General features: G+C 44.4%; 1 protein-coding gene and 1 pseudogene across 1 annotated transcript; both read left to right on the top strand.

The window, feature by feature from the left end:
• Nucleotides 1-3,967: 3,967 nt before the first annotated feature.
• LOC104655851 lies at nucleotides 3,968-4,591 on the top strand (annotated as a pseudogene).
• A 31,802-nt stretch (nucleotides 4,592-36,393) lies between these two features.
• On the top strand, nucleotides 36,394-90,783 carry LOC104655865 (N-acetyllactosaminide alpha-1,3-galactosyltransferase-like). The gene is given in 9 exon segments (XM_030919192.1): nucleotides 36,394-36,726; nucleotides 37,117-37,164; nucleotides 67,424-67,512; nucleotides 72,041-72,076; nucleotides 74,692-74,757; nucleotides 75,801-75,839; nucleotides 75,841-75,915; nucleotides 83,398-83,535; nucleotides 88,113-90,783. Coding segments are annotated over 9 exon segments (1,518 nt in total). The 3' UTR covers nucleotides 88,807-90,783.
• The last annotated feature ends 53,396 nt before the right edge of the window (nucleotides 90,784-144,179 follow it).

The following is a 144,179-nucleotide window of genomic DNA, read 5'->3' as shown; positions in this document are numbered from 1 at the left end:
TTACATGCAAGGTGTGTAAGAAAAGTAAAATATGTTTGTATTAAACAATAAAAATAGGCGTGGAAATATAAATCTTGCCTAGGAATAAAAGATTGTTTTGAAAGAAATCTAAGGGTAAAATTTGGCTTTCTCTCCCTTGTACAAGATTTTCATGTAGTAGTGAAGAATAATGGAAGATTTTCATTTGCCTTCCAGAGAGACTGCCAAGGAGAGGAAAGAGGGGAAAGGAGAAAAACTGTTGAAAAGCTAGTTAAGTCTTCCCTCTTAATGAGTAAAGGTTTTCACCTTGTTTTAAAATTTTGAGTCATCATTTTGACAAAATAAATAATTTATGTTAATCTGGAATTGTATTTTATAATATCAAGTGTTTTAAACCTCTAACATTTAACAGGCTTCCCTAAATCAAACTTGAGATTCAAAATTATCTTTCCTAACCTGCCAAGACCAGCTCGGTTGGGGAGACCCTAACCCAGCGGCACTAGAGGAATTAAAGACATACACAGAGAAATATAGCATGTGGAGTGGGAAATCAGGGGACTCATGGCCTTCAGAGCTCAGAGCCCCAAACAGAGATTTACCCACATATTTATTGATAGCAAGCCAGTGATTAGCATTATTTCTATAGATTATAGATTAACTAAAAGTATTCCTTGTGGGAAACAAAGAGACCAAAACAAAGGGATGGGCTCTGGCTAGTTATCTGCAGCAGGAACGTGTCCTAAAGGCACAGATTGCTCATGCTACTGTTTGTGGTTTAGGAATGCCTTTAAGCAGTTTTCCACCCTGGGTGGGCCAGGTGTTCTTGCCCTCATTCCAGTAAACCCACAACCTTCAGTGTGGGTGTCATGGCCATCACGAACATGTCACAGTGCTGCAGAGATTTTGTTGATGGCTAGTTTTAGGGCTAGTTTATGGCCAGATTTGGGGGCCTATCCCTAGCACTAATCACTAGCTTTCAGATGCTACAGAGCGCCCCTAAAGCATCCAGAAGAGAGGTAAACAGGATTATTTGGGATGTTTAGGTATGTGGGATTGCCAACATGATGTTTAATCTTCTTCAGTTTATATTTTAGTGAATAATATTAACATATGTTCCAAAATTGTGTGGAATTTCTATAATTCTAATGTCTGAGTATATGATATCAATCATAATTAAGGTTATTATGTTAAGTTATTGTAAACCACAGAAATTACCAAATTTCTTTGTCAATTGTGTCTTGTCATTGTTGTTGTTGTTTGAGACAGTCTCGCTGTGTCACCCAGGCTGGAGTGCAGAGGCATGATTTTGACTCACTGCAACCTCCACCTCCCAGGTTCAATCAATTCTCATGCCTCAGCCTCCTGAGTAGCTGGGACTGCAGGTATATGCCACCATGCCTGGCTAATGTTTTTGTATTTTTAGTAGAGACAGGGTTTCAATATGTTGGCCAGATTGGTCTTGAACTCCTAACCTCAAGTGATCCGCTCGCCTTGGCTTCCCAAAGTGCTGGGATTACAGGCATGAACCACCGTGCCTGGCCATTGTGTTATTGACTGTAACTACCCTAGACATTTTGTCATTCCCAGACAATTGTTGTCTTGTTTTAATCCTCTTCAAAAGATGGTTTATAATCAGCTATAGGACTTTGACAAGTGCTCTTAAATATAAGTTTCTAATAACTTTGGAGATTATTACATTGGAATAAAGGAAAAGCGTACGGGGCTCATGAAGAGCTGAAATGTTCATAAACATCAAGCAAAATAAGAGTTAACAGAATGGACTGAACTAATACAAAACTGAAGTAATTTTTTTAAACCTTTTTGCTTAAAACATTGATGATCCTTGGCCAGGCACAGTGACTCATACCTATAATCCCAGCAATTTGAGAGGCCAAGACAGGTGGATCACCTGAGGTCAGGAGTTTGAGACCAGCCTGGCCAACATGTTGAAACACCATCTCTACTAAAAATAGAAAAATTAGCCAGGGGTAGTGGCAGACGCCTGTAGTCCCAGCTACTCAGAAGGCTGAGGCAGGAAAATTGCTTGAACCTGGGAGATGGAGGTTGCAGTGAGCCAAGATAATGCCACTGCACTTCAGCCTCAGTGACAGAGTGAGACTCTGTCTCAAAAAAAAGTTGCTGATCCTTGTTTTGTTTTTCAGAGTCAAGGAAACAAGCTATATACAGCCTTTAATAATTAGGTGAAGTATACTCTTGTAAACAAAACTTGGAGCATGTTTGTTTCTTTCTGCCTGACTTCTCCAAAATTTGGAAACTGTTTGTGAGTACTGTTAACTTATGGCAATATAGTTGTTTGCATCAGTGCAGTAAGAATCCATTTCATTTTGCAACAGGACACAATTGGATAAATTAGTTGTTTTACTGGCTTTGACTGGAAGGGTATGCTTCCCTTTAAGGAATCAAGCTTGACTTGCAGAGCCAATAAAAGCCACTTGGGAAAACTGGCCACATACCTTGTCTACACAGTCCCCATGCAGGGTTCCTAAGCTGTAGTGAGTAGAGAATGTCAGTTTTTTACAGGTCTAGGAATCCCATATTTTGGGGACTATAAGAAGAGAGGAATTCACCCAATTCATAGGTATTTGAGGGTACAAACCCATGGCTGGGCTTGGCTTTAAAAACTCCTATCTGAGATTTCTTATGGAACAGAGTTCTATCAAAGCCAATTTTAAAAGCCTATATAAAACTAATTATTCCTGTTGCACTTTATTCAAATAATCAGGCCAAGTATAAAACTAAAGTTTGACTGGGCATGGTGACTCACGCCTGTAATCCCAGCACTTTGGGAGGCTAAGGCAGGCGGATCACTTGAGGTCAGGAGTTCGAAACCAGCCTGGCCAACATGGTGAAACCCCATCTCTACTAAAAATACAAAAATTAGCCAGGCGTTATGATATGCGCCTATAATCCCAGCTACTTGGGAGGCTGAGGCAGGAGAATTGCATGCACCCAGGAGGCGGAGGGTGCAGTGAGCCAAGATTGTGCCACTGTATTCCAGCCTGGGCAACAGAGCAAGACTCCATCTCAAAAACAAACAAACAAACAAACAAAAAAAGCCCTAAAGTTTATTTTGCAAACAACTCAGTCCTATCATGATTTGTTTTTAACAAAAATGAGGACCAGAGAGAGACAAATTATATTTCAAAACTTATACACTTGTCATTAAATTCTAATCTCCTTGGTTGTTTTTAGTTCTTGCCTACATTTTAGACTAACCCTGCTTATTCCTGTAAACCAACTAGCAATCTCTAGCTGCAGCTCAGGGAAAAGAAAAGAAAAAAAGAAAATAAAAAGAAATGGGTAATGTAAAAATCTAGATCAGTATTCTAGTTCTGAGCAATTACCCTGCAAATCCTGCCAGGTGATGTGAGTAAATAGGGTGCCCATAATCCAGAGCTTTCTTTGTTTGGGAAAATAGAACCAAAGTTAACCAAAGCCAAACCCCATGCATCCAAATCTTAGCAGGCATAAATATAGCTACCAGTTATCTGGGCATGTTGGCAGCCTTGGGATTTTTTATCTGTCCTTACCCCCACCCCTTTGCTTTGTTTTAATACATATCCTCTAATAACCCAAATTGTTTCTTCTTTCCTAAAGGCTACCAAGCTCCAAATAGTGATGCAAATGAAATCACACATGGATGCACCTTTCTTCCAAGGACTCTTTTACTGACCTCAGTAGGAACCTTACCAGCTGTTCCCCACACAACCCCCTCTCCAGTAGAAAGTAGCCAGAAGGATCATCTCCCCATCTCCCTAACAGCAGTTACGGCCTTCACTCTTGAGGAGGGTGAATGAGAGAGGAGAAAGGAAGAAACTGGTGGGGCAGGCAAACAAAAGAACAGCCTGAAAAACCACGCTGCACAGTCATTGCAGTACATTGAGCTTCATAGAGACAGCACCGGGGCAAGTGAGAGCCGGATGGGCACTGGGCGACTCTCTGCCTTGCTGAGGAGAAATAACTAAACATGGGCAAAGGAGATCCTAAGAAGCTGAGAAGCAAAATGTCATCATATGCATTTTTTGTGCAAGCTTGTCTGGAGAAGCATAAGAAGCAGCACACAGATGCTTCAGTCAATTTCTCAGAGTTTTCTGAGAAGTGCTCAGAGAGGTGGAAGACCATGTCTGCTAAAGGGAAGGGAAAATTTGAAGATACAGCAAAGGCGGACAGTGCCCATTATGAAAGAGAAATGAAAACCTACATCCCTCCTAAAGGGGAGACAAAAAAGAAGTTCAAGGATTGCAATGTACCCAAGAGGCCTCCTTCAACCTTTTTTCTGTTCTGCTCTGAGTATCACCCAAAACTCAGAGGAGAACATCCTGCCCTGTCCATTGGTGATGTTGCAAAAAAAACTGGGAGAGATGTGGAATGACACTGCTGCAGATGGCAAAGCAGCCTTCTGAAAAGAAGGCTGCAAAGCTGAAGGAAAAATACGAAAAGGATATTGCTGCATATCAAGCAAAAGGAAAGCCTGATGCAGCAAAAAAGGGAGTTGCCAAGGCTGAAAAAAAGCAAGAAAAAGAAGGAAGAGGAGGAAGATGAGGAAGATGAAGAGGAGAAGGAGGAAGATGAAGAAGATGATGATGAATAAGTTGGTTCTAGCGCAGTTTCTTTTCTTGTCTATAAGGCATTTAACCCCCCTGTATGCAACTCACTCCTTTTAAAGAAAAAAATGGAAATGTAAGGCTTTGTAAGATTTGTTTTTAAACTGTGTAGTGTCTTTTTTTGTATAGTTAACACACTACCGGCAGGGCGCTGTGGCTCACGCCTGTAATCCCAGCACTTCGGGAGGCTGAGGTGGGTGGAACACGAGGTCAGGAGATCGAGACCATCCTGGCTAATACAGTGAAACTCCGTCTCTACTAAAAAAAAAATACAAAACAGTAGCTGGGTGTGGTGGCGGGCGCCTGTAGTCCCAGCTACTTGGGAGACTGAGGCAGGAGAACGGCGTGAATCCGGGAGCTGGAGGTTGCAGTGAGGCGAGATTGCGCCACTGCACCCCAGCCTGGGTGACAAAGCGAGACTCCATCTCAAAAAAAAAAAAAAAAACAAACCACACTACCGAATGTGTCTTTAGATAGCCCTGTCCTGGTGGTATTTTCAATAGCCACTAACTTTGCCTGGTACAGTATGGGGGTTGTAAATTGGCATGGAAATTTAAAGCAGGTTCTTGTTGGTGTACAGCACAAATTAGTTACATATGGGGATGGTAGATTTTTCATCTTCAGTTATCTCTGATGCAGCTTATACAAAATAATTGTTTAGTTAACTGAATACCACTCTGTAATTGCAAAAAAAAAAAAAAGTTGCAGCTGTTTTGTTGACATTCTGAATGCTTCTAAATAAATACATTTTTTTATATAAAAAAAGAAAAGAAAAATCAAGCTGCAGGCACAGATAAGGGAACTTGCATGGGGCCTTGCCTAAGGCATGCCCACAGATGCACAGATAAGAAAGCCTACACAGGTAACTTGCCTAGACATGCCTACAATGGAAAATTCCATCTCCTGACATATGTGCAGTAAGGGAAACAAAGCAATACGGAGTAACTCAAGTTAAAGGCATGCATGCACATTAGGAGCATGGGGTAGAGCTACTAGAAATTCACACCTTATGCAAATGAGACACCCAGCCCTTATCAGTTTCCCGTAGAAGCCTTTGCATTCAACTGTAAAAATGGCAACCCTCTTTTGGGCCCCCTCTCCACAGCGGAGAGTTTTCTTCTTTTGCTTATTGAACTTTCATTCCAACCTCACCCTTGGTGTACACACACCTTAATTTTCATGGTCATGAGACAAAGAACTCCAGATGATACCTTAAACAATGAGGGACTGCCACGTTGTGGCGCATTGATGAGACTATAACACTAGCTTGGGGAAAACAATACTGAATAAATATCAGATGCTGATTCAGTGCTTATGCAGCCTTCTAGAGAAACTTGCCCCAGCCCTATTAAGTATTGTCACCAAGCTGGCACTGTAACTGAGCCTACAAAAAACCATTCCACCATTCTGTCAAGCCAGATGCTTCAGGATGATGGGGAACATGGTAAGACCAGTGAATTTCATGAATATGGGCTCACTGCTACACTTTTCTGGCTGTGAAGTGTGTTCCCTCATCAGAAACAGGGTGGATATGGTGGGTCATGCCTGTAATCCCAACACTTTAGGAAGCTGAGACAGGAGGATTGTTTAGGGCCAAGAGTTCAAGGCTGTAGTAAGCCATGACCATGCCATTGCACTCCAGCTGAGCAACAGAGTGAGACCCTGTCTCAAAAACAAAAAGAAGCAATGCTATGTGGAATATTATGATTGATGATGGATAAGGCATTCCGTAAGTTCAAATCCATATCCAGACTGTCTGGTCCAGTAAGGATAGAATGCTGCCCCTTCCATGATGGGAGAGGACCAATGTAGTCAACTGCCACCAGGTCAGATAATGCCCACCGAGTCACATGATAACTTGGTGGCCCATGGTCAAGTATCCAGCTTCTACAAAGTCCAGCTGCCGGACAAGAACTGTCTCTCAAAAGAAGGTGGCAAGGCCTTGCTCCAAAATCCTAAGGGCCTGTGCTGCGATTCACCAATAGAGGTTGGCCAAAGGTTCCAAACAGTATCCCTCTTGCCACTGACACCTCAAGAACCATTGGATCTGTGGAATCATATGGCAGAAGTGGTAGAGCTTTAAAATATGACTGCCCCACTGGATTTTGGACTTGCATGGGCCCTGCAACCACTTTGTCTTGGCTAATTTCTCCCCTTTGGAACAGCTGTATTTACCCAGTACCTGTACCCCCATTGCATCTAGGAAGTAACTAGCTTGCTTTCGATTTTACAGGCTTATATGTGGAAGGGACTTGCCTTGTCTCAGATGAGACTTTGGACTGTGGACTTTTGGGTTAATGCTGAAATGAGTTAAGATTTTGGGGGACTGTTGGGAAGGCATGATTGGTTTTGAAATGTGAGGACATGAGATTTGGAGGGGCCAGGAGCAGAATGATATGGTTTGGTTCTGTGTCTCCACCCAAATCTCATCTTGAATTGTACTCCCATAATTCCAACGTGTTGTGGAAAGAACCTTGTGGGAGATAATTTGATTCATAGGGGCGGCTTCCCCCATGCTGTTCTCATGGTAGTGAATAAGTCTTACAAGATCTGGCCAAGTTGTTCCTTACTTTCGGATGCTACAACATCTTCTAATGTATCAGGGGTTTGGCTTTTGCATCTTCCTCATTCTCTCTTGCCACTGCCATGTAAAGAAGTGCCTTTCACATCCTGCCATGATTGTGAGACCTTCCCCAGCCACGTGGAACTGTAAGTCCAATTAGACCTCCTCCTTCTTTTGTAAATTGCCCAGTCTGTGGTATGTCTCACCAGCAGTGTGAAAACAGACTAACACAAGTGGGGACACAGATCCAAACCATATCAATATACATATGCCTATACAAAAAAACAGAGAGAGAGAGAGAGAAATATGTGTGTGTGCATTAGCCAGAGTTCTCCACAGGAAAAGAACCAGTAGGATGTGCATATAGAGGGAAATATACTTATTTTAAGGAATTGGCTCATGCGATTATAGAGGCTGGCAAGTCTAAAATCTGAGAGTAGACTGGTAGGCTAAGACCCAGGGCCCGATGCTGCAGTTCATTCACATCCAAAGGCATCTGTTACAGAATTCCCTCCGTTCGTGGGCCGTTTTTCTCTGTTCAGGCCTTCAACTGATGGGCAAGACCCACTCACATGATGAAGGCCAATCTGCTTTACTCAAGCCCACCAATTTAAATTTTTTTTTTTTTTTTTTGAGATGGAGTCTTACTCTGTCACCCATGCTGTAGTACAGTGACATGATCTTGGCTTGCTGCAATCTCCACCTCTTGGGTTCAAGCGACTCTCCTGCCTCAGCCTCCCGGGTAGCTGGGACTACAGGCAGGCACCACCATGCCTAGCTAATTTTTGTATTTTTTAGTAGAGATGGGGTTTCACCATGTTGACCAGGCTGGTCTTGAACTCCTGACTTCAGGTGATCTGCCCGGTGGCGTGAGCCACTGTACTTGGCTTAATTTAAATGTTAATCTCATCCAAAAACACCCACATAGAAACATACAGAAAAATGTATAACCACACATCTCTGGCCCAGTCAAGTTAGCACATGAAAGTAACCATCACAATAGGCACGTGAGTATATGTAAACACAGTCCCTAGCTCTGTCTGTGGAGAGGGACTAGAATCCATGACACCCCAACCACAATGAGGACATTCTGCACCCAGATTTCACTTTCAAATACCATTCCCTAATAAAATAAGTAAGGACTCCATAGAATTTCTCCTCCATTTTCTCGAAAAAATGGCTGATTCCAGGATTAGAACAGGGAAAATATAGATGAAATTAGAAGATGTTGTAGCATCCGAAAGTAAGGAACAACTTGGCCGCAAGCGGTGGCTCATGCCTGTAATCCCAGCACTTTGGGAGGCTGAGGCAGGCAGATCACTTGAAGCCAGGAGTTTGAGACCAGCCTGGCCAACATGGTGAAACACTTCTCTACTAGAAATACAAAAAGTAGCCAGGCGTGGTGGCAGATGCCTATAAGCCCAACTACTTGGGAGGCTGAGGCGGGAGAATCTCTTGAATTTGGGAGATGGAGGTTGCAGTGAGCCAAGATCATGCCATTTCACTCCACCCCGGGCGACAGAGTGAGACTCTGTCTCACAAAACAAAAACAAACAAAGGTTTTGTGGGAAATATGTGAAGGGCCCCAGAGACAAGGAGACAAGCAGGCTCTGTCTCAACACTTCTTTTTAGGTAATCAATGGTGCCAAGGCTACTACCTTGCACAACTCCAGGAGGCACTGTTGACTTAGAGTACATGAAGTACAGTGAATGGTGCCCACTGGGATCCCTGCTAGTCCTGCAACAGCTTCTGGAATTGTGCAGTGTGGTGGCCTTCATGGTGTTCTTTTTCATTTCCTTTGCAAAAATCAAGGCATCATTCTGCTAAAAATAGGAAAAAATGATAAATTTCAAGTGATGTTTTGCTTCTAAGCATTTTCCAAAATGTCTTAATGAGTTTTTACTTAAAGAAAAGGGAGGTGAGGCCGGGCGCGGTGGCTCAAGCCTGTAATCCGAGCACTTTGGGAGGCCGAGACTGGTGGATCACGAGGTCAGGAGATCGAGACCATCCTGGCTAACATGGTGAAACCCCGTCTCTACTAAAAAATACAAAAAACTAGCTGGGCGAGGTGGCGGCGCCTGTAGTCCCAGCTACCCGGGAGGCTGAGGCAGGAGAATGGCATGAACCCGGGAGGCAGAGCTTGCAGTGAACTGAGATCCGGCCACAGCACTCCAGCCTGGGTGACAGAGCGAGACTCCGTCTCAAAAAAAAAAAAAAAAGGGGAGGTGAGGGACAGGGGGCCTGGGCCCCGTGACTCATGCCTGTAATCCTAGCACTTTGGGAGGCCGAGGCATGCAGATCACCTGAGGTTGGTAGTTGGAGATCAGCCTGGCCATCATGGTGAAGCCCTGTCTTTCCTAAAAATACAAAAATTAGCTGGGCATGGTGGCAGGCACCTCTAATACTGGCTACTTGGGATGCTGAGGCAGGAGAATTGTTTGAACCTGGGAGGCAGAGGTTGAGTGAGCCAAGATCACACCACTGCACTCCAGCCTGGGTGACAACAGCAAAACTCCTCCTCACAAAAAAATAAAGTCTAGGTGCTGTGGCTCATGCCTGTATTCCCAGCACTTTGGGAGGCCAAGGTGGGCAGATCACCTGAGGTTGGGAGTTTGAGACCAGCCTGACCAACATGGAGAAACCCCATCTTTACTAAAAAAAATACAAATATTAGCAAGGCATGGTGGTACATGCCTGTATTCCCAGCTAATCAGAAGGCTGAGGCAGGAGAATCGCTTGAACTCGGGAAGTGGAGGTTGCAGTGAGCTGAGATTGCATCATTGCACTCCAGCCTGGGCAATAGAGCGAGACTGTTTAAAAAAAAAAAAGAATCACTTGACCCTGAACTTCAATTTCTAATTCCTAAAGTAAGAATAATCACACATATTTCAGCAAGTCATTGGGAAATTGAATGAGGAAATGCATGGAATGCTCTTTGGGAGCTAAGAAGTACGATGTAGTTATAGTAACCATGGTAACAACATTGCATTAGTGAGATGTAAAGTTGCGCACAAAGCACCAGTAACAAATTCTCAATCTCTGAGGAACTCTGAGGAATTCTGTGTACTTGGCAGCAATTCCTATGGATTGACAACCATTCATCCCACAAATATATTTCACAGCCAACTCTTTGCTACACTCCAAGCTTAAGTTGGGGACATGTATTAAGAACTGTGGAGAGCATAAGATTTTACCCTACATGGTAGCTAACTGGAGTGCTAACAGAACACACAAGATTCCTGGGTCAGAGACAAAAGATTTTATTCCTAACAGCATGAGAAGCAGCATAAGTGTCAACATATTTGCATTAGTTCCTCTTACCCCCAAGTCCCACAGGGGTAGGGTTGCCAGATTTAGAAAACAAAAATATAGAGCACCCAGTTGGATTTGAATTTTAGATTAACAATGAATACATTTTTAGTATGTCCCAAATACTGCATAGGGTGCGCATATACTAAAAAAGTATTCCTAAAAAAAAAGTTCTTTATTTATCTGAAATTCAAATTGAAGGGGGTGTCTTGTATTTTAACTGGCAACTCGACATGGGTGACACAGATGAGTTCAGCTGTATGAGTTCACCCACGGTGAGTTGCATTACAAGAGACTGACACTGATTTGAAGAACCTAAATCTTTTATAATCTTTTATAAGGGCAGTAAGCATGCTTGCCCTTTAATTCAGAGAGCCACAGGCTCTGCCTTCCAAGGCTGTTTGTAGAAAAGGTAGTCCAGAACAAAAGGCAGTCAGTGGCTCTGCTTGTAAAACTTGAAAAACCATTGGAGAATTGGCTCCCAATGCACCCTAGTGAACAGGTGTGCGGAAAGGGAGACGGTTGTGGCTTCAGTATCTTGAGATAAATGCTTCTCAGTGGGGCTGGTTTCCATCATAACCCTTCCCTAATTCCCACCCCCACTCCAGTTTCAGGCTGCTTTCTTTGCAGGGAGAGACGAGGTTGTATGGCCACAGAGGAGAAAGTCTGTCAAAAATAAGAGATGGACGAGAATACACACCCTCCCATTTCCATTCATTCGGCAAATGTCCAGTGCCTACCATGGTCCAGGCACCGTGCTAGGCACTGGGGCTGCAACAGCAGAGGATACCCAGTCAGTCCTTGCCCAAGTGGCACTGCAGTCTGATGGATTTGTGAAGGGACCTGGAAGAAAAATGACTGCTCCACAGCCGGGCACAGTGGCTCACGCCTGTAATCCCAGCACTTTGGGAGGCCAAGGCAGGAGGATCACAAGGTCAGGAGTTCGAGACCAGCCTGGTCAACATAGTGAAACCCATCTCTACTAAAAATACAAAAATTAGCCAGGTGTGGTGGCATGTCTCTGTAGTCCTAGCTACTTAGGAGGCTGAGGTCAGAGAATCGCTTGAACCCGGGAGGAGGAGGTTTCAGTGAGCCAAGACCACACCATTGCACTCCAGCCTGTGTGACAGAGTAAGACTCCGTCCCCATCCCCCGCCAGAAAAAAGAAAAATGACAGCTCTTTTTTGTAAAGTGACAGCTCCAATTGGGAAGCCCCTGCTCACTTCTCTGCCATGGAGGCTTCAGCAGCAGCCTGCATCTTCCTGAGACTCTCCAGTATGCCTCCTGTGTCTCTACTTCCCTGATTTTCTTCCAACTGTAGCTGCTGCCTAGCAAGGCGTCCCCTCCGCCCCACTTTACTCCTGCTGATATCCTGCTTTTCCTTGGAAAATTTTAGCTCAAATCTTGCCCCCATCCAAGAACCCTTCTTAGAATGACACTTCCTGTCTTTGTATTCCCACTGTAGATTTCAACCTTACGTTGAACACAGATAACAACCTGCTTTGGATCACAAGCCCAGGGAGAGCTGGGTGTGGTGGCTCATGTCTGTAATCCCACCACTTAGGCGGGAGGATCACTTGAGACCAGGAGACCCTGTCTCTAAAATATGATAACAGTTATTATTATTTTTTAAAAGTTGATGTTAAATTGCTTGTGTATTCCATTTATTTTAATTCCCCACAATAACTCTATCTGGCAAATACTATAATCCTCATTTTATGGATGGGAAAACTGAGGCTCAGAGACAAGAAGTCTCTAGCTTCTCTGTACAGAGCTTTTTTTTTTTTTTTCAGTTTTAGATGAAGTCCCACCCTGTCGCCCAGGGTGGAATGCAATGGTGCAATCTTGGCTCACTGCAACCTCTGCCTCCCGGGTTCAAGTGATTCTCGTGCATCAGCCTCCAGAGTAGCTGGGATTACAGGTGTGCACCACAATGCCCCGCTAATTTTTGTATTTTTAGTACAGACTAAAAATTTTGTATTTCACCATGTTGGTCAGGCTGGTCTCAAACTCCTGACCTCAAGTGATCCACCTGCCTCGGCCTCCCAAAGTGCTGGAATTACAGGCGTTGGCCAACTAGCGCCTGGCCTTCTCTGTACAGAACTCCAGTTGGCTCCCCTAACATCATGGCTTGCCGTTCCTCATCATCAACGTGGGAAGAAATGGGTGTTTTGTAAGATAAACATAATTTGTGGACATTTGAACCTCTTGTTGTCTTGGCAATGCTAAAGTCATTTTGAGCCTTTGCAGACGTCTGCAGCTCATTTCCTCCTGCTCTTGCTTGGCCTCTCCCTCCCTCCTCCTCCATCAGCCTTGCTCTAGGGCTGGACTTGTGTTTTGGGGGCTGAGCCTTCCCCTGAGGCCTCCTGCTTGTCTAGGTCTGGTTTGTTCCTGGAGAGTCCGGGTCTCTGAATTTCCCAAGAGACCTGAGATGCTGAGAGCCAGCAGCAGTGGACAGGGCAGAGGGTGCCTGGTTCGACTTGGGGAATGTAACCTGCCCCTGATTCCCTAGGTGTTCACCAGGGACCCATAGGCCTCTCTTCTAAGTTCTGCTGACAAATACAAACTCTTCCACTCACTCATCAGCAAATGATACTCCATCTCCATTCTTCAAGTTAAATTAAAACCAGCTGCACCAGGAAGTGCTGTGTCGTCAGGGATGCTGGGGATGGATATAGACATCACAGAGGGAAGCTGCTGTTTATGTTGTCCCTGCTGCCAGTGCCATGCTGCTAGCTGCTGTGTGGCACTGCTTGAGTGACAGTCTCCTGTACCTATCCACTGTGGCTGCCTCATATCACCCAGTTTCTCGTTCAGGCCACTGTGACCCTTCCAAGCATAGGGGCTCAGCCAACAATTTCATATCTCAGTGCTGAGCTCAGCCACTGGTGCCCTGAGGGTTTGTGGTGCCCACTCACTGCCCCTTCCCCCCACCCAGGCAGGGCACTCTCCTTTTCAGCCCCTAGAAACATTAAGCATGCATTCTGCCCCTTTCTCTGACCTGAGGCTTCAGGGCTTGTCCGGAAGGTTGGGAGCTTAGAAATGCAAAGGGCTTATACACTCTCTTTGGTATGGAGGGTGCTTAAGCTCCCCCTGAGGGTGGGAATGTCTTCTGTGCCTTCCTGAGCCAAATAATCTTCCCTTTTTGCAGTACTCACCAGCTCAGATCAGCTCAGCCAAGGGGTCTTCTTTCTCCAACAGCGGGAAAACAAAACTCAAGTTCTCTGCGGGCCAGCACAGCACCCACAGCCCATTAACCCAGTCCCCATGGATCTGCCTGAGAGATAGGGTCTGTGAATTCATTTTAGATATAGATAAGCTCTTTCATAATGAGCAACACCATCATCAGAATGGTTGTTGCTGGCCGGGCGCAGTGGCGCACGCCTGTAATCCCAGCACTTTGGGAGGCCAAGGCAGGTAGATCACTTGAGGTCAGGAGTTCAAGACCAGCCTGGCCAACATGGTGAAACCCTGTCTCTATTAAAAATACAAAAAGATTAGCCGGTCGTGGTGGCACATGCCTGTAATCCCAGCTACTTTGGAGGTTGAAGCAGGAGAATCCCTTGAACCCGGGAGGCAGAGGTTGCAGTGAGCTGAGATAGTGCCACTGCACTCTAGCCTTGGTGACCGAGTGAGACTGTCTCAAAAAAAAAACAAAAAAAAGTCTGTTGCTTGCTGAGGGCTTACAAAACACTCCACAAAGTTAACCTATGTCAGGTAGTGTTGTCCACTCTGTAGATCTGCTGGAGGGCCCAACACCTTTCACCCCCAGTGTCCACCCTGAATTCATAGTCCCTGGAAGTTCAAGACCCTCCCCAAGGGTATCGTTTTGCATAGGCTGAATTTCTTTAACAGTTAGACTCAGACTGTAATAGAGGTTTAATTTTCCCTCATGATAAGGTCTAGGGGGTTCCAGGTTGGTTGAGTGGGGGATCTGCCACTATCAACAGGAGGTTTCAGGACCATCCCAGGAGCAGCAAGGAACTGGGTGGGCGGTCCTCCCGGCCAAGCCTTAAAGTGGCACTCATCACTTCCAGGCACTTTCCAGGGCTCCAGCGCTGTCACTTGGCCACACCTCGCTGCAAGGGAGGCTGGTGAGTATTGCCAAACTGTGAGCCCAGGAAGAGGAACGGAATGGATTTCCATGGACAGCCAGTAGCATCTGCCAAATCAAGCTTTCTCCAATGCTTGACTCTTTCTTCCGTCTGTGTGGTCTGTTTTATGTTGCCTTGACTCAAATAGGAAACATAGCTCTCTTAGAGTTACACACATACACACGCGTGCGCGTGTGTGCACACACACACACACACAGCTTCTATAAAGCGCTTAGGGGACTGGCAGATGTTACTGATAATTTGGGAGCAGCAAGGGGATAGAGACGTGTTGTTACAAGCAGCCTCTGGGGAGAGTGGCACTGCATCATCCTTCTAGAACCCTACTGCAGGCTGGGAGTGCTCCTTGTCCTGCCTCTCCCTGCCTGGGCTCTCTCTGTTTTGCTGGCTCTTCTGTCTGCCCTTCCTTTGTCTTTCCCCTGAACAGGGCCCTTCCCTGTGTCACATCCAGCCTGCTGGGTCTCACCAAAAGGCTTATCAGGGTATTTTCCCCAAATGAAGACTGTTCTTAGCTGTTACAACGAGAGGTGCCAGCCATTAGGAGAGCTTTATCCCTTTCTTTGTTCACATTCCCACTAATGCCAGGGGGAGGCATCACTTTACCTATGACAAAGCTGACCCTCCGAGTGAGGCTAGCAAAAGGCATGGGTAGATCTTAGGTGATCTGCATGGCTCCAGGGCTTTACATTTCTTTTTGTTGTTTTATGTATTTTATTTTATTTAGAGAGAGTCTCCCTCTGTTGCCAGGCTGGAGTGCAGGGTGATGTTGACGGTGATGGTGGGGGAGATGGTGATGATAGTGATGATGTGATGGTAGTGATGCTAGTGGTGGTAGTGGTGATAATGATGAGATTATGATGATAATGTTGATGGTGATGCTGGTGATGATGGTGGTGATGGTGATGATGAGATGATGGTGATGGTGGTGGTGCGGGAGATGGTGATGATAGTGATGATGTGATGGTAGTGATGCTAGTGGTGGTAGTGGTGATAATGATGAGATTATGATGATAATGTTGATGGTGATGCTGGTGATGATGGTGGTGATGGTGATGATGAGATGATGGTGATGGTGGTGGTGCGGGAGATGGTGATGATAGTGATGATGTGATGGTAGTGATGCTAGTGGTGGTTGTGATGATGATGAGATTATGATGATGAAGATGGTAATGATGGTGGTGATAGTGATGATGTGATGCTGGTGATGGTAGTGGTGGTTGTGGTGATAATGATGAGACTATGATGATAATGATGATGGTGATGATGGTAATGATGGTGATGACGGTAATGATGGTGGTGATGGTGATGATGTGATGCTGGTGATGGTGTGGTGGAGATAGTGATGATAGTGATGATGTGATGCTGGTGATGGTAGTGGTGATAATGATGAGATTATGATGATAATGATGAGGAAGATGAGGCTCTGATGGTCTGAAATAAGAGGGCCCTGACTGGAACCCAGCCTCTCAGGTTCCCAGTTGCTCTTGGGGTAATCGCCTTTGGGTCCTACCTTACCCCCTGGCCTCATCCCAAGCAATCTTCCTCTTACCTGTCTTCTTATTCATTTTTTGTTGTTGTTGTTGTTGAGATAGAGTCTTGCTTTGTCACCCAGGCTATAGTGCAATGGTGCAATCTCGGCACAATGCAACCACTGCCTCCTGGGTTCAAGCAATTTTCCTGCTTCAGCCTCCTGAGTAGCTGGGACTACAGGCATGCACCACCACACCTGGCTAATTTTTGCATTTTTAGTAGAGATGGGGTTTCACTATGTTGGCCAGGTTGGTCTCAAACTCCAGACCTCAAGAGATCCACCTGCCTCATCCTCCCAATGTGCTGGTATAACAGGCGTGAGCCTTTGTTTCTGGCCTTCCTGCCTGTCTTCTGAGTCCTCTCATGAACTTCTGTTCAGTGCCACACATGTGCCATTCCCCTTTCCTGCCCACCACAGGCCTTTGCACATGCTGCTCCCACTTTCCTTCACACGCTTCCCTTGCTCAGCTCGTCATTACTCCCTATTCATCCCTGTATGCCAGCTCAGCCATCGAGTCCTCTAGAAGGCCTTCCCTGTCCCTGCTAAGCCAGTTGAGATCTCCCCAACCATGAGCCCTCGCAGCACCTTGAGCCTTACTCTGAACAATTCCTGGTTGGCTTTTTTTTTTTTTTTTTTTTTTTTGAGATGGAGCCTCCTTCTGTCCCCAAGGCTAGGAGTGCAATGGCATGATCGTGGCTCAATGCAACCTCTGCCTCCGGGGTTCTAGTGATTCTCCTGCCTCAACCTCCCAAGTAGCTAGGATTACAGGCGTCTACCACCACATCCAGCTAATTTTTGTGTTTTTAGTAGAGATGGGTTTCACCATGTTGGTCAGGCTGGTCTCAAACTCCTGACCTCATGGTGATCCGCCCGCCTTGGCCTCCCAAAGTGCTGGAATTACAGCCATGAGCCACCGTGCCCGGCCCCTGGTTGGTTTTTATTTCTGTGGTCATGTTGGTTATCTCTCCCACCAACCTGTCCACTAGCCTGACCTCAAAGCTCAGCACGGCACCTGGCATACAATAAGTGCGTTTCCCATTTGCTCTGAGACTACTGTGCCGGCGGTGAGCTGCACTTTTTTTTCTCTAATCAGGAAATGGGTTAAAGAATATTTGCCAAATGATTGAAAGGAGACCAGTAGCCACACTGTCTAAGAGTAGAAGTTGCTTCTTTGGAGAGAGTGAGCCCTCCCTCATTGAGAAGCATTAAAATACAAACCAGAAGGAACATTTGTCTAGAGCAGAGAGAAGCATCAGATGAGTGTCCCAGTTGACTTTTCAGGTTCCCTTTGATCCTAAGAAGCTGCAGGGCTGGAGAAAACTCTAGAAATAACCGGGTGGCTACTGTCTGAGAGGTTCGAGTTGATGGTTGGGTTCTTAACCCTCTCTAAGCACGTTATTCTCTATGATTTCATTTTGTCCTCCACTAAAGTCCATATTTTCATAAAACAGAGTAATAATACCTAGCTCATACCTCAACTCATAGGGCTGCTGTGTGTATAAAATAAGACGAGACCAGTTAAAGTGCTTTCCTATTGCCTTAGGCCAAGTTGCCTAGAAGCAGAGCTTGAGAGGGGGTGCTCTTGTGAAAGTGATTTATTAGGGGTATGTTCTCTGGACAAGGGGGCTGAGGGATGCAGGCTAGGGCAGGGAACCAGAGCTAAGGCAGGGTCTGGTCTTGGCTGGTATTAGCTTAACCTGACGCCACAAGGAGCTCTAGAGTGTGATCACATCCCTGAGTTGGTTCCTATCTGGGAGTTGGTTCCATTTTGAGACAAGAAGGGGGTAATTTTCTATAGCCCACAGCAGTTGGAAGTCATTCATTGCTGAGTGCCCTCAGGGGAACATGACCTTCTAGGCAAAGTGACTTCCATTTAGCTGAGGACATTCCCTAAGGAAGGGGTCAGCTGCAACCTTAGAAACAAATACTTGTGGCTGGACACGGAGGCTCATGCCTGTAATCCCAGCACTTTGGGAGGCCAAGGCGGGCAGATCACCTGAGATCAGGAGTTCGAGACCAGCCTGACCAACATGGTGAAACCCTGTCTCAACTAAAAATACAAAAAATAGCTGGGTGTGGTGGCAGGCACCTGTAATCCCAGCTACTCGGGAGGCTTAGGCAGGAGAATCATTTGAACTGGGGAGGCGGAGGATGCAGAGAGCCGAGATTGCACCATCGCACTCCAGTCTGGGGAACAGAGCGAGACTCCATCTCAAAATAAATAAATAAATAAAGAAGAAAAAAGAAACAAATACTCACCGAGGCTGGAGACGGGTGCATCTGCTGGGGCGCAGAGACCTGGGTGGGGTCCTGGTAATATCCACCACACCTATTCATGGTCTCAGTTCAGGTTCACTGGCATTGGGAGAGGTCAACCTTGATATCAGGACTCCTATTCAGTGACTTGTCCAAAGCCTCTTGGTCCGCCCAGGGGTGGAGGCAGGACTTGAACCCCGGTTGTCTACCTTCAAATCTCTTGCACTGTCAGCTCCTGCAGCAGGTGCTCAGGCTCCCCTGATTGGGGAAGGGGCCTTGCCCTGCTGCACTGCTGGGGACCTGGGAATATGCAGTGGGAGGGGGCAGCACAGGGGCTTCCTCCTTGAAGCCAGAACCATGGTATTTTCCTCCAGACCCTCAGCATCTGGGCATGTTGAAAAGCTTCATTTGAGCCTTTGCAAACATGCACTCTCTGGTTCCCACAAAGGAAGCAGAAATAACCCAGTGGGTGAGTAAGAATAGCTAAGAGGTTACCAGGGGTCCTTCAGGCCCCCACTGAAGTGAAAGGGGAACTGACCTATGGTACAAACCACAAGGATTTGCTGACTTGGGGCCTGGAGAACAAACCCAGGTCCACGTGGCTCCGTGTACATGCAGGTCCTCAGCTGCACACATCCTCACAGCACACATGCATGAAGCACACATGCACACATACACACGCTCACAGCCACACGCCCAGAAACATGCTCATTTACTGCCCTTGCAAACAAGCTCCCAAGTACGCGTGAGCACCCACTTCCTTACACTCAGCCCTGTAGGCTCACACACTGAAACATGCACTCACTCTTAAATTGCACCAGCACAGACATACAAAACATGCAACATACCTTTGTCCACTCCCACCCCCAAGGAACAGTCAAGCTGGCATATACTGGTGAACATATGGCAATGCACGTGAAGCCACATATGTCTATATATATGCAAAGTCCCTCAAGTCCCGATACACCTGTACACCTGTACATTTGTTGCCCAGGCTGGAGTGCAATGGCACGATCTCGGCTCACTGCAACCTTCACTTCCTGGGTTCAAGCAATTCTTCTGCCTCAGGCTCCCCAGTAGCTGGGATTACAGGTGCCTGCCACCACACTTGGCTAATTTTTTTTTTTGAGACGGAATCTCGCTCCGTTGCCTAGCCTGGAGTGCAGTGGCACTATGTCGACTCACTGCAACCTCTGCCCCCCAGGTTCAAGTGATTCTCCTGCTTCAGCCTCCCGAGTAGCTGAAACTACAGGCACATGCCACCACACCCAGCTAATTTTTTGTATTTTTGGTAGAGACAGGGTTTCACCATTTTAGCCAGGTTGATCTGGATCTCCTGACCTCGTGATCTGCCTGCCTTGGCCCCACAAAGTGCTGGGATTACAGGTGTGAGCCACCGCGCCTGGCCTACATCCAGCTAATTTTTTGCATTTTTAGTAGACACAGGGTTTCACTATGTTGGTCAGGCTGGTCTTGAACTCCTGACCTCAGGTTGTCCACCCGCTTCAGCCTCCCAAAGTGCAGGGATTACAAGTGTGAGCCACCATGCCTGGCCCACATTCATTCAATTGCCAAATACTGATTGAATGCCTAATATGTGTCTGGCATGGTCTAGGCGTGCAGACACATAGACACACAGAGACACACAGACACATTCAGATATATCCACACACTCAAGCATACACACTCACAAACTCACAGACACATAGGCACACAAACGTACACACACAGGTGGACGTTTGTTGTCCAGGTGGACAACAAAGAGGTGGGCACAATTGCCTTGCAGGCACACACTCAGTTTGATTTCTCAGTACGACTTCTCAGTACAATAGTTCCCCTTATCTGTAGTTTTGCTTTCTGAGGTTTTGATTATCTGCGGTTAACTGCAGTCCAAATATATTAAATGGAAAATTACAGAAATAAACAATTCATGGCCGGGCACGGTGGCCCACGCCTGTAATCCCAGCACTTTTTGAGGCCAAGATGGGCAGATCACCTGAGGCTAGGAGTTTGAGACATCTTCCAGAAATGACCCATGGGCAAGGCAGCAGTTCAGTTTTGACCAGGACCCAGTATGTGCAGTGTATGGCATGGGGAGGTGCCAGCTGCCACTGTGAGCCCTCCAAGTAGAGACTGTCTCCCAACCATCCTGTGCAAAGGGAGACACAGGACCAGATTCCTGGGTATGAGAAGTTGGTTGTTGCCTCCAGTTACAGTTTAAGATGGCCCAAGAAAGCCTACTGACCTTCTATATCTCAGTTGCCTGTTCCAATTCTTTCTTTTCTTTTCTCTTTTCTCTCTTCTCTTCTTTTCTTCCTTCTCTCCTCCTCCTCCTCCTCCTCCTCCTCCTCCTCCTCCTCCTCCTCCTCCTCCTCCTCCCCTCCTCTCCTCCTCCTCCTCCTCCTCCTCCTCCTCCTCCTCCTCCTCCTCCTCCTCTCCTCCTCCTCCTCCTCCTCCTCCTCTCCTCCTCTCCTCCTCCTCTCTCCTTCCTTCTTCTTCTCTTCTTCTTCTTCTCTTCTCTTCTTCTTCTTCTTCTTCTTCTTCTCTTCTTCTTCTTCTTCTTATTATTCTTCTTCTTCTTCTTCTTCTTCTTCTTCTTCTTCTTCTTTTCTCTCTCTCTCTCTCCTTGATAAGGTCTTGCTTTGCTGCCAAGGCTGGAGCACACTGGCATGACTACAGCTCACTGCAGCCTTGACTTCCAGGCTCAAGTGATCCTCCCACCTCAGCCTCCTGAGTAGCTGGGACCACAGGTGCAGGACACCAAACCCACCTTTTGTAGAGGTGGGATCTCTCTCTGTTGCCCAGGCTGGTCTCAAACTCCTGGCCTCAAGCGATCCTCCCACCTTGGCCTCTTACAGTGCTGGGATTACTGGTGTGAACCACCGCGGCCCGGCCTGTTTCAATTCCTGACATTCCACTGTTCCAGGTTCATTCCTCCGTCTCCTGATAATAACCACAGCCGTCACATGCTGCTGGGTGTCTCACATACCTCTTCTCACTGAACCCTGGGAGGCCACATTTCTCACTGTACAAAATAAGGACACAGAGGTTCTGAAGGGACAACATCTCCTTCAAAGCCCAACCCCAGTCACTCAAGAGGCTGAGGCAGGAGAATTGCTTGAACCCGGAAGGTGGAGCCGAGACTGCTCCACTGCACTCCAGCCTGGGTGACAGAGTGGGACTCTGTCTAAAAAAAAAAAAAAAAAAGAAAATTATTTTTCTTTTTAATTATTTTGTTCTTTTTTTTTTTTTTTTTTTTGAGACAGAGTCTTGCCTTGTCGCCTAGGCTGGAGTGTAGTGGCACAAACTCTGCTCACTGCAGCCTCCACCTCCCAAGTTCAAACGATTCTCCTACCTCAGCCTCCCAAGTAGCTGGGACTACAGGTGTGTGCCACCATACCCAGCTAAGTTTTTGTATTTTAGGTAGAGACGGGTTTTCACCATATTGGTCAGGCTGGTCTAGAACTCCTGACCTCAGGTGATCTGCCTGCCTCGGCCTACCAAAGTGCTGGGATTGCAGGCGTGAGCCACTGTACCCGGCTAAGTCTGCTTCTTTTCATGGAAGACAGCATTTATTCCTTCCATCAACTTGATGAGGTTGGTCATTTTATTATTATAATTTCATAAATGCAGAAACTGAGACTCTCCCCTCCCCTCCCCTCTCTGTTCTTTTCTTTTCTTACACAGAGTCTCAGAGTCTTGCTCTGTTGCCCAGGATGGAGTGCAGTGGTGCAATCTCTGCTCACTGCAAGCTCTGCCTCCCAGGTTTCATGCCATTCTCCTGCCTCAGCCTCCCGAGTAGCTGGGACTACAGGAGCCCGCCACCATACCTGGCTAATTTTTTGTATTTTTAGTAGAGATGGGGTTTCACTGTGTTAGCCAGGGTGGTCTCGATCTCCTGACCTCGTGATCTGCCCGCCTCGGCCTCCCAAAATGCTGGGATTACAGGCGTGAGCCACCGTGCCTGGCCTGGAAATCACTTCTTTGAACAGTTTTCTCCTCTGTAAAATGGGAATCATTACACCCACCTCACAGGGTGCGTCCTGTGGACTATAATATATGTGGGGAGGGTAGGAATTTGCTCTCAGGTGCGAGAAACATGATGCTGCTCCATTTAAACATAAAACAAAACCTGGCTCAAATCAAGGTCCATCGCACGGTTGGTGCTCACAAGAACAGCAACGAAAAGGAAGGAAGACCCTGACATGTGGATCTCATATTGTGGGTAGGAGTTTCTGAGTCAGGTGGTCTCAGTTCAAATCTTGTGATTCGCCAGTGCACTGACCCTGAGCAAGTTTACCCGGAAACCCTGAGATCATTGTGTCTCTGGAATGAACACAATGCTAACAGCATTCTGCCATTGCTGTGAGGATTGTTGTCTTGTGCACAGCCAAGTTAGGAAATCAACCTGAGTTGACTGCAAGAGTTCATCAATAGGCGAATGGGGCTGAGTGCAGTGGCTCACGCATGTAATCCCAACACTTTGGAAGGCCGAGGCAGGTTGATCACCTGAGGTCAGGAGTTCAAGAGCAGCCTGGCCAACATGGTGAAACCCCGTTTCTACTAAAAAACACAAAAATTGGCTACGCCCAGTGGCTCATGCCTATAATCCCAGCACTTTGGGAGGCCAAGATGGGCAGATCACCTGAGGTCGGGAGTTTGAGACCTGCCTGACCAACATGAAAAACCCTGTCTCTACTAAAAACAAAATTAGCCAGGCATGGTGGCACGTGCCTGTAATCCTAGCTACTAGGGAGGCTGAGGCAAGAGAATCGCTTGAACCTGGGAGGCGGAGGTTGTGGGTGAGCCAAGATCGTTCCATTGCACGCTAGCCTGGGCAACAAGAGTGAAACGCCGTCTCAAAAAAAAAACAAACAAACAAACAAACAAAAAAAAATGGCCGGGCACAGTGGCTCACACCTGAAATCCCAGCCCTTTGGGAGGCTGAGGCAGGTGGATCACCTGAGGTCAGGAGTTCAAGACCAGCCTGACCAACATGGTGAAACCCTGTCTCTACTAAAAATACAAAAAATTAGCCAGGCTTGCTGGCAGGCACCTGTAATCCCTGATGCTCAGGAGGCTGAGGCAAGAGAATTGCTTGAACCCAGGAGGCAAAGGTTGCAGTCAGTCGAGTTCGCGCCATTGCAGTACAGCCTGGGCGACAAGAGCAAAACTCCGTCTCAAAGGGAAAAAAAAAAAAAAAAATTAGCTGGGCGTGGTGGTGGGTGCCTGTAGTCCCAACTACTTGTGGGGCTGAGGCAGGAGAATCCCTTGAACGGGGAGGCCGAGGTTGCAGTTAGCCGAGATCACGCCACTGCACTCCAGCCTGGGTAACAAGAGCAAGACTCCATCTCAAACAAAAAAAAAGAGAGAGAGAGAGACAGAGAGAGTACATTTTAAATGTTCTCACCACACAAAAAATGTGTTATGTATTTGAGTGATGGATACATCAACTAGCTTGATTTAATTATTCCATTGTATTTACAATTCATAACTATCCACCTGCATCACCCTGTTTTCCAAAGGCTATGGGTAGCTCTCAGCTGTTATTGGGCAAAGTTGGGGCAGTGTTTGCTGTGGCTGAGACTGGAAGCCCTGATGTCTGCTACAGCCTCCTAGGGACACCAGGAGAGTCCTGCCACCTCCAAGAGCATTGCAATGAAACACAGCACCAGCCTCCACTACTCCCAGAGCCCCAAACTCTGGTGAGTCTTGGGGAATCTCCTTCATTCCTCCTCTCTGCTCTGTCCTCCTCTCTTCTTGCTTGAAGGTATTAGCTTATCACCTCCTACCATAACTGTCTTAGGCAAAGTCAGGCTTTGTACAATGTTCCTGTCTAACAAAAGCCAAGATAGGGTGTGGGAGGTACGTTATTCAAGCAACTTCTGTTATGGCACTGACCTAGGGGGTCTTTGAGGGCCTGGCTAACCTCAGAGACAAATGAGCCAGCTCCAAGTAAGTACCCAGATAAGGGAGTTGTTACCCTTGAGGCAAGCTGGAGTCCTGAGCTAGAGAGGCTGGACGAGGCCAGCATCAGCTGCCACACCCAAGATCCAAGGCTGCCAGACAGGAGCCATATTTCTGTCGAGCACAAAGATATCTTTTAGGAATGTGTCAGCTACAGGGAACCAAAGACTGAACTCGAAATGGCTTAACCATGCAGGAGTCAAGGCCGGGAGCGGTGACTCACGTGTGTAATCCCAGCACTTCGGGAGACCAAGGAGGAAGAATCAATTGAGGTCAGGAGTTCAAGACCAGCCTAGCCAACATGGTGAAACCCCATCTCTATTAAAAATATAAAAATCAGCTGGGTGTGGTGGTGCACACCTGTAGTCCCAGCTACTCAGGAGGCTGATGCAGGAGAATTGCTTGAACCCGGGAGGTGGAGGTTGTAGTGAGTTGAGATATCGTTACTGCACTCCACTCTGTGTGACAGAGCAAGACTCTGTCTTGAAAAATAAAATAAAAGTAAAAATACAAAACTTAGCGGGGTGTGGTGGTTCACGCCTGTAATCCCAACACTTTGGGAGGCTGAGGTAGGCAGATCATGAGGTCAGGAGATTGAGACCATCCTGGCTAACACAGTGAAACCCCGCCTCTACTAAAAATACAAAAAATTAGCCAGGCGTGGTGGTGGGCGCCTGTAGTCCCAGCTACTTGGGAGGCTGAGGCAGGAGAATGGCATGAAACCTGGGAGGCTGAGCTTGCAGTGAGCCGAGATTGTGCCACTGCACTCCAGCCTGGGCAACAGAGTGAGACTCCATTTCAAAAAAAAAAATTACAGAAGTTAGCCAACTTCTGTAATGTGGTGATGTGTGCCTGTTGTCCCAGTTATTCAGGAGGCTGAGGCAGGAGAATCACTTGAACCTGGGAGGCGGATTTGCAGTGAGCTGAGATGGTGCCACTGCACTCCAGCCTGAGTGACAGAGTGAGACTCCATCTCAAAATAAAATAAAAACAAAAAAACATGCGGGAGTCAGAGGTGGGCTGCATCCCGGTAATTCGGTGGCTCGACAGCACCAACCAGGACTGATGGGTTTCCATCCTTCCCCTCTGTCATCCTCACTGTCACAGGATGGCTAGCTTCCAGCCTCACATCTTCATCTGCTCATTCATTCATAGACACATAAAAGCATATAACAGGGAGATGTGACTGTGTCAGAAAGATCAACAAAGGCCTGCCTGCATGTGGAAGTGACGGTTCATTCATCCTGTATTATTTTAACAAATATTTATTACCAGGGAGCTGAGGGTGCAAGAATGAACAACAGGAAATCCCTGCCCTCCTGGGAAGACAGATAATAGAGCCATAAATCCAGAGTAGAAAGTCAGTGCCCCTAAGCTCTGGGGAGAAACCTAAAGCCAGGTAGGCAGAGGGACAAAGAGTGTAATGGAGGAGGACGTCACTTAAATGGGGTGGTCGGGGAGGCCAAATGCTCCCAAGTGACCTTTGTGCAAGGAGCTGAATGGAGAGAGAAAGCTCTGTGACTGCGGTGGGAGGGGAGAGGCGGGAACATCCATTCCTGCAGGATTTAGTGATTGAACAATTCAAACATGTAAGTTATATCCATTTCTATAATTGATGCTAGGAACTCACATTTATTTGGTGCCTTATTGTATGTAGAGCTTCTTTTGCAAGAACACACATTATCTCATTTTTTATTCTTTACAAATCTCTGAGAGTAGAAATAATTATGCACAGATAAGACAACCGAGGCTCAGGGAGATTAAGTGATTTTCCCGCCCAAGGTCACATAGTTTGGAATTACAGGAAGAGAAAGTGAAGCCAGGACCGGATGTGGTGGCTCATGCCTGTAATTCCAACACTTTGGGAGGCTGAGATGGATGGATCACCTGAGCCCAGGAGTTCAAGACCAGCCTCGGTGCTGGGCGAGGTGGCACACGCCTGTAATCCTAGCACTTTGGGAGGCCCAGGCAGGTGGATCACCTGAGGTCGGGAGTTCAAGACCAGCCTCGGTGCTGGGCGAGGTGGCACACGCCTGTAATCCTAGCACTTTAGGAAGCCCAGGCAGGTGGATCACCTGAGGTCGGGAGTTCAAGACCAGCCTGGCCAACATGGTGAAACCCCGTCCCCATTAAAAATACAAAAATTAGCTGAGCGTAGTGGCGCATGCCTGGGAAGCTGAGGCAGGAGAATCGCTGGACCCCAGAAGGCAGAGGCTGCAGTGAGCTGAGATCACACCATTACACTCCAGCCTGGGTAGCAGAGACCCCATTTCAAAAAAATGAATAAATTAAAAGACCAACCTGGGCAACACAGCAAGACCCTGTCACTCTCTCTCTCTCTCTTTTTTTTCCCCGAGATGGAGTGTAGCTCTGTTGCCCAGGCTGGAGTGCAGTGGTGCGATCTCAGTTCACTGCAACCTCCACCTCCCGGGTTCAAGTGATTCTCCTGCCTCAGCCTCCGGAGTAGCTGGGACTACAGGCACCCGCCACCACACCTAGCTAATTTTTTGTATTTTTAGAAGAGATGCAGTTTCACCATGTTGGCTAGGATGGTCTCGATCTCTTGACCTCATGATCCGCCAGTCTCAGCCTCTCAAAGTGCTAAGATTACATGCGTGAGCCACCGTGCCTGACCTGACCCTGTGTCTTAAAAACATAAAAAAAGCCAGGTGTGGTGGCCTGCAACTGTCATCCCAATACTTAGGAGGCTGAGGTGGGAGGATCACTTGAGCCCGGGAGGTTGAGGCTGCAGTGAGACAAAATGGTGCCATTGTACTCCAACCTGGGCAACAGAGACCCTGTCTCAAGGAAAAAAAAAAAAAAAAAGAATCTGAAGCTGGTGGATCATCTCAGGCTTGTTCTACTACATACAAATTTTATTTCTAATGCCCAGAAGATAACATGCAAACTCTCAAGAAGACCTGGTACATTAGCTTTTTAAAACTTGTGTTTTAAAATTTTATTTATGTACTTAATTTTAAAAATAGATAAGATATTCTCATGGAACAACAATCTGAAAGTATAAAGAGGTTTACAGACCAGGTGTGGTGGCTGATGCCTATAATCCCAGCACTTTGGGAGGCCGAGGCAGGCGGATCATGAGGTCAGGAGTTCAAGAGCAGCCTAGCCAACACGGTGAAACCCCGTCTCTACTAAAAATACAAATATTAGCCGGGCGTGGTGGCGCACTCCTATAGTCCCATCTACTCGGGAGGCTGAGGCAGGAGAATCGCTTGAACCTGGGAGGCAGAGGTTGCAGTGAGCTGAGATCGCTCCACTGCACTCCAGCCTCAAAAGCAGAGTGAGACTCCGTCTCAAAAAAACAATAAAAATAAAAAAAAAGAAAGAAAGAAAGAAAAGAAAAGAAATGGAAAAGAAAAAATAAATAAATATTGCAAACCCCTGGTCTTCCCTTTCCAAGTCTCCCTGCTATGACTCCTCAACTGGCCTCTCAAACCCAATGTCCTCCTGCCTGCCCCACATCCCTTCCAAGTGCTATCTTCTCATTCCCCTTCCTCCAAGACTCTACTCTCACTTCTGCTTCTCCGGACCAACCTTACCACTCCTGGGACTTCTTTAAAACACCTTCCCCCAGGCCCCCAAGACCTGGGAGTTTCCCCACCTGCCTAGGGCTAAGGAGCGAGTGAGAGAGCTATGGGAACGAATCCTAGCCCTGCAAATGCCAAGCTTGTGATTGTGAGGAAGTCATTGCCATCTGGATCTCATTTCCTCATCTATAAATTGAGGGCTGGCACTGGCCTTCTCTCAGGGTTCCCGGGCTGTGTGTTTTTCTGGTTCTGTGAAAGTTTTGCACTTCCTTTATCTGATATTTCTGTGAAAAAGGGTCATCGGACTTTGGGGACATCGATCCTCCCCCTGCCTCCCAGCTTACTGTTACTGACATTTCTCCTCCCCACCAAGGTCTTTAGGAGAGCATTTTCCCTGCCAAGAACATTCTGGAAGTGCATTCCAAACCCTGACTGCCAGAGGCCACCTCACCTTGGTGTTTCTGACATGGAGAATCTGAGGAAGAAAGGGGAGGACAGAGGGAGGACAGGGTGAGAGAGGATGGGAAGAGGAAATGCAAGAAATGCAAGAGGTGGTTATCCGAGTCATTGGGGAGGACCTACCCATAGTAGTCTCCAGATGGGCTTAACGGAAGTGTTAGGCCAGGCGCGGTGGCTCAAGCCTGTAATCACAGTACTTTGGGAGGTCGAGGTGGACAGATCACCTGAGGTCAGGAGTTTGAGACCAGCCTGGCCAACACGGTGAAACCCTGTCTCTACTAAAAATGCAAAAATTAGCCAGGCATGGTGGCACACACCTGTAATTCCAGCTACTCAGGAGGCTGGGGCAGGAGAATCACTTGGACCCGGGAGGCAGAGGTTGCAGTGGGCCAAAATCGAGCCAGTGCTCTCCAACCTGGGCAACAAGAGCGAAACTCCATATCAAAAAAAAAAAAAAAAAAAAAAAGGAAGTGTTACCGGTGGAGGGCGTCTAGGTTCTAGGCGTTTTGAGCAAAGAATTGGACAAAATGCACAAACAAAGCAAGGAAAGAATGAAGCAACAAAAGCAGAGATTTATTGAAAATGAAAGGCTGGGCACAGTGGCTCACGCCTGTAATCCCAGCACTTTGGGAGGCCGAGGTGGGTGGATCACTTGAGGTCAGGAGTTCGAGACCAGCCTGACCAACATGGTGAAATCCCATCTCTACTAAAAATATGAAAATTAGGCATGCTGGTGCGCACCTGTAATCCCAGCTACTCAGGAGGCTGAGGCATGAGAATAGCTTGAACCCGGAAGGTGGAGGTTGCAGTGAGCCGAGACTGTGCCTCTGCACTCTAGCCTGGGCCACAGAGTGAGACTCTGTCTCAAAGAAAAAAAAAAAAAAGACAATCTCAGAGCTGAAATTTGATCCCGGGAAGCCTACCAAACATGTAAAAGGTTTACAAACATTTACATTCCCAAGAATTAATATAATCTTTTACCAGTCATTGAACCAGTTTGTACAGAGAGAGAGGGGCCAGAAGTCCAACCGGTAGGAAATTCTTACCCTAGGCAGGGCGCAGTGGCCCACACCTGTAATCTCAGCACTTTTGGAGGCCAAGGTGGGTGGATCACAAGGTCAGGAGCTCAAGACCAGCCTGGCCAAGATGGAGAAACCCGCCTCTACTAAAAACTACAAAAATTAGCCTGGCCTGGTGGCAGGTACCTGTAATCCCAGCTACTCCAGAGTCTGAGGCGGGAGAATCGCTTGAACCCGGGCGGCAGAGGTTGCAATGAGCTGAGATCGCGCCATTGCACTCCAGCCTGGGCAACAGGGTGAGACTCCATCTCAGAAAAAAAAGAAATTCTTACCCTATTGTTGGCATGTCAGGTTTCTGGGTTCTTTCTCCTTGAGCGGCCCGAATGATGCTGCCCGACTATATGCAAACAAACACATTGCCATGAATTAAGAATATTCCAGTGGCTCACGCCTGTAATCCCAGCACTTTGGGAGGCTGAGGCGAGCAGATCATGAGGTCAGGAGATTGAGACCATCCTGGCTAACACGGTGAAACCCTATCTCTACTAAAAATACAAAAATTAACTGGGCATGGTGGCACCTGCTTGTAGTCCCAGCTACTCGGGAGGCTGAGGCAGAAGAATCCCTTGAACCCAGTAGGCAGAGGTCAGGCTGGTCTTGAACTCCTGACTTCAAGTGATCTGCCCACCTTGGCCTCCCAAAGTGCTGGGATCACAGGTGTGAGCCACCACCCCCGGCCTAGCCATGTTTTTAATAGCCAGTGAACATCGGGTGCCCACCTATACATAAGTAAGGGTCTCAAAGCTAAATACATAGCTATTTTTGCCAGAAGATTTAGCTAATAGTATTAAATTAACTCTCATTTGTCCAAAAAAAGGCACGCAAACCAAGATCATTTTGTTTTGGCTGGGTTTGTTGTTTTATAACCTTCTATGCCAAACTCTGACACCTCAAAGTATTTAGCAGAGACAAATATAAAGTCCAGACAAAAATGTTTGCTGACAATTCTGAAGGCATTTCTATTTTACCATAATTTTAAAACCAGCTTGTTTACTAAAGTTATATTTAAGTGACGTGAACTCGAAAATTGCTTAGACTTATTTAGTTAATTTATGAGCACTCTTACTTATAAGCCAGTTTGGTAGGCACAAGATATAACAGTAAGCGTACATACAAATAGACACATCTAGACGTGTATAAATCAACACGAACAAAGATCCAACAGCTTGGAACTGTAGCTATGAGATAGCAATATAAGCTCACCGGTTTTACTTTGTTTGCCCCAATAGATAATCCAATGAAGGCTGTGAACCAAAATTTTGGGTAAAGCAGTTTCCATAGCAGTTTGACTTTTATTTTTATTTTTTTATTTTTATTTGTTTATTTATTCATTTGAGACTGAGTTTCGCTCTGTCACCCAGGCTGGAGTGCAGTGGCGCAATCTCGGCTCACTTCAACCTCCGCCTCCTGAGTTCAAGTGATTCTCCAGCCTCAGGCTCCCAAGTAGCTGGGATTATAGGCGTGCGCCACCATGCCCAGCTAATCTTTTGTATTTTTAGTAGAGACAGGGTTTCACCATGTTGGACAGGCTACTCTCAAACTCCTGACCTCAGGTAATCCACCCATCTCAGCCTCCCAAAGTGCTGGGATTACAGGCATGAGCCACTGCACCTGGCTGACAGTTTGATTTTTAAAGGTCGAAGCAATCCTCCCACCTTAGTCTTCGGCATAGCTGGAACTACAGGCCCTCACCACCACGCCCAGTTTTGTTTTGTTTTGTTTCTGAGACAGTGTCTTGCTTTGTCACCCAGAGCTGGAATGCAGTGGCGCAATCTTGGCTCACTGCAACCTCCACCTCCCAGGTTCAAGCAATTCTCCTGCTTCAGCCTCCCGAGTACCTGGGATCACAGATGCGCACCACCACCCCCAGCTAATTTTTGTATTTTTAGCAGAGACGGGGTTTCACCATGTTGGCCCAGGCTGGTCTTGAACCCCTGACCTTGTGATCCACCTGCCTCGGCCTCCCAAAGTGCTGGAATACAAGTGTGAGCCACCGGGGTCAGCCTTTTTTGTTTGTAGAGATGAGGTCTTGCTCTGTTTGCTATGTTGACTAGGCTGGGGTTTTTTTTGTTTGTTTGTTTTGTTTTGTTTTGTTTTATTTTTTGTGACAGAGAGTCTTGCTCTGTCACCCAGGCTGGAGTGCAGTGGTGCACTCACTGCAACCTCTGTTTTCCAAGTTCAAGCGATTCTCCTGCATGCCCAGTCTGTATTTTTCTTTATGGTCAGTGCTATGTGTGTGTGTATTTAAATAGACCTTTACCTTTTCTGAGGTATAAAACTATTTTCCTCTAAAAGTTTTTTTTTTTTTTTTTTTTTTTTTTGAGACGGTGTCTCGCTCTGTTGCCCAGGCTGGGGTGCAGTGACACGATCTCGGCTCACTGCAAGCTCTGCCTTCCCGGTTCACGCCATTCTCCTGTTTCGGCCTCCCAAGTAGCTGGGACTACAGGCGCCAGCCACCACACCCAGCTAATTTTTTTTTTTTTTTAATTTCTTAGTAGAGACGGGATGTCACGGTGTCAACCAGGATGGTCTCGATCTCCTGACCTCGTGATCCACCCGCCTCGGCCTCCCAAAGTGCTGGGATTACAGGTGTGAGCCACCACACCTGGCCTTCCTCTAAAAGTCTTTAAATTTCTCTTCTTCTTTTTTATTTTTATTTTTATTTTTTTTTTTTGAGACAGAGTTTTGCTCTTGTTGCCCAGGCTGGAGTGCAGCAGTGCGATCTTGGCTCACTGAAACCTCTGCCTTCCAGGTTCAAGCGATTCTCCTGCCTCAGTCTCCCAAGTAGCTGGGATTACAGGCATGTGCCACCATGACCAGCTAATTTTGTATTTTTAGTGCAGATGGGGTTTCTCTATGTTGGTCAGGCTGGTCTTGAACTCCCCACCCCGCCTGCCTTGTCCTCCCAAAGTGCTGGGATTATAGGTGTGAGCCACCGTGCCTGGCCAAAATTTCTCTTTTTCTTTAGGTCTTTTGTCCATCTATTATATGGGTATGTATGTGTATGTTAGGGATCTAATTTTATTTTATTTTTTTATGAATAGCCAATTGCCCAGCAATGCTTTAAAATTCATATAATATCAAATTCACATTTCAGATGGCTAAGCCATTTTAAAGTGTGCAATTCAATGGCATTCAGAACATTCACAATGTTGTGTAAGCATCACCACGATCTAGTCCCAGAGAGCTATACATTACCTCGAAAGGAAACCCTGTACCCATGAAGCAGTCTCTCCTCACTCCCTTCCGCCTAGCCCCTGGCAATCACTTTTCTGCTTTCTGTCTATCAGTTTTAACTATTGGATATTTTACATAAATGAAATTCTACAATATGTGGTCTTTTGTGGCTGGCTTCTTTCGTTTAGCACAATGTTTTCAAGGTTCATCTATGTTGAGGTACGAATCAGTACTTCATTCCTTTTGATGCTAAGTAATTTTCCACTGTATAAATGTACAACAATCTGGCCGGACGCAGTGGCTCATGCCTGTAATCCCAGCAATTTGGGAGGCCGAGGCGGGCACATCACCTGAGGTCAGGAGTTCGAGACCAGCCTGGCCAACATGGAGAAATCCCATCTCTACTAAAAATACAAAATTAGCGGAGCGTGGTGGTGCATGCCTGTAATCCCAGCTACTCGCAAGGCTGAGGCAGGAGAATCACCTGAACCTGGGAAACGGAGGTTGCGGTGAGCTGAGATTGCGCCATTGCACTCCAGCCTGGGCAACAAAAGCAGCACTTCATTTCAAAAAAATAATAGTAATATATTTAAACAAAACATATTCGGTTTATCTTTTTTTTTTTTTTTTTTTTTTTTAGACAGAGCCTCACTCCCTCACCCAGGCTAGAGTACAGTGGCACGATCTCGGCTCACTGCAACCTCCGCGTACCAGATTCAAGTGATTCTTGTGCCTCGGCCTCCTGAGTAGCTGTAATTACAGGCACTTGCCTCCACGCCTGGCTAATTTTTGTTATTTTTAATAGAGGCAGGGTTTCACCATGTTGACCAGGCTGGTCTTGAACTCCTGGCTTCAAGGGATCCGCCCGGCTGGGCCTCCCAAAGTGCTGGGATTACAGGCTTGAGCCACCGCGCCCGGCCTGTTTATCATTCTTTAGTTGATAGACATTTGGGTTGTTTCCACTTGTTGGCTATGGTGGATAGTGATGCCACGAACTTTCCCGTCTAAGCTTTTGTTTGCACATTTTCTTTCAATTCTTTGAGGTCTGGCAGCATTTTTTGAAGAGTTTGCTTTTTCTCCCACTGATCTGGTGTTCCTCTGTCACACACAGGTGTGGGTCTCTTACTGGGCTCCTTATTCTGACCCATTGGTCTAAGAACCCATCCTGGCACCAACACTACACTTCCTTGATCGTTATAGCCTCCTGGTACATCTTGACATCTGGTTAAATTTGGCCCTTTGCTCTTTCTATGAATTTTAGGAGCAGCCATCAAGTTCCAGAAAAACTCCATTGGGGTTTGTTTGTAGTTGATTTGAGAATTGCCATCTTTTTTTGTTTGTTTTGAAATATTTTTTGCTTTTTAAAAAAAAAAAAAATTGAGATGGGGTCTTACTATGTTTTCCCAGGCTGATCTCAAACTCCTGGCCTCAAGGGATCCTCCCACTTCACCCTCCCAAAATGTTGGGATTACAGGCATGAGCCACCACACCTGGAGAATTGTGTATTGGCGATGTTGACACTTTCTGGCACTTTCAGGAGTCCTGACCCTCTCTCTTCAGTACTTTTGCATGTGACTGCCTTGAAAGTCCCTCCCTCTTCTCTGCCCTAGTCAACTCCCTCTTCTGGTCTTGTTTTTCCCATCTCTGCACCACTATCTTCCTCCTACTTGGCTGCAAACTCCTCTAGGCTATGGCTGGTCTAACTTGTTTACCTTGGTGTTCTTAGCAAGTAAGACAGATAATTGGGCCCTATAAATATAAATATTTCTTGGCAAGAATATGAGAGATACAAGAGGAAGGTCTTCTGGTCCTGGGGCATTTGACCATATCCAGAGGAACATCAAACAAAATTACTTAATTTCCTTTTGCCTCTACTTTCTCCCCTGGGAAAGGGCGATGTGATTAATGTCCCCTCCCAAGGTGGGGTGAAGATTAAATAAGTATGTGTAACATGTAAAGCACTTAGAGCAAAGTCTGTCTGGTGGTCAGAGCTACCTAACAGGTTCCGTGACCTACCATTACTCTTCCAGAATCTTTTGGCCTCATATTTCTGGGTTGCTCTGGTGGCTTCAAAGCTCTTTCCTTAAGTCATTTAATTTTGATTTTACTTCTCCTAAGAACTAGTTATCTTACCCCCATTTTGCATGTGAAACAAATAAGGGGAAGAATGAGTTATCTAAGGCCTTAAACCTAGAACTCTTGATCCCAAACCCAAGGAGGCGTAATCTTTAAGGTGTTTTCCAGCACAGACATTCAGTCAGCAGAATTGCTAGTTTGACTTTCAGAATGATATGACTCTCAAAAGGGGGGAAAAAATCTAACAGGCCCACAAGGTCGACTTACATTACTTTTATTTTATTGGAACAACTGTAAACCTAAAATTAAGCGTGAACTTCTCATGCTCATAGATCTAGAAACCAACCACAAAACCAAAACAAATCTTCAAAGTAAATACCACAAAACCAATTTTAAAAATTCAAAGTAACAACACTAAATCAGTTGACTGGTTAAACTGCTGACATTGGGTGTAACGGTAACAGAGTAAAGGCTTTGGGTGTTTTGTTTCCCGTGTCACATCTTTGGATTTTGACCATGATGGGTCATCATTTGTGCCATTGTCATATTCACTATCATTGTTTTATTAAAAAAAAAGGAGAGAAGTTCATAATCCAGTTTGATGGGCCAAGCAATTTAAACAATGCATTCTCAAATGCAATAACGAAAAGTGGAAAATAATACACTTAGTATAATGTCACTCATTGTATATTTGCTGTGATGCTCACAACTAATGAACTACTGCAAGTGTGTTCACAAAAGACAATAATGGCCCAATTTATCCTTTAGCAAAGGGCCCATTGTGCTGGCTGTCCTGGAGTTCCTCATTCCTGAGCTGTTGTGTGGGGCTGATGACTCCATCCTCCCACCACTTTACTCCACTGAACCCAACGGGAAACTCCATTCCCCCAAATTCCCTGACATAACCTCGCCTATCAGGCTGCTGTCCCTTTCTCATTAGTAAGAGACAATTAAAATTGTACATGATTCCCATGCTCTGTGCTATTTCATGATGTCAAATTACAATTCCAATGTATTCAATTATTTAAAAAGCTAATTTCTTTTTTGTCATTGTTTGTTTGTTGTAGTTATTGTTTTGAGACGGAGGTTCACTCTGTCCCCAGGTTGGAGTGCAGTGGCCCAGGCTGGAGTGCAGTGGTGCAATCTTGGCTCACTGCCACCTCCACCTCCTGAGTTCAAGCGATTCTCAGTCTTCAGCCTCCAGAGTAGCTGGGATTACAGGTGCACGCCACCACACCCAGGGAATTTTTGTATATTTTGTAGAGACGGGGTTTCGCCACGTTGCCCAATCTGGTCTGGAACTCCTGAGCTCAAGCAATCCGCCTACCTCGGCCTCCCAAAATGCTGGGATTACAGGAGTCAGCCACCCTGCCTGGCCGAATTATTTAAGAAGCGAATTTCTTAGTCTATGAAAATGACGTTCAATGGCAAATGGCAAAATGAAGTTCTGACTTTTCCACCTGTAAAGTAGATTGATATGAGCAGTAGTGAGATGACCTTGTAGCTATCAGTATAAGACAAGAGAACTGAGGGCAGCCAGTTGTGGCCACAACAACGCTCTCAGAGTGAATCGCTGCCACACTGGGCACAGAAGCACACACTCTGATATCGAATGTTTTGGATTCCTTTCTACATAATTCTAGTAAACAGTTATTCCACAGCCTAGGGGCTGCCTTAGAGCCCCGTTTGAGACACTCTGGGCTCGAAGATCATGAAGTCAGTGCGCAAATGCGGGCAGACCCTGCACCAGGTGCCCAACGCCCAGCCCTCACTTCCCAAGCTCAGGACTCCTGCAAGAGCGACTCCGGCCCTCGGCCTGCCGGTGTCTACATTCGCGCTCTTCCTTCCTCGGGAAACAAACCGTGGATCAGATCTCCCAGGCTCTGGGTTCCCCAGAGTTTGGCGGTGCGCCAGGGCACCGCGGCCCCTCCCTGCAGCACAGGGTGACAGACCCCACTCCATCCTCCAGCGCCCCGGGTTCCCGCTCCATCACCGACACCACCACCACCACCCGGTGCAGGCCCAAGAAGGCAAAAGAGGCCCAGTCACTCTCACTGGGGATTTTATTTTCTTTTTTTTTTTTTGCTGGTTTCAGGCTTTTTTCTGCCTGAGGGAAAATGAAACAAACACACCCGCGCCCCCGGCATACACACACATTCATGCATGCACTCACGCGCGGGCCTTCCAGCTGTCTGTGTCCGGGGCGGGGAGCGGCTTGGCACCAACCGCTGCCGGCCGGGCACAGCGCGCCGCCTGCTGTCAGCGCTCCCCGGTCCCTCGCGCCCCTGCCCGCTGCGCTCTGCCCAGAGCAGACGCCCGGCCAGCCGGCCCACGGGCAGGAGTACGGGCCCACGCTCGGGCGGAGGCGGCGCGGTAGCTGATCCCAGCGCCGAGGGCCCCGCAGTAGCCGGGAGCTAGGCGTGGTCCTGCTCAGCCCCGCTCGCTGCGCGCCGGTCCTGGGTGCCCGGGTTCCGCGGATCAGGTGGGTCCCGCAGGGCGCCGCCCAGGTCCCCGGAGGCCACGAGCAGGGCACAGACCACGGACAGGAGGGCTCCACGCTTGGGCGAGGGTGGTGAGGGGAGTGGGGGCGGGCCGCTGCTCCGGCCCTGCCCGGTTTCTACCCTGCCTGTGTCCCAGCTTTTGTTCTTGTCGCTACCTCGGTGCCAAATCGGACCCAGTTTCTATCGCTCTGTCCGCTTTCTGTGCCCGTCCCTCCCTCTGTCCCGCCTACCGAGACTGGAGCCTGAGGGGCTGCAGGCTGAGGTTCCCCCACGAGTCCGCGGGGTGGGGGTGGGGAAGAGAGGGGAGACGCAGGGGACACAGGATGCGACCAAGTAAGTCGCAGTGAGTGAGGGGTCTGTCCTTGCCTGTGGGACAAGACAGAGGAATGACTCTCGCCCAGGACAAGATAGGAAAGGGGCACCTCTGGGAAGGGGAATCTGGGAGTGGGGGGATAAAGTGAGGGTCGCAGGAACCCCAAGGAGCAGGGGAATAGAGAGGGAGATGTCAGAGAGTTTCGGAAGCCGAGGACTCATCCAGACGCCCAGCATGGGGAAAGTTTCCGACACTAACTTTGGCAGCTGGGGTGCCTGCTGCACTGGGGCGATGGGAGGAGGGAGGTTCCTCCAACTCTTCAAACCACCTCACTTCTACTCGAAAGGGACACCACCCCGCGTTTGTAAATGGCAGGAAAACAGCTAAACACAATGTTTGCACCAACTCTCGAAGAGCATCCAAAAAACAGTAAAAAGAAGAAGAAAAAAAATGTCAGCGCGCAAAGAGCCAGAGAAAGAGAGGGATTTGAGATTCCTCGATCTTCCAGCTGTGGCAGCCGGGAGGGAGAGGGAGGCACCGCGGGTGTGAGGGCCCTCCTCACCACAGGTAGGAACCGAGACCCGAGGCAGCTGTGTTGAGGCTTTGCTCCTCGTTTGCACTCCTCCGGGCTCCTGAGCAGGTCTCGCTGCTGCCTCCTTCCTTTACTTGGAAACAGACGTGTCTCAGAAGGCAGGAGATGTAGGGTGGAGCCCTGGCCTGCCGCTTGCTGCCAGTAAGGAGCCACCTTCCCAGACAGAGCCTCAGTTTCCACGATTGTGAAATAAGAATGCTGGTGCAGACCTTCCTTCCGGTCTCTGAGTAAGGAAATGCAAAGTGCAGGGTGAAGGAGGGCTCTCGGGGTGGGGGATGTGGAGGACAGGGTTATTCTGCTGCATTTCTGTGCTTCTTGGACTACACCAGGCACTTTTTACTCTTTTGGAGTTACTTCTGGGTGAATTTTGCCTCCTCTACCAGATGGGGGGCAGCATGCAGATCTAAGTTATATCATTTACATGTAACTGGTGTTCAATGACTGAATAAGGCAGAGCTGAACGAGTCCCTAAGGATTGCCCAGTCCAGGAGATTTCAACTCTGTCTTGTGAGGCCGGACATCCTGCCTCAAGGGCCACCGTGATCGGGGAGGGGAACCTAGAGGCCAGGGCTCTGGCCCCTTCCCTATCTTATTTCAGACAGAACCAGTTCCGTTCTTCCTTATCTCCTCTATGTACTGGGAAACTCCTGAGAACGTTTTTGATGTCAGATTGCCCACATCCAATCACCAGGGGACCTCCTGAGACTGGGAACCTGCTCATTGAACACTGCGGGCCTCCTACGAATAGACCCACGTTAGGGTGGTATAGGTGGTCCAGCCAGATAGCAACAATGTCGTCCTCCCACTGTTTGAGAAAGGTCTTGGGGCATGGAGTCCTGGCTTCAGCTGTAAAGTTCAGAAACTCAAATGGGCCACTCATCAGGCTCTGTCACATTTCCTGTTTGTGAGCCTGGACTTAAGTGGAGTTTTAGGGGAAGGGCAAGGGGCTTGGAAGCAGAGCCTTACTTACTGGAATTACAATTATCAGAGGGGAAGAGCCTAGAAGGTTCCACCTAAACCTTTGTTTTGTGGATGCGGAAACCGAGGCCTAGAGAATGCAAGAACCTATCCTAGTTCATGGCATGTGCAGGAATCACAAACGGGTTTTTGGTGTTGTAGTTGTTGTTTTGAGATTATGTAATCTTAGAATGGGTGACCTAGCAGAAACCTAAGCTGTTCCCCAGTCCACTTCCCCATGTTCCATAGATGTGATCTGAGGAAGTGGGTGGATATGGGTGCAAAGGGGAGCGGACCATCTCCCCTTCCCTCCTTCTTGAGCCTCTGTATCTTCGTGTGTAAAATAAAGCCCAGAGCCCTGCTCTGCTGATCCATATAGACATCCACAAAAGGTCTTTGTGTGTGCTAATCAGTGTGGGGCTAGCACTGAGCGCGAGTGGGCTGCTGGGCTCTCTCCCACTTTCTCTCCAGAGCCCAGCTTGAGTCCCAGGTTTGGGAAACCTTGTCTCCACCCCTCTGCTTTCCTATACACCACCATCCACCACTCAGCACTGGCGACATTTTGGCAGTTCCCTCTACCCCATCAACTCACGAAGACATGTATTTCAAAGGCATGTAATGCTAGACACTTTACACGTGAAAACACTTAAACTTCACAACAACCTTACAAAATCCTGTTCGTTCACTGGTTAGGACGGGATACTGAAGTTCTGAAGGAGGCTGCCTGAGGACTCTGTCACATAGCCAGTGGGGTGAGGGACTCTGGGGGGATTGTCCCAGCTCCTCACGGTCTTCCTGGAGGCTCCATTCTGTCTGCCTGCCTTGTAACCAGCACTGAGCAGACGGCAGGGGAGCCAGGGAAGGTGGGCCCATGTGGCCTGGGACCAAGGACACTCTGGCAGGCAGACCCGCTGGTTGCCCTTCAAATATTCTTTTAATATTTGTTCAGCATTTATCTGGGGTGGGAAAATGGATTTGCAATGAATAAAATCATGAGCCTCTTCCAGATTCCAAATTCCATTCTACACCGGACTATTTTCCGGAAGCAGAAGGAACAGAAATTCACAGACAGAGTCACTTTCCCAGGGGCAGTAAGTTAATGTCCTGGAGAAATACTGGCTGTTCCTTGCTTTTCTGTAGCTCTGTTTCTCTTCAGTTTGTGTTTGAGATTTTCCAAGCCAGACGGCTTTTGGGGAGGCTCATTAGAAGGTTTATTTTGGTTCCGGTTTTGTTTTAAATTGCCTTAAATATAGAAAAGAACAGCTAGTCTTAGAGAGAAGGACCACTCTGCGTGTCATTTATTTTGACTGAGCAGCTTGGTGTGTACTTCAGTTGGCATCCTTGAACTTGGCTCCCTGTATTATATAAGGAAAGTATCGCTCACATTTATATAATATCAACAATGCATTTTTTTCAGAGTGTCAGAGAACCACCAGATTTATTTACTTAAATAACTTTCTGTCTGATTACAAAAGTAATATGTTCTCATTGCAGAACATTTGAAAAATGTAGAGAACGGCGGGGCCTATAATCCCAGTACTTTGGGAGGCCGAAACGGGTGGATCACCTGAGGTCAGGAGTTCGAGACCAGCCTGACCAACATGGTAAAACCCCGTCTCTACTAAAAATACAAAAATTAGCTGGGCGTGGTGGCGCATGCCTGTAATCCCAGCTACTTCAGACTGGGTGACAGAGCGAGACTCCATCTCAAAAAAAAAAAAGAAAAAGAAAAATGCAGAGAGGTAGAAGGGAAAAACAGACCACTCTCCCACAATCTCCTTGCCCGGCGTTCACTACTGTTGCCATGTGAATCTAGCTTTGGCCAGAATTTTTTTTTTTTTTTTTTGATTGTTGTAAAATATACATAACATGAACTTTACTATTTTAACCCTTTTTAAAATTTTTTAATAGATTCAGTGGGTACGAATGCAGTTTTGTTACATGGATATACTGCATAGTGGTGAGGTCTGGACTTTTAGTGTGCGCATCACCCAAATAGTGAACACTGCACCCAATAGGTATTTTTTTTTTTTTTTTTTTTTTTTTTTTTGAGATAGAGTCTCGCTCTGTCACCCAGGCTGGAGTGAAGTGGTGAAATCTCAACTCACTGCAACCTCTGCCCCCTGGGTTCAAGCGATTCTCCTGCTTCAGCCTCTCAAGTGGCTGGGACTATAGGCCCTCACCACCACACCCAGCTAAGTTTTGTTTTTTCAGTAGAGACAGGGTTTCACCATGTTGGTTAGGCTGGTCTCAAACTCCTGAATTCAAATAATCTGCCCGCCTCAGCCTCCCAAAGTGCTGGGATTACAGGCGTGAGCCTCTGCGCCTGGCCTCAATAGGTAATTTTTTAACCCTCATCTTCCGCCAAACTCCACCCACCTATTGGAGTCTCCAGTGTCTATTTTTGTATGTCCATGTGTATCCATTGTTTAGCTCCCACTTATGAGAGAATATGTGGTATTTGATTTTCTGTTTTGGAGTTATTTCACTGAGGATAATGGCCTCCAGCTCTATCCATGTGGCTGCAAAAGACATGATTTCACTCTTTTTTATGGCTGCATAGTATTCCATGGTGTGTGTGTGTGTGTGTGTGTGTGTGTGTGTGTGTGTGTGTGTCTCTCATTTTCTGTATCCGGTTATCCACTGATGGGCATTTAAGTTGATTCTATTACTTTGCCATTGTGAATAGCACTGTGATAAACATGAGTGCTGGTGTCTTTTGTTGTTGTAGTTGCTGTTGTTGTTTTTGTTGTTGAGACAGAGTCTCACTCTGTCACCCAGGCTGGAGTGTGATGGCACTATCTCGGCTCACTGCAACCTCCGTCTCCCAGGTTTAAGGAATTCTCCTACCTCAGCCTCCCAAGTAGCTGGCATTACAGGCACATACCACCATGTCTGGCTAATTTTTTAATATTTTTAGTAGAAACAGGGTTTCGCCATGTTGGCCAGGCTGGTCTCGAACTCCTGACAGAGAGATCCACCTGCCTCGGCCTCCCATAGTGCTGGGATTACAGGCGTGAGTCACCGCACCCGGACTCCATACTGTTTTTCATAGAGGTTATACTAATTCACATTCCCACCAACAGTGTATAAGGATTCTCTTTTTCTCCACATCCTTGCCAATATCTGTTGTTTTTTGACTTTTTAGTAATGGCCATTCTGAGTGGTATAAGATGGTATCCAATTGTGGCATTTTAACCCTTCCGAGGTGTACAGTATGGCAGCATTCAGTACATTCATAACATTGCACAACCATCATCACTATCCATCTCCAGAACTTTTCCATAATTCCAAACAATAGTCCTGTGCCAATTAAACAGTAACATCCCATTCCTCCCTTCCCCCAGCCCCTCGTAGCCACTATGCTACTTTCAGTCTCTATGAAGTTGATTATTCTAGATACCTCATGTAAGTGGAATCATACAATATTTGTCTTTTGGAGTCTGGTTTATTTCACTTAGCATAATGTCTTCAAGGTTCAGAATTTCCTTCCTTTTTAATGCTAAGAAACAGTCTGTTGTATGTATGTCCCACACTTTGTTTATTCATTCATCTGTTGAACATTTGAGTTTTTTCTATCTTGTTGGTTATTGTGAATAATGCTGCTTGAACATGAGCGCAAAAATACCATGTGACTCTATTGCCCAGGCTGGAATGTAATGGTGCAATCTCAGCTCACTGCAACCTCTGCCTCCTGGGCTCAAGCAATCTTCCCACCTCAGCCTCCCAAGTAGCTGGAACTGCAGGTGTACACCACCACACTTGGTTAGTTTTGTATTTTTTGTAGAGACAAGATTTTACCATGTTGCCTAGCCTGCTCTTGAACTCCTGGGCTGAAGCCGTTTGCCTGCGTTGGCCTCCCGGAGTGCTGGGATTACAGGTGTGAGCGGCTGCACCCAGTCAGCCCTTTCTCTTTGATGCCTGTCTGCACAGCCCCATTCAGGATGGCTTACTCCTTCCTCTGTGACCCCAGAACATGGAACTCATAACTTTACTCACATTTAATAATATTTCTTTCAGTTCCACGTAACAAACAATTCATTATTTCCAGGTCCTTCTCCCCCAGTAGAATGTAATGTAAGCATCTCAGGGAGAGAGATAAAGGGTTTGTAGAATCCCTGCATTCCCCACAATCCACGTGCGCAGTAGGGGCTTTGCATTTGTTTATTGGCTAGAAGTGGATCTAGTACAACCCTCATACTGGGAGGATAAAACCTGGGGCCCAAACAGGAGCAGCAACTTGTGAAAAGTCATACAGCCCATCAGGTGCCTAAGGGTCCTGACTTCAGGCCTCGGCACTGCCCATCTGGCAAGCCTGGTCTGGCTAAGGGACACTGTTCCCAGACACCTTATCCAGAATCCTACAATAGTGGGTTCTCAGCCCAGGGGTTTGCTGAAATCCACAGAGTTCTGGTTTGTGATGTGGTGTACCTGTTTGGATGCCTGTAATTTACTTTATAAAACTTCAGTTTATACAGTATGGAATGTCATGTGAGTGCTCCCTTGGTCAAGCCAGTGCCCAGGTGCTAAGAAAGCAAGTCTGGGGTGGAGGGTCACCCAATCTACCCTCAGTGATTCCTAGTCTGGTGCTGGGGGTTAACTAGCATTACACCCAGAGGCAGCCACTACTAGCCATCCTGTTACCTATTTTTTGATCAACAACTGACGCTTTTCCAGTTAACACACTGGATGCTAAAAATTGATTTTGTGTTGGGGAAACAAGGGACTTGTTAATTATTATGATGAATGTTACAGATGGGCTAACACTGCTGTAGTTATAATCTGTGGATGGATTAAAGTAGCTCTTAGTCACTCTCCACCTGTGCACAAAGATGGCAGAAAAATCTTTTACCCTACACCAGCCAGGAGCCCTGGATTCTATGGGACAGATGAAGACAGAATCCTGCCTCTGCAATCCAGGTACCTGCCTCTGCAGAGGTTCTCCACCTTTCTGGGAAAGCCTAGAGAGCCCTTCTGAGAGTGTTTTTTACATTTCATTTATTTATTTAGTTGAGATGGAGTCTTGCTCTGTCGCCCAGGCTGGAGTACAGTGGCACAATCTCGGCTCACTGCAAGCTCCGCCTCCCGGGTTCACGCCATTCTCCTGCCTCAGCCTCCCCAGTAGCTGGGACTACAGGCGCCTGCCACCACACCTGGCTAATTTTTTTTGTATTTTTAGTAGAGACGTGGTTTCACCTTGTTAGCCAGAATGGTCTCAATCCCTTGACCTCGTGATCTGCCCACCTCGGCCTCCCAAAGTGCTAGGATTACAGGCTGAGAGTGTTTTTAAATGTGAAATATACAACAGAAGAATTATAGGGGAAATGAGTTCTATTGAACTGTGAACCCCCCAAATCTGAGACAGATCTCAGTTAATTTAGAAAGTTTAGTTTGCCAAGGTTGAGGACACGCACCCCTGGCACAGCCTCAGGAGGGCCTGAAGACATGTGCCAAGGGTGGTCGGGGCACATCTTGGTTGTATACATTTTAGGGAGACATAAGACATCAATCAATATGTGTAAGATGTACATTGGTTCTGTCCAGAAAGGTGAGACAGCTCAAGGTGAAGGCAGGACAACTCAAAGTGGAGAGGCAGCTTCCAGGTCATAGGCAGATAAGAGACAAATGGTTGCATTCTTTTGAGTTTCTGATGAGCCTCTCCAAAGGAAGCAATCAGATATGCATTTATCTCAGTGAGCAGGGGGTGACTTTGAATGGAATGGGAGGTAGCTTTGCCGCAGTTCCCAGCTTGACTTTTCCCTTTAGCTTAGTGATTTTGGGCCCCAAGATGTATTTTCCTTTCACAGAACTATATAGTCATCAAAGTATTAATATTAGGGATTGAATCTCACCTTGGCCCAACTGAGCTATTCATATAAAAAGGGGATGATTCCAGTACCTGCTTCATGAGCACTGAATGGATTAATGAGCATAAGGTGCTAAGAACCTGGTTGTACGCCCTCACTACATAGTGCAGCTGTTGCTGCTGCTGCTGCTACTATTATTATAATCGTCGTTATTGTTATATTATTTTATAAGATACAAATCCTTGCTATTAAGATGTTTACAGTCTGGAACAGGAGAAAAGACATATATAAATGATAGTTATTAAAGGCGGAAGTAAAGGGTGCAGATGACGAGCCCAATAAAGGGCCAAGGAAAGTTTAGAAAGTGAAGTTGCTTCTGGCTGAGTGTAGAGTGCAGTAGAGTGTAACGGTTAAGCCTTTGTGCCAGCCACGCGTGGCTTAGTTCTGGCTTTGGCCCTTTGCCATCTGAGCTTGGGCAAGAGATGTCACCTTTCTGAGCCTTGGTTTCCTTCTCTGTAAAATGGGGATAATTGTAGAATCCACTTCACAGGTACACTGAGCTCCACCCCCCTCCCTCCTGTGGCCAGCCAGTCAAAACATATACTCATTTTTGCTTTTTTTTTGGAGACAGGGTCTCACTCTGTCACCCAGGCTGGAGTGCAATGGCACAATCATGGCTCACTGCAGCCTCAGCCTCCTGGGCTTAAGTGATCTTCCCACCCCAGCCTCCCGAGTAGTTGGGACCACAGGCATGAGCCACCATACTTGGCTATTTTTTTTTTAAATTTATTTTTAGTAGTGACAGGGTCTTACTATGTTGCTCGGCTGGTCTCGAACTCTAGTATTCCAGCCATCCTCCTGCCTTGGCCTCCAAAATGGATCACAGGCCTGAGCCGCTGCGCCAGGCCCGTTCATTTCTGACTTGACCAATCAGTCCCTAACTGCGGATGAATCCAGCCGGTTACTGTCCCTGCCACTGTCCCCTGGGCTGGTGAATAAGACTGCGGGCCTGGCCCTTTGCAGCCCCAGTAGGGCTGTAGTGCTGCTCGGCACCCTATGTACTTCTTGTCAGTGTCCCCTCCCAGTGCTCACGGCTTCTGCTTCTCACCTGGATGTCCCTTAAGCTGTCCTATTTGGACCAAATGATTTATCTTCTTCCTATTCCATAGGAAAGGGAGGCCAGAGAGAACACTCTGAACTTTCTTACAACTCCTTTCCAATTCAGCTGAATGTTCACCTATCTTTGGGACTTAAGGAGGAGAAAATCTCCATAGTACCTTGGAGAAATGTTTTGCATCCACTTCACTTTCCTTAATTCATGCAGGACTGTCATTAAAGAGGAGGTACAGGTTTTATAGCGAAGAGGGTAGACACTCTCTACTCTCCTACCCAGACACTCTCCTCCTCTCTGTGAGGCCAGCAGTGCAGCTGTCAGGGTGGGGTGTCTTATGCTGCAGTGACAAGAAACCCCTAATCTTATGGGCCAAAACCAAGAAAGTTTGCTTGTTTTTTTTTTCGAAATGGAGTCTGGCTCTGTCGCACAGGCTAGAGTGTGGCCGTGGGATTTCGGTTCACTGCAACCTCCGCCTCCTGGGTTCAAGCAATTCTCCTGCCTCAGCGTCCCTAGTAGCCGGGATTACAGGTGCATAATACCCAGCCCGGCTAATTTTTGCATTTTTAGTAGAGATAGGGTTTCACCATGTTGTCCAGGCTAGTCTCAAACTCCTGACCTCAGGTGATCTGCCCACCTCAGCCTTTGAAAGTGCTGGGATTACAGGCGTGAGCCACCGTGCCCGGCCTTCCTCCTCTTCTTCTTCTTCTTCTTCTTCTTCTTCTTCTTCTTCTTCTTCTTCTTCTTCCTTCTTCCTTCTTCCTTCTTCCTTCTTCCTTCTTCCTTCTCCTTCTCCTCCTCTTCCTCCTCCTCCTTCCCCTCCCCCTCTTCCTCCCCCTCCCCCTCCTCCTCCCCCTCCTCTTCCCCCTCCTCCTCCCCATCCTCCTCCTCCCCTCCCTCCTCCTTCTCCTTCTTTCTTCTGTTTAAGTTTTATTTTTAGAGACGGGGTCTCCTTCTATCACCCAGGCTGGAGTGCAGTGGTGCAGCAATGCTGTTTGCAGCCTCGAACTCCTGGGCTCAAGTGATCTTCCCACCTCAGCCTCCTAAGTAGCTGGGATTACATGCATGCCCCACCTCACTGACTAATTTAAATTTAACTTAATTTATAATAAAATTTAAAAAAAAATTTTGGTAGAGCTGGGGTCTCATTATGTGGCCCAAGTTGGTCTCAAACTCCTAGACTCAAGTGATCCTTCCACCTTGGTCTCCCAAAGTGTTGGGATTACAGGCGTGAGCCACTGCACTTAGCACAAAGGTTCACTTTTTTTGAGACAGAGTCTCGCTCTGGTGCCAGGTTGGAGTACAGTGGCGCGATCTCGACTCACTGCAACTTCCGACTCCCTGATTCAAGCGATTCTCCTGCCTCAGCCTCCTGAGTAGCTGGGATTACAGGCATGCGCCATGACACCCAGCTAATTTTTGTATTTTTAGTAGAGATGGGGTTTCACCATGTTGGCCAAGACGGTCTTGAACTCTTGACCTCATGATCCGCCTGCCTCAGCCTCCCAAAGTGCTGTGATTACAGGCGTGAGCCATCGCACCTGGCCAAAAATGTTCACTTCTTACTCCAATTAATATCAGCATCTTGAGTCAGCTGGGGGCAGTCACCTTCTTGAATGTACTCCATGGCTCAGAGAAAGAGGGCCCTAGAAGGCCTTGCATTAGCAATTAAATGCTCCTTCCCATAAGATGGGACCATTCCCATCTTATTGGCCAGACTAGTGACATGGCCCTACTGACAAACACAAGTGGGCCTGGAAATGAAATCTCACCCTGCCGGTGGACAGCAGGAAAGTACCCCATGTTGAATGTGGGGTACTTTTTTGCCCAACTTGCTAACAGCAGTTCAGCAAGTGGAGGCACCCTGCCTAGGCCCCACAGATAGAGCAGCCTTAGGGCTTTTCACTGTGAATAATAGAAAGTCACACCCAGAGAAGAAAAACCTCAAAGCCACTTCTCAACTTGAAGTGCTAAGCAGAGGAACAAAAAGACACACATTGCTGCCAACATGCATGAAGAAGGAAGTAAACCGCTGAAGAGGGCAGATGCTACTTACCAAGAACTCCTAAGCTAATTAAGGTGCTAAGCACACTGGAAGGGCAGAGGCCAGGGGTGGAATCGGGGCTTTCAAACTGCATTCTGCAGAACAAGCCCATGTCGCCTGTAATGCTTCATGAGTGGAGCTCATTTTCAGAGCTTTTGCCCACTTTCTGAACTGTTTTGTCTGTGCTTGAGTGAGGGATGTTCTTTCTGAATGTAGTGCCTCCTGTATCCTGGGTCCACCTGTGATGCTCGTCACATCCCCATGGCGTTTCTGTGCCCACATCCGAAAGCCCACCGCGACATCTCAGAACCATTCAAGAGCCCGGATGCGGTGGCTCACACCTGTAATCTTAGCACTTTGAGAAGCTGAGGCAGGCGGATTGCCTGAGCTCAGGAGCTCGAGACCAGCCTGGCCAACATGGCGAAACCTCGTCTCTACTAAAAATACAAAAATTAGCCAGTCGTGTGCCACCATGGGAAGCTGAGGCAGGAGACTTGCTTGAAGCTGGAAGGTGGAGGTTGCGGTGAGCTGAGATCATGCCATTGCACTCCAGACTGGGCAACAAGAGTGAAACTCCGTCTCAAAAAACAAACAAACAAACAAATAAATAAATAAATAAGCTGGGCGTGGTGGCACGTTCCTGTAATCCCAGCTACTCAGGAGGCCAGGAGGCTGAGGCACCGAATCGCTTGAACCCGGGAGGTGGAGGTGTCAGTGAGTCGAGATCGTGCCACTGCACTACAGCCTAGACAACAGAGCAAGACTCTGTCTCAAAAAAGAAAAAAAGAAAAAGAAAAAAAACCATTCAAGAGCAGCAGGGGAGGTAAGGACAGTGATGTGGCCATCTCTGGCAGAGGTTTCTGGGGTTGTCTCCAGCACAGATAAGGAAACTCAGGAAGAAGACAGTTGACAACACCCTGCAGCCTGCACTCTTCAATTTCCTGAGCTGTGGTTAAGAGGCCCCTTGTCCCAGGGAACTGTTGGACACCTTGCTACAGCTCCCTATTTCCTCACTTTGTTGCCAAGTGGCCCTGAGTCAGTCATTTTTCCTCCTCTATGTCTGTTGTCTCATATGCAAATTAATGCAGTTCAGAAGACCAGAGGCATGCTTGAGAGGAGAGTGACAGGCTGGTGAGGGTATTCCTATAGCCAACAGCAAGGTGACATGTGAGACAGCTCGCTCAGCCCTCCAAAAGTCCGTGGAGCTCAGAGTAAGGGGATGACTCAATGTGGAGAGGGGCTTTTGTCATTGCTGTCACAGGGCACTCACCTCAGTTGAATAATGCATTTGGGGCCAGGTGCAGTGGCTCATGCCTGTAATCCCAGCACTTTGGGAGGCTGAAGGGGGCAGATGACTTGAGGTCAAGAATTCGAGACCAGTATAGTCAACATGGTGAAACCCTATTTCTACTAAAAATACAAAAAGTAGCCAGTGTGGTGGTGCGCACCTGTAATCCCAGCTACCTGAGAGGCTGAGGCAGGAGAATAGCTTGAATCCAGGAGGCGGAGGCTGCAGTGAGCCGAGATCATACTCCAGCCTGGGTGACTGAGCGAGACTCTGTCTCAAAAAAAATAATAATAATAATCCATTTGGTAGTAAAATGGTTGTATATCCTGGGCTCAGCTTCCCATTGGACAGTGAACTACACGAGAGAGCTCACTCACTCTGAGTGATATCTAAATATTTAAAACGATATTTGCTTATCATTGTCAAACCAACAGCCTGAACAGTGCCTGGCACATGGTAGAAGCTAATATTGATGCTAAATATATTTGTATCTAATGAATGAATAAACAAATGGACAAGCAACTCCTTCAAACTTTGACTGAATCTGTGACTTGCAGGCTTCTATTTCTTTTTCTTTTTAGACAGTCTTGCTCTGTCACCCAGGCTAGAGTGCAATGGCACGATCTTAGTTCACTGCAACCTCCACCTCCTGGGTTCAAGCGATTCTCCTGCCTCGGCCTCCCGAGTCGCTGGGATTACAGGCACCTGCCACCACGCCTGGATAATTCTTTGTATTTTTAATAGAGACGGAGTTTCACTATGTTGGCCAGGCTGGTCTCGAACTCCTGACCTCAGGTGATCCACCCACCTCGGCCTCCCAAAGTGCTGGGATTACAGGCGTGAGCCACTGCGCGTGGCCGACTTGCAGACTTCTTATGAGACATGAGGAGGTCAGAGAGAGTCCCCCGGCTTCACCCAAACCCAGCTTCCAGTCCCAGCTGAATCACCTTGAGCAAGTCACCAAAATCCTTGGTGTCAGTCTCCTCTCTACACAGTGGGGAGAGCAGCACGACCCCATCTCAGAGGCCGTGGTGGAGGCTCCAGAAGGATGGAGGATTCAAAGATGTTCTGGCAACTGCCAAGCCCCATGCAAAGGAAGGGTTGATTGTTTTCAGGACCCAGGAATGAGGTGGACTCTTTGGGTACACAAAGAAGGTGGCACCAGAGCTGGTGAGGTGGAGAGTTCTAGAATAGTTGTTATTAGGAATGGCATAGCTACCATTTATTGGACACTTGCTATAACACCAGGCCCTATGCCAAACACTTGGTGTGCACCGTCTGCTTCACACTGGTCCAAGAGAAAGGCATCACTCTTCTCATTTTACAGATGAGAGAAACCAAGTCTCAGAAGGCTCAGGTGACTTGCTTAATTAAGGTCACACATTTATTTAGTCAGTGTCCAGGCCTGTCACTCCAATGCAGGTTTTAGATCCTGCCCCATGCAGAGGTGGAAAAAATGCTTGTTTCTTAGGCATCAGTAATAATACAAGTTCCCCTTTCCCAAGTACCTACTAGGTACCAGGAACTATAGATGTTACGGTTGATCCTTTTGACTACTCAAGAAGTACCGGATTATTATATCTTTTTTTTTTTTTTGAGACAGAGTCTCACTTTGTCACCCAGGCTGGAGTGCAGTGGTGTGCTTTCGGCTCACTGTAACCTCTACCTACTGGGTTCAAGCAATTCTCCTGCCTCAACCTGCAGATTAGCTGGGATTACAGGTGTGTGCCACCATACCCAGCTAATTTTTTGTATTTTCAGAAGAGATGAGGTTTCACCATGTTGGCCAGGCTGGTCTCGAACTCCTAATCTCCACCCACCTTGGCCTCTCAAAGTGCTGGGATTACAGGAGTTAGCCACTGCGTCCAGCCTATTATATCTATTTTACAGATGAGTAAACTGAGGCTCAGAGAGGGTGAAGTGATTTAACCTAGTGTCACATAGCAAGAAATTAGGTTGGAGAGTTGGGACTTGAATCCAGGGCTGTCTCATTCCAAGAATAAGTAAAGAAAAAGCCATCTCCACAGTGCCTGAATTAAGAGGGTATTTTGTTTATTTGTTTTAACTTCCTGCTAGAGTTTCTGGTATCTCATCTTCAGAAATTAGTTCTTGGAAGGCCTTTTATGTTCAAGTCAGTTTATTACAAGAGACCCAGGAAAATCTAATGGAGGAAAAAAAAAAAAAAGACAAAACCACCACATAATTTCCAGTAAATTCTCAGACTTTGAATACCCCCAGCCATGCAACAGCTTCCTTTGAATTTATCACTCTTTCTGAGCAATGAATCAGGCAGGAAGCCAATTTAGAGAGGTTGCAACCTGGACAAGCAAGAGATGAGCAAGAAACCCTCACAGAGCTGCTTAGGGGTGGGTGGGAGCCACAGGACGGATCCTGCAGGGGAGGTTAGGAGGGCTGAGCTCCCAGCCACAGAGACCATGGTGAAGTAAGGGCAGGAGGGCTTAAGTAGGAACCGGGCTGACGCCATCCCTGAGCAGTCACAGGGACTTTGGGTTCTGGAGAGGGGTAACCTAAAGGAAAAGGAGAATAAAAATAAGGGGTCCTAGAAGGCCCCAGCTGGGAAGGTTCTTCAAGAGGATTTCATTGAACTCGATTTCATTGACCATTTTTATGTAGGGTGACCCTATCCTCCAGATGAGCACCCTTTTGAGAGGAAAGGGGGCAGCTACAAGAATTCACCTGTTAACTGATCCACAGCAGGGGTAAACTGCAGAACTGTCCTAGGGAAAGCAGTTCATAGGGTCACGCTGATTTCACAGGAGTTTCCCTGAGGCCCACTTTCCAGGTAGAGTTGGAGAAGAAACTACGTCCACCAGAGGTGGAAGAGAAAAAGTACAAAAAGCAAAAATAGGAGGATGGTGAAAAAAACCACAAGAGATGGGATCCAGAGGCAGGGAGGCGTGGTGACTTCCTTCAGTGGCATCTATGGAGGGCCGCCTTGTACCAGGCCAGCCTGGGTGCCTGTCAACAGGCACTGAGGTATGCAGATACATCTGTCGTCTGTGAGCACATGTGTCACTGGCACCAGACTGGACTGGCAAGGCACGGGAGTGAGCCTGACTCATTTCGGTACCTGTCCCATTCCCAGGCACAGTCCTAGGTAATGAGTGAATGCCCTCCAGATGTTCACTGATGGAATCAACACCGGTGAGCAGCTTTCCCAAAGTGTTACAAGGATGATGCTTTACCTGTAGAGGAGACAGTCAGGGAGCCCTATTTCCAAAGAGCTGTGATATTCAATGGGAAAGGCGATATGAATACAGACAGAGCTTATTGACTCTCTGATATTGTCTGTGTTACTGAAGCTCTAAGCCTCGGTTTCCCCATCTGGGAAGTGGGGAGGGTGTTCATTGACTGCAGAAAGGATTAAATTAGACCTTGTATAGAGATTCGTGGTAAACTTTATTATTATTGATAATGTTCTGGGAGGCTGAGCTCAGTTCCACACTGAAAAGATGTGTTTTACAATCTCAATAGTCCAGAGATGAAACAGGCTGCCTGGGAAGGTGGTGAGTTCCCTGTCACTAGACGGCTCCAAGCAGAGGCTGTCTGGCATGGATACTGTAAATGGGGTGAGTACCTTCGGGAGGGAGGCTGGGCTAGCTAGACATGGGAGAATTGACGGTTCCCACTGGTGCAACAGCCTGAAGGACTTGGACCTGCATGAATGACAGTGACTTTGTTTATTCCTTGGGTCACCTGGAAGACGGTGCCGGTGCCCAGCCAGGAGAAGGACACGGGAACAACAAGGCTGAGACTGAGTTGGCCCCTTGAGAGACGGCATCTGCCTCTCGGAGGGAGAACAGGAAACAGGCACAGGCCACTTCTTCCCATGCAAAACGCCCCTTTGCTGCTGCTGGGGCCTCCCAGTTTGACAGAGGGAGGGAGAAGCCTTCTTTAGAACACAGCAGTTCTGATGGTGGCCAGATAAAGCAGAGGATTAGGCACACCTGCTGGTATCTGCCTCCCCAGCGCAGCATGTGCCTCCTCCACCCAAAGACCCAGAGGCTGCGGACCTGCCCTCCCTATGGTCTCTGGAGCTGTATCACGTGCCTGCAGCTCTGAAAGCACCAACCACACCAATGCAAGGGATCTTCACCTGGAATCTGACTAGGCATCAGGGGTGCCGTGAATCCCTGAAGCTGGGATGCAAGTGCAGAGTGAGACAAACTAGGCCACTCTTTCGCAGACAGTGGGTGGAATGAGCCAGGCACATGCAAGGAGCTGCCTGGAGCTGGAGGCAGGGCTGAAAACAGTAGGGGTTCCTGGTTCCCAGACCTGCCTGGGCCCTTGCCTGCGTGGCACAGGATTTATTCTGCACCCCCATTTGCCTGGCATCTGTTGGGATTTGCAGACAGCTGTGTGGCTCCCTGTCATCCCCACCCCAGGCATTCTTGTGTGGGTTTCTTCCCCTTTCCAGAGGTAAGTGGGGCCAGAGGTGGCCAGGGGAGAGCACTGAGGGGAAAGCTGGGGCTCCAGACTGGTCTTCACATGCAACTTTCGCTGCAGCTTCCCCTGCTCTAACTCGATGCCTTGCAGCACTTGGCAACTTCTGGCATCCATGGCGCCTTTGCTCCTGATTCTCCTCCCGTCTCTTTGGCTGTGTGCCTCAGGTTTCAGGGTGGTGCCCGTGAAGGATGCCCCACTCTGCCTTCCATTCTTCTCCTCCACACATCACACCTGCTGGCTCCTGCCCACCTTGGTTTCCCCTTTGCCTGAACACTGGTACCTCCCAAATCGGACTCCAGCTGGGCTCTCTCTCCTGGGTCCCACTGCCAAGGTGTCTGCAGCAGGTTCCTCAAATACAACACATTGAGAACCAAACTCACCAACTGTCCGTGGAATAGGGGGAGCAGAGCAGAGCTTTGCAAACTTCAATGGTCTTCCAGATCATCTGGAGAACTGGTTCATGCAGAGATTCCCGGGTCCCACCAGGGACTTTCTGACTCCATCGGGCTGCAGCCGTGGCCTGGTGGTCTGCATTTCTATCAGCTCCAGGTGATGCTAACCCTGTTGGCTGCTTGCCGCCCATATTTTGAGGACTGGACTAGATTCACTTGGCTGACCTCTGTATCCCATTGCTTACTGTTATTGTTATTCTTCTCATCCATTTTTATTTTTATTTTACTTTTTGAGACAGGGTCTCACTCTGTCACCTAGACTGAAGTGCAGTGGTGTGATCACAGCTCACTGCAGCCTCAACCTTCCAGGCTAAAGCAATCTTCCTGGCTCCCAAACAGCTGGGATTACAGGTACATACCACCAAGCCTGGCTAATTTCTATGTTTTTTTGTTTGTTTGTTTATTTGTTTTTGTGGAGATGGGGGTCTCACTATGTTGCCCAGGCTGGTCTTGAACTCCTGGACTTAACCAATCCTCCAACCTGTGCCTCCCAAAGTGCTAGGGATTACAGGCAGGAGCCACCTTGCCTGGCCACCATCCATTTTTAAAGTAGTTAGCATTTATTGAATGTTTAGGTGCCAAGCCCTGTAAAAGGCATGCTTTTTAATTTACAAATATGTAATGAGTGCAAGGCGTTTTTTCATTGGTGCAAAACATGCAAAAGTGTCTGTCCCCAAATCTGACACTCTGGTAGAGGAAGAAAGAAATCTAAAAGATCAATAAGTAAACTACAAAAGGTTAGAAAGTAATTTTAAGTGAGGGAAGGTATTGCCAGGAAGGTGACATTAAAGCAAAGTTTGAAAGAGAATTTGTTTTATGTAACCTGAGGTCACAAGATGGTACTTCTTCATTTTTCTCAAACCATTGCTGCTTTTCTAAAAACAAACAAACAAAAAAGCAGAGTCTTGCTCTCCAGGCTGGCATGCAGTGGTGCACTCATGGCTCACTGAAGCCTCGATCCTCTGGGCTCAAGCCATCCTCCCACCTCAGCCTCCCTAGTAGCTGGGACTACAGGCATATGCCACTGTGCCCTGCTAATTTTTGTATTTTTTGTAGAGATGGGGTTTCACCATGTTGCCCAGCCTGGTCTCGAATTCCTGGGCTCATGGGATCCATCTGCCTCCCTCTCCTAAAGTGCTGAGATTACAGGAATGAGCCACCACGCCTGGCCCACTGCTGCTCTCTTATCTTCCAGTGCATTCCACTGGTTTAGGTGTTTACTCTTTCACTTGGACATCAGCTGGTAGCCCCCTGGCCGCTCTCCCTGGGTGGAGAATTTCCTTCTTCCCTCCATCCTCACCCGGCAAGCCGAGTGAACCTTCTGAAAAGAAAATCAGGTAACGCCCTTTGCTGGTGTCACTCAAGGACTCCCCAGGACCTTCAGACTGAGAGGCAGATTCCTGCTAAGCTTCTGGGTGACCTTGCCCCCACTGTGCTCTCCACCCTTCAGCTGCTCTGGATGAGAACTTCTCAATTTCCTGTCCTCACCAAACCACCCATCCTTGGCAGAAGGGAGCTCAAAAGAACTTTGTTTTTTTGCCTTTTACTCTGGGCTGAAAGGAGCAGACGATAAGGTATGTGAGATGGTGAAATGATTTGCTTCTGCCATGCTGGGGTCACCGGTGAATCCCCCTAACTCTCTCGGTGGCCCCCTCATTAGTTTTGGAAGAGGACCAAGTCCTTGTCTCTCCAGCAGTGGATCTGGAAGCAGGATGCTGGCTCAGGGACTTCACTGTAAGTTCAGCTTTATTTTGCTCTCCTGGCAGGACCTCACAGGGCTGCAGCTGCAGCCTGGAGTTTTTCCTGAAGGATTTGAGGTGTTAATGCAGGAGCAGGGGACGAGTCTTGGGGCCCGGGGTGAAGTTATGGATGGAGGCAGAGCCCTCTCAGGATTGTGTAGCATCTTTCATTTGTCTTAGTTTGGTTCTCTGGGAAAAACCCTTGCAGTGATTTCTAGACCAGGCAGCATGGAAAAGCTGGCTGGATCCAGCCTTTAGATTTCCCCAAGGGGATTCGAGAGAAAGCACTGTAAGATACACTTCAGAGGCCAGGCGCGGTGGCTCAAGCCTCTAATCCCAGCACTTTGGGAGGCCGAGACGGGCGGATCACGAGGTCAGGAGATCGAGACCATCCTGGCTAACAGGGTGAAACCCCGTCTCTACTAAAAAATACAAAAAAAAAAAACTAGCCGGGCAAGGTGGCGGGCGCCTGTAGTCCCAGCTACTCGGGAGGCTGAGGCAGGAGAATGGCGTAAACCCAGGAGGCGGAGCTTGCAGTGAGCTGAGATCCGGCCACTGCACTCCAGCCTGGGCGACAGAGCGAGACTCCGTCTCAAAAAAAAAAAAAAGAAAGATACACTTCAGAGAACAAGTTGTTCCGTTGGAGATGGCTGGAGCGACAGCGGGCCGTGTATTTAGTCAGACCTGTTTCTTATTTTCCTGTGTCTGTTTACTCTGACCCTTATAATGAAAAACATAACCAGAGACAACCTTCCATGCACCTCCCCTGCTTCCCCGTGAATTGTACCATGGAAGCATCTCCTTGTAAGACCCACCAGCTCACTGAGGTTTTAGAAAAATAAAGCACTCTTCCTCCTTACACCCAGCACCATCCTTATGCCAAGGGCTGGGCCTGGGAGGCAGGCATTTTAAATCTGGCACCAAGACTTCTGGGCATGCCCAGTGATCTCCGGCAAGCTATGCCCCTTCGCTAAAGCTCAGTTTCCTCAGCTAAAAAACCACACTAAGGCCACCGCACTGACCATCGTGAGGAATAAACAAGATGCTGTGAGTGAGGACACCCCACACCAGGCACACAGAAGGTGCCTGGAAATGCTAGGAGAGTTGAGCCGATGCTCACCAGCTTGTCCAAGGAAGAGCTGGCCCTACAGCGATTAACCCATGCAGAAGTCTTCATGTTTCCTAGAGCAACAGAGTGGTTAAAAGAGAGGGCACTGAGGCCTGGCTCCCTGGATTTGAACCCCAACTCCACCACTTTGTGCTATGTGACACTGGGCAAGTTACTTCACTTTTCTGAGCCTCTGTTTTTATGTCTGTAAAATGGGGATAATAATAGAGTAACTTCACTGGGTTGTCATGGGGCTTAACTAAGAGACTCCTGAAAAGGGGTTTAGCCCAGGGCCTGGCCTGGCCTGGCTCGATTGGGGAAAATCCAGGTGTTGCAGGACTTGAAGCTGATTCCATTTGGGAAGACCTCTTTAAGGAAAAGAATGGGCCAGGTGCAGTGGCTCACACCTGTAATCCCAGCACTTTGGGAGGCTGAGGGGGCAGATCACAAGGTGAGGAAATTGAGACCATCCTGACTAACACGGTGAAACCCCATCTCTACTAAAAATACAAAAAAAAATTGCTTCTCAGCCTTTTGGCTAAGATCAAGTGTAAAAATACAAAAAAAATTTGCCGGGCATGGTGGCGGGCACCAGTAGTCCCAGTTACTCGGGAGGCTGAGGCACGAGAATGGCATGAACCTGGGAGGCGGAGCTTGCAGTGAGCCAAGATCGCACCACTGCACTCCAGCCTGGGCAACAAAGCCAGACTCCGTCTCAAAAAAGAAAAGAAAAGAATGCAAAGTTGCAAATACAATGTTAGGTGTGGAAGTAAATGTCTGGAATATGAGAAGCAATACCACAACAAATAACAAAGACTGACAAACATTCCAAATATAACAAAATCCAGAAAACAATGACATAAAACGATGTAAAAGTAATACAAAAATGATTAGTATTACTTAACTGCCTGATGCATCTGTCATGTTTGGGCTACATACTCTTTGCCACATTATCTGACAACAGTTTTCTAGAATCATTTCCAATAAAAGAGAAAAGACAGATAAATCGGTTTTGCCTGTGGCATGGTTAATCAATGGGTGCTTTTTATTACTGAGAGTTTAGAAGAGTTTCTTTTAGCTTCCCAAATTGTTATTGGCGATGCCATATCTGTAAAGTCTTTTGACAGTTTCTCAGGTGGCTCCAGCCAGATCACGAGAAAACTCAGCCCTGGATCCTTGCTAGGCACAGTGAGGCAGCTGAACCTGGGTGGAGCATGAGGTGGCTGTGAGACCTGGATCATAGTGACTCCTGAGCAGGGAGCAGAGAGAGCAGTGTGTAGTTCATCTCCTTCTCCTTGAGGCCGAAGGAGGAGGGGCCCAGGTGCTCAACAAGGTCCACCTGGGACAGGTTGTTCCTGGGACCTAGGTGGGTGTGCAGGTAATGGGTCAGCATCCCAGCTCAGCCTGCAGCCCCTGGACAGACACTGAGGCTAGAGAGTGACTCTTCCAGGCAGGATAGCACTCTTTCCCTCTGAGAAGCATTTGGGGCTTTCTCATGCTCACCCTAATGGGAAATCAGGCCCAGTTTTGCAAGGGGTCCTGTGCACATGAGGACCTGACACCTAAGCTTCGTTAGCTCCTGGTAAGTCAGCCTCTGCACTCAGTGCATGTTGGTTGGTGGTTCCTATGCATGTTCTGAGCCAAAAGGCTGAGAAGTGATAGTTGATGAATCCTATAATTTGCTCATCACACCAAGGAGCCCGTGTAGGTCACTGCAGCAGGGTGAGCTCTATGTGGCTAAAAGAATAACCCTCTTAAAAAATGCGGTTTCCAACCCTGAGGTTGATTTCTCACGCATGTCCTGGGTCCATCAGAGAAGCCTAATGGGGCATCTTAGCTCCAAAGGACTTGTTTCAGGGACAAGGAGTCTGAGGCCAGAGAAACTCATGATCCCAGTTTAGAAAGCTGGCCTTGTGTTGGCGCTGGGGCTGACCTGCAGGACTGTGACAAGGCTGGGGGCAGGGGGCGGGCAGGGGTGGAGCAGGGAGGTGGGGTGGGGTGCGAATGGAGGAGCAGCCGGTCTAGTCAAAGCTGTGTTCCCGGGATAGAGCGGGGCGTGGAGCTGACTTTATCACAACATGCAGTTGGCGTGTGGACTTGCCCTGACTGTTCTGAGAGGTGCTGCCCATTGAGATTCGTCTCTCAGATGAACTCACAGCCCTGCTTTCACACCAAGCTCTGAGCCATGCATTTCTGAATCTCTCCCATTAAAACAGCATCATCGTTATTATAGGTACTGTGTGTGGAGCATTAACAGATCATGGGCACAGTATGCTTTCAAGAACCCTTTGAGAAGGGTGTTAGAATCTCCATCTTGTATATGTAAATAGAGGCCCAGAGCATTAAAGTAACTTGCCCAACATGTACATCTAGGACTCTGCTGATTTAAAAGTCTTCGTATTTAGCCTAATTTTCACCTGGAATGCTGGAGCTGAACATTCTCCTTTATAATCAAGGATATGGAGGACTAAAGACTAGAGTCTTGTCCAAGGTCATCAACACCCAGTTAATTACTGCACCCTTCCCCATCCCCTTACCTGTTTTCCTTCTCTTTGCAGCACTGTCACTACCTGACATTATATATCCTGTTGAGTCTCTTGTCTCCCATTGGAACAGAAGCTCTATGATAATCTTGTTCACTAAAGCATCTCCAGTTCCAAAAACCGTCTGGTGCACAGTAGCCTAGTTCCATGTTTGTTGATGAATCCATGGCAGAGCAGAACTGGAGTGCCTCAGAACTCTCCTTACTCATTTCTTTACCCCAAACACTTGTGTTACAGGAAGGGGTTCTGGATCCAGACCCCAAGAGAGGGTTCTTGGATCTCACTCAAGAAAGAATTGAAGGCAAATCTGTAAAGTGAAAGCAAGTTTATTAGGGAAGTAGAGGAATAAAAGAATGGCTACTCCATAGGCAGAGCAGCCCTAAGGGCTGCTGGTTACCCATTTTTGTGGTTATTTCTTGATTATATGCTAAATAAGGGGTGGATTATTCTTGCCTCCCCTTTTTAGACATATAGGGTAACTTCCTGACATTGCCATGGTATTTGTAAACTGTCATGATGCTGGTGGGAGTGTAGCAGTGAGGATGACCGAGGTCACTCTCATCGCCATCTTGGTTTTGGTGGGTTTTAGCCAGCTTCTTTACTGCAGCCTATTTTACCAGCAAGGTCTCTATGACATGCATCTTGTGCTGATTTCCTGTCTCATCCTGTGACTTACAATGCCTTAACCATCTGGGAATGCAGCTCAGTGGGTCTCAGCCTTATTTTACCCAGCTCCCATTCAAGATGGAGTTGCTGTGGTTCAAAGGGTTCTGACACTTCTGAGCCAGGGCCCATGCCAGTCTGGACCCATCACAGTAGCCTGAAAGTGATTAGGGCTCAAGCAGAGGAGGGGTGGGCTCTAGGGGCCTGATGTAGGAATCTCAGGCTGGGAGGAGAATTCTTTAGCCTGCAGAGAGGTGGAGCCTGTGGAGAAGGCTTGGTTTCTCCTGCCACCACTTTCACCCTGCCGGATTCCTGCTCTCCGTGACAATGGCTTTTCCATGGCCTCTGAGTGCATGGCATTCAGCTGAGAGGTTCACCTTTTCCCCTGACGCGAGATGGAGAGGATAGGATCTGCTATAATTCCGTTCAGAGTGGAATTCTGTTTGGAAGGAATACCTTGGCTTCGCCCAGTTGGGGTGGAACTGTGAGATTCTAGGAGGGTGTGTGTGCTGTTCTGTGTGAGAAGGATTGCAGGTGGGTGGTAGGGAAGAATTCATTTATGGGCCATATGGAAAAGTCTGTCTGACACTCCAGGGAAAGAGAAGCGGAAAAGGAGGAGGGTAAGGGTAGAGTGAGGAAGGTGGAGAAGTGACAGGCTGAACAACGTGACCCTGCCTTGCAAAATGCCTCTACATTTTTAGCATAATCTGCACACGTTCCAGGAATGGGGGTGAGAGTAGTTGCATTTGGGAAGCCGTGCAGGCGCTGAGTTCTGCTTAACTGAGTTCTACAGATGGTCTGGGGTCATAGAATGGATTCAAAGAGAAAGTACAAGAGTATTAAGGCAGAGGGTCTGAGAGATGGCAGGAGGGCTCTGGACCATTGCAGGCTGTGCAACTGGGGCTGGCCAAGTTCACCCAGTTCTCTGAGGGGTGAGACCCAGGGGACATCAGGGTTCTACTCTCCCACTTAAGACAGGGTGTTAATACTTGACAGGTCCTAATTCTGTGCTCCACCCCTTGAAAGGATAATTTTAAAACTTTTCTTTTTCTCTCCTCTCCTCTCCTCTCCTCTCCTCTCCTCTCCTCTCTTCTCTCTCTTTCTCTCTCTCTCTTCTTCTCTCTTTCTCTCTTTCTTTCTTTCAGGATCTCACTCTGTCGCCCAGGCTGGAGTGCAGTGGCTTGATCAAGGCTCACTGTAGCCTGGACCTTCCCAAGCTCTGGTGATCTTCCTACCTCAGCTTCCCCAGTAGCTGGACTACAGGTATGAACCTTCACACCCAGTTACTTTTTGTATTTTTTGTAGAGAGGGAGTTTCCCCACGTTGACCAGGCTGGTCTCGAACTCCTGGGCTCAAGCAGTCCACCCATCTTGGCCTCCCAAAATGCTGGGATTACAAGCATGAGCTACTGTGTCTGGCCCAAACCCATGTTTCTTACTGGTGGGTAGGACAGTGAACCACCTATCTTCAGAATTACACAGTTGAAAATTCAGAGAGACAAACACACAAGGGAAGACATTTTAGACCACGTTAGCTGCCAAATGCCTCATATTTTGGCCAGAGAGAAAAAAAATGTTTTAAAAGACCCATTGGCCACCCTGCCAACCCTTCCTCCCTGGAGGCTTGGATTCCAGATTCCAGGAAGCATGTCACCGCCTATTTGTAGTGCTTTGCTAAAGGATGCAAAATGGGCTCATTCGGAGGGCTTCCATTTGTAAGTCTCTTTTGTTTTTTTTTTTTTTTTTTTTGAGACGGAGTCTTGCTCTGTCACCCAGGCTGGAGTGCAGTGGTGCGATCTCGGCTCACTGCAGCCTCTGCCTCCCAGGTTCAAGGGATTCTCCTGCCTCAGCCTCCCAAGCAGATGGGATTACAGGCACGTGCCACAACACCCAGCTAATTTTTGTATTTTTAGTACAGAAGGGGTTTTGCCATGTTGGCCAGGCTGGTCTTGAACTCCTAACCTCAAGTGATTGGCCCACCTCAGCCTCCCAAAGTGCTAAGATTACAGGCGTGAGCCACTGCACCTGGCCATCCAATTGTAAGTCTTAAACAAGAGTGACGATTGACCACAGCAAAAAAGGAGGCAGATTCAAGCCATATATGAGCTCCAGAAAGAAGTGGGCTTTGAGAGTTGCTTCTGATGCTAATTTTTGGAATTAAAAAAAATCATAAACACCTGTGTATTTGGAGATGGGATTTGGAGGTATTACTGATTTGGGCTATCCCTGATGTAAGCGCCAATGTTTCCAACCGTGAGAGTTTTCACCTTTCTCTGCCTAACATTCCTTACAATTTGCATTTGATCCTCAGCAGGTGGGGTCGGCAAGGCTAGGCACACACACAGCCAGCCTCTCTGTTGCCTCCTCAGCACACACAGGGGGTTGTAGCAGTGCCTGGGGCTTGATCAAAGAGAATCAAAGTCACGTCCCACTTCTGAGGCGTCCTTAATCGGGCTGAAACACAGAACAGATGGGTAAATCTTTAGAGTTCCTCATTTGCATTTATTTGCACTTCATTGTATAACAGGTTCTTATTCCAAATCCCTCCTTTCTTTCCTTCAAATCTGTTTTGAGCATTTGCTAAGTACCAGGCACATTGCTATCTCATTGGATCCTCCCAACAGCCTGTTTTATGGATATCAGTAACAAGAACTAGTGTGCTTTTTTTTTGTGTGTGTGTGTGTGTGTGTCCATTTATACTATGCCAGGCACAGTGCTAAGTATTTTATGGACAACATTATCTCTTGTAATCATCACTATTAATTTAATGTGATCCAGTAGAGGTCCACAATCTCTTATCTGAAACCCTGGGGCCAAATGTGTTGGATTTCAGAATTTTTTGGACATGGATTATGTATCATATATAACATTCCTGGTACAGCAGCACCACATAATAAAATACATCAATATTTATGCAAAGAAATGTTTAACAGTCTCACTCAGTGGGATAAAGATTATAAATGGCCTCATGTCAGTTATGGCCTTGATGCCAATTGAATTACAAAAAAGGTGTTTGGTTTTCAGAGCTTTCTGGAGTTGTGGATGAGGGCCACTGCTCAGGGTTACCCAGCTTCATTTGTCAAAGTTGAGACTCACATCCCCACATCACTCCAAAGCCTGTGGCTACCACCATCCACACTTCTCTGGAAGTGAGGACATCGGCACAGAGAGGTGGCCACAGCCTTAGGTTTTTGCACCCCAAACCAAGATTTTTCCAGCACTCAGTGCTAGTGCTTCAGATGCAGACTCTAGTGGCTTTTTTTCAGCAGTGGGGATGAGTTTCCTGCAGCCATCTGCCTTTTCTGACTTTGCCATGGGCCCGGGGCTGTATGTGCTGGCTCACATGGTACTTAGACGGAAGAGGCCTGAGACTCAGCTTTATCCAGCAAACTCACCTTCTCCTGTCTCTGGAATACTGCCCATCATAGTTGTATGGAAAGCTGGAAGTTGGGTTATAACATTGAATTCAGCCCGGCTTTTTTGTTTCCAAACAGAGCTCACTTTCTGAAGATCCCATTCTTTCTCTTCTTCAACTGGATTTAATAGTAAAGGGTTTGTAAGATATGAGATCTGAGTCTGGAATCATTTAAGAAATCTCTTTGAAAAGAGTTGGAAAATGACCTGTGTCCAGAGGGGACAAATCTAAGTATCATTCTTACTTGATTTCATTCACTCAGCAAACATTAATGGAGTGACTCAAGTGCTCTATGTGAGGCACTGGGGATTCAAGGTTGAATAAAACACACCTCCTGCCCTGAGGAAGCTCACAGACTGATACCAGAGGCAAAGCCACCTCCAAAAACAGCAAGTATAGTAATGTGAACAGAGACAGGGGGAGCCCAAGAAGAGAAGGAGGACTCAGCCGCTGGTTGGGCAGGGGTGGGAGGTGGCTTCACAATGCGATGACATGCGGTGTGTGGCTGGCCTCTTGGCTTCCAGAGGTCCACAGTCTTGGTTTTCTTCCTCCCTCCTGGGATTCTCCTTCTCAATCCTACTTCAAAATGTTGACATTTTCAGGCTTCAGCCCAGGGCCAGCTTCTTTCCTTTTCCTCTCTCTACATTCTCTCACAAGGTAATCTTGTAACCGCTCAAGGGGTTCACCTTGCCCGCTGCCTAGACGGAGCTGATTTATCAAGACAAGGGAATTTCAAAAGAGAAAGAGTAATTCACACAGAGCCAGCTGTGCGGGAGATCAAAGTTTTATTATTACTCAAATCAGTCTCCCCGAAAATCTTATGACCTCCAGAATAATGGCTGGTAATATTTAGAATTCCAGCCCCTCTCATCCTAACTTGGTGGCTGGTGGCCTTTCATTCATTTTACAAGAAGAGTTTAGCTTTTGGGAAGGGCTATTATTTAAACTGTAAACTAAATTCCTTCCCAAGGCTAGTTAAGCCTACGCCCAGGAATGGATGACAGGTTAGAGGTTAGGGGCAAGATGGAATTGGTTAGATCTGATGTCTTTCACTGTCATAATTTATTTAGTTATAATTTTGCAAAGACAGTTACAGCCTCATTCATTTCCTTCACATTGACTACCTTCCATACGTGAACAACTCTTCCAGTTGCATGTCTAACCCACATGTCTGTTGAACTTCAGACCCGAATGTCCATTTGCCTCTTGTCATCTCCCTTTAGGAGTGTGTAGACACCTCAAAATTAACATGTCCAAGTGGGAACTCATTATTCTTATCCCTCAAACCGATTCCTCTTCCATCCAACCCATCTCAGAAAATGCGACAATTATCCAGTGGACTGCTGAGACAGAAACCTTGCTTCTTTCCTCTCCCTTGTCCCTGACGCCTACATGACCAGCCAAATCCTATCAATTCTCTTGCCGAGGTATATTCTGAATAATCTACCACTCTCCATCTCTCCACCTCCTTTTTAACACTGGCCACTCTTCTGTATTCTTTTATGTGATGGTCAGTCCAGTGTGATCACCAGAGGAGACACAGGAAAGGCTCAGGAAAAAACAATGTTTATTATGCTCACGGGTCCTACAGACAGGAGGCACAGCACACCACATGGGACCACATGGGAAAGACACAAGGGTGGTCAAGAGCTAGAAGACAGGGAGCAAGCGGAAGACTGAGGCCAGAGCCCTTATTGGGGTTTCCATGGGAAAGACAGGGCAGGGTGAACAGTTTAGGATGGACTAGTTTGAGTAATTTCAGAGGGCTTTAAGCTCTAGGGATGGCCCCTAGTTGTCTGGTACCTGGCCCTGATGGGATGATTAAGGCCAAGTCATATTGCCTCCTGGGGTATGCAGGGCGGGTGAAGATCTACAGCTCAGGATTGGTTCGTTTGTATATCAAAGGCATGCTTCTAGCTGAGCCCTGGCTATCTCTAAGAACTGGCTAGTTGTAGAAGAGGACATTATCCCACCAGCCAGAGAGGTTTTCGAAGATGTGAAAACATCATAACATATAGCCAAGAAAAAAACATGTATGCAATACAGCCACCCCTTCGTTTTGGCCATCAGAGTAGTCTGCCACCTCGCTCTCCATGCTGCTGTCAGCTCTGATCCACCCTCCATACCCCAGCACACAGGCAGGCATCTCTGCATGAAGTTAAATCTGGTTATTCTCTGGCTTCTGAGGTGCTTGTGACTCCTTTCCCTCCTTCCCATGCCTTTCATGGTGTATTTGCCCTGTCCACCATCCTGTTGCCAACTAGCACCCCTCCTTGGATCCAGCCATGCTGAGGTGCGAGTATTTGTCTTCTTTAATGCTGTCTGTTTAAATACAAGAAGTTTTTTCTCCTGTCAGCCTGTTACAGATGTTGCTCCCAAAATAGTCTCATTCCTTCTTTTGGTGCTTTTCATCCTTTTCCATCCCTCTTTATCCCTTGGGACTCAACTTAACTTTTACCTACACAGTGAACCTTCCCTGATCACCCACATTAAAGTACTTCCTGGCCTGTTATTCTTTACACAGCACTCCTGCTTTTTTAAACAATTTCACACAGTGATCGGGAAATATCTATGCACCTGCTATGCACCAATTTTTTGCTTGCCTGTGAGTGTGATGGGGCTACACTAGGGGTAGCTGGGAAGTGGATGAGGCCTAGCTTGTAAACCCAGGGTCATTTTCCCCTCTGAGCAGGGGAATGTGTTATCAGTATATCAAGGGCATGGAGCTTGGGGTTGGGGTGGCTCCTCACAGTCACGAGATGAAAGGTGGGGCGATCAGACTTGGAAGGCAACTGGAGTCCCTGGGAACCATGTACAGCTACTTCCATTGTCTCCTACATCCATGGCAGATAGGGATACCTCCTCTCTGACCCCCAGAATGGCCTTAGCACCCTTGCCAATGTAGGCAGCCTCCTCTATTAACCAAATTGACCTGATCTGCCACTGCAGGTCTATGCAATTTAAGGTAGAACAGACTCCTCGGCTCTAGTTAGACCATCCTGAATGTATTCTTTTGGAAAGAATTAGGTGGGCGTGTAAATTAGTTCAACCATTGTGGAAGACAGTGTGGCGATTCCTCAAGGATCTAGAACCAGAAATACCAGTTGACTCAGCAATCCTGTTACTGGGTATATACCCAAAGGATTATAAATCATTCTATTATAAAGATACAGGTACACATATGTTTATTACAGTACTATTCACAATAACAAAGACTTGGAACCAAACCAAATGCCCATCAATGATAGACTGGATAAAGAAAATGTGGCATATATACGCCATAGAATACTATGCAGCCATAAAAAAGGATGAGTTCATGTCCTTTGCTGGGATGAATGATGGATGAAGCTGGAAACCATCATTCTCAGCAAACTAACACAGGAACAGAACACCAAGTACCACATGTTCTCACTCATAAGTGGGAGTTGAACAATGAGAACACATAGGCACAGGGAGGGGAACATCACACACTGGGGCCTGTCAGGGGATGAGGGGCTAGGGGAGGGATAGCATTAGGAGAAATACCTAATGTAGATCCGGGTCGATGGGTGCAGCAAACCACCATGGCACGTGCATACCCATGTAACAAACCTGCACATTCTGCACGTGTATCCCAGAACTTAAAGTATAATAATAATTTTAAAAAAGAATTAGGTAAAAACATTTTTTAAAAACCACATCTCACTCTGAAGTTCATTGATTTAATCTGTTCTCTTTTTTTCTCCCTCTTCTTTTTTCCTAGGAGAAAATAGTGAATGTCAAAGGAAAAGTAATTCTGTCAAAGCTGGTTGTCTCAACTGTGATCATTGTGTTTTGGGAATATATCAATAGGTAATTATGAAACATGATGAAGTGATGTGGATGAAAATACTGCTTTCTTTCTATCCTACTAGTATCATCCAAGTCGCCAGGTAGAATTGAAATTAGGATTAACTGAAACCATAAATAAGGGATTCCACCCTTCCTGAATCCCTAAGCCCTGGACTGTCTTTAAAATCATTAGCTCTCCCAAGGGACTTCTGGCTAACTACTTATCTTCCTTCCTGCCTTGTTCCTAATATCATAATTTTTGTAATAGTAGGCTAGATCCAGAGAAAGAGATCAAATTAAGCCCAATGTAATTTTAAATAACTCGTATAATCAAATATGGAAATTACCTTAAGAAATTTCAGACAGGAATTCCTTGAGAAATCCACCCTGAATTTTGAAATCCTAAAATATTTGCAGAGTTTAAAGGAGCAATTTAAGTTCTTGACTTTTGCTGCAAAATACGTACTGAGCTGCTGGTGATTCGTGTGTGCCTGGCTAAACATCTTTGAGTGTGTGTGCCTGTGTGTATGTGTGTTTAACTTTGAAAATCAAAATGAATTAAGCATTTCTAAGTTTTCAAATTCGTCTTTGGATTCACCCCAAATATATGAGCTGCCTCTGTGCCTTTTGAAACTACAATGCCTCAGAGATTCCAGCTGGAGAGGCTTCTGACAGAAGTCTTCACAAGCAGCCACAAAAATGCCTGATGCCTTTGACTCAAAAGACTGGAAAAGCTCAGCCTTAAGGTTCAAAAAGTCTACTGTACAATTGAGTTGTACAGAGCTATTTTGGTACCATTAATATTTTCATAGCAGAGTGTTTCGGTGGCCCCCAAGTTCAAGATGGTAGCCTGGATTAACATTTGAATATCTCTTTTGATTCTTTTTTTTTTTTTTTTTTTTTTTTTTTTTTGAGACAGAGTCTCTCTCTGTCTCCTAGGCTGGAATACAGTGGCACGATCTCGGCTCACTGCAACCTCTGCCTTCCAGGTTCAAGCAATTCTCCTGCCTCAGCCTCCCAAGTAGCTGTGATTACAGGCGTGTACCACCACACCCGGCTAATTTTTGTATTTTTAGTGGAGACAGGGTTTCACCGTGTTGGCCAGGCTGGTCTTGAACTCCTGACCTCAAATGATCCACCGACCTCGGCCTCCCAAAGTGCTGGGATTACAGGTGTGAGCCACCGTGCCCAGCCTCTTTTGATTCTTAAATTCTAAGATTTGATGAGCTAGGAGGACTGTCTTGGTTACTAAAAATGGAACTGTGCCTTTAGGTGCATGAGTAGCAGAAGAAATCTCCTAATGCTGGAGCCATTAGTCCCTGTGGTGCCGCACGGATGTAACCACTTCTGGAATGTTGCTTTGTTTCGTTCTGCACAACTCATTTTAAGAAAAACATGACAAACTAGCATATGACCAAAGTTAAAAGGGTCTGGAAACTAGATCTTTTGAACTGAGAAAACTGAGGGGATTTAGTTCAAAGAAGAGATGACTCAGAGTTTGGTGTGGGGACCCTGGGACTCTCTTAGGCAACTGAGGGCTGAGGACATTTCCCACTCAGACTCTAGAACTAGAATGCCCCTTGGGCAAGTTACTCAGCCACTCTGTTCTTGTTTAGTTTCCCTATCTTTAAAAACTGGAGATTGGAGATAACAGGCTGGGCATGGTGGCTCACACCTGTAATCCCCAACACTTTGGGAGGCCAAGGAGGACAGATTGCTTGAACCCAGGAGTTCAAGACCAGCCCTGGCAAAATAGGAAGACCCTGTCTCTACAAAAATAAAATTAAAAAATTAGCCAGGCATGGTGGTGCGCACCTGTAGTCTCAGCTACTCAGGAGGCTGAGGTGGGAGGATCACTTGAACCTGGGAGGTTGAGGCTGCAGTGAGCTGTGGTTCTGCCACTACACTCCAGCCTGGGTGACAGAGTGAGGCGCTGTCTCAAAAAAAAAAGTTGGGGAAGGGATTATAATAGTACCTGCCTCACAGGGTTGTTGGCAGAATTAAATAAGTTGTTGTGTGTAAAGCCCTGGGAAGCAGTGCCTAGGGCTTAATAAACACTCAGTAAATGCTAGCTGTTATCCTCCTCCTCCTCTTCCTCATCATCATTTCAGTTCAGGCCACTATAACAAAGTACCACAAGGTGGTTTAAGCAACAGGAATTTAATTCTCTCAGTTCTAGAGGCTGGGGAGTCCAAGATCCCCAGTGAGGGCTCTTCCTGGCTAGCAGATGGCCACCTCCTCCCTGTATCCACACATGGTGGAGAGCAAGTAAGCTACTGCCTCCTCCTCTTCTTGTAAGGACACTAATTCCTTCATGGGAGTCCTACTCCCATAACCTCATCTAAACCTAATTACATCCCAAAAGCCCCACCTCCAAATATCATCCCACTAAGGGCAGGGCCTCCACATATGAATTTTGAAGAGATAAAACATTCACTTCATAACAGTCATCATCATCATGATCTGTTCCAGAGGGCAGAACAAAAAAGGGGATTTTGGCAAACAGAAGAGCTCTAGCAGCTGGGAGAGTCCAACAGAAGAACAAGTGCCCTTTGGGGTTCCTGGCTGGAGTCCGAATGTCTGCTTGGATAACCTTCAAGCTCTGAGTTTGAACACTTGATTAGATAACTTTGGTGTTTAGAATTGTAGCCAAAGTTGTACGTGCATTACTGAGCCAAAGGTTGAAACGTCCATGTATACATTGGCCTCTGAGAAAGAGGGTTACTTTCAGTTCTGGGCACACTTTCTCTGCACAGTGGCCACAGCAGGTTCTGGCTGCTCTTCAGGCCAATCGTTTGGCACCCGGACTCTGGCCACAACATCCTCTGATGTGCAGAATCCACTTGAACATCTGCAAGAAACTTCAAGGGCAGGAGTTGTTTTTTTGTTGTTGTTTTGTTTTGTTTTGTTTTTTGCCACTTTACGAATCGGCCACGTGATAGCTTGAGGTGAGCTGAGGACACTAACCTTACACAGGTAGGCAGCACTAAACTAAAATGGATTAAAAATAACTAACTGAAACATGTCAACCAATTAGTAAATAGAATTGTCAGTAAAGCATATTGAAAGAATATCATCTAGGATAGCATTTGATTTCAGGCTGGAGGAAAAAATAATCTTCGATTTTTAGAGAATTATAGGAAGCCTACAAAATTATGATGAAATATCATGATGGTGGTGATCATGATAGGAGCTCCTAGTTATTGAGTGCTTGCATGTGCCAGGACCTTTGCTATGCATTACCGCCGATTCTTTTTTTTTTTTTTTTTTTTTTTTGAGATGGTGTCTCGGTACTTTGGAAGGCCAAGACAGGCGCATCACTTGAGGTCAGGAGTTTGAGACCAGCCTGACCAACATGGTGAAACCCCGTCTCTACTAAAAATACAAAAATAGCCAGGCATGGTGGTGTATGCTTGTAGCCCCAGCTACTCAGGAGGCTGAGGCAGGAGAATCCCTTGAACCCGGGAGGCAGAAGTTGCAGTGAGCCGAGATCATGCCACTGCCCTCCAGCCTGGGCAACAGAACGAGACTCCATCTCAAAAAAAAAAAAAAAAAAAAAAAAGCTCAAGGAGGCAAAAATTATGTTGGAGAAGGATCTATTGTTTTGCATCCATTCACAGATATTTATTGAGTACCCACTACGTACCAGGCACTGTGCTAGGATCATATCAAGCAAGGCATTGAAAAGGTGGCATTTGAGTGGAGGCTTAAAGCATGAATACGTGTTTAAAAGCCACTGCAATGTGGATATTGCTGTGACCATTGTGCTGTTGAAGGATTCTGGAGAGGAGGGTAAGGAGAAGGGTTGTTGAAGAGATATGAAAAGTTGGTGAGCCTGAATCTATAAATCCATGGCCTGAGTGCCAGGTAGGGTTCTGAGTGCTAGGATGCAGCACTTGTAGGGGCTTTAAGAGTCTCACTGCCTTCACTAGTTAAAGAAATGCTTTTTGGGGCTGTTCTATTGAAGGCTCTGAGTTGGCCATGGCATTAGGCTCTGTAGTTGATGCTTTGTTTTCTGGAGGAAGATAAATCCTGGGGGAAGGATGTCTGGGCCATGGCATTTCCATCCTTTCAGGGCCTTCGTCATCACCAGATACCTGAGTAGGTGGCAGGAGAGGACCCATCTCTGCAATGGAGAGCTGTCTTCTTAAAAAACAAACAAACAAACAAAAACAAAACAGAATTTGAGGCCAGGCGTGGTGACTCACACCTGTAATCTCAGCACTTTGGGAGGCCAACGGGGGTGGATCTCTTGAGCTCAGGAGTTTGAGACCAGCCTGGGCAACACGACAAAACCCCATCTCTACAATACACACACATACACACACAATTTGAGATTTTGCAGAAAACCGTTTGCCCTTGAGATCCTGAAGTGAAAATTTCCAGCCTCCTGATGTCATTGGTTATGTCTCAAAGGAAGGTAGAAACTGGGAAGCAGCTAAAACCCAGGCTCTCAGCTCAGCCCCGGGCTCAGTGATAATGGTTATAAACTCACCTTTCTCAGAATTAAAAGTACCATGATATGTTTTTATTTCTCTTTCGCTTTTAGCCCAGAAGGCTCTTTCTCGTGGATATATCGCTCAAAGTAAGTGCTTTGAATTCTAGATTTCTAGTGGATGTTTTCCCCAGTCACTCTGGCACCCCCTACAGTCTGTTCTTCACATGGCAGCCAGCCTTGGTGCTCGGCCAAAGTGGGAGGATTCCTGGGGTCTGTAAAGTTATTTCTGCAGTCTCCCTAAACTTATCTGTATAGAACCATGGCTTGTATCTTGCCCTCAGTTCTCCTCAAAGTTCTCTTAAGTGGTGTCATTTGGGGAACATTCCTGTCTTGCTGATAAAAAGTATCTGGGGAGATATTGTCTATTATTCTGCCCTTTAAATGTTATATAAAGATCCATGCAAGAAATTGCTCTAAGAATAAGAATCAGGAAAAAAAAATTGAGCCTCTTGAGAAACTAGTGTGTATCACTAAAATTTTCTTTTTTTTTGAGACGGAGTCTCGCTCTGCCGCCCAGGCTGGAGTGCAGTGGCCGGATCTCAGCTCACTGCAAGCTCCGCCTCCTGGGTTTACGCCATTCTCCTGCCTCAGCCTCCCGAGTAGATGGGACTACAGGCGCCCGCCACCTCGCCCGGCTAGTTTTTTGTATTTTTTAGTAGAGACGGGGTTTCACCATGTTAGCCAGGATGGTCTCGATCTCCTGACCTCGTGATCCGCCTGTCTCGGCCTCCCAAAGTGCTGGGATTACAGGCTTGAGCCACCGCGCCCGGCTGTAAATTTTCTTATTTTTTGAAAAGAAAATGAGAGCCATGTAAACCTTTATATTTCCCATGGTTGGGTTGGTTGTCAGAAAGCTCAGAACAAAGTATTGCACTTAACTGCTTGTACTTGCCCCAGCCTTCATTTCTGATATAATTTATCCCCTGGTATGAAATCCTGGCATTTAGGCCCACATGCCATGTGACCTTGGAAATTTGCTGAAATCCACCCAGCCAGTATCTCAGCTCTGAAATGAAGGTAAAGGTGAAACTTTTCTTTGAAATGACTAAGGTCAGGTGAAAATACATACCTGGGTGACTAAATCAATGTATCTCTTTCTGTTCTCTCTCGTGTTTTTTGTTCTCGTGTTGTTTTTCTGTTTATTGTACCTACGTATTAGAAGTCATCTCAAACACTTCCAAGAGTTAATGGGCTTTAAAACAGGTTTCATAATATTATGCCTGGCCGCGCGCTGTGGCTCAAGCCTGTAATCCCAGCACTTTGGGAGGCCGAGACGGGTGGATTACAAGGTCAGGAGATCGAGACCATCCTGGCTAACACGGTGAAACCCCCTCTCTACTAAAAATACGGAAAAAAAACTAGCCGGGCGAGGTGGTGGGCGCCTGTAGTCCCAGCTACTCGGGAGGCTGAGGCGGGAGAAAGGTGTAAACCCGGGAGGCGGAGCTTGCAGTGAGCCGAGATCGCGCTACTGCACTCCAGCCTGGGCGACAGAGCGAGACTCCGTCTCAAAACAAAAAACAAAAAACAAACAAACAAAAAAACATAATATTATGCCTGTTCATGAGTTACTTCACCACTGTATTTGTCCATCGGAAGGGCATTGTATCCACTGGCTTTCCTCTTTCCCCATCCTCCAGGAGGCCCCCACCGTTTCTTTCCTTTCTTTTATTTTTATTTTTATTTTTTAATTTTCTGAGACGGAGTCTTGCTCTGTCACCCAGGCTGGAGTGCAGTGGTGCCATCTTGGCTCACAGCAACCTCCTTCTCCTGGGTTCAAGCAATCCTCCCGCCTCAGCCTCCCGAGTAGCTGGGATTACAGGCGCCTGCCACCATGCCAAGCTAATTTTTTGTATTTTTAGTAGAGATGGGGTTTCACTGTGTTGGCCAGGCTGGTCTTGAATGCCTGACCCCAGGTGATCTGCTGGCCTTAGCCTCCCAAAGTGCTGGGATTACAGGCGTGAGCCACCGTCCCTACCCCCGACCTTGAAGAGACTTTCACAACGAATGAGAGTGTGGAAACTTTCTCAAATGGGTGGCTACAGTGGCTACTAAGTAGTTTCCTGAACTTCTTGTTCAGCGACCCTCAGATTTCCTGAGGCTGTTACTGCTAACCTTTGGGCAACCTGAATTTTTCTCTAGACTTTTACAGCAAGCTGAATTCTGCTGGTTTCTGCTAAAGAAACATGGAAACATGTATTGGTTTTTCATGAAGCCTATAACTTGTTACAGTCATTTTCAACTCATAAAGCTCTTTTATGTATGCTATTTCATTCAGTCTTCAAAATTACCTTTATGGTAGGTCTATTATTAGTATTATTAACTATACTTTTTGGAGGAGAAAGTAAAAATTCAGAGAGGGAAAATGTCCTATCACAGTCACACAGCTAATAAGTGGCAGATCTAGAACCCAGGTTAATGCATTAATACCACCCCCACTCCAGCCCCTTTTTCCCTCCTCTTCCTCTAGGGCCCCCAGGATGAGCTGAGGACTGGGGGCTGCCCAAAGGAGAAGAGACTGAGGGAGCTTCAGGTCTGTTCTCTCTCATTTAGCTAGAGTGTCTCATTTCTGTCTGTTTTATAAATTGGCGTTTTAAGTTTTTTTGTTTTTTTAAAGTAATCTTGGCTATGAAAAGAATTTGGAAACCCTAAGTTTGAGGACACCACATTTTCTAAAAACATTTGTAACATTTTTCATTTCTTAGAAACCCAGAAGTTGATGACAGCAGTGCTCAGAAGAGCTGGTGGTTTCCGAGCTGGTTTAACAATGGGTAAGGTGATCAGACAGCAGTTGGTGTTTGCCCACCCACCTGGTGCTTGCAGAGGGTCCACACACAATGGTTTCATGTTCATGACTTTCTCAGTCACTCATCTTTCTTGCTTGTTGAAATTATATGAAAAATATTTTGTGAGTGGGACTAGGACATTTAAGGGTTGGTTTTGTTTTTGAGACAGGGTCTCTCTGTCACTCAGGCTGGAGTGCAGTGGTGCAAACATAGCTCACTGCAGCTTCAAACTCCTGGGCTCAAGTGATCCTCCTGCCTCAGCCTCCTGAGTGGCTAGACTATAGGCATGCACTACCACACCAAGATAAATACGTTTTTTGTTTTGTTTTGTTTTGTTTTGTTTCAGTTAACTTGGGGGCTGAGGCTTGGGCTGAAGTTTATTTATTTATTTATTTATTTATTTTGAGATGGAGTTTCTCTCTTGTTGCCCAGGCTGGAGTGCAATGGCGTGGTCTCAGCTCCATGCAACCTCCACCTCCTGGGTTCAAGTGATCCTCCTGCCTCAGCCTCCCAAGTAACTGGGATTGCAGGTGCCCACCACCACACCTGGCTAACTTTCGTATTTTTAGTAAAGACGGGGTTTCACCATGTTGGCCATGCTGGTCTCGAACTCCTGACAGGTGCTCTGTCCACCTTGGCCTCCCAAATTGCTGAGATTATAAGCGTGAGCCACCATGCCTGGCCTGGGCTGAAGTTTAGATTGCAGAAAAGACAATCATAAACTAAAATGTTCTTAGAGGAATTGTCTTATCAAGTTTCCCTCACCCCACTGAAATAACCTGAGGGTTGCTGGGTCATTACGTTGCTAACTGCGCTGACTTGGAAGGGTAATGAGGTGAGTACTGCATCTTTTCATCAAAAATAAGTCTTGTGAATAAACGCTTAGTGCCTAGAGCCTTCTTCTGGTCAGTTCACTTAATGCATGCATAATCTGCCTTGGAACATATTTCCACAAGATAGTCACCAGTTCTCTGACCACCACAGTCACCTTCCCTGCCTTACCTGGTTTACTTTCCCTTTGTACTTAGGATCCACAATTATCAACAAGAGGAAGAAGACATAGACAAAAAAGAGGAAGAGAAGAGACCGAAGAAAGGAAGATGACACAACAGAGCTTCGGCTATGGGACTGGTTTAATCCAAAGTAAGAAAAGCGGCGTCACTCCCTGTGCGGCAAATCCATGGCCCTGCAGGAGGTGGTATGGCAGTGGAGGCAACAATGCCGTTGAGAACATTCCTGATTAAGGGAAAGACCCTTAGCACATTAGACCTTTAACAGTAGACATATGTGTATGTGCATCTCTTTGATTGTGATGTAAAGTATATTTCTCACTGTGAGTTATGGTCAAAAACACTGTGCTAGGCATTGTGTTAGGGAAAGGAGACAGGAGAAATCAATCAACATGGTTATATTTGAGAAGTTCACGGTCTTATAGGGGTTGTTACTGTAAAACTAGTATTTGCCTAGATTGGTAGGAGGCAGGATCAACTGGAAGGTGTGGTCCTAGGAGTGAGGAGATGGGAGCTGCCCAGGGTGACTTTGAGACCTGAGAGACTGGTGGGTGGTGGTGCCATTGGCCAGAAAGGGGACTGGAGGAGGAGACACAGGCCTCAGAGCTGGGGGATGTGGGGACCTCCATTAGGAATGCATGTGAATGCAGGTGCTTATGGGACACCTGGACAGAGTCACAGGGTGCTCCTGAGCTTGGCAGATGGTATGTGCTGGAGATGTGCAGTGAGGTATCATCAAAGTAATCAGGAGAGAATGGCATCATTTTTTTTTTTAATTTAAATTTTTAATTTTTATTCATTTTGAGACAGGGTCTTGCTCTGTTACCCAGGCTGTAGCACAGTGGTGCAATCGTGGCTCACTGCAGCCTTGACCTTCCAGGCTTAGCCTCCTGAGTAAAGAGGTTTGGTGTGTGCCACCACGGCTAGCTCATTTTTAATTATTTTGTAGAGACAGGGTCTTACTATGTTGTCCAGGCTGCTCTTGAACTCCTGGGCTTAAGTGATCCTCCCGCCTTGGCCTCCTAAAGTGCTGGGATTACAGGTGTAAGCCACCATGCCCAGCCTGAAAATAGCATCTATCCCATTGTGAAGGATCTTGGGCTCTGGAAAGACTGAATGTATTCTGGCAAATTCTCTCATTGTTTGGGGATAGGGGATCCATGCCAGTGTGGAGGGATGGGACTTTTGGCTTCCCATATGTCATTTGATGATCTGCACAACAGGGTAGGCATCTCTGAAATGCTAAACCACTCATAGAAATGTGAGAAGATGGAAGCATTGTTGCTTTGATAAAGCCCCTTAGATGGGGGATTGAGACTCCCCCAGGGGCAGGCTAGATGGGCCAGAGATGGTCCCTAAAGGCCCTTCTAAGGAGAATGGGGCAATTTTACTGTGGCACTTGTGCTTTGCTGAGCAGAACTTGGGAGGTGGGGCTGGGGCTCAATGACTGGGGGCAGAGAGGAGGGACAGACCACAGTCACCAGCTTTCACCCTCTCCACTCTTCCCCTTGCATGGCTTTGTCTCCAAATGAGTAGGGAGCAGATATTTGTTTTTAATTTGTCATTTATTTTTTATTTATTTATTTATTTATTTGAGACAGGGTCTCACTCTGCCACCAGGCTGGAGTGCAGTGGCACAATCATGGCTCACTGTAGCCTCTACCTCCTAGGCTCAAGCAATCCTCCCGCCTTAGCCTCCCAAGCTGCTGGGACCACAGGCGTGCACCACCATGCCTGGCTAATTTTTGTATTTTTTGTAGAGACGGGGTCTTGCCATGTTGCCCAGGCTGGTCTTGAACTCCTGGTCTCAAGCGATCCGCTGCCTCAGCCTCCCAAAGTGCTAGGATTACAGGCATGAGCCTCCGCTCCTGGACACAAGCAGATTATTGAAAGAATGTTGGTTTGAAGTGGCACCAAATGTAAGTCTTCTCAGGGCACCTAAGTCTATTTCTTGCATAAATGAATGATTGGATGAAGGAATGCATGAACAAATAAACATACTTTGTATAAATGTATCCTTTTTGGCTCACGCCTGTAATCCTAGCAATTGAGAGGCCGAGACAGGTGGATTGCCTGAGCTCAGGAGTTCAAGACCAGCCTGCACAACATGGTAAAAGTCTCTACTGCAAAACAATAAATCAGCCGGGAGTGGTTGTGGGCGTCTGTAATTTCAGCTACTCCGGAGGCTGAGGCACGAGAATTGCTTGAACCCAGGAGACAGAGGTTGCAGTGAGCCAGGATCATGCCACTGCATTCTAGCCTGGGCAACAAAGCAAAACTCTGTCTCAAAAAAAAAAAAAAAAGAGTATTCTTTTCTGTAAACTACCTAAAACCACAGTATATCGTGCATATTTCCATATAAAGGTCACTTTGCTTCGATGACACCACATCCTCATTTGTAACTGTCTCCCGAGAGGGGCAGCCCCCTCTTCCCAACTGTCAGAGATTAGAGTTTATGGGAGCTAAGCCCAGCATCCTCTTCTCTGTTCTTTAGACACCATTTTCCAATGTGCTCTCATACATTTTCATGGCATTAGGTGCCATTAGTGAGATTAGATACCATCCCATATTTAAATGTTTAGCCCAGATGTTGCCTTCGAGCTGTGACTTGTGTCTACCTGCTTGCCTGACATCTCTGCATGTCTCACATGGCCAGAACGGATTTCTCAATTCCACCCCACCCTTGCTCTCCTCACTTCCCATCCCAGTAAATGGCTCAAGACACATAGTCTGGTAGACCTTTTCCTCTGTCTACCTCACGGTCTAATTCATTAGCATGTTCTGTCAATTCCTTCTCCAAAATCCTTTCCACTTCATCCCCTTCTCTCCACTCCACAGCCGCCATGCCCTCCCTGTTCATGTTGCCATCAGCTTTTCTCTGCATCCTTGTCTAGCCAGCCTGCTGTTGCTTAGAGGGAATTCAGTCAATAATGAGTTGTGTTGGACACAGTGGCTCGTGCCTGTAATTCCAGCACTTTGGGAGGCTGAGGCGGGAAGATCGCTTGTGTCCGGAAGTTCAAGACTAGCCCGGGCAACTTAATGAAACCCTGTCTCTACAACAAAATAAAAAATTAGCTAGATGCAGTAGTGCATGCCTGTAGTCCCAGCTATTCAGGAGGCTAAGGTGGGAGAATCATCTGTATTACACATCTTTTTTTAACCTACTCCATGATTCATAGATTTTTAACGCTTCCAGCTGGGCATGGTAGCTCATGCCTGCAATCCCAGCACTTTGGGAGGCCGAGGTGGGTGGATCACCTGAGGTCAGGAGTTCGAAACCAGCCTGACCAACATGCAAAACCCAGTCTCTACTAAAAATACAAAATTAGCCAGGCGTGGTGACCCATACCTGTGATCCCAGCTACTCAGGAGGCTGAGGCAGGAGAATCACTTGAACCCATGAGGCAGAGGTTGCAGTGAGCTGAGATCACGCTATTGCATTCCAGCCTGGGCAACAAGAGTGAAACTCCATCTGGAAAAAAAATAGAATTTTAACTCTTCCTCTACCCACTCCTTGGGTACCAAAATGTATCATAAATAAATACATAAAATTTAAAAGCTGCCAATAACCTAGGGAGGTGTGTGCTTTGGTTAGGGGGCCCTTTTATTTTGGGGGAAGCTTTTGTGGAACTCCACACACTGGCATCACACCGTTGCATGCCCTATGTGGAAGGAAAGCATCTGAGCAGCTCTTTCCTGGCACTTTTTCCTCCTCTCTTTTTAGTGCCTCATCTTTGTGATCTTGGACTTCTCTGACAGTTGAAATTGTCAAAGACTAGCTTTTCACATGTGTGAGCTGCCCTCCATCACTTCTTTTTTTGGGGGTTTTGTGGGTTTTGATGACTAAGACTCCTTGATGCAGCGGTTCATCCAGGAAGCTGATCTTGATCTCATTCTCCCTCCTCCCCCTTCTCCCCAGCTGCCTGCATTTTCAGGTTGCTGTGTGGCTTTGTAGTCAGGGTTACTGACTTGTTGGAATTGTCAGTGGAATCAAATAATTAACAGCTGGGAAATAAAATATTTTAATTTTTAATTCAACATTAATTTTTAATGTTGCTACTTTTTCTTCCTGCTTGAAGGAATCCAAGTAACTAAACTGGACTCTAGTTTTCTGACTCAGTCCTTCTAGAAGACCTGGACTGAGTGATCATGTAGTTGAGGTGTGTGTAGCAGGTGGGCCACCTGCTGGGACTGCGAGATTCTCAAGGGGAAGGACTGGGTCTCATTTATCCCATCTCAGTGCTTAGCAGGATGACCTGGTATACAGCAGGGAACTGGGAAATGTGGGTCGAGGGATCAGGCACCCCAGTTGGGTCCTTTATATAAATTAAATGGCAAAAGGCTCCATTCCCTTCTCCTTCTTTCCTACCCTCCACATTATCTGCAAAATGGGAATGATGATAGCACCCACTTCGTAGAGTGGTCATGGAGATCAAATGAGAGAATAAAAGTCAAGCACTTAGCTCCTGGTGCATAATAAGTATTAAATAAGTATACCTTTTCCTCCTTTTCCTTTTTTAAAAATAGTATTACCAAATGTCCAGCTTATACACAGTTATAAGACTTAGCTAGCGGGCTAGGTTAGAACTACTAAAAGATCTTTGACAGGCTAAAACTAAGATGCAATTAGTGAGATGAAATGAACAAGATAGTTTTAAGTTCAGAAATGGTTACAGAAGTATAAGATAGCTGCGTGGGTGGTTTTCGGTTTTTGGTTTTTGGTTTGCAATCTCATCATTCAACAAAGCTGGGAGTTTTATAGAACTAAAAGCACCATGTAAGCTACTAAAAACAACAACAAAAAAGGTTCATCATTTCTCAGTGTGAATTGACAAAAATGCCAATGCAAATAAAAATAATTACTTTTTATTTTATTTTGTTTGTTTGTTTGTTTGTTTGTTTCGAGATGGAGTTTCACTCTTGTTACCCTGGCTGGAGTGCAATGGCATGATCTTGGCTCACTGCAACCTCTGCCTCCTGGGTTCAAGCAATTCTCTTGCCTCAGCCTCCCAAGTGGCTGGGATTACAGGTGTGTGCCACCACGCCTGGCTAATTTTGTATTTTTTTAGTAGAGACAGGGTTTCACTATGTTGGCTAGGCTGGTCTTGAACTCCTGATCTCAAGTGATCCACCCGCCTTGGTCTCCTAAAGTGCTGGGATTACAGGCATGAGCCACTGCACCCGACTTATTTTTTAAATGGAAATAGTATTACCTTTAGATCTGGACAAACCTGGGCTTTAACCCCAACTCATCAGCAGAGGAATGAAAAGTCATATAAGAAATAGTGTACGTGGTGGCTCAGCTCAGAGCATGGTCTCCAGAGTCAGATGATCTTGTTTAAATCCCAGCTTTAACCCCTACTAGCTGTGCAACCTCAGGCAAGTTATCTGACTTCTCTGTGCTAGCTTCTTCATTGATAAAATAGGAATCAAAATAGCACCTACCTCAGAAGGGTGAGCCCTTTGCACGGTGCCTGGTCGCAAAGGAATTGCTCAGTGTGTGTTAGCTGGCATCATTAGTGACCAGCTGCTTGGCCTTTGACAAGATAATAAGCTGCTCTGAGACTTGGTTTTCTTAACTGGACCATGGACAGGACACATTGCAGGGCTGTTGCAGAGACTAAGTGAGAAAGTGTACGTGATGGGTGCCTGGCACAGGTTGGTGCAGAGTGCATAATAGCTTCTTTCATGATTGAAGGAAACCAAGGGCAACTGTGTCCTCCATGCAGCAGGCGTACCTGGGGTGCTGAGGGCAGAGCTAAGTCTTAGAGTTTGAGACTCCGGACAAGATGAGTCAAACCAGGAGAGCACCCTGAAAGTGTTTCCCCTGTCTGCCATCTGGACCAACCTGGGGCAATTTCAGCATTGGGGGCGAAATGTAGGAAAGAGGTCACTTCGAGCTGTGATGGAATCTGGGAAGCAGACCAAATGTGATGCCTGGGGATGGGGTGCGAGGGCAGAGTCAGCTCAAGAACTGCAGGGTGCAGCGTTGGGGGACAAGGGACACTGAGGCTCCTCTTCCACTCCGAGGCTGGGGTGAGGCAGGGGAAGACCCAGCTGCACTCACCAGCCTCGCTGTGGGAAAAACCCAACTTTGCTGATGGGTGGGGGGGGGGGGTTCTGTGAAAACCCAGGGCTCCACTGGCCGTGCTGGCCTAAGGTATTTGCTAACCTCACCTTTGTCAGGTGAGGCCCTGACAGCCTCACCAGGGCCACGGCAGTGCAACCAGCAGGGATCACCAGGACTTTGCCCCAATCACTCACCTTCCTGAGGTTGAACCAAGACGCTGCCCACAGTGAATCCAGTAATACAAGCAAATGCCAAGCAGGGTGCCAGGCCCATATTGGGGTTTGAATCTAAATGAGCCTGTGCCAGTCTTTGCTTCCCAACGGGGAAAATGCAGCCACCTACCTAGCCAAGAGGGAGTCAAAGCATCCCCCTGCCTGGAGCTCCACCCTCACACTGGGGCCCCTGCTGCTCTGTGCTTTCTGCATTTACCCTTCAGGGCTTCAGGGTTTTGGGCTTTGTCATAGCTTCCTGTGTTTGTGTTGACCTTGCCAAGTCCCGTTCAAGCTCTCTGAGCACAGCAAAGCGCCCTCCCTCTCCTCTCGCCCCTTTTGTGTGCCTAGCAAAGAGGCTCCTGGTCTAAGGAGAAGGTCCTTGCCGGAACCCTGGGCTCCAGTCTTGGCGTTGCTGGGCTTCTATCAAGTACCTTCCTTTCTGGTGCCTTCATCTCCTTGTTTGCAAAGTGAGCAGTAACATCAGAATCCCTTTAATCTGGGGCTCTTTTTGGCCAATGACCAGATTCTCACCCAGATATCCCTCCTGGCAAAAGGCAAATGGAAACAGCTTTTTCTCTTTCGAATCTAATGTCACTCTCTCATCCGCCTGTATCAAGGCTTAGGATCTCTTAGGCTCAGATGACATCCACAGGAATAAATAACACCTAAAGTTGCTACTGGTAGCTTAGGAAGGGGTTGGGAAAGTAGGGAAAGGGATTTAGAAGAAGGAAGAGAACAAAGAAAGTAGAAGAGGAAAGAAGGTATGAGATGTAGAGATAAGAGCCTCATAAGGGACCCCCAAAACAGCCCTCAGAAGGCTGGGCGCAGTGACTCATGCCTATAATCCTGGCATTTTGGGAGGCTGAGGCTGGTGGATCACCTGAGGTCAGGAGTTCAAGAGCAGCCTGGCCAACATGGTGAAACCCCATCTCTACTAAAAATACAAAAATTAGCCAGGCGTGGTGGGATATGCTTATAATCCCAGCTACTTGGGAGGCTGAGGCAGGAGGATCACTTGAACCTGGGAGGCGGAGACTGCAGTGAGCCAAGATCCACCCACTGCCTGGGTGACAGAGGGAGATCTGTCTCAAAAAAAAAAAAAAAAAAAAAGAAAGCCCTCAGAGGCATCTGAGCCAAAACCCCGTCTTCCTCACCCAGAAGATGCTACCCCTGCAAATGGCACACCTCCCAGCCAAGTGTTTGACGTTAAGTTATAGTCAGGATTCAAGGACAGTCCCTGCAGATCATAGCTGACCCCTCTTTTCCTTGGTTAGTCTCTGCCCCACAATGGCAAAGCTGCCCTGACTCAGGGAACTCTCTGTTTTATCACCAGGAAACGCCCAGAGGTTGTGAGAGTGACCAGATGGAAGGCGCCGGTTGTGTGGAAAGGCACTTACAACAAAGCCATCCTAGGAAATTATTATGCCAAACAGAAAATTACTGTGGGATTGACGGCTTTTGCTATTGGAAGGTAGGTGTCACTGATGAAACTGTCCTTGACTGTTTCTTGTTCCACTGTCAAGACATTTTTGTGGAGACTCCTGAACTGATGGAGGCCAGCCATGATTTTTTGATTTATTAGATAGAAGAATGTTTTCATGGAACTGTTTCAGTCTCCTTTCTGCTGAGGCCCTAAAATGCTGAGACCAAAATAATAGTAGGTAAGTCCACTCATTCCTACCTCAAAATGAGGGTCCTGGGTTGCAGGAATCCATGTCTGTTCCACCCACCAAGCCCAGGGTCAACAGCGTACCCACAACCACCTCCTCCCTGACCACCATGGCTTCCTTTAGAAATTCCACAAGTGCTAGCTGCTAGACAGCCCAGAGTGCATCATTCTTTTTCCTATGCTCTACGGCCCAGGACCAACTACAGAGAGATTTATAGCAAGTTCTAGGTGCAGCGTGACCTAAGCACAGTGGCTTTCCATGCTGGAACACAGCTGACCACTCTTCCATGGGTTCCTCAGATCACTTCTACTTTTTCTCTCATGGAGGATTTGGCCCTAGAAGATTTGCTGGTCAGAGCTTGCTCTTCCAAAGGTTGGATATGTGCCAGTTTCAGCTCCCTTGTTCAGAACATATGATGCAGAAAAACTACAATCATTCTTTCTTGAAAGTTCTAGCTCCAGGCAGGGTGCAGTGGCTCACACCTGTAATCCCAGCACTTTGGGAGGCCGAGGTGGGTGGATCACAAGGTCAGGAGATAGAGACCATCCTGACTAACACAGTGAAACCCCGTCTCTACTAAAAATACAAAAAATTAGCCGGGCGTGGTGGCACATGCCTGTAGTCTCAGCTATTTGGGTGGCTGAGGCAGGAGAATCCCTTGAATCTGGGAGGTGAAGGTTGCAGTGAGCCAAGATTGTGCCACCGCACTCCAGCCTGGGTGACACAACGAGACTCCGTCTCAAAAAAAAAAAGAAAAAAGAAAAAAAAAAGTTCTAGCTCTAATATTAGTTATTGAAGATAATCCATTTTGCTTTTTTTGGAGAATTTTCCTTTTTTTTTTTTTTCCAAAATAAAACTGAAAGTCCAATTTTCCTATTTTTTTTTTTTCTGCCCTCTGGGCCTTTCCCTCTGTATCTCTTCTGAGGAAGCTTCATGGAAAGTTGATTCTTTGCCTTGTATAAAGAGAGTTGAAGGCTCAGGTTGATTTGAGCTTTGCAAGGTGGGGCTTAAAGAGAGCTCCATAAAGATCTGATAGTTCTCCAGAGATAACCTTCCCCAACCCAGAGCCCAGCAGCTATTACCGTTCTGTCATTCACAATACCAATCAAGTTCTAATGTCACTGAATGTGCGGATCCTAGGGACCTATAGCAGGACCTAGGGACCTATGGTCTAGGTATAGGACCTAGGTATAGGACCTAGGTATAGGACCTAGGGACCTATGGTCTCTCTAGCAGAGAAAGGTGACTGTGGAGTTTTGACATGTTTACTAGAAGAATCTGTACTCTTATAGGTTGGGAGCCACCTAATTAGATTAGGTGAGCCACCCAGCTCACCGAATCCTTTGGCACAAAAGGGGCTAACCCAGCCACGTTGCAGATTGATTTGATCGTGGTGTTTCCAAAAAGAACAGAACATTGCCCAGTGCCCCACAACGGCTTCAGCCACCCAATTCCAACTCTGCAGAACTAAACTGTAAATCGCACATCCTGGTGAAAGCACTCTGCCCTCAGCTCTGAGACAAGAGAGGACTGCTTGTACTCAGCAGCAATAGATCTCTACAAGTGGATTTTGACTTTTAGGAGGTGTAATGTTTGGTTTGTTTTCAAGCAACAATGCATGGGGCCAACTGCAATGCTTTAATCTCTTAACAATGTAAAACCTCACAATGACTCTCCCCTGTACTCAACTCTAACCACCCCCCACCCCAGTATTGTTTCCCAAGCTTCACGGCACAATAAATTTTTCTTGAAGTCCCAGAATACTGAAGGATTTCCTCGCCACTAGCCATAGAGCCACACTGAAGTCCTTTTTTATATTCCTCAGATGTATTTTCTCCATTTAAAGAATCAGTACTATAAACCCTTGGATTACCACATGCCAACATTAAAAGCACACTTTATTTTGGTAACAAAGAAAGGGAATCCAAGCAGCAACAAAAAGCGAAAAGAAGTGCCAGTCATTATTACTCACAAAACACCATGATTGGCCAGAAGTGTGATCAGCACATTAAATTCAGTCCACATGAGTTTAGGGTTTGGTCAAGTTGTATGAAAACATCTGGTTTATTCTTCCTCTTCCTGGTAATCTCCATAGAATAGCTTCACAAATAGTCTATAGCTTGGGCTTACAGAAGACTCCAATACAATGTTTTTATTTTCTTTTCTTCTTCTTTTTTTTTTTTTTTTTTTTGAGATGGAGTTTTGCTCTGTTGCCCAGGCTGGAGTGCAGTGGCTCCATCTCAGCTCACTGCAACCTCCGCCTCCCTGGTTCCAGCAATTCTCCTGCCTTAGCCTCCCAAGCAGCTGGGACTACAGGCATGTGCCACCATGCCCAGATAATTTTGGTATTTTTAGCAGAGACCGGGTTTCACCATATTGGCCAGGCTGGTCTCAAACTCCTGACCTTGTGATCCACCTGCCTTGGCCTCCCAAAATCCTGGGATTACAGGTGCGAGCCACCTTGCCCAGCAATGGGGGACAGTGTGCAATGCTTTTCAAAGGAATAAATAAATAGTTAAAATACCACTAAATACCTACTAGAATGGCCAAAATTCAAAACACTGACAACACCAAATGCTGACAAGGATGTGGAGCAACAGGAACACTTATTCATTGCTGGTAGGAATGCAAAATGGTACAGCCACTTTGGAAGACAATTTGGCAGTTTCTTACAAAACTAAATGTACTCTTATCATATGATCCAGCAATCGTACTCCTTGGTATTCACCCAAGTGAGTTAAAAACTTACGTCTACACAAAAACCTGCACATGGATATTTATAGAAGCTTTATTTCATAATTACCAAAACTTGAAAGCAACCAAGATGTCCTTTGGTAGGTGAATAGAAAAATGAACTAAGCCACATCCAGATAATGGAATATTATTCTGTGCTAAAAAGAAATGAGCTATCAAGTCATGAAAGATATAAAAGAACCTTAAATGCATCTTACTAAGTAAAAGAAGCCACACTGAAAAGGCTACATGCTGTATGCTTATATGACGTCCTGGAAAAGGTAAAACTATGGAGACAGTACAGTGATTGTTTGGGGTTGTTCGGGGAGGGAAGGATTAATAAGCAAAGCTCAGATAATTTTTAGGGCAGTGATGATATTTTGTATGATACTATAATGGTGGATACATGTCATTATACTTTTGTTAAACCCTTAGAATGTACCACACCAAGAGTGAACCCTAATGTAAACTATGGATGTTGGGTGACAGTGATAAGTCTGTGTAGCTTCATTGATCGTAACAAATGTACCACTCTGGTGCAGGGATGTTGATAGTGGGGGGATGGGGGCTGTGCAAATGTGGGAGCAGGAGGTATATGGGAATTCCGTACTTTTGGCCCAATTTTTTTGTGAACCTAAAACTTCTCTAAAAAACGTAGTCCTTTTTTTAATTTTTTTATTTTTTAAATTTTTTATCTTCTCTTTTCATCTCTGTTTACTCAGCCACCAAACGTGGCTTACTGCTAACATAGTCCTTTTTTTAAGATAAAGAAAAAGTAGTTAAAATAAGGTTAAATCAGAAGTTGCTCATTCTAGTATTTGGATGGACTAGTATTTTGGATGATGGTGTGTGGACAATGGATTGGTGTTTTAGGCGACTAGTGGGAGGCTCATAGGATGACTATGTAACATGAAAGCAGATCTAGATCGCATAACTCATTCTCTGTATCACACAGGACAAGCGAGTTCCACTGTTTGGGCTTAATGCATCCCCAGTGGATCCAAGGGTCACATCACCCTTGTACCTGGTCTGGCAGTAGCAACATTGGGGTTTATGTTAAGGCTTTTGAATTGAGCTCAAGAACTAGTACCCCCCTTTGACTGTCCAAAGTCTGAACCAATTGGTAAATTGGACAAAGGGGTAAGGAAGGCAGAGAGTGATAAATATCACCCTCATTATAGTTAAAGCTCATATTGGAGAATGTGACTTGTATCTGCAGGCCCTGCACCTCCTAAATATTCAACCCCCAGAGTTAGAAAGACTTGAGCAGCCAGGCACCTACAGGCCTCTGGATGTGAAAATAGATCCCGTACTAAGCTTCCTGCAAAACCCAGAGCAGTTGAGAACACATGCTCTCTTGGGCTGGCTGGTTCCTGAAAGCCAGAGAGGAAGGATAGGGTAGTGCATGTCTAGTTCTAGCTGCTCTTCCAAAATTGGCAGTCAGGTAAGTCATTCCAGCTTCCCACGGACTGAGTGACTGAGCAGTGGAGAGTAGCCAGGAGTATTACACTAACATGAAAACATACCCGGGGTGGGAAGAAATCATTCTTCTACTAACTATAAAATACAGACATGATTATAACAACATGTGATTTCTTTCAGGAATCCCAGAGGTTAAATGTTTTGCTTTTCTTCTTTGTTTCAGATATATTGAGCATTACTTGGAAGAGTTCATAACACCTGCTGATAGGTACTTCATGGTCGGCCACAAAGTCATATTTTACATCATGGTGGATGATGTCTCCAAGGTGCTGTTTCTAGAGCTGGGTCCTCTGCATTCCTTAAAAGTGTTTGAGGTCAAGCCAGAGAATAGGTGGCAACACATCAGCATGATGCTTGTGAAGATCATCGGGGAGCACATCTTGGCCCACATCCAACACGAGGTCGACTTCCTCTTCTGCATGGATGTAGACCAGGTCTTCCAAGACAATTTTGGAGTGAAGACCCTAGGCCAGTCAGTGGCTCAGCTACAGCCCTGGTGGTACAAGGCAGATCCTGATGACTTTACCTAGGAGAGGCAGAAAGAGTCGGCAGCATACATTCCATTTGGCCAGGGGGATTTTTATTACCACACGGCCATTTTTGGAGGAACACCCATTCAGGTTCTCAACATCACCCAGGAGTGCTTTAAGGGAATCCTCCTGGAAAAGAAAAATGACATAGAAGCTGAGTGGCATGATGAAAGCCACCTAAACAAGTATTTCCTTCTCGACAAACCCTCTAAAATCTTATCCCTAGAATACTGCTGGGATTATCATATCAGCCTGCCTTCAGATATTAAAACTGTCAAGCGGTCGTGGCAGACAAAAGAGTATAATTTGGTTAGAAATATCATCTGACTTCAAATTGTGCCAGTAGATTTCTGAATTTGAGAGGGGAGTATTCTGGTTACTTCCTCAGAAAAGTAACACTTAATTTTAAGTTAAAAAAAATACTAATGAAACACCAACATGGCAAACCCATACCATTCCTCCTTGTAACTTGAGGCTTTGTAATGTGGGAGAATGAATCTAGGGTAAATCAGATTCATAGGGTAAATTCCCAGTGATTTCTTATCTATTTTGGGTTTGGGGGAAATACTATGAACTGAACCAAAAAGAACTTGTCATAGGCAAAGATAAAGCCAGAAACACTCTACACATGCCACATAACATCTGGAGAAAAGGGTGCTAAGGGAAGCGTCTGGCAGCAAGATATGATTGTAAGGGGTTGTCCCTTGAGTTCAATGCCTGCCTATTTCCGATGGATCTAAAACAACATGAAGTTACTGTGCAGCAGAACTCTCAGTAAAGACACCATTTGTCTTGGCAATCCTCAAAATGCTTCAGTAGCAGATTGCTTCAGGCCATCTGTAGTCCATCCTTTTCTCATCAGGATGTTTTTTGACTTCTGTGCGAAAAATTGGTGGAGTGTCCTAGTAGATATCATGGTGGTGCGTGATCAGAGTCCCAAGGAACCTGAATGAGCCAAGGTGCCCAGCATGAAGTCAAAACAAAGCCTTGACATGAGTTTGCATGAAATAGCAAAGAGAGAGTGGAAGAGAGGAGCCGATCACTGTGGGGCAGTGCCACCCTGGGGGTACTTAGGGTATGGGGTTGGTGCTTAAATACATCACGGATCCAAGCACTGAATGGGAGGAAGTGTGGGTGATTTCCAGCCTCGTTGACCCTATGAATGACAAGCAGCGGGGACTTGAACGGAAGATGTTTCTTGTGTTGCCTAAGTGGTATTCAGTCTACCAGACTGCAACTTGCATTTTCTAATCCTTGGGAAAGAGATGTGGATGGTGTCAGAGAAGGCAAAGGCCTGCAGTGGATTGAAGAGGCTTGCAAGCAGTTCCGTTTCGAGGATGTGGGCTTCATCAGAGGACACTCGGTCATCAGCTGGTCTCACCACTTAGTCTAAACCTCAGGGTTCCTCAGCCCCTCATACCCCAACTTGGAGGGCTGAAATCCAGGAGTAGACTGGAGAAACAGCCCTCCCATCAAGGAACCTCTTGTTTTCTCCTGCTCCATCTGCACTGTGGAAGTGTAACAATTAGACATACTTGGCAAAACGGTTAATTGATTTTGTAACAGAAACATGAGCCATAACAATGGGAGATCTAGTATCATGACTGAACAGTTTAACATTCAATTCCCTTCTCTAAGAGAAGCTGTGAAATCCTACATATTATTTAAAGTTAACCAAATCAACGTAAAGGAAGTTAGGAGGCAACATGTACATATGCACATATCTTTGTATTTTGCTTACGTTCCAGTCTAGGTCATTTGTTTCCATTTTCAAGCAATTTATTTGAAAAGCTATTGCACTAGCTTGTTGTATACTGCAATGAGCTTCTTTTATAAAATGAAACTTAGATTTTTCTTGACCATTTCACTGTGCCTCCTACTTCATTTCTTGCCAAAAAATCTGACATCCAACAAAACAAAACAAAACAAAAACTCTGAATTAGTGGGCTTTAAAAAGGAAAAAGTAGGGCTTTGAAAAAGGAAAAGTAGATCACACATCAGTTAAGACTCCTGCTTCTCTATTAGTCAGGTTGTCTTGGATTCAGTCTGGAGTAGGGAGAGTTTAGGGGTTTTTAAGTCCTGAACCAAAGAAATGATCTAGCCTGAAAGTTTAGAGCAAAGGACTTACGTTTACTTTTAAGTGAATTTCTTGATTTTTTAAAAAAAACTTCATTAAAGTTTAAATATCCAATGGACAAATTCATGATCTTGTTCATCGTTATTACTAAACTTTTTAAAAATTTTCCCTTTCGGAGGCTGAGACGGGCGGATCACGAGGTCGGGAGATCGAGACCATCCTGGCTAACACGGTGAAACCCCGTCTCTACTAAAAAATACAAAAAAACTAGCTGGGCGAGGTGGCGGGTGTCTGTGGTCCCAGCTACTAGGGAGGCTGAGGCAGGAGAATGGCGTAAACCCGGGAGGCGGAGCTTGCAGTGAGCTGAGATCCGGCCACTGCACTCCAGCCTGGGCGACAGAGCGAGACTCTGTCTCAAAAAAAAAAAAAAAAAAAAAATTCCCAATTTACAATTAAATAAATTATTTTCTCAGTATATTCTGGTCTGGTCATGGATTGTGCATTTCCTCCCAAAGATATTCAAAATTATCAATTAAAGAATTTCAGGTTTTCAGACTCAGAAAAGTCCTCACACAATTCTGAAAATGTGTCCACTATTACAAAAATAGAACAGACTTGGGATTCCCAAATTTTTGTTTGTTTTTGAGACAGGGTCTCACTCTGTCACCCACGCTGGAGTGCAGTGGTATAATCATGGTTCACTGCAGCCCCAACCTCCTAGGCTCAAGTGATCCTCTCACCTCAGCCTCCTGAGTAGCTGGGACTACAGGCACTGCCACTCCCCCACTAATTAAGAAAAAAACTTTTTTATAGAAATGGGGTCTCACTATGTTGCCTAGGCTGGTCTCAAACTCCTGGGCTCAAGTGAACCTCCTGCCTTGGCCTCCCAAAATGCTGGGATTACAGGCGTAAGCCACCATGCCCGGCCAAGGGATTCCCCAACTTTTAAGCAACAAATACTTATATAGAGCTTTCCACAGCAATGCACTGAAATAATGAACTGCCAGTGAAAGAATCATTAGGGAAAGGCTTGCCCCTGAAGCCCAGGGTGGAGCATCAGGGCAGAGGAAGAAAACAATGCCATCACCATATCTGGGGATTATTAGTCCTGACCTCTGGGGAATATATCTGGTCAAGTGGGAAAGTCTGGATTTCCAACAGGTGTACTTGTACTAAAAAATTTAAAGATGACCAGGCTAATTTAGTGAGATGCCCTGAATATACAACAGGGCATGATTACCTCATAGTGGAGAATTAATCTCATTTCATAAAAGAGGAAGATGAGGTCCAGAAGGGTTTTAGATTCAGAAAGGTCCTCATGTCCTTCTGAAAATGTGTCCACTATTACAAAAATAGAACAGACTTGGGATTCCCAAATTTTTGTTCAGTTTTTGAGACAGGGTCTCACTGTGTCACCCATGCCGGAGTGTGGTGGTATAATCATGGCTCACTGCAGCCTCGACCTCCTGGGCTCAAGTGGTAAATTGTAGGTGACTGACGTGGGCTTCATCAGAGGACAGTCGGTCATCAGTTGGTCCCACCACTTAGCTAGTCTAAACCTCAGGGTTCCTCAACCCCAACTTGGAGGGCTGCCATCAAGGAGTAGACTTGAGAAATAGCCCTCCTATCAAGTAACCTTTTGTAAGTGGTAAGTGACTGAACTGAGGCTCAAAGCAGGGAAACTCACAAGGACAGATGTGCTGACAGTGCATTCAGAGGGCCATGTTTCATATCATGGAAAGCGCAACTATATATCTTCCCAGGCCTTACCATCTCCCACTTTTTATGCATTAAACTTACCCCAAATGCATTAAGTAAGTTTAAAAGCGTCATGTTAAAAAAAAATTGGTTAGGCATGGTGGCTTAACCCCCGTAATCCCAACACATTGGGAGGCCAAGGCAGGTGGATTGTTTAACTCCAGGAGTTCGAAATCAGTCTTGGCAACAGGGTGAAACCCCATCTCTATAAAAAATACAAAAATTAGCCAGGTGTGGTGGTGTGTGCCTGTAGTCCTAGCTATTCAGGAGGTTGAGGTGGGAAGATCACTTGAACCCAGGAGGTGGAGGTTATGTGAGCCGAAATCGTGCCACCACACTCCAGCCTGGGCAACAGAGACCCTGTCTCAAAAAATAAAATATTGTTATCATTCTTACCTTTACATTGTGCATGGAGGGCTGATGTAAGCACCACGGCCATGCACTGAGCGGTTATATCAGGGCAAGGCTTCAGGAGGTGTGATCAGGCAGAGGAGTAGGTGGAAGGAACAAACCATACTTCCTCCTTCCGCTCCACCTCAAATCTGGGAACCACATTCAGTCAAAAGGGGAAAAATGTGTTCAAGGCCTGAAGGATTTCTCTTTGTCCCTCTTTGCTCTTCTTAGCCAAAGCCACCACTGTTAGGAACCTCAACTATGGCAGTACTTATAAGCACTTATTTAATGTACTGTTTGTTAAATGTGCCTAATGTAAACAAATAACACTGGCATGATTGCATATTCACAAGCATGAAAAGTCATAGAAAGTGAATGTGTAACACACTACACATACCGTTTAAGGAAAGAAAAGAGTCAAGTAGGGATCCACTGGTGAATATCTGAGATCTGAAAGAGTGGTGATCCAGGATTTAAAACCAGGACTGTCTGCCTATAGATTGTCTTACTGTGCTCTTTCCACAGCTCCATACTTCTTTCTCACTCTGTTTTACACACACACACACATACACACACAAACACACACACACACATACACAAACACACACACATTTTAACCATCTTATTGTTGAAATTGGGGGAAACAAAGAAGTTAACATCAAAGCTCTCAATGCCTTTGTTAGGCATTAAAGAGAGGGGATTTAGGAGACCCCAAACTCTTTAAAGGCAAAATGTAAGTCTAAAATTGGAGACGCAGGAATATGAAACCTGACCAGGTATGAGGCATAGGTAGTACCAGGGCTAAGGGAGTATGAAAGAAGGATGGCTCAGGGAGGTGGAAGAAGCCTCAGAGAATCTGACTCTGAACCGACCTTTGAAAGGAGAGAAGGGGTCACTGTGAAGAGTGGATGGAATGAGGTTTCAGAGGGGAAAGCAGCAGGTCTGAAGCCCAGACTGCTGCAATAAGACCTTCATGGAAACCGATAGGAATGGTGCTTTGGGACCGGATGAAATCACCCGGCAGAGCCTGTGTGAAAATGGCTGGCTGACCACCCCATCTTCACCCAGCATTTCTGGTGCTCTCTCTCCCTTCCCAGCAATCCCTGATCTCCCTCCCTCAGCAAGTACTCTTGGCTAAATCAATCAATCAGGACTTTCCATTTCTCTGACAACTATTGATTCAAGGGTGGGCAGGTGACCTAAAGTAGTCTAAACAAAGTCAATTTCAAGTCTTCTACTAGAAATTAGGACACATGTAATACTGGGGGCTGCTGGACAAGGGAAGTCCACCTTAGGATGAAATTGACAATAGGAAAGGAAGAGCAGAGACACTGAAGGAAACCCAGGCCCTGGTGACAACTTTGAGCCATTGGATCCAGCCTTACCTAAGCTCTGCGCTGTCTGTGGGCTTTTCAAATGCGTGGGCCATTAAAGTCCCATGACTGTTTAAGCCAGCTGCAATTGGACTCTCTCTTACTTATAACTCACAATATCTCCATTGAACCCCTCTAGGATTATTAGCTCCTTAAAGGCAGGGCCATAGTCTGCCGTTGCATCAGCTCTAGCACCTACTGCATCACCTGTTTCGGAAGTACTCCTTAACAAATATTTATTGAACAAATGAATGAATGCACCAGCATTCATTCCGATCATGCCTTGAAATGTTTTGCTTTAGTTGGAAGGTTTTACATTTTTGATTATAGGCTGTGTGTCCTATTAAAAAGCAAGTGTTTGGATATCTGGCACCTGGAACTTTTCCTCCTGTAGTATACAGTATGGGAACTCAGGAGTTGCGGCCTGGGCTGTAGGCTTAAGCTCTAACTTGGTGCCATAAGCTGGTGGGTTCAGTGCTACTTCAAGGTTAGCAATGTGTAGAATAAATTTGCTTCATCAGCATAGGGCAGTGGTTCTCAGCCTGGGAGTCGCTCTCCTCTCCAACCCACGGGACATTTGGCAATTGCAATGTCTGGAGGTATTTTTGGTTGTCACAGTTGGTGGAGGGGTGGGTGCTATCTGCATACTGGGTAGAGGCCAGGAATGTTGCTAAACATCCTGGGCAACATGGTGAAACCCTGTCTCTACACAAAATACAAAAAAAGAAAAAAAAATTAGCCAGGCATGGTGGCGTGTGCCCGTAGTCCCAGGTACTCAGGAGGCTGAGGTGAGAGGATCACCTGACCCCAGGGGTTCAAGGCTGCAGTGAGCTATGATTGTACCACTGCTCTCCCACCTTGACAACAAAGTGAGACCTTGTCTTAAAAACAGAACAAAACAAAACCAGCCGAGCGCGGTGACTCCCGCCTGTAATCACAGCACTTTGGGAGGCCGAGGCGGATGGATCACTTGAGGTCAGGAGTTCAAGACTAATCTGGGCATCGTGGTGAAACCCTGTCTCTACTAAAAATACAAAAATTAGCCTGGTGTGGTGGTAGGCACCTATAATCCCAGCTACACGGGAGGCTGAGGCAGGAGAATCGCTTGAACCCAGGAGGCGGAAGTTGCAGTGAGCTGAGATTGTGCCACCGCACTCACTCCAGCCTGGGCGACAGAGCGAGACTCTGTCTCCAAAATCAAAACAAAACAAAAAACTATCCTACAACAAAGAATTATCTAGCTCAACATGTCATTAGTACCGAGGTTGAGAAACCCAGGTATAAAGTTTTCTTGGGCTTCATTAATAAACAAACATTGGGAACTAATATGCATTACACTCGCCCGTCTATACCTGGGAATAGTCCCCTGATCTGCATCAAGAGCCTCTAACTCACCTCCTGGTTGTCCGCTAACATTCACAGCTTTAGAGAACACAAAAGTAGTTCTCTATACTGGACACGAGAGGGCAGGAATTTCCAAAGATAAGCCTGTTAACCTAAGTGACTGCAGTGATTAAAAATATTCTTTTCTGGAGCTGCTGAAGACTCTGCACATTTGTAGAAATAGATATTGATTTTGCATACAAATGAAAATGGCAATTAATATTTAAAGGATGTGGCTATAAAAAAACAGCATTATTAGTTAAAATAAATGAGTTTAACAATTAGTTAAAATAAGCCTTAGCTGTCTAAACTCCAAAAGGAATTTACTGGGAGACTACTGGAGAGTTCTGTGAATACAAGGGAGAATTGATAGGGAAGCAGTGGCGTGCTGAAGCCAGCTCATACTGGCTTGTGAGAGTCTATCGTAGGTAATACTTCCCAACTCCCTGTTCAGTGACATCACTGTGACAGCTTGAAATAGGCCATGGTGGGAGTATTTACACCACAGGAGTCATCAAGCACTAGAAACCAGGGCTCCTTTTCCTTTCCTTAATTTGCTTCTTTCTTTCTTTTTTTTAAAGTGTCAGTTGTTAAAAATTTACCAGTATTATCACTGCAACCAGGCCATGAGTAAGAACCAGGAAAGCTTAGGGGTCTCTGCAACTGAAAATTGTGGACTCTCCCTAGAGGTCTGCCATTCATAGGACTCAGTTCCAACTATCTTCAGTCTCAGTGTTTCTTCCTTCAAAATTCTAAATTCCTAGGAAAGAAAACTCGAAAGTCACCATGCCCGGCTAAGATTTTTGTATCTTTAGAAGACATGGGGTTTCACCATGTTGGCCAGGCTGGTTTTGAACTCCTGACCTCAAGTGATTCGCCCATCTCAGCCTCCCAAAGTGCTGGGATTACAGGCGTGAGGCATTGTGCCTGGCCTGTATCCTTGCTAATACCATTCCTCTGTCCTCACTTGGCCCCCTGGAACAGCCACCATCATGAACCCTGGTTTATCATTCCCTTGCTTTCTGTTTTAAAATATAAATTTATATCCTCTATATTCTGGGGGAAAATTCCATTTTTAATCTTTAGTTGCTTATAACTTTATAAAGAGGGTATTACACTGCATGTAATTTTCAAGGACCTATTTTTCTCCTTAATGTTAGATTGTGAAGATTCATCCAGAAAGTATCCATCATTGTAATTCATTTTGATGGCTGCATAATAATTGACTGTGGAAATACACCACAGTTTACTTATCCACAGCCTTGTTAATGAGCACTTCAATTATTTCTAAGTTTTTGCTATTATAAACAGTGCTGCTATAAATATTCTTATTGATGGCTCTTTGGTTAGATGAGGAGCCCCTGAGTGGTAAAATATGTTAATATTTAACCTATGAGATAGTGCCAACATTATTTTTCAAAGAAGACACATCAGTTTAAATTTTCACCAGCAAAGGAGAACTAATCCTGTTGATGTGCATGCTCTCAGACCCTCTGTATTGCCAATAGAATGGGCAGAAAAATTTATCTCTTTGTAGTCATTTGAATTTCTTTAATTACTAAAGCAGCAGAACATCTCTTCATGTGTTTGTTGGTCACATGTGCTTCCTCTTTAGTGAAATGTGTTCATATATTTTGCCCATTTCTGTTGAATTATTTGTGCTGTGTTGATTTATAGAATATATTATTGAGGCTGGGCACAGTGGCTCACACCTGTAATCCCAGCACTTTGGGAGGCCGAGGTAGGTGGATCACTTGAAGTCAGGAGTTTGAGACCAGCCTGCCCAAAACAGTGAAACCTGTCTCTACTAAAAATATAAAAATTAGCTGGGCATGGTGGTACGTGCCTGTAATCCCAGCTGCTCAGGAGGCTGAGGCAGAAAAATCGCTTGAACCTGGGAGGCAGAGGTTACAGTGACCCGAGATCACACCACTGCTCTCCAGCCTGGGTGACAGAGTGAGTGAGACTTTGTCTTAAAAAAAAAAAAAAAAAAAAAAAGAATATATTATTGATACTAATCCTTTGCCAGCTGTATGTACCATAAATATCTTCTCTCAATTATAAATAAAACAGCTGTCCAATATTTATCTCTGACCTCATCTTCAACTATTGTCTCCCTCCCTCTCTCCACTCCAATCACACTGGCCTCCTTGATGTTCCTCAGATACGTGAAGCACGTTTCACCTCAGGGCCTTTGTACCTTCTGTTCTTTCTGCACGAACCATTCATCCTCCAAATAGCAAAATGGTTCATTCTTTCACTTCCTTCAAGACTCCTCTCAAATGTTACTTTATCAATGAAGCCTCCTCCACCCAACCTGTATAAAATGACACAAACTCCCATTCTCTTTCTCTCTTACCCAGTTTTATCTTTCTCCACCGTACTCATCAACATCTGACATACTATATATTTGTTTATTCATTTATTATCTGTCTCTCCTCAGTAGAACGTGCCTAGAAAAGTGCCTAGTCATAGTAGAGGCTCAATAGTTATAGAATAAATAAATGTATGTAATCTCTTATCTAATTGCAATGACAAGCACTCTCAGAACAATGAAATAGTGGTAGTAGCAGGTATTCTTTAATTGGAAAGCTTGTGTTTTACTATTAAGAAATCATATTAGCTTTTAATTTAAGATACATAGAGAAGAAATGAAATGACTTCTTTAATATGTGAGATATTAGGGAAGACGCTCATTGTCAGTTCTTATTAAAAGAAAAAACTACAGGCTTAAAGTAAATATGAAAGGATAAATGTCTCAGAACAGCTAAGGAAAGCGTAAAAAACAAGAAAGTTAAAGAGGATTTTGCCTTAACAAATATCAGAACGTATTATAACACTACTGTAAGCAAACCAACAAGAAATAGATTAGAGGTATAGTGAATACAAAATGAGAGCACAGTATATATGAAAGTTAACATATAACAATAGTATTTTTTAAATCGGTGAGAAAAGAATGGGTTCGTTAATAAATTACACTACTCACACTACTGGCAATCCAAGTGGAAAAAAGTGGGCCTCCACCTTATGCCATATATAAAAATAAACTCCTGATGGATTTATTTAATGTTAATATTTATTGAATTTTATTTACTTAATAGATTTACTTAATTTAAGACTTAAATGTAGAAAATAAAACAATAAAAATTATGTTAAAAAATCTACAACATGCAAAATCTAGGTAAGGAGGAGATCTTAGAGTTTTTTGTTTATGTTGTTTTGTTTTGTTTTTGTTTGTTTTTTGAGATAGAGTCTTGCTCTGTTGCCCAGGCTTGAGTGCAGTGGCTCAATCTTGGCTCACTGCAACCTCCATCTCCCAGGTTCAAGCGATTCTCCTGCCTCAGCCCCCCGAGTAGCTGGGATTACAGGCATGCACCACCACGCCTAGCTAATTTTTGTATTTTTTTAGTAAAGATGGGGTTTCACCATGTTGGCCAGGCTGGTTTCAAACTCCTGACCTCAGGTGATCCACCCACCTCAGCCTCCCAAAGTGCTGGGATTACAGGTGTGAGCCACTGCACCTGGCCTAATTTTTTAGGTTTTTTTTTTTTTTTTTTTTTTTTTTTTTTGTAGATTCAGGATCTCCCTCTGTTACTGAGGCTGGTCTCAAACTGCTGGCCTCAAGCAGTCCTCCCACCTCAGCCTCCCAAAGTGCTGGGATTACAGGTGTGAGCTACCAGGCCCAGCCAAGATCTTAATGCCAGAAACCTAATAGCTATTTAAAAAGCTATATTTGAATATACAAAAATTTCTAAATTTTTATTTGCTTAAAAAATTAATATATAAGAAAGCCACCTGGTTAGAAATTATTTGTAATACAAATGAAAGAGTAATTATCTAAATACAAGGCACTTATACATTGCTGAGAAAAATTTAACAATGCAATAAAAAATATGAAACTCATAATAGACTAAATCAAGATGACTAAAAAGCTTATGAAAAGATGCTCAGGCCAGGCATGGTGGCTCACACCTGTAATCCCAGAACTTTGGGAGACCGAGGCAGGTAGATCACCTGAGGTCAAGAGTTCAAGACCAGCTTGGCCAACATGGTGAAATCCCCCTCTCTACTAAAAATACAAAAATTAGCTGGGCATAGTGGCACGTGCTTGTAGTCCCAGCTTCCCAGGAGTCTAAGGTGGGAGAATTGCTTGAACCCGGGAGACAGAGGCTGCAATAAGCTAAGATTGCACCACTGCACTCCAGCCTAGGTGAAAGAGTGAGACTCTATCAAAAAAGAAAAAGAAAAAAGAAAGAAAAGATGCTCAAATTCACTATAAATCAGATAATTGCAAAATAATTTAATAATGAGCTATTATTTATACCCATCAAACTGCAAAATGCTAGATCTAAAATTTTAAAAGGTAGGAAAAGTGCTGGTGGAAATGTGAAGTATTAGAGCATTTGAAAAATAACTGGGTACTATCTATTAAAAGTAAACAATACATATACCCTTAGGCCCAGCAATCTCACTCCTGGGATTATCCAGTAAAATAACAGCACCAATACATAAAGACATAAGATTAAGAAAGTTTATTGCATTTATTTTCATAGTGACAAAAATTCCAGAGATAAAATGAATGTCCGTTAGTAAGGAAATGGCTAAACAAAGCGTCCACATCTTGGAATATTATGTAGCCATTAAAAATAATGAATAAGAACTATTTTAGATAACCTGGGGAGATTTCACAAAGTAGCATTGAGTAAGAAAAGCAGATACAGGCCGGGCGCGGTGGCTCAAGCCTGTAATCCCAGCACTTTGGGAGGCCGAGACGGGCGGATCACGAGGTCAGGAGATCGAGACCATCCTGGCTAACACGGTGAAACCCCGTCTCTACTAAAAAAAATACAAAAACTAGCCAGGCGAGGTGGCGGGCGCCTGTAGTCCCAGCTCCTCGGGAGGCTGAGGCAGGAGAATGGCGTAAACCCGGGAGGCGGAGCTTGCAGTGAGCTGAGATCCGGCCACTGCACTCCAGTCCGGGCGACAGAGCGAGACTCCGCCTCAAAAAAAAAAAAAAAGAAAAGGAAAGAAAAGCAGATACAGAAAAGTGTCTGTTATTTCATTATTGTAAAATAAGCAAGATTTTAAATGACTGCATATATACACATGTATGTATATATGTATATATTTGTAGTGTACATGTTATCTATAGCATCACATAAATAATGCAAAAAAATGAAAGGTCACAAACTAGGCTACCAATAATGGCGATCCAGGCAGGAAGACAGGAGGTGAAGAAATTATACACTGATGGGACAGATGTGGGTAACAAATCCCCTGGACATTTTCTAGTACTATTCTATCAGTTTATGGTATAGTCCTCCTATATCACTTGTTTCTTTCTCCATTTAGATACACGCTCAGTTTCCTAGATCTAAATATAGGTCAATATAGCCTTGATTTACATGAGAAGACCCCACTCTTTCTCTCAGATACACTTTTTGAACAAATTATACACTTCCACAATTATCATGAATCACATCTCATTAAATCTTAGTGATACCTTCTAGCATTGAAATTTCAAATTCATTTTAATACCTGTTATCTCTTTACCAAACATACGGATATCTTAGGTCATATATATTATTTCCCTCCTTTATGCTTCATTCTATATCATATCTATGATACTCCACAGTATGGTACCATGAAACTTTAGCATTTTATCTGTATACTTTCTTTCTGGAAACTTTCAGTGCAAGTATTATACTTCATAATCGGATCACCTGTGTCCTGCTGAACATTATCTGCTCAGGCCTCATGGTGTTTTCTAACCTTCTCAGACACTGAATCTGTAGGGATATAAGAGAAACAACTCAAGTAATATGCAGTAACTTCAATTATGGGATTGTTTGCAGAGATTTGGGCAAGGTTTAGAGACTCAACAAAGGATATGTAGGCACCCAGGGGTTTGCAACAGCAGGAAGCTGTGACCACTCCTAGGCCTAAAGGGGCAAGGAAAGGAATGGCATTACCAGAGACCAAAGATTGCTGGAATCATGAAAGAGGAGCCACCCAACAGAAGTTATAGTCATAGAAGGACATGGCCACCCTCAATATCTCAACAAACTGGACAGAGAAAGCAGAAAAATAGATAATTCAACCTTTCTATCTTCCTGCCCTCTCATCTTATGCTGGTGCCTCCCTTTAGCAGAACCCACTGGAAACCGTAGATCAAGCGACCTTGGGTGATCAACCTGTTCCTAAGATATACAGCCAGGCAGAGAAAGGCTAAGGATAGGGGAAAGTAAATGGAGAACAATTAGCACAGTCCACCCCTTTTTCCATTCAGCATCATTTCTCAACCTTCGCTTAGATGAAGAATCTCATGTCACCAAAAAAGGAGAAACACAAAGTTCCATCAGCTACTGTATCATCATGAGGTGATAACAATTCAGTCATATTCCCACTGGAACTTAAACTCTAACACTAACCCTCTGGTATTCTAGATAAGGTAGCAGGGAAAGGGAAGAAAGTAATTAACATAATACATCACTACTAAGTCCCACCTCTGTTGCTGTTCAGGAGGCTGATAATAAAAGGAGGTAGTTAATTGCCACTGTTTTATGGTTTTCTTATTATATTCTTAACTGATAGTGACCCAAACCTCCATTCCTTAAGACTCATTTCCAAGTCCTTTAGTGGTCCTACCTTACTGAATGAGTTGCCACAATTTCCCACTGACCATTATTACTGGAAATGGAAGTACTAAGGGGCACCCCAGAGAATTCCTTGGGTTCTATATGCAGCCCTCCTTGCCATCACTGTGTAGTAGAAACTTAGTGTCTCCTTGATGATGAAGTTCAGTTGCCCCAGCCAGTACACTAACACTATTTCTGCCTATTAGTTCAGCAGCATGAGGAACCTCATATGATCTGCTATTAGCTTCACAGAACCATGACTTTATTCCCTAAAAGAAGATTCCTCCCTTAGAAACTAGGAACTCCAAACCCATGGAACCCGAGTTCATAACAATAGCAAGCAAACATTCCATAAGCTGTAATCATGAGCAGGAACATTCCCACATCCTCTTTGCTTTATGGACTGTGTATTTTGGCTTTGGAAGAAACAGTATCTCATATTGGTCATTGATTCAAAGCATGATAACATATTATAGGATAGTGCCTCAACCTTTCAGGAATTGGTCTCTGAATCAGCACTGAAATTGAGACTTCTGCTGGCTGTTCCACTTTCTACCAGACCAGCTGCCTCTGAACAATGAGGCACATAGTAAGACCAAATAATTTTATGGAAATGAGTCAACTGCCACACTACTTTCATCATAAAGTGTGTACCTTGGGTAAGGTAATGTTGTGTGTGATACCATAGTAATTAGTGAGGTATTCTGTAAGTCAACAAAGCTGGCAGGTCTGCAGACAAGGAAAGCAAATCTGTACTCAGAACATGGGACTAGCAGACATGTGCCACCATACCGGGCTAATTTTTGTATTTTTAGTAAAGAAGGGTTTTGCCATGTAGGCCAGGCTGGCCTCGAGCTCCTAGTCTCCAGTGATCTGCCTGCCTTGGTCTCTCAAAGGGCTGGGATTACAGGTGTGAGCCACCTGAGTCCAGCCTATTAAACAATTTCTTAACAGGAGTTTTTAATTGCCTTCCGCTTTCAGAGACTCTTTTCCTTTTATTTTGGCAGCAAACCTTTAATCTGATCTCGTGAGGAAAGAGGGATAATCCTCAAACCCTTTCATCTTCTCAAATAGGTATCAATTTGCATCTGTAGCATGACTAATTTATAAGCATCATCACTATCACAAGGATACATTGGGCTAGTTGTAAGATGGATTTTGAGATTTGTGAGTCAATAGAAGTGTATGACTAGAACTTCTAAAAATAGAGAAGGGTTTTGGCCAGGAGCGGTGGTTCACGCCTGTAATTCCAACACTTTGGGCCCGAGGCAGGCGGATCACCTGAGGTCAGGAGTTCAAGACCAGGGCCAACATGGTGAAACCCCATCTCTACTAAAAATGCAAAAAAATTATCCAGGCATGGTGGCAGGCACCTGTAATCCCAGCTACTTGGGAGGCTGAGGCAGGAGAATCGCTTGAACCTGGGAGACGGAGGTTGCAGTGAGCCAAGACTGTGCCATTGCACTCGAGACTGGACAACAAAAATGAAACTCCATCTCAAAAAAAAAAAAAAAAAAGAGAGAGAGAGGGATTTTAAATAACTGAATAAAAAAACAAATAAAATTGGCCAGGTACAGTGGCTCATGCCTATAATCCCAGCACTTTGGGAGGCCAAGGCAGGTGCATCACGAGGTCAGGAGTTCGAGACCAGCCTGGCCAACATGGTGAAACTCCGTCTCTACTAAAAATACAAAAATTAGCCAGGTGCGGTGGCTCACGCCTGTAATCCCAGCACTTTGGGAGGCCGAGGCGGGCGGATCACGAGGTCAGAAGATCGAGACCATCCTGGCTAACATGGTGAAACCCCATCTCTACTAAAAATACAAAAAATTAGCTGGGTGTGGTGGTGCGTGCCTGTAGTCCCAGTTACTCGGAGGCTGAGGCAGGAGAATGGTGTGAACCCGGGAGGCGGAGCTTGCAGTGAGCCGGGATGGCGCCACTGCACTCCAGCCTGGGTGACAAAGCGAAACTCCATCTCAAAATAAATAAATAAATAAATAAATAAAAATACAAAAATTAGCCAGGTGTGGTGGCACGCACCTGTAGTCCCAGCTACTTGAGAGGGTAAGGCAGAAGAATCACTTGAACCCAAGAAATGGAGATTGCAGTGAGCCGAAATCGCACCACTGCACTCCAAAAACTAAGCAAAACAAATAAAATTGTATGTTAAAGAAGTACTAAAACAGTAAGAGGGAACACTTTTGAAGGATTTATTATTTATTATATTATCATGATGATGACTACTATTAATATACTATTAAAGGTTGCCAAATCCTATTTTGTCTGGGTCTGGATTTATAATTAAAATTTGCACCTATTAAAAGCAAAACGGCATCTCACTTTGTATTCAATTCCTTTCAAAATGAAGGTCTTAATTTGCTTTAATCCTTTAATGCCTTGCCTTCAGCCAAACTATTCAGTATTATTAATGCTGCTACTTTTGCTGTCATTTTGTTATTATTAGAAACAAATCTAATGTTTTTTCTCCCTTTTGAGACTAACGTAATTTTCTTCCAGGTTGCATCAATAGGTTTAAAGCACTAGGGAAAAGGTAAAAATGGAGTAGTAGTATAGATCTTCCAGGAAGAGAGAAAAAGAAAACAGAGGAGGCAAAAACAAAGAACACATGAGGACACAGTGATACTGTTGGGTTTAAGCAAAAATCATAGAGCTGTTCAGACATTGAGTTACCTAAGTTTAAACTGCAGTCAGAACTCAAAGAAAATAATCCCTGGGCTCAAAAGGCAGTATCATGTAACTACTAAAGTATACACTCTGAAGCCAGACTGGCTGGATCTTGAATCCTGATCTGCCATTTATTAGCTGTGTGATACTAAGAAATTTACTCTACCAATTTGTGCTCAAGTTTCCTCATGAAAAATAAGGATAATAATAGTACTTACCTTATAGGACATTGCAGGGATTAAATGAGTTATGTAAACATTTAAACACATAGTAAGTACTCTATAATTATTAGCCACTATCACTTGGACAACAACTTGTGCAGTCATAATCAAGTGCTATCTGCTTTATTTGTTTCTTATTTGTTCAACAGAAAACAACTGGATGTTGTAACAAGAACTGACTGGCTTGCTCTGGTCATATGGGAAGGAACTTACAACAGACAGGTCTTGGAAAAATATTACAAGAGGCTGAACATTACCATAGGGTTGACTGTATTTGATGCTGAAAAGTAGGTGCTACTAATAGTCATTCTTTTTTATTTTGGAAAAATATGGATGAGTACCCATGGATTTTCTACATCTAAAGATCTACTCATAATCCTAATCATTACTTCTGGCTGTCCTGTGTAATTATTTACAGCGATTATTTTCTCCAGCCTTGGCCGAGTCCTTAAAACCACTTGAGCAGTCTTTTCATTAATATCCATTTAACTCTCTACTCTTTTTTCACAACAAGCTTTATGATTTTTTTCAGGTCCCCAAACATATTACATTCTCTTTCACTAACCAATGCAATTGGAGCTATAGACCAACTTCTCTGTACTTACCTTGCTTAATGTCATTGACACATACGTGAGACAGCATGTTCAAATGGCATGTTCAAATGGCACATACTCTCCTGACAGTTTTTAGCAAAATAAATTTTTTTATGTTTCACAAATTTATAAATCAGTACCTGAAAGATTCATAAAATCTGCTAATAAGTACTTTATGACTGGCAACAATGTTATCCTTTACATCTTGTTGGATGACATCAACAAGCTACCTCGAATAGAGTTAGGTCCCCTTCAAACATGCAAAATATTTACTGTAGCATAATATCACACATGGCAAGACTTTAATTACATACACATGAAGAACTTAAATGAGTACATCACAGATTACATCCAGCATGAAGTCCACTTTCTCTCCACTATGTCTGTAAACCAGATCTTCAAGAATGACTTTGGAGTAGAAACCCTGGGCACCTCTGTAGCTCGACTCAATGCATGGCAGTATTTTAAAAATGCTAAAGATTTCCCTTGTGAGAAAAGACTTAAATCAGCAGCTTTCATCCCCTTTGGACAAGGAGATTTCTATTACCATAGTGCAATTTTTGGTGGCACACTCCATGAGGTTGTAATCTTCATTAAAGAATATCAGAAAGGAATTGTTCAGGACACCACAAATAAATTTAACAGCCTATATGAAAGCTACCTAAACAAATATTTTCTTGTCAATAAACCTACTAAGCTGTTATCACAAGAATATAATTGGGATACAAAGTTTAGAACCCCTCTACAAATTAAAAATGTTAAGATAGCATGACAGTCAAAAAGGTGACGGTTATACCACTAGGTTTATGAATTAACAAAGGCATCACAATAATTTCTCAAGTATAAAATTCATGAAAGTTTTTAGCTTTTTAGGAACTTACAAAAATATACTGTCTTCCAAAATAAATTATGTTTCTCTTTGCAATTTTGAACCCTCTCATTCTACCTATACTGGATAAAGAATAAATGGATGATAATTTAATGTTATTACTTATACAATGTGATATTATATTTTATTATAAATAATGTGGAAATACTTTGGAGGCATAAAATTTTCTTATGAAGAAACACACCCAGACTCTAGCTCAGAAACATATATATGTGTGTGTACATGTATATGAGTATATACGTGTGTGTATATGTATGTATACACATACATGTGTATATATAGACACATATATACATATATAAGCATATATGTATATATATGTGTGTGTATATATATGTGTGTATCTATATATACACACACACATACACATACACTCATGCACAAAAACATGCACAGAGACTATGTCAAAGGGATATATATAAGGAGAAAAATGAATATTCATCAACTCATTCATCAGATATTTACTACATTTTTCAGTGTTTGGACATAAATTGTTTGTGATTAATCTCCTCAATTAGTATTCAATCTGTCTAGCATCTGATTGAACTTAGGTGAACTAGAGATATCTTAATCAAATATATATCTTACTTTTATTGATACAAAGAGATGTTGAGTTCATATTTTTTAAAATGCTATGGGACTGGTTTTTTTTTAAATAGTTATTTACTGAACTCCATAGTAAATGTACTGTTTTGGGTGCAGTCAGTTATAAAAAATGTTGAAAACCATAACTTGTTGGGCCGAGTGTGACAGCTCATGCCTGTAGTACTTTGGGAGGCTGAGGTGGGCAGATCACTTGAGCCCAGGAGTTGAAAACCAGCCTAGGCAACACAGTGATATCCCATCTCTACAAAATATACAACAATTAGCTGGTCATGGTGGCATGCACTTGTGGTCCCAGCTACTCAGGAGGCTGAGGTAAGATAACCGATTGAGCCCAGGAGGTCGAGGCTGCAGTAAGCCTTACTCAAGCCACTGCACTCCAGCCTGAGCGACAGAGTGAGACCCTGTCTCAAATAATAATAATAATTTATCCTCAAAGAGCCTACAGTCTAGCAAGGAAGAGAAGACTATTCACAAATACTTCTTTTGCAAGTTTAAAAGTGCTCAAAATCACAAGGAAGACATAACTAAAATGCTATGATGGTTCAGGAAAGGAAGCACTTGCCTCTATAAGAATACGTAATCATGGGCCGGGCGCGGTGGCTCAAGCCTGTAATCCCAGCACTTTGGGAGGCCGAGATGGGCGGATCACGAGGTCAGGAGATCGAGACCATCCTGGCTAACACGGTGAAACCCCGTCTCTACTAAAAAATACAAAAAACTAGCCGGGCGAGGTGGCGGGCGCCTGTAGTCCCAGCTACTCGGAGGCTGAGGCAGGAGAATGGCATAAACCCGGGAGGCGGAGCTTGCAGTGAGCTGAGAACCGGCCACTGCACTCCAGCCTGGGCGACAGAGCAAGACTCCGTCTCAAAAAAAAAAAAAAAAAAAGAATACGTAATCATACTAATGTTTTCATAAATTTAGTGAGGCATGATAGCATAGATATAAGAAGGCTAGGCACAGTGGCTTGTGCCTGTAATCCCAGCACTTTGGGAGGCTGAGATGGGAGGATCCCTTGAGCCCAGGAGTTGGAGACATGCTGAAGCAACATAGTGAGATCCTCAATCTCTACAAAAAACAAACAAAAAAAGTAGCTGGGTGTGGTGACATGCACCTGTAGTCCTGGCTATTCAGGAGGTTGAAGTGAGAGGATTGCTTAAGCTCACGAGATTGAGGCTACAGTGTGCTGTGATCATGCTACTGCACTCCAACCTGGATGACAGCGTGAGACTTTGTCTCAAAAAAAAGAAAAAAGGCTCGCGCCTGTAATCCCAGCACTTTGGGAGGCTAAGGTGGGCAGATCACTTGAGATCAAGAGTTCGAGACCAACCTGACCAACATGGTGAAACCCCTTCTCTACTAAAAATACAAAAATTAGCTGGGTGTGGTGGTGTGTGCCTGTAATCTCAGCTACTTCAGGAGGCTGAGGCAGGAGTATAACTTGAACCTGGGAGATGGAGGTAGCAGTGAGCCAAGATCATGCCAATGCATTCCAGCCTGGGTGACAGAGAGAGAAAGGAGAGAAAAGGGAGAAAGGGGAGAAAGGGGAGGGGGGAGAGAGAGAGAGAGAGAGAGGAAGGAGGGAGGGAGGGTGGAAGGAAGGAAGGAAGGAAGGAAGGAAGGAAGGAAGGAAGGAAAGGAAGGAAGGAAGGAGAAGAAGAAAGAAGGAAGGAAGAAGGAAGGAAGGAAGGAGAAGGAAGGGGAAAGAAAAAAGAAAGAAAAGAAAGAAAGAAAGAAAGAAAGAAAGAAAAAGAAAGAAAGAAAGAAAGAAAGAAGAAAAGAAAAGAAAGAAAGAAGAAAGAAGAAAGACAGAAGGAAGGAAGGAAAAGAGAAAGAAATTTTTTAAGAACTGGAGGTTCTAAAGTCACAATTAGTTATATTTTAATCCCCTTTAATGAGAGAAAAAAATGGAAAAAACTGAGGTTTAGTAAGTATTCTACAAATGATTAAGTATTATTAGCCATTAAAACACTAAAATTGTAAGGAATATTGATAATGACTGTGGCAGACTCTACTATGGTCCTTAATGATCCACTTCTGGTATTCATGTCCTTGTGTAATCTACTTCCCCCACTCTCTAACCTTGAGTGTGAGCTGAATGTAGTGACTTGCTTCCAAGCAAGAGAATATGACAGAGGTAATGAGATGTCATTTTTATTGTTAGGTTACATAAAATTGTGACTTCTGTCTTGCTACTGGACTTGCTTGCTTGCTGCTTTGGATGTAGCAAGTTGCCATGTTGGACTGCTTCAGCAAGAAACTGAGGGCAGCCTCTAGCTGACAGCCAGAAAGGAACTGCGGCTCTTAGTCCAACAACCTTCAGGAACTGAATACATCTAACAACCACATCAGGGCACTTGAAAGCACATCTTTCTCCAGTTGAGTATCCAGATGAGACCTCACTGGCAGCCAACATCTTGATTATAGCTTCGTGAGAAACCCAGAAGCAGAAGATCTAGCCAAGCCATGCTGATTCCTGACCCAGAGTAACCCACACCCACTGTTCCCTGACACTCTCCCTCCAACATCAGTGGCAGAAGGCACCCAGGTAGATGCTTCCCACCTCAGCAGCAGTAGCAGAGATGCAGTAAGGAAGCTCATCAGCACCAAGTGACCTGATGAGCAGGCCCCGAGAATTACCATCTATCCATAGCCCCAGCATCCTCTACCCACAAGCTGGCATTGGGGAGGGCAGGGAAGCACTTTCCACACCCTCAGGTAACACCAGCAGGGATCAAGCAAGAGCCCCACTGGCACTGGCCAGCCCACAGGTCAGGTTCAGGGAAGCACTCACTGACCCATGGCCTGGCAGTCTCCCACACTTCACCTAGTGGAACCAGGCCTGAGAAAGTGCACTCACCCCTGCAGGAAGCATCAGCAGAATCAAGCAGGAGCTTCAGTTGTACCAAGTGAACAAAGAAGACTCGAATAGCTCTGTATTGGCTCTGAAACCTATGTTGCCATTGCAACCACAGCCTCAAAAGTAGGCAAGGAACTATGCACTGTACTAGTCAGGGTGCCCTAATGAAACAGCCAATAGGATGGAGACACATATATACAGTGAGCCTTCCATATCCCCAAGTTCCAAATCTGCAGATTCAACCCACCAATGGTCAAGAATACTCAGAAAAAAAAAAAAAAAAAATTATCCTGAATAAGTAGACTTCTTTTTCTGGTCATTATTTCCTAAAGCATACAACCTAACAATTATTTACGTAGTGTTTATATTGTGTTAGGTATTATAAGTAACCTAGAGTTTATTTAAAGTATACAGCAGGGTGTGTGTAGGTTACATGCAAATACTATACCATTTTATATAAGGAACTTGAACATCCGTAGATTTTGGTATCTACAGGGGTCCTCGAAAAAATCCCTCATGGATACTGAGAACGACTGTGGGGGGTGTGTGTGTGTGTGTGTGTGTGTGTGTGTGTGTGGTGATAACACAGAAAGGAAGAGAAAATTTATTACAGGAATTGGCTCACACTGTTGAGATTGAGAAGTCCCACACTCTGCCATCGGCAAAATGGAGAACCAGGAAAGCTGGTGGCGTAATTCAGTTCAAACAAAAAGTCCTGAGCACCTGGAGTGCCAGAGTCTGAGGGCAGAAGAAGATGGATGCCCCCAAATGAAAGAGGTAGCAAATTCACCCTCTATCTACCCTTTTGATCTACTCAGACACTCAATAAATTGGATGATGCCCACTCACATTGGTGACAGCAGATCTTCTTTACTCAGGCTCACTGATCCAAATGCTAATCTCTTCTAGAAACACCTTCATAGACACATCCATAAATAATGTTTTATCAGCTACCTAGGCATCCCTTAACTCATTCAAGTTTGTACATAAAATTGACTATCACAGATTATGTATGATTCCATTTACATGACATTTTGGAAAAGGCAAAACTATAGAGATGGTAAACAGATCAGTGATTGCCAGGATCTTGGGGAAGAGAGGGCTAAGTGAAGCCCAGGGGATTCTTCAAGATAGTGAAACTAATCTGTATGATTCTGTAGTGGTTGATACATATCACTATGCATATGTCAAAGCCCATAGAACTTTACAGCACCAACCACATCTTAATGTATGCAAATTTTTGAAAAATCATATAGGGGGTCAGGAGATCACAGGACAGAATATAGATTGTGACAAAAATAATCTAAATGTATTACAAATGCATGAAATGAACTCACTGAAGAGGTTGTGAGGAAAACATCCTGACCTAACTTTGGAAATGAGTGGAGACTGTAAGACTAAAAAGGAACTGTACATAAGTGCTGGACTCTAGTTGGTCAAATTGTTGTTTCCATGGGGGTACAGGTTAATAATTCTGAAACCACCATACATGGACATACTGGAATTGAACAGTTAAGTAAATGGATGGTGGATGGTGGGAGCCATGTTTCTTACTGTTGGAATGTGAGGTTACAGACAAACCAGAGGAGGAGGCCAGAATGATCGATGTGGTAATGGATGAGAGTTGGAGACATCAGTATGAACTCATGTTTAGCTTAATATCAATACAAATGAATACATGTAGAAATGTTTATAAACATATGTGTATATACACAGGTTAATAGAAATATATATTTCCTTGTTCTGTCAGCTGAGAGGGGCTTAGAAACAATGACACTCCAATAGCAACAAATAGACCTAGAACCAAAATTTTGGTTTTTAATACCATTCTCCAATAAAAGGAACCAGAGCTCCTTGGAGAAATGGCTGATTCCAGAGGATGGGTATGGCATATGTACAAAAGGGGGACATATTCTCCTACCATTTCTGTACATTTTCCCTACCCATGCCAATGATCCCAAGATTATCCTGGAGTATACTCTAGTCCCAGACGTAAGGAAGTGCTCAAAAAGAACACAATGATAAGGGTATGTCAAAGGCAAAAAGAAGCCAACTAAAAGAGCTTCCAATGGAACAATCTGAGCAACAAAATAAGTAATGTAGAACTGAATTCTAACCCAAAATATTAAACAAATATCCATGAGTCCACACAGATATGAATAAATGAATGATCGCAAAAGAATTCCAAATAATTGATGTAAATACTCGCCCTTGAGGAGGTAGAGAATAATTTCCCATCCTTCTGGCTTTGTAAGTGTGGGCTGAACATAATGACTTCTGTCCAAAGAGAATAATATAGAAGCGGGGAGGAAGAGAGTAACTTTACTGTGGAGAAACTTGACAAAAACTACCTTAGCCAAGTGATTAAGGTTAACATCAACAGTGATAAGCCATGTTGATAACTTGTGTCCTTCATATGATGTGATGAGAATGGCACTGTTATGGGTTAAATTGTGTCCCCCAAAAAAGATGTGCTGAAGTTCTTTTTTTTCCCCCAATTTAGAAAGTTTATTTTCCCAAGATTAAGGATGCACTTGCGACACCACCTCAGGAGGTCCTGTCGACATGTGTTCAAGGTAGTTGCGGCACAGCTTAGTTTTATACATTTTAGGGAGACATGAGACATTAATCAACATGTGCAAGATGTACATTGGTTCCGTCCGAAAAGGCAGGACAACTCAAAGGGGAAGGAGGGAGGGCGGCTTTCAGGTTGTAGGTAGATAAGAGAGAAAAGGCTCTATTCTTTTGAGCCTGATTAGTCTTTCACTGAATACACAATTTACATGTGAGAGAAGGGTACAGAAATAATCTCTTATGCCTTAGTCTGCCTTAGTGAATCTACATTTTTACATAAACAGCAGGGCAGAGGAAGCAATCAGTTAAGTGTTTGTCTCAGGTGAGGAGAGGGATCACTTTGAGTTCTGTCTTTGGCCTGCACCTGTGAAGATAAGTTACGGATTTACTTTGCCAGGGTGAAATTCCACAGAACTGTTTTAGGGTAAAGATCTTGAGGCCCACAAGAAATTTCCTTGTGGATAAACTGTGAGGGAGGTATGTAGCTTTTTTTTTTTTTTTTAATCTTTGCAGCTATCTTATTTAGGAATAAAATGGGAGGCAAGTTTGCTTAACACAGTTCCCAGCTTGACTTTTCCCTTTGGCTTACTGATTTTGGGGTCCTGAGACTTCTTCTTCTTTCAAATTTCCACCCTTTTCTTTTTAAAATCTTTCAGAGAAAGCATTTTAGAAGAAAATGAGTCTCTGTTCTCAAGTTTTGTCCACTCCAGTCCTTGTGAATAGAACCTTATTTGCAAATAGTCTTTGCAGTTACAATTAGTTAAGGTGAGGTCACTAAGGTGGGCCTTAATCCAATATGACTGGTGTCTTTTATAAGAAGAGAGAAATTTTGACAGTCACACAGAGAGGATAGCTAGGCAAAGACAGAGGCAGAAATCAGAATGATGTATTTATAAGCCAAGGAACACCAAAAATTGACAGTCATCATCAGAAGCTAGGAGAGAGGTGTGGAATAGATTCTTCCTCACAGCCATCAGAAGAAACCAACCTGGTTAACAGTTTTGGACTTCTGGCCTCCAGAACTGTGAGAAAGAATAAATTTCTGCTATTTGAAAGTCACACAATTTGTGGCACTTTGTTATGACAGTCTCGGGAGTCTACTATAGGCAATTTATCTTTGTGGTCTTCCACCCAAAAACCCATAACTTTAGTGTGTTCATGATAAGCACATCGGACAAATCCCAACTGAGAGACATTCCATAGGCCCTCAAAACTTTGTGGTTATTAACACTCCTCAAAACTGTCAAAGTCATCATAAACAAGGAAAGTCTGAGAAACTGTCAAAGCCAAGAGGAGTCTCAAGAGATCTGATGACTAAACATAGTGAGGAATCTTGGTTGGGAGCCTGGAAGAGAAAAAGGACATTAGATAAAAACTAAGGAAATCTAAAGTATAGATTATAGTCAATAATATGCACCAGTATTGGCTCATTAATTGTGACAAATGTACTATACTAATGTAAGATGTTAATAGGGGAAATTGGGTGTGGATCATATGGTAACTCTACTATTTTCACAAATTTTTATAAATCTAAAAGTATTCAAAAACAAGTTTACAAAATGTAAAAAAAATTATTAGCTCATGGGTCATGCAAAAAGAGGCAGACCACAAGGCCATAATTTGTCAATCTCTAGTCTAGGCAATAAGATCCAGCTCTTTTTTTTTTTTTTTTTTTTTTTTTTTTTTTTTTTTTGAGACGGAGTCTCGCTCTGTTGCCCAAGCTGGAGTGCAGTGGCCGGATCTCAGCTCACTGCAAGCTCCGCCTCCCGGGTTCACTCCATTCTCCTGCCTCAGCCTCCCGAGTAGCTGGGACTACAGGCGCCCACCACCTCGCCCAGCTAGTTTTTTGTACTTTTTAGTAGAGACGGGGTTTCACCGTGTTAGCCAGGATGGTCTCGATCTCCTGACCTCGTGATCCGCCCTGCCTCGGCCTCCCAAAGTGCTGGGATTACAGGCTTGAGCCACCGCGCCCGGCCGATCCAGCTCTTTTATCAATTGAGGACGTCACAGAGCTAACAAGATTATGTAGAATTCCCAGCCTAGGATCTAAGAGGATAGAAGCTCAGGGAATAATGAGCCTGTGCCATCTTTACATCCTTTTCCATGGTCTTGCCCCAAATTTCTTTTTTTTTTTTTTTTTTTTTTTGAGACGGAGTCTCACTCTGTCACCCAGGCTGGGGTACAATGGCCAAATCTCAGCTCACTGCAAGCTCCACCTCCTGAGTTTACGCCATTCTCCTGCCTCAGCTTCCCGAGTAGCTGGGACTACAGGCGCCCGCCACCTCGCCCGACTAGTTTTTTGTATTTTTTAGTAGAGACGGGGTTTCACCGTGTTAGCCAGGATGGTCTCGATCTCCTGACCTCGTGATCTGCCCGTCTCGGCCTCCCAAAGTGCTGGGATTACAGGCTTGAGCCACCGCGCCCGGCCCCCAAATTTCATTAAAATGACAAGGGAAAAGCAAAGCATCTACAAGAACAGAGAAAGCATTAGATGAGAGAGGTCATCAATGTTTTTGAAAAACTGCACTAGGAAATACAACCTAAGGCTGAGGACAAAAACAAACTGAAAAAAGCATTTAAAAAAAATTTTCTCTGGACATCAGAAATCTATCATAACCCTTTGGAATTACTTAGCCAGGAAGGTAAGTAAGCCAGAAAGACAGAGGCTCAGGAGGGTTAGCCTGACATTTGAGATGACCTTTCCCCTGGGGTCATCCGCCAACTTAATAAAAGTCCTTTAAGAGAATGAGTGGTGCTTTTGAAAACCTTGAGGGGCCAAGGGGATAAAGAAGGGAGTACAGAGCTCACTGATTATTAATACTGGTATGTTAGGGCTTAGGTCTGACATTTTTTCTTTTCTGTTTGTTCCCTTTGTTTTTGTTTGTTTGTTTATTTGTTTCCTCTGTTTCTCTTTTCTTGCCTTTCTGTGGGTTACTTGAACATTTTTCAGAATTCCATTTTGATTTATTGATAGTGTTTTCAAGTGTATCTCTTCATATAGATTTTTTAAGTGGTTGCTCTAGGTATTACATTGTACATACCTTTTATTGTACCAAGGACATTTCTTTTTTCTTTTTTTTCATTTTTGTCCTGATCTCATTGGCAGGAAATTTTCTTTTATTCTAGTATGCTAAGAATTTTTATCATGAATATTTGGTAAATTTCATTAAACTGTGTGTCCATGGAGATGATCAAATAACTTTTTCCAGTATTTCTTTTTTTTTTTTTTTTTTTTTTTTTTTTTTTTTGAGACGGAGTCTCGCTCTGTTGCCCAGGCTGGAGTGCAGTGGCGCGATCTCGGCTCACTGCAAGCTCCGCCTCCCGGGTTCCCGCCATTCTCCTGCCTCAGCCTCCCGAGTAGCTGGGACTACAGGCGCCCGCCACCTCGCCCGGCTAGTTTTTGTATTTTTAGTAGAGACGGGGTTTCACCGTGTTAGCCAGGATGGTCTTGATCTCCTGACCTCGTGATCCGCCCGTCTCGGCCTCCCAAAGTGCTGGGATTACAGGCTTGAGCCACCGCGCCCGGCCTCCAGTATTTCTTAATAAAGTGAATTATATTGATTGGTTTTATTAATCAAAATTAAGCTTTCATTTCTGAAATAAATTCAAATTAGCCAAGTTGGCCGGGCACGGTGGCTCAAGCCTGTAATCCCAGCACTTTGGGAGGCCGAGACGGGTGGATCACGAGGTCAGGAGATCGAGACCATCCTGGCTAACACAGTGAAACCCCATCTCTACTAAAAAATACAAAAAAACTAGCTGGGCGAGGTGGCGGGTGCCTGTAGTCCCAGCTACTCGGGAAGCTGAGGCAGGAGAACGGCGTAAACCTGGGAGGCGGAGCTTGCAGTGAGCTGAGATCTGGCCACTGCACTCCAGCCCGGGCGACAGAGTGAGACTCCATCTCAAAAAAACAAACAAACAAACAAACAAACAAAAAAACAAATTAGCCAAGTTCTATTAGAAGAGCCAAAATATTAATAAAAAATTGTAACAATACCAAGTTCCGGCAAGATGCAGAGAAACAACATTTCTCATCCCACCATTACTGATGATGAAATGGTATAGCCACTCTGAAAAATATTTTGGCAGTTTCTTAAAAAACTAAATATTTACAACCATGCAACCCAGGAATTGCACTTTCAGTATTTGTCCTAGAGAAATCTTATGTCTATATAAAACCCTGCACATCAATGCTCATGGCTCTTTATTTGTAATAGCCAGAAACTGGAAACAACCAAAATGTCCTTCAATTGGTGAATGGTTAAACAATCTGGTATACTCATACCATGGAATATAACTCAGCAAAGAAAGGAACTCAGATAGACCAAAAAGGCATCTTGCTGAGTGAAGAAAGATCATTTCAAAAGGTTACATACTGTACGATTCCATCTATGTAACATTTTTGAAATGACAAAATTAGAGAGGTGAACAGATCAATGGTTGCCAGGGGTTAGTGATGGTAGAAGTGAGGGGAGTAAGGTGAACTATAAAGATATCTTTGTGTTATAACACAGCATAAGGAATATCTTTGTGAGGATGGAATAGTTCTGCATCTTTTTTTTTTTTTTTAACAGAGTGTGGCTCCATCACCCAGGCTGGAGTGCAGTGGCATGATCTCGGCTCACTACAACCTCCACCTCCCAGGTTCAAGCAATTCTCATTTCTCAGCCTCCCAAGTAGCTGGAACTACAAGCACGCACCACCACACCCAGCTAATTTTTGTATTTTTAGTAGAGACGGGGTTTTACCATGTTGGCCAGGCTGGTCTTCAACTCCTGGCCTCAAGTGATCCGCTCGTCTCAGCCTCCCAAAGTGCTGGGATTACAAGTGTGAGCCACTGCTCCCAGCCTAGTTCAGTATCTTGACTGTGGTATTGGTACAGGAATCTATATGTGTGATAAAATGGCATACTACTATATGCACACATTATACTAATGCTACTTTCTTGGTTTTTATACTGTACTATAGTTACACAAGAATGCAACTATTAGGGGTAACTGGTGAAGGCTAATAGAACTCTCTGAATCATCTTTGTAACTTCCTGTAAACACGTAATTATTTCAAACTAATTTGTAAAAAATATGTACCCTCAATGAGGTCTTGCATGTCTACCTTTTTTTTTTTTTTTTTTTTTTTTTTTTTTTTTTTTTGAGACTGAGTCTTGCTCTGTCGCCCAGGCTGGAGTGCAGTGGCCGGATCTCAGCTCAGTGCAAGCTCCGCCTCCCGGGTTTTACGCCATTCTCCTGCCTCAGCCTCCGGAGTAGCTGGGACTACAGGCGCCCGCCACCTCGCCCAGCTAGGTTTTTTTTTTTTGTATTTTTAGTAGAGACGGAGTTTCACCGTGTTAGCCAGGATGGTCTCGATCTCCTGACCTCGTAATCCACCCGTCTCGGCCTCCCAAAGTGCTGGGATTACAGGCTTGAGCCACCGCGCCCGGCATGTCTACCATTTTTTTAAATTCCAGTAGTCTGTTCCCTCCTTAACCTTTCCCTAGTTATTTTTCTTCATAGGCCTTAATCCCCTCTAAGGTACTAAAATATTACGTAATTTACCTATTTTATTTATTTATTATCTATCTCCCTGACCAGAATGTAAGCTTCATGAGAGCAGGATTTCCTGTCTGTTCACTGATGTATCCTCAATACATATTTTGAGTACCTACTCATTGAATGAATGAGTAATGTTTAGCAAAAACATTAATTGAGTAATATGTAGTTGAGTAATATGTAGCAAAAACGACTAGTTATGGCTGGGCATAGTGGCTCACACCTGTAATTCCAGCACTTTGGGAGGCTGAGGCAGGAGGATCATTTGAGTCCAGAAGTTTCAGACCAGCCCGGGCAACATAGTGGGACCTTGTTTCTACCAGAAAAATGTAAAAATTAGCTGAGCGTGGTGGTGCACATCTGTAGTCCCAGCTACTCAAGAGGCTGAGGTGGGAGAATCACTTGAACCCAGGGCGTCAAGACTACAGCGAGGTGCTATTGTGCACTCACTGCACTCTAGCCTGGGCGATAGAGTGAGACCCTGTCTCAAGCAAACAAACAAACAAAACCCAACTAGTTATCTAGGCCAAGGTCTAGAGCATCATCAGTGCCCAGAAAAGAAGAAAGACTGACAGTGTTCTATTTCTTTGCTAACAGTGGTTTCTATTTAAAAAGACTAATAAAATTGATAAACCACTGGCAAAATTAGACAAGAAAAAAGAAAGCACAAGTAACAGTATCATATAGAAAAGGGGAGCTACTGTTACCAATAATACAAATATTTAAAAGCTAACAAAGCATATTATAAGCAAGTTTAATAAATTTGAATATATGGATGAAATAGAAATTATTTTAGAAAAATATAAAATTACAAATGACATAAGAAGAAAATTGTCCCACAAAATAACACAATAATAGCCAGCCAGGCGCGGTGGCTCACAACTGTAATCCCAGCACTTTGGGAGGCTGAGGCGGGTGGATCACCAGGTGAAGAGATCGAGACATCCTGGCCAACATGGTGAAACCCCATCTTTACTAAAAATACAAAAACTAGCTGAGCATGGAGGGATGTGCCTTTAGACCCAGCTACACAAGAGTCTGAGGCAGGAGAATCTCTTGAACCGGGAGGTGGAGGTTGCAGTGAGCTACTCGGGAGGCTGAGGCAGGAGAATGGCGTGAACCCGGAAGGCGGAACTTACAGTGAGCCGAGATCGCGCCACTGCACTCCAGCCTGGCAACAGTGCAAGATTTCATCTAAAATATAATATAATAAAAATAAAAGAATAATAATAATAATAATAGTAGCCATTCTAACTGGTATGAGATGGTATCTCATTATGGTTTTGATTTGCATTTCTCTGACAATTAGTGATGTGGAGCATTTTTTCATGTATTTGTTGCCCTCTTGTATATCTTCTTTTGAGAAGTGTCTGTTCATGTCTTTTGCTCACTTTTTAAATGGGGTTATTGGTTTTTTGTTTGTTGATTTGTTTAGGTTCCTTATAGCTCTAGATATTAGACTTTTGTCAGATGCAGTTTGCAAACGTTTTCTCCTATTCTGTAGGTTGCTCTGGCAAGGACTTTCATTACTGTGCTGAATAGGAGTGGTGAGAGTGGGCATTCTTGTCTTGTTTCAGTTCTCCAGGGGAATGCTTCCAGTTTTTGCCCCTTCAGTATGATGTTGGCTGGTTTATCGTAGATGGCTCTTATTTTGAGGTATGTTCCTTTGGTGACTATTTTTTTAAAGGGTTTGTATCATAAAGGGATGTTGAATTTTATAAAAAGTTTTTCTGTGTCTATTGAGATGATCATATGGTTTTTGTTTTTAATTCTGTTTATGTGGTGAATCACATTTATTGATTTGTGTATGTTGAACCAACCTTGCATCCCAGGAATGAAACCAACTTGATCATGATGAATTAACTTTTTAATTCTAAATAATTTAATTTAATTCTGGATTCAGTTTGCTAGTATTTTGTTAGGATTTTTGCATATACAGTCATCAGGGATGTTGGACTGTAGTTTTCTTTTATCATTGTGTCTTTGCCAGATTTTGGTATCCGGGTGATACTGGCTTTATACAATGAGTTAGGGAGGCATCCTGCCTCCTCGAATTTTTTTAATAGTTTCAGTAGAATTGGTACCAGTTCTTCACCATATTAAAAGATTCAAGCAGAAGAAAAGTTATAGTATTTCTACATAGATGCAAAATTTCTAAAGCATTTGATAAAACTTAATATCCATTCATTATTTTTAAACCCTTAAAAAAAAAGAAATAGAATGAAAGTTCCTAATCTAATGAAAAGCATCTGTAGAAAACCAAAGAAAATTAGTGTTTTATGTCAATAGTTTTTCCTCTAAAGTCAGGAACAATTAAAGTCTACCTAATATCGCCATTTCTATTCTATGTTATACTAGAGCTTCTAACTAGTACATGAAGGATAAGAAAAATAAATTAATGGTATAGTTATCTACAGACAATAAATTGTATATGTAGGAAAAAGAGATTTATTCAAATTATAAGAGCATTTAGCAAAATTCCTGATGAATAATCATTATGACAAAAGTTATATTTCTAAACACCAATTGTTAGCAAATAATTTTTTAAAGATGCCTTTTTAAAATCAAGTATCTACAAATAAATGTACCGAAAGATATATAAGACTTTTATGTCTGTTGAAAGACACTAAGGAAGACTGAAGTAAATAGTGAATTGGAAGGCTCAATAGTATAAAAATGTCTGTTCACTCTAAAATGATTTAATGATTCAGTTCAACCCCAATAAATATTCTCAATAGGGTTTTTTTGACAGAATTTGACAGACTGATTTTAAACTTTATGGAAAATTTAAAGGCCAAGAACCCAAACGTTCTTTTTAAAAGTAAGGTGGGAATTCTTGTTGTACTAAATGTTAATAATGATTATAAAGTAAAATCATAAAGACAATATGATATTGTCAGAGAAATCGACAAACAAATCAAGGGAGCATAACCGAGATTATGCAATGACTCACACATAAATGGACACTTCATATATAACAGTAACAGCACTGCAGAGTCCTAAAGAAAAAAGATAATCTTTTCAGTAAATGGTGCTTTGAAAACAGAACATTCACATAGGGAAAAAAATGAAATGTACTCTTTCATCAATGAGTTCAGGGTTCTTTCAGTTTTGTTCACAGCTGTAACCCCAATGCCTAGAAATGTAACTGGAATACAGAAGGTACACATACTTAGTATTTGTGAAGTGAATGAATGAATGAATGAACGAATAAATGACGACTTTGGAAACAGCTCAAGTTTTTAATTCACCTACCTTCTTTTAAACAGCTAACTAGGAAAAAGTACATGAGAATAACCACTAGATGGTGCAACATAACAAAGAAAGTAATCAACACATTTCCTTCTGAAAGGAATTGCTTCAAGAAAAGCCTGCTGATGTCACCTTTGCTGTAATAACTAATATTTCACTGATTTATGCCCCACTGCACAGATGTTATTCTGCTCTGCTAAGTATTTTAGTTCTTCTTGTACCAGTACAGGTTACCAGTTCCTCCTTCTCCCTTTCCCCACCCTCTCCATCCCTTGCAACTCCCCCAACCTGTATTTAACTGAATTTCCCAATGTACTAAAGCCCTCAGGTTTCCAGAGCTGTGGGGTAGTCCATGGGGAGAAAGAATCTGTCCCCTCTGAGTTACACTCTGTTAGTGAAACAGTTCTTTCGTATTTTACTTCCAACTCCCTTTCTCCGTGGAACCCCATATTGGATCCATTGGGAGGACAGATTTGAATGGCAAATACCACGTGTTATCAAGGACCACCATTTCTTTGCACCACTAAAGGCTCTCTTGCCAAGTCATGGTTACCCCAGAAGGTGTTTCAGTGCTTATGCCGATAAGCTCCTGTCACTAATCTGTCCACCCGTTCATATTAGGCTAGTGTGACCATTTTGTCCTGGTTTGCTGGGGACTTTCACAGTTTTAGCACTGGAAGTCTCACATCCTAAGAAATCGAAATCCTTTAATCTTGGATAAACCAGAGCAGCTGGTCACTCTACACTAGGCCCAGATCTCTCTGAATCCCACTCAAGCTCAAACCAGATTGTGTCACACAAGTATAACATTTTTAACCACATATATAAATTCTTGCTCTCTCTTCCCACTCCACATATAGTCAGCCACCAAGTCTGTCAATTCCACTTCCTATGTATCATTTAAATTCATTTTCTCCTCTAATTCGCACTACCTTACTTAGCTCATGTCTCATCATTTCATTCAGAATTACTAGGTAATTTTAAATAATAGTTCTACCCCTAGTATTGCTCATCTCCAATTCTCCCTCAAGGAATATCTTTCATACCAAGGTGATGTGATCACATTACAGCCCTGCAAAAAAAAAAAAAAAAAAAAAAAAAAAAAAAAATCATCGCTACGTTTCCCTCAGCCTAGGATTTTGTCCACCTTCTTCATATGGTACATAAAGCTCCTTCCAGTATAGCCCTGTCTAACATTTCCAATTTTATCTCCCAACACTCCACTCTTCATACTCTTTTTTTCTTTTTTTTTTTTTTTTTTGAGACGGAGTCTTGCTCTGTCGCCCAGGCTGGAGTGCAGTGGCTGGATCTCAGCTCACTGCAAGCTCCGCCTCCCGGGTTTACGCCATTCTCCTGCCTCAGCCTCCCGAGTAGCTGGGACTACAGGTGCCCGCCACCTCGCCCGGCTAGTTTTTTGTACTTTTTAGTAGAGACGGGGTTTCACCGTGTTAGCCAGAATGGTCTCGATCTCCTGACCTCGTAATCCGCCCGTCTCGGCCTCCCAAAGTGCTGGGATTATAGGCTTGAGCCACCACGCCCGGCCCACTCTTCATACTCTTAACCTCTAGTGCTACTTACTACTCAACTGAACTAATGACTGCTCCCAGAACCCACCATGCCCATAGGCCTTTGCTTCCACTGATCTTATTTTCTAGAATGCCCTCTTGCTTTGCTATCTGGTAATTTACCTTTACTCATCAGAACCACCCAAATTGGGAAGGGAAGTTTGCCCAGACCAAGAGATGCTAGTTAGACCAAAAAGAAAGAAAGAAATATTCAGACAGCTTACAGGACACATATACCTGTCTTACCATAATACAAGTCCAAAAAAGTTCCTACTTAACAAAATATACTATTTTATATACAACCACATATGAAGGGAAAACAACCAAAGTCACGTCTGGCCGCTATATCAATAGGTAATGTTATGCAGTCTTTGTTCTCCAAGTTCAGGATTATTGTGCCAGTCCTGGGCCTCTTTAGATTTTGTAGGCAACACAAACCACAAGTGGATGCTCTACTCTGATCCGGTTACACCAAGTAACTCGTAAGGCTGCTACTTCTGAATAGTGCCTGAAGCAAGAGAAGGCTCTACAGTGGGTCCAGGCAGTGCCATTCCAGTCTGTCTATCCAGTGGTGCTCCAAGTATCTGTGGTAAGAATGCTGCACGGCTCTTTTGGCAAGTCTCAACAGGAAAATGACACAACACGTAGCTAGCTTACAGAACCATACCCTCCTCTGCTCCCTTAAAGAAGCAGCTCATAGCTCACTATTATGCCCTGGTAGAAACTGTTTAACCATGGAATTCCTATTACATGACCTAACTATTACATGACATAACTTGCCCATTATAAACAAGACCTAGCTATAATAGTGTGCAGCAACAATCCATTATCAAATAGACATAGTATGTGCAAGAACAGACTCAAGCAAGCTCAGAGCACAAGCAAATTACACAAGCAGGTGGCCCAGACCCCCCCCCAGTACCTACTTCTGATGCCTTTTGGCCTCTCCCTCAACCAGCACTTGTGGTTTCATGGGGAGTTCCTTATGACCTGTTGAAAGAGGGGGAAAAATACACTTGGGCTTTATCCCTGTCAAAATATTAATGACATTCTTCATAGAAACAAAAAAATCCTAAAATTTATATAGGATCACAAAAGATCTTGAATAGCCAAGGCAAACACAAGCCAAAAACAAAGCTGGAGGCATGATACTACCTGACTTCAAAATATACCACAAAGCCACAGTAACCAAAACAGCATGGCACTGATATAAAAACAGACACATAGACTAATGAGACAGAATAGAGAATCCAGAAATTAATCTATGTATCTACAACCAACTGATTTTTGGCAAAGAGACCAAGAACATACATTGGGGAAAGGACAGTCTCTTCAATAAACAGTGCTGGGCCAGGCACAATGGCTCGTGCCTGTAATCACAACACTTTGGGAGGGTGAGCAGGGAGGATTGCTTGCACCCAGAAGTTCAAGACCAGTCTGGGCAACAAAGGGAGACCCCTCTCTACAAACACACAGAATATATATTTTTTAAACAGCCAGGTGCAGTGGCATGCACCAATAGTCCCAGTGACTTGGGAGCCTGAGGTGGGAGGATCACTTGAGCCTGGGAAGTTGAGGCTGCAGTAAGCCATGATTGCACCATTGTACTGCAGTCTGGGTGATAAAGCAAGACCCTGTCTCAAATAAATAAATAAATAAATAAATAAATAAATAAATAGTGCTGGGAAAACTGAATATCTATACACAGAAGAATGAAACTAGGCCCCTATCTCTCACCATACACAAAAATCAACTCAAAATGGATCAAAGACCTAAATGTAAAACAAAAACTATAAAAGTACTAGAAGAAAGCTTTTAGGGGAAATGCTTCAGGACATTGCTCTGGGAAAAGATTTTATGAATAAGACCTCAAAAGCACAGGCTACAAATGCAAAAATAAACGGGATTGTATCAAACTAAAAAGCTTCTGCACAGCAAAGAAAACAATCAACACAGTGAAAAGACAACTTACAGAATGGGAGAAAATATCTGCAAACTACTCATCTGACCAGGGATTGATATCCAGAATATACAGGAACTCAAATATCTCAACAGCAAAGAAACAAACAAACAAACAAACAATATGACTAAAAAATGGGCAAGTGATCTGAACATTTTTCAAAAGAAGACATATGAATGACCAACAAGTATATGAAAAAATGCTCAATATCTATTATCAGGGAAATGTAAATCACAACCACAATAATATAACATCTCACCCCAGTCAGGCTGGCTATTATCAAAAAGACAAAAAAAAAAAAAAAAAAAAATGCTGGCCAAGATGCAGACAGAAGGGAACTCTCATACACTTGGTGGGAATGTAAACTAGTACAGCCAGTAGGGAGAACAGTATGGAGGTTCCTCAAAAAACTACAAACAGAGTCACAATATGATTCAGAAATTCCTCTACTGGGTATTTATCTAAAGGAAAGGAAATCAATGTATTGAAAAGAAACCTGCATCCCCATGTTTACTGCAGCACTATTCATGAGAGCCAAGATATGGAATCAATCTACGTGTTCAACAACAGATGGATGAATAAGAAAAATGTCATACACACACACACACACACACACACACACACACAATGGAGTACTATTCAACCATAATAAAGAATAAAATCCTGTAATTCAGGGCAACATGGATGGAAATGGAGGACATTATGTTAAGTGAAATAAGCCAGGAACAGAAAGTCAAACACTGCATGTTCTCACTTATGTGTGGAAGCTAAAAATAAGTTGATCTCATAGAAGTAAAAAAGTAGAACAAAGGATACTAAAGGCTGAGAAGAGTAGGGGGAAGAAGGAGATAGAGATTTGTTAAAGGATACAAATAGATAGGAGCAATAAGTTATAGTGTTCTGTGCCACTATATGATGACTATAATTAATAATATCTTATAGTTTCAAATAGCTAGAAAAAGGATATTGAATGTTCCCAACACAAATAAATGATAAATGTTTGAGGTAATGGACATGCTAATTACCCTGATCTGATCATTATACATTGTATAAATCACAACATAACTATGTACCTCATAAATATGTACAATTATTATGTGTCAATTTAAAATTTTCTAAAAAAAAATTAAAAACAAATTTAAACCAACTTGGGCCTGGTTCACAGAAGGGTGTCCACATTACACTAGTACCAGCATACTCACTCAGAGATGCCGCTGAAGGGGAATGGTGAAGGAAAACCCTCCCAGAGGGCAGAAGTTTTGGCAGTACACCTTGAAGTCCCTTCAGCCAGGAAGGAGGGATGGCCTGTGGTACAGGTGTACACTCAACTGTGGACAGTGAATAATGCTTTGGTCACCTGGTCAGGAAATTGAAAAGAACAAGCCTGGAAGATGGATAACAAAGAAGACTGAAGAAGAGACACATGCACAGATCTTTCAGAATGAGTGCTAAATGTGAAGGAATTTGTGTGAGTGCTTACCAAAGTACATCCACTGTAGAGGAGGCCTCAACAATAGGAGTGAACAAAGTGACTTGTTCTGGGACTATCAGTCAGCATCTTTCCTCATCTTCTGTTTTAATGGGCTTATGTACAAAATGGTCATAGTGGCAGAAATGAAGCACAGACCCAACAAAGTGGACTTCCCCTCACCAAGCTAATCTGTTGGCACTGAGTGCCCAAATTATCAAGAACAGAATCTAAACTGTGAGTCTCCAATATGGCACCATTTCCCAAGGTGATCAGCCAACTGTGTGTTGGTACATTGATTATAAAGCACCCCTTCCATCATGGAAATGAAAGCCATTTGTTTGTGCTAGAATAGACATCTATTCTGTGTATGGATTTGCCTTTCCTGCCCATTGTGTTTCTGCCAACACTACCACATAATTCCTTACTCAACATCATGGTATCCTACTCAACACAGCTTCTAAGGAACACATCTTAGAAGTGTAATTAGAGTTTGCAAATCATAGAAAGAAATAGTCTTACAGCACACCCCACCATCTAGAAATATCTGGCCCAATTTAACAATGGAATGGCCTACTACAGACTCAGTTACAACCTGAGCTGAGAAACATTTTATAAGGTTGGGCCTGTCTGCAAAGAACAATATATGCTTTGAGCCATTGACCAATGTATGGCACTATTTCTCCCAAAGCCACAATACACAATTCCATAGTCAAGGAGTAGAAGAGAAAGTGGCTTTACTTACTATTACACTTCTTCACAGAATTCTTCTTCCCATGACCTGAACTCTGCTTTATTCCCAAGACAGAATGTTTCCATTGAATTTCTAACAGCTAAATGGCTGTTTTAGATTCCACATGCAACGGAACCAATGGGCAAAGAAGGGAATTACTGGATGGAGTGACTGATCCTGACAACTAAAGAAACATTGGGTTGCTGCTACAAAGTGAGGCCAGGAAGGACTATATATGGGGATGTTGTCATTCATGGTACATGGCACCCCTATATTCCCATTGCTGATAGTAAAAGTTAATGGTAAACTACAATAACCAAGAAAAGACAGGACCACTGAAGATTCAGACCCTTCAGGAATGACAGTTTGGATCACACCACTTGGTAAATGCTGGTTCAGAGTACAGGAAGCATGAAATGAACTGGGGAGGAAGGCACACTAACCACAGGCTCGTGACGAGACAGAAATAACGACTAATAACTAAGCGTTATTTCTTACTTGCTTAATGTATATGTGTGTATTTATATATTTCTGTATATATTAACATTTTTTTCTTCTCCTTTCCCACTGTAATTTTAAAAATTAACGGCAATTGTTAACTTTACAATTTCATCTTTAGGTTACAGAAGGTTCATAAGGGACTTCACTGAATTGAGGAGTAATTAACACATAATCCAGAGATTAACGTAATTTGGGATCATCTGTTTATGGGGAAAGGGTGAGAGTGTCAATTTATTTATTTTTACTTATTTACTTTTTTGAGACCGAGTCTTGTTCTGTCACCCAGGCTGGAGTGCAGTGGTGTGATCTCCACTCACTGCAACCTCCACCTCCCAGGTTCAAGCTATTCTCATGCCTCAGCCTCCTGAGTAGCTGGGATTACAGGCATGTGCCACCACACCCAGCTTTTTTTTTTTTTTTTTTTTTTTTTTTTTTTTAGTAGAGATGCGGTTTCATCATGTTGCCCAGACTGCTGGTCTCAAACTCCTGGGCTCAAGCGATCCACCTGCCTTGACCTCCCAAAGTGCTGGGATTACAGGCATGAGTCTCTGCCCCCAGCCAAGAGTGTCAATTTCTACAAAGGATAGCAGTATCTTGCTAAAGAAAAAGTTGCCATTTTCAAATTGCTGTATGGGAAGCGCAAAAATACAGAGAAAGTTGTGTGTGAATATTGAGTAAGCAAGGTAATGAACTGTCCCAGTTCTTATGCCATTGTCTCTCAGTCCAGACTCACACATTTATACTCTTCTTTATGACCACAGGGCTGGGACTATGAGAACTATATTTCTACTTTGCCAGTTGGTTTCCTGTTAGTTCTTCAAGGCAGAAGGAGTGAGACGAGATATGCTTCCTTCCTGACAAGTGGCTATCATTTATAATACTCAACTTTTTTGGCATTCCTAGAACCAGCCTCAACATATCTTATCAATGATCCAGCAAGAGTTAGGCAGTGGCCCCCCCTCAGAAGTCTGAGATGCCTCTCCTTTAAGTTTCCTTTTGTGCAAACTTCCTTTTGTGTCTTCACCTGCAGGAGTGGTAGTTTTCTCCTATAGTTACTATATCTATGTTCAATATCTGTCTCCCGACCTTTTTTTTTTTTTTTTTTTTTTTTGCTTTTTTTGTCCCCCCAAACTCCTTAGCCAATTCCTTATGTTAAATTATTTCTGTTGAGGCCGGGCGCGGTGGCTCAAGCCTGTAATCCCAGCACTTTGGGAGGCCGAGACGGGCGGATCACGAGGTCAGGAGATCGAGACCATCCTGGCTAATACGGTGAAACCCCGTCTCTACAAAGAAAAATATATAAAACTAGCCGGGCGAGGTGGTGGGCGCCTGTAGTCCCAGCTACTCGGGAGGCTGAGGCAGGAGAATGGCGTAAACCCGGGAGGCGGAGCTTGCAGTGAGCTGAGATCCGGCCACTGCACTCCAGCCTGGGCGACAGAACGAGACTCCGTCTCAAACAAACAAAAAAAAATTATTTCTGTTGAAATGCCAACTTTGGTTTCTGTTGTTCTGGCTGTATCCTGACTGATACAGTCATCCTGCAAGTAAGGAACCCAAACCATTTGCAGTCCTAGCCAAAAACAAAGGAAATATGGAATAAATGGTAGAAGAAGGAAATGATAAAAATCCACTTAATCCTTGTGACTTTTTACAGCAACAAGAATTGTAGCATTGTTATGTATATATTAACCAATGATTTCTATTTTGTTCCCTTTCCCTTCCCCCCGAGTTTTGTATGGAAAGTGTTGGTGGTTGCTTAATTTACAATTTAGTTCGTAGGTCACCAGGCCACAAAAAGACACACCCACACCTGATGGGAAGGGATGAAGATCACCAGTAGATCCCAAACTTGAGATGGATACAATGATTGATGGGACTTGGTGTCTCTCCTCTTGTTTGTATGACGGACAGAAGTATGAAAGTATCAAACATGGGTAGAAGGGTGAACTTGAATGCTGAGTAGCAGAATGGGTGAACAATATGGATTCTGAGTCCATTTGTCCTCAAATGCATTCCTTGCCCTTTCCTGCTCTGCTTTGTATCTCAAGGGGTTGCCCCATTGATTGTGATTCCCAGACTCACTATCAGCTGGTTTCTGAAAGATTGGAGGATGAGGAGGAAAGGAATAGGAATAAACTAGGGCATTTCTCCCCCTTCCTTTTCTAACTCAGTCACTTCTCTGGCAGTGACTGCATCTCCTCAGCGACTCCAGTTCTCATCACACAGGTCCATAGAGACCCTAGCCTCCAGTAAATGACCTCCAGCTCTAGAATTCAGTGATTCTTGTCTTCTTACTTTTGTCTTTCCAGGCTACAGGCAATGGTTTTCTGTTGTTACTAATATCTGAATTGCTCCCCTTTCTCTGTTAGGTACTCAGTTCCTCCAACACCTGGTAACCACTTTCCTGCATTAAATTTTCCCTGTTGTAAGTACTAGAAATGATTGCTATTTTCCTGACTGTCCCTATTAAAACAGATGGTAGATAATCCCCGTTATATAATGTTATTATAATGTACTCTAGACACATTATAATACTAAATTGATACTCTACATCTTTACTACTTCTGAGAATGTTTATGCAAATACAGCTACAAACCTACACAATGAGGTTCATATGAAGTTATTCACTTCAGCATTGTTTGTAAAGCCAAAAATGAGAAACAAACTCAAGACATTTTCTATAGGGCACTGGTTAAATAAATATTAGTACATCTACAGAGCTAAAAAAGAGAAGGACTCTGCCTGTGCACTAGTATATATTATGCAGCGACGAAAGCAGAGTACAGAACAGTATCTGCTGTTCTGAGTACAGTATAGAATGATATTTATAAGCCACACAGATGTATTACATAGATGTAGTAACAGATACATTATCTTTATTGAAAAAGTAATAAAAATTTTTAAAATGCATAAAAAATAAAAAAGTGCAACTCAATCAGTAAATGGTAAACATATCTGATATCAAAACACTCTATAAAAGTGTAGGAAAAGAAAAGATGAAAGAGAAAGGAGAGAGAGCAGATACACAGAGAGCTACAGTCCTCCTTTATGTAACTGGTCAAGAAGCCATAGTGGATATTGTAACTCCCCTCATCTACCCATTCAAGTTTAGGTTGCCTTTGGCTAGCTTATACCAGTTAAGGTTCTTTGCCTGGTGGACTGACTCAAACTTTGACCCCTGAGGTGTCCAATCCCGCTTTGTTTTTTGGTAACTTTAGTAACTGGGCATTGGAGTATACAGAAGCACCCCATTGTAATCCCTGCTTTATAGCAGTTACCCTAACTTACCTTTGAAAATTAGTACTAGTCACACCAGCCAATACTAGAAGACTTTCTTCTCTAGCTGTGAACTGAATTTCTGCTTCTTCACAATTCTTTACAAAATGTAACAATGGTGCCCAAAAAGTATTCAGTAATTTCATGTATTATATCAATGGCAGAACTATGACAAGCAGAAATGGCAAATCTAAACACAGATTAAATATCAGTTTTGATGATGATAAAATGTTTCTCTGGCTGGGCGCGGTGGCTCATGCCTGTAATCCCAGCACTTTGGGAGGCTGAAGATTATAACATATACAGTTTTCCAGAATTAGTGTATAGTTTGTCTTTTAATTTTCCTTTCAGTCTATGTACATTTAGCCAATAAATAATAAAAATAGAACCATAGCAATAGCTGTCAATTTCTTTTCTTCCAATTAAGAAACTATTTTCATTTCTCTACCAAGAAATCACTGTTTACAAGAAACATGAGATAACAAGAAAGTTACTTCATTTTATCTTTCCAAAAAAAACTGTAAGTGAAAGGGAAAAAGCAATCATTCTTTTTTTGAGACAGAGTCTCGTTCTGTCACCCAGGCTGGAGTGCAGTGGTGCAATCTAGGCTCACAGTAACCTCGGCCTCCCACATTCAAGTGATTCTCATGCCTCAGCCTCCCAAGTAGTGGGGATTGCAGGTGTGCACCACCACACCCAGCAAATTTATATATATATATATATATATATATTTTTAGTAGAGATGGGGTTTCACCAGGTTGGCCAGGCTGGTCTCAAACTCCTAGCTTCAAGCGATCCACCCCCCTTGGCCTCCCAAAGTGTTGAGATTACAGGTGTGAGCCACCACACCCAGATGGCAATCATTATTTCTTTAATTTCCAAATATGGTTTGACTAATTTTTAGTAACCACAACCCCTACATTCAGTATAGATTAAAAGAATTCTTATTTCTAGATCATTTGAACTTTTCAGGAGCTATTAATTTTATCAAGAATAAACATTTAATTTATATTTTGTTAAATCTCAGTGTTTACCATAAAAAACATCACACGGCACTGAGAAGCACAAAAGAAGACTTGAACAAATAAAAAGATATATCATGTTTTTTGCCCTTCAACCATTCATGGAATGCTGACTTCCAACAAAGATCAGCTTATTTAAGCCTGTCATTAAATATCCAGAGATTCTCTGGTTCCCTCAACTAGTTAACTAGTATATTTGGAATTTCTCTTTCAATCTGAGCCACCTGCCATCTTTTCTCTGCTTTTCAAACTCTATCCATCACTTTCACCTATGTGTTTCCTTTACCTAGACAGGACCTTTTTGGGCTGGGTGCAGTGGCTCATGCTTATAATCCCAGCACTTTGGGAGGCCAAGGCAGGTGGATCACAAGGTCAGGAGTTCAAGACCAGCCTGGTCAAGATGGTGAAACTCCGTCTCTACTAAAAATACAAAAATTAGCCAGGTGTGATGGCAGGCGCCTGTAATCCCGGCTACTCGGGAGGCTGAGGCAGAGAATTGCTTGAACCCGGGAGGCGGAGGTTGCAGTGAGCCAAGATCATGCTGCCAAGTCTTTCTGTCCTCAGTGATAAGCCACTGTAATTTCTACACTATTTTTCACTGCGGCTACCTTGCTCTAGCATTCTGAGGGTTGGGCTGTAGAAAAATATGCACAAGCCTCTGCTATGCTCAGCTCATCTGTTTACTACAATGTAGGTCAACTGTCCTTAAACCAAACATATGTTCCCGAAAACTCTTTCCAAATTAAAATAATGAAGCATTTATGATGTCTTTTTTGGAAAATTTACTTCATCTCCAATTGATAAAGGGAAGTTCTCTTTTAATAGATGAATGTAGATAATAAATGTAGAAGAAATGATACATCAGAAAAATCACCATTTGCCAATGCCCACTCCTCAATGAAATAATTGATTCAGGTAATGATCATCAGTGGCTACAAAAATTAGCAAATAAAGTAAATATAGCAAAATGATAGCACCTATTGAATCTAAATGGTGGGCAAATTCTTTCAACCTTCTGTATGATTAAAAATTTTTCAATTAAATGTTGGGGAAAAAAGTCTCTCAATTTAAGATGAAGTTTCTCCCAGAAGGATCCATGTTTCCTTATAAAAAGGGAACCCTGATGACTGACCCACCAGTCACCTAGGCATGCCCAGATATATCTCCCAATGCGAACTTCTAAGGTAAGTACAGCTTAAGTCTGAGCTGAGAACCCTGCCACATTTGAGTCGTGATTTCTGCCTTGTCCCTTCCTCTTTCTGATCCTTTCAGCTCGGTTTCCTCCCATCTGTCTTCAGCAAGATCCTTGAAAACACTCAGTTTACTACTGCATAAACACAACACAGTGCAAGTCAGCACCATCCGAGGAGCTTTTTCAAAATGTACATGCCCAGAGCCTGACTCTCAGATTTCAATTCATTAAGTCTTGGGTGGGGGCCTGGGCACATCATTTTGGAAAGTGTATCCAGATAACTCCAATGGACCTCTCTGAAAGAGAACCATTTCTATGAAGTTATCTTTAGGTTTTTACCAGATGAATCTATACACACAAGAAATTTAGAAATCAAAAAGAGAAATATCAAATTAAGAAATTCAAAAAGTTCAATTTGCTGTGGTAGTTTTTTGTTTGTTTGGTTTTTTGAGACAGAGTCTCACTCTGTCGCCCAGGCTGGAGTGCAGTGGCACAATCTTGGCTCACTGCAAGCTCTGCCTCCCGGGTTCACGCCATTCTCCTGCCTCAGCCTCCCAAGTAGCTGGAACTACAGGCGCCCATCACTACACCCGGCTATATTTTTTTGTATTTTTAGTAGAAACGGGGTTTTGCCATGTTAGCCAGGATGGTCTCGATATCCTGACCTCGTGATTCGCCCGCCTTGGCCTCCCAAAGTGCTGGGATTACAGGTGTGAGCCACCACGCCTGGCCGCTGTGGTAATTAATGCTGCTCACTTATGTCTAATTCTCCTCTCTTTCCTAAAGCCCTTGAAGTTAGACCCGGTCATGCTACTGACTTTGACCAATGAAATTATAAGTAGCAGTGGCACATATCACTTCTAAGAAGAAATATTTAAGAACCAGTGCAGAAGTCACCATATCCCTTTTTTTCTGCCTTGGCCATGATAAAACATATGGCAAATGGGGCATCCATCAGCATAGATTCCTGGGTGACTATAATGAAAAAAGTCTCCCAGTCAAGTCACATAGGACATAAAATGGAAATGAGAAATAAATTTTTTTGTGATAAACTAAAGATATATAAAAGTTGTTCATTAATGCAGCAAAACCTAACCTATCCTGACTGATAAACAGGCAAATCTGTTTTTTCACAGAGGTAAAGCCACTTACAAGAATCAGTCCTCTCTTCATCAACGACTAAAAATTTACACAGACAGAGTTGAATAAAGGAAAAGAAGGGAACTTCAGGGTCAGGGAGACTTAAGTTTAAATCCATGTTGCCACCTATTTGTAATAATAAAAAGAATATACAATGACCATGTAATATGCAATTACTTTTAATAACCACTAACATTTATGAAGAACTCACTCTGTACCAGCCACTGTGCTGAGCACTTTACATGAATTATTTCACTTAGTCTTTCATTTTACAGATGAGAAAAATGACATTAAAGAAGTCAGATAACTTGCCCAAGGTCACAGATTTAGGAAATGGTGGAACAAGAATACTAATACAGGCAATTAGGCTGCAAAGACTGTGCACTTAACCATTACTCTATATTGCCTTCCTGTGTGACTTGGACCAAATTAGTTGATCTCTTTGAACCTCAGTTCCCTCAGTTTAGAAGAGGGCTGAGGCCGGGCGCGGTGGCTGAAGCCTGTAATCCCAGCACTTTGGGAGGCCGAGACGGGCGGATCACGAGGTCAGGAGATTGAGACCATCCTGGCTAACATGGTGAAACCCCATCTCTACTAAAAAATACAAAAAACTAGCTAGGCGAGGTGGCGGGCACCTGTAGTCCCAGCTACTCGGGAGGCTGAGGCAGGAGAATGGCATAAACCCGGGAGGCAGAGCTTGCAGTGAGCTGAGATCCGGCCACTGCACTCCAGCCTGGGCGACAGAGCAAGACTCCGTCTCAAAAAAAAAAAAAAAAAAAAAAAAAAAAAAAAAAAAAAAAAAAAAAAAAAAGAAGAGGGCTGAGACTATCATGCAGACTTTTCGCAAAGATTACAGGAGATAATTATATAAAGCTATTAATATGATTACTGGCCTCTTGTAGACCAGGTAGTCTATTATTTTATAGACATGGTAGCTATTATTTTATAGTAGCTAATATTTCATTCATTTACCTCTTCTCTGTAAATGGAGAATAGTCAATATAAAGAAAGGTAAAACATGAATGTAACTTTAAAGGTATCCTGTCATGGTCTATGGGAATTTCGTACTGTAAAATGATAGGTAACACAAATACAATAATCAAACCTTACATTACAATGCTTGCATTATTTAATGGCCAATATTGAACTGACCATTGCTGATTTCTCAAAACAGGCTTTTTTGTTTGTTTGTTTGTTTTAGTTTTTTTTTTTTTTAATTGGAGTCTCATTCTGTCGCCCAGGCTGGAGTGCAGTGGCATGCTCTCAGCTCTCTTTGCAACCTCTGCCTCCCGAGTTCAAGGGATTCTCCTGCCTCAGCCTTCCCAGTAGCTGGGATTACAGGCACATGCCACCATGCCTGGCTAATTTTTCATATATTTAGTAGAGATGAGATTTCACCATGTTGGCCAGGCTGGTCTCCAACTCCTCGCCTCAAGTGATCCACCCACATCGGCCTCCCACAATGCTGGGATTACAGGCATGAGCCACCACGCCCAGCCAAAATAGGTTTTTAAAATAAAGTTGGCTGGGTGTGGTGGCTCACGCTTGTAATCCCAGCACTTTGGGAGGCCAGAGTGGGTGGATCACCTGAGGTCGGGAGTTCGAGACCAGCCTAACCAACATGGAGAAACCCTGTCTCTATTAAAAAATACAAAATTAGCTGGTTGTGGTGGTGCATGCCTGTAATCCCAGCTACTCAGGAGGCTGAGGCAGGAGAATTGCTTGAACCCAGGAGGCGGAGGTTGCAGTGAGCTGAGATCATGCCATTGCACTCTAGCCTTGGCAACAAGAGCGAAACTCAAATAAATAGATAGATAGATAGATAGATAGATAGATAGATAGATAGATAGATAGATAGATAAAGTTACAGTGTACAAACAAATAGCACTCGTAAAACACCCAGTGATACAGTAACTGGACCCAGTAGCTCCACAGCTATTATGTCTGAAGACCCAAGAAAAAATATTTCAAGGGTAGTAGGAGGATATTTTATGGTCATTTAGTCCCAAATGACATTCTGGGATCAACTCATTAAATATGAAGCTATTTATTACGTATCTTTTATTTGTTTAACTTCCTCCTTTCTTTTGCTTCCTAATGGCATGTATGTTTACAAGAAGCTTTTTTGTCTGGCAGGATCATCAGTGTTATATTCTAAATCTAGTTTAAAAAATCAATTTAAAGTTATGTAAAAAGGATGCCTGATGTGAATTCATTCAAGAGTGAAACAGATTGAAGTCTGGGTGGCTTACTGATAGCACGCTTTTTTAAAAAATCAACTTTATTTTTTAGAGCAGTTTTAAGTTCACAGTGAAATAGAGCAGAAAGTACAGAGAATTTCTATACGACCTTTGCTCCCTCACACACACACACACACACACACACACATACACAGCCCCTCCACAATTAACACCTCTTACCTTTGTTACAAATAACCTATATTGACATTTTATTATCATCCAAAGTCCATAGTTCACTTTAGAGTTCATTTTTGGTATCATAAATTCTATGGGTTTTGACAAACATATAAGGACATTCATTCACCACCATAGTACCATACAGAATAGTTTCACTGCCCTAAAAATTCCCTACATTCTTCACATTTTTTCTTCCCTCCCTCTAATCTCTCACAACCATTGACCTTTCTACTGGCTCCATAGTTTTGTCTTTTCCAGAATGTCATATGGTTGAAGTCATATAGCTATTTCAGATTGGCTCACTTCACTTAGCAATGTGCATTTAAGGTTTCTCTATGTTTTTTCATAGCTTGATGGCTTCTTTTTCTTTCTCTCCCCTTTTTTTTTTTTTTTTTTTTTTGAGACAGGGTCTCTGTTGCCGAGGCTGGAATGCAGTGGCACAAACATGGCTCACTGCAGCCTCTCCTTTCCAGGCTCAAGCAATCCTCCTGTCTCAGTCCCCCAAGCAACTGGGATATAGGCATGTGCCACCACGTTTGGCTAATTTTTGTATTTTTTGTAGAGACAGGCCTTCGTCATGTTGGCCAGGGTGGTGTCGAACTCTTGGGCACAAGTGATCCATCCACCTCGGCCTCCCAAACTGCTGGGATTATAGGTGTAAGCCACACACCCAGCCGATAGCTTATTTCTTTTTAACAATGAAAAATATTCCATTGTCTGGAGGTACTACAGTTTACTTATACATTCACCTACCAAGAGACAATTTGGTTGCTTCCAATTTTTGGCAACCATGAATAAAGCTACTATATACATCTGTATGCAAGTTTTATGTGGACATAATTTTTCAACTTATCTGAGTAAATACCAAGGCACATGATTACTGGATTGTATGGCAACAGTATGTTTAGTTTTTTAAGAAATTGACAAACTGTTTTCAACAGTGGCTGGGTGTTTAGTTTTTTAAGAAATTATCAAACAGTTTTCTACAGTGGCTGGGGTTTGGGCCATACTCCTGAAAGATACAATTCCAAATGCTGTAATATCAAATATTGAATCCCAAAAGATCAAAATCCTAAAGTCTAAAATCCCAAAAATCCCAATCCTGATAGACCAAAATCACAACATAATTCTGGAAAGATAATTAAAAAACAATTTTTTAAAGACATTTACTTACATTTGTAAAGGAGGTTTGATTGAGAAACATAAAAACACAACCAAACACTTCACAGGCATTTGAGATTATGGCATTTGGGATTTTTGTCTTTCAGATTATGATTGGCACTGTGTAACGGCTCTACCATTATGCATTCCCACCAGCAGTGAATGAGAGTTCTTGCTGCACCAGCATTTGGTGTTTTTAATGTTTTGCATTTGAGCCATTCTAATATGTATGTAGTGGTATCTGTTTGGACGAACGGAGGCAAGATGGTGCACTTCCGGGTTCTTCTTCACCAGCTTTTCCCGCGCGCGCGAAAATGCAGCCGGCGACCCGGGAAGGTGCAGACCAACCGGGCATGTGCCAGGTGATGTCAATCCAAAGAGACTAAGATTTACCTGGTCGCACCTGCGGAACGCCCCCCGACACGCCCATGCCCCGCCTATTGCCCTCCCACTCCTAGAAAAGCCGCTCCGGATGGACGCCACACGCAGACTTCCCAGCCCCACTCCTGTCGGGATGTCGGGACTGCATCAGGAACCCCGCCCGAGAGCCCCACCAGGGGCTCTGTCGGCGTCCTCTGCCAGAGGCCAACAGACCTCTCCCTACCCACCTTCTTCCCCTGAAGCTAGGTGACCAAAAATAAATTTGCAGTTTTGCTCCTACCCTTGCCTAGTCGCTGGTTCTTTTGTGCCCGCTCTGCTGGTCTTAGAGAAAACAAATCAGTTGGTGCCGATAGACCCGGGAGGAGACCCCTCCTCAGTCCTCTAAGGGTTGAGGAACCTCCTCCTGCTCCCACGCCGCAGACGGACCAGGACCTGAGACCCGCTTCCCTCACTCTCACGGCCTCTCTGGGGTAAGTGCCCTTGTCTCCTCTTTACCTCCCTTGGCCAAAAATCCTGCGCAGGTCCGAGGCCCACTTTTGAGCCACCATGTGGCTCGGGAGACCCGTTCAGGACGGAGACGTCCGCCTGAAGGTAATCTCCACTTTGGCTCCATGAGCCTCCAGTCTGTCTCTGCTGGTTCCAAAGGACGCTTTGAAGCCAGGCAGAGATCCACTTCCATTTCCATTGTGTCCATTGTGTAAGTAAAGAGGAAACAAACGGGAAATCCCCAGTCCAAATTTCCAAAGAGAACCCCCTTAGGGTGCCTCCTAGCCAATTTAAAAACCTTACAGCTCGAACAAGACCTTAGGAGGAAGTGGTTAATTTTCCTTTCCACTGTGGCGTGATCGACCTCAGCAATTTCTGCCAGCAGCTAGGCAAGTGGTCCGAAATTAATTACATAGAAGCCTTTTGGGCCTTACGCTCTCGTCCCAACCTGCCCTATACTCCTCCTTCTCTCCCCGCTCTCTCCACCCCCTCCCTTCCTGCCCAGACTCCTCCTCCTTGCTCCTCATCGACTGGTAGCCCGCTCGCACCCGTGCCCCCTTCCACATCCTCAGCTGGCCACCTAGAGTCCCCTATCTCTGCCCACACCCTCCTACAGTGTTAGCACCTTTGCGAGAGGTAGCTGGGGCGGAGGGGGTAGTCAGAGTACATGTCCCTTTTTCACTGGCCGATCTTTCCAAAATTGAGAAGCGTTTAGGTGATTTCTCAGCTAATCCTACCATATACATAAAGGAATTTAGATACCTTTGTCAGGCCTATGACTTAACTTGGCATGACCTCCAGGTTATCCTAACCTCCACCCTAAACCCTGAGGAGCAGGAGCGCATCCTAGCTCAATCAGCTCCTGACATTCGTAAAAAACTTAAAAAGGTAGAGGATGGTCCTCAGACACCAATACAAGACCTAGTTAAATTAGCCTTTAAGGTCTGTAACTCCAGAGAGGAGACGGCTGAGGCACAGCTCCTAGCAGCGGCTTTACAGCCCAGTCGTAACCCCAGGCCAGAGAGCACACACCCCACAGACTCAAAAGGAGCCTGCTATGAGTGCGGCAAGGCAGGACACTATGCCAACAGGTGTCCGCAAGGTCCCCGAGCCCCAACACAGCCTTGCTATAAGTGCAGGGCATCAGGACATTGGGCCAATGAATGTCCTAACACTCGTCCACCAGCAACCCCCTGCCCTGCTTGCCAGCAGGGAGGACACTGGAGGTCTGATTGCCCCACCCTGAGAACAGGTGCCGTGTCTCCACATGACCCCCTTTCCCAGGATCCTGGGAGCTCCTTCCAGCTCCTACATCTGGACGACGACAACTGAAGGTGCCAAGACTCGGGGACCCCCATCACCCTCGCCGAGCCGTGGGTAACTCTCCTGGTAGCAGGTAAGACAATTTTTTAATCAACAGCCAGGCTGCCTATTCTGTTTTGCCGTCCTTCTCTGGACTTAGCCTTCCATCCAATATCTCTGTAGTAGGAGTAAGCAGAAAGCCATCCACTCCATGAAAAACTCCATTCCTTAATTGCTGCCTGGCCAACAACTACTTTGCGCACTCGTGCCTCCTTATACCCTCATGCCCTACCCCCTTACTAGGCCGAGAAATCAGTTCAACTTTCCCCCACTCGCCTCAAACTTACTAAATTTTCTTAACTATCTCATACTCCCCAACCTTGCCAGGACCTTCCTTCTGGGTTTTGCCCATATTCCAACAAATGCTTCCATTCCTCATTCCTATACTAATACTGTGCCTTATTTTATTCTTCATCCGTACGTCCAATACCAACCATAGGCCCCGACCTTAATGACGCCCCTTAACAGCAGGAAGTACCCAGACAGAACACGGCGCCCCTTTATCACTATTATCAATAAAAGGTTGGACTGTTTGAACGGAGGCAAGATGGTGCATTTCCGGGTTCTTCTTCACCAGCTTTTCCCACGCGTGCGAAAATGCAGCTGGTGACCTGGGAAGGTGCAGACCAACCGGGCATGTGCCAGGTGACGTCAATCCAGAGAGACTAAGATTTACCTGGTCGCACCTGCGGAACGCCCCCCGACACGCCCATGCCCCGCCTATTGCCCTCCCACTCCTAGAAAAGCCACTCCGGACAGACGCCACGTGCGGACTTCCCAGCCCCACTCCTGTCGGGATGTCGGGACTGCATCAGGAACCCCGCCCGAGAGCCCCACCGGGGGACTCTGTCGGCGTCCTCTGCCAGAGGCCGACAGACCTCTCCCTACCCACCTTCTTCCCCTGAAGCTAGGTGACCAAAAATAAATTTGCAGTTTTGCTCCTACCCTTGCCTAGTCGCTGGTTCTTTTGTGCCCGCTCGGCTGGTCTTAGAAAAACAAATCAGTATCTATTTTAATTTGCAATTTGCTGATGGCATACAATGTTGACAATTTTTTCATATGCTTGCTTGCTACCTGTATGTCTTCTTTGGTGAGTTTTTAGAGTACTTTGGACACCAGTCCTTTATCAAATCTATTTTGCAAATATTTTCTCCCAGTCTGTGGTTTGTCATTTCATTCTCTTGAATGTGCTTTCACAGAGCAAACGTTTTTAATTTAATGAAGTACAGCTTATTGAAGGGGTGGCCTGCCCCTCCACACCTGTGGGCATTTCTCTTTAGGTGGAACGAGAGACTTGAGAAAAGACATGAGACACAGAGACAAAGCATAGAGAAAGAAAAAATGGGCCCAGGGGACCGGTGCTCAGCATACAGAGGACCCACGCAGGTCTGAGTTCCCTCATTATTTATTGATCATTATCTTTACCATCTTAGAAAAAGAGAAATGGTAGGATAATAGGATCATCGTAGGGAGGTCAGCAGTAAGACATATGAATAAAGATCTCTGTGACATGAATAAGTTTAAGGAAAAGTGCTGTGCCTTGATATGCATACGCAAACATCTCCATAAACCTTTTTAGTGCAAAAAGAGCAGCACTGCCGCTAGCACGTCCCACCTTCAGCCCTAAGGCGGTTTTCTCCTTTCTCAAACAATTCGGTTTTACACCGAGATGTTCCATTGCCCAGGGACGGGCAGGAGACAGATACTTTTCTCTATCTCAACTGCCAAGAGGCCTTCTTTCCTCTTATACTAGTCCTCCTCAGTTCAGACCCTTCACGGGTGTGAGGCTGGGGGACGATCAGGTCTTTCCCTTCCCACGAGGTCATATTTCAGACTATCACATGGGGAAAAACCTTGGACAATACCTAGCTTTCCTAGGCGGAGGTCCCTGCGACCTTTGGCAGTGTAGGTGTCCCTGGGTACTTGAGATTAAGAGAATGGTGGTGACTTTTCACAAGCATACTGCCTTCAGGCACTTGTTTAACAAAGCACACCCTGCACAGCCCAAAATCCGTTAAACCTTGAGTCACCACAGCACATGTCTCTTGCAAGGACAAGGTTGGGGGTAGGGTCACAGATTAACAGCATCTCAAATACAGAACAAAATGGAGTCTCTTACATCTACTTCTTTCTATATAGACACAGTAACAGTCTGATCTCTCTTTTCCCCACAGCTAATCAATTACTTCTTTCATGGAGTATGCCTTTGGTGTTAGATCTAAAATATTCACCTCAAACCCAAGGTCATCTAGATTTTCTTCTAGGAGTTTCATAGTTTAGCATTTTACATTTCAGTCTAAAATCCATTTTGAGCTGATTTTGTGAAGAGCTTAAGACCTGTGTCTAGATTCATCTTTTTGCATGTGAACATCCCCTTGTTCAGCACCATTTGTTGAAAACTTACCTCTTCTCCATTGTATTCCCTTTGCTCCTTTATAAAAAATCAGTTGTATGGGTCTATACCTGTGCTCTCTATTCTGTTCCATTGATCTATTTTTCTATTCGTTTGCAAATACCATGCTGTCCTTACTACTGTAGCTTTATAGTAAGTCTTGAAGTTGGGTAGTGACAGTCCTCCAACTTTGTGCTTCTTCAATATTATGTTTGCTATATTGGGTCTTTTGCCTGTCCTTATAAACTTAAAAATCTGTTGATATCCAGGAAACTATTTTCTGGGATTTTGATTGGGTCTGCCTTGGATCTACACGTCAAGTTGGGAAGAAGTGATGTCTTGATAATATTGAGTCTTCCTATCCATAAACATGGAATCTCTCTCCTTTTATTTTGCTTTTTATTTCTTCATCAGAGTTTTATAACTTCCCTCATAAAGGTCTTAAATATTTTTGTTAGTTTTATGCCTAAGTATTTAACTTGGGGGTACTATTGTAAATGGAATTTCGTTTTTAATTTCAAATTCCATTTGTTTGTTGCTGGCATACAGGAAAGCAGTTAACTTTTGTATATCAACCTATTTTTGCCACCTTGTTATAATTGCTTATTAGCTCCAGGAGGGTTTTTCTTTTTTTTTTTTTGGTCAATTCTTTCAGATTTTCTACATGGACAATCATGTCATCTGCAAACAAAGGCAGTTCTATTTTTTTCTTCCCAATCTGTATACTTTTTACTTCTTTTTGTCTTATTGCATTAGCTAGGACTTCCAATAAATATGATGTTGAAAAGGGTTGGTCAAAGGAGACGTCCTTGCCTTGCTCCTGATCTTAGTGGGAAAGCTTCAATTTCTTACCATTAAGTACAATGTTAGCTGAAAGATTTTTGCATATGTTCTTTATCAAGTTGAGTAAGTTCCCCTCTATTACTAATTTGCGGAGAGTTCTGATCACGAATGAGAACTGGTTTTTGTCAGATGCTTTTTCTGCATCTATTGATATGATCATGTGATTTTTCTTCTTTAGCCTGTTGATATGACAGATTACATTAATTGATTTTCAAATGGTGAACCAGATTTGCATTATTAGAATAAAGTGCACTTGGTCATAATGCATAATTATTTTTATACATCATTGGATTGGATTTGCTAATATTTTGTTGAGGACTTTTGCATCTATATTCATGAGACATATTTGTCTGTAGTCTTCTTTTTTTCTAACGTCTCTGTCTGATTTTGGTATTAGGTATTAGAGTAATTATGTCCTCATAAAATGAGTTAGGAAGTGTTTCCTCTGCTTCTATCTTCTGAAAGATTAGAGAGCATTGGTACAATATTTTTCTTAAATATTTGATAGGATTTGCCAATGAGCCCATCTGGGTTTGGTGGTTTCTGTTCTAGAAATTATCATTATTATTAATTCAATTATTTAATATATATAAGCCTATTTAGATTGTCTATTATATGACATTTTGATGAGTCCTGTATGTTCATTCCACTCCTGCTGTTAAGCTCTTTGAGCAGCTTCATATCTAAAAAGTGCATCAGGACAAGTTTGTGTCTTTTTGTCTCTTTTTATTTATTCTGAATGATTAAGAGTTCAAATTCAGGAATTACACAGTGTATGTAGGACAAACAATATCTCCATCACTGACTTGTACCTGACCAAGATCTGTGAAATTCTGGGTAAATGACTAAATTCAGTCTCAGTTTCCTCATGGGATAAAAGTACATCATAACTGGTGGTGACAGTAAATGATGGTAATGATATTTCTTGAGTTATTAAAAGTAATGTCTTATATAGA

This window comes from Rhinopithecus roxellana, chromosome 16 (assembly GCF_007565055.1).
Source record: "Rhinopithecus roxellana isolate Shanxi Qingling chromosome 16, ASM756505v1, whole genome shotgun sequence".
NCBI classification, from domain to species: Eukaryota; Metazoa; Chordata; class Mammalia; order Primates; family Cercopithecidae; genus Rhinopithecus; species Rhinopithecus roxellana.
This window is presented reverse-complemented; position numbering and strand designations above follow the sequence as displayed.